Source organism: Lacerta agilis, chromosome 12, assembly GCF_009819535.1.
Source record: "Lacerta agilis isolate rLacAgi1 chromosome 12, rLacAgi1.pri, whole genome shotgun sequence".
Lineage (NCBI taxonomy): Eukaryota > Metazoa > Chordata > Lepidosauria > Squamata > Lacertidae > Lacerta > Lacerta agilis.
This window is the reverse complement of record NC_046323.1, coordinates 48,334,382-48,445,173: the sequence shown is the minus strand read 5'-3', so window position 1 is coordinate 48,445,173 and position 110,792 is coordinate 48,334,382. Positions and strand designations below refer to the sequence as shown.

General features: G+C 46.5%; 5 protein-coding genes across 7 annotated transcripts; 3 read left to right on the top strand and 2 right to left on the bottom strand.

The window, feature by feature from the left end:
- The first annotated feature begins 3,486 nt into the window (after positions 1-3,486).
- Positions 3,487-16,904, top strand: LOC117055716 (solute carrier family 22 member 13-like). Its single transcript, XM_033165484.1, has 10 exons — positions 3,487-3,886; positions 5,706-5,809; positions 7,239-7,393; positions 9,434-9,602; positions 9,954-10,074; positions 12,062-12,153; positions 12,633-12,847; positions 13,582-13,690; positions 15,346-15,555; positions 16,406-16,904. The coding sequence occupies exons 1-10, from the start codon at positions 3,515-3,517 to the stop codon at positions 16,494-16,496; spliced, it is 1,638 nt and encodes a 545-aa protein (XP_033021375.1). The 5' UTR covers positions 3,487-3,514; the 3' UTR covers positions 16,497-16,904.
- A 2,803-nt stretch (positions 16,905-19,707) lies between these two features.
- On the top strand, positions 19,708-36,826 carry LOC117055715 (solute carrier family 22 member 13-like). The gene is made up of 10 exons (XM_033165483.1): positions 19,708-20,242; positions 22,013-22,116; positions 23,200-23,354; positions 24,543-24,711; positions 26,384-26,504; positions 27,298-27,392; positions 30,140-30,354; positions 34,135-34,243; positions 35,235-35,444; positions 36,483-36,826. The coding sequence occupies exons 1-10, from the start codon at positions 19,871-19,873 to the stop codon at positions 36,574-36,576; spliced, it is 1,644 nt and encodes a 547-aa protein (XP_033021374.1). The 5' UTR covers positions 19,708-19,870; the 3' UTR covers positions 36,577-36,826.
- An 8,955-nt stretch (positions 36,827-45,781) lies between these two features.
- LOC117055713 (solute carrier family 22 member 13-like) lies at positions 45,782-65,009 on the top strand. Of its 2 annotated transcripts, XM_033165482.1 has the most exons (11): positions 45,782-45,799; positions 46,903-47,320; positions 49,749-49,852; positions 51,835-51,989; positions 53,086-53,254; positions 56,278-56,398; positions 57,100-57,194; positions 60,012-60,226; positions 61,623-61,731; positions 62,539-62,748; positions 64,120-65,009. In XM_033165482.1, exons 2-11 carry the CDS (start codon positions 46,949-46,951, stop codon positions 64,211-64,213), a joined length of 1,644 nt encoding a protein of 547 aa, XP_033021373.1. In that variant the 5' UTR covers positions 45,782-45,799; positions 46,903-46,948; the 3' UTR covers positions 64,214-65,009. The 2 variants fall into 2 exon arrangements, with proteins under 2 accessions (XP_033021373.1, XP_033021372.1); XM_033165481.1 differs by lacking the exon at positions 45,782-45,799 and having other exon boundaries at positions 46,821-47,320.
- A 3,530-nt stretch (positions 65,010-68,539) lies between these two features.
- On the bottom strand, positions 68,540-71,706 carry LOC117056004. The gene has a single exon (XM_033165989.1). The coding sequence runs from the start codon at positions 71,690-71,692 to the stop codon at positions 68,540-68,542; it is 3,153 nt and encodes a 1,050-aa protein (XP_033021880.1). The 5' UTR covers positions 71,693-71,706.
- A 10,258-nt stretch (positions 71,707-81,964) lies between these two features.
- Positions 81,965-103,978, bottom strand: XIRP1 (xin actin binding repeat containing 1). Of its 2 annotated transcripts, none has more exons than XM_033164904.1 (4): positions 103,807-103,978; positions 93,825-93,988; positions 91,272-91,326; positions 81,965-90,060 (listed from the first exon to the last, which is right to left on the bottom strand). In XM_033164904.1, exon 4 carries the CDS (start codon positions 90,058-90,060, stop codon positions 82,483-82,485), a length of 7,578 nt encoding a protein of 2,525 aa, XP_033020795.1. In that variant the 5' UTR covers positions 91,272-91,326; positions 93,825-93,988; positions 103,807-103,978; the 3' UTR covers positions 81,965-82,482. The 2 variants fall into 2 exon arrangements, with proteins under 2 accessions (XP_033020795.1, XP_033020796.1); XM_033164905.1 differs by lacking the exon at positions 103,807-103,978 and adding an exon at positions 97,143-97,214.
- Positions 103,979-110,792: the final 6,814 nt, after the last annotated feature.

Here is a 110,792-nt window from a genome sequence, read left to right as displayed (position 1 = left end):
TTGCTTCTTCAAACGATACACATTTTCCCTCACCGTGGGATTTTCTCTGCAACCATTTTTGAAAAGGGAGCCCTTTGTAAGTAGACTACATTGCTGGAGGTTGTAATTGCGCAAAGTTTGGCTGGGGTGGTTTAACTGTGCAAAGTCGTAGATGTGTGGTTTGATGCATTCATAAAACCAGATGTTCTCCGTACATGGTTGCTAAGAACAAAAGTTGACCATGCCTTCTGGCAGTTTGAAGCTCTGTATTTGTGTCTGTACATGTTTGTGTGTGTGTGTGTGTGTGTGTGTGTGTTTCAGCCGAAGCAAATCTTTCCTGTTCTTTTTCTCAGAATTTTTCTTTGGTGTGTTCAAGATAGAAAATGCATTCATCCTCTTTTCTCGCCCCCCCCCCTGCACAGACTGGTACATATGGAACCACCCCTATTCTGTTTTTATAGCAATAAGATAAATAAATAAATAGATTGCCGGTAGATTCATACATGGCAAGATTAAGCTCTGGACAATTTTGTCCCTCCTGCTGCACTAATTGCTTGGAATTTGCGAAATTGTTTGTTTTTTTATACTCTCCAGTGTGAGCATCATTTGATCAAGATGATATAACTGAAACCAATATAGCTTGCGTTTAGTATTTTTTAAAGAAATGAGTATCTGGTGGGGTGCGTGCGTGTGTGTGTATGTATGTATGTATGTGTATGGTTTTTTTTTCTTTTTTTGAATTTCTACATATAAATTATACTTTTTAGTTTGGAAAAAAGCAACACTTGTAATGCAATATGTGAATAATAAAATGGTGTAGATTCTTCCCTCTCCCACAGGTCTGCCCCCACCTCAAACACACTCAACAGTTGGGCTTTTCCGTGTATCCCCACTCTGCTTTTGAAGCGCAGAGAAATTGTAGGGAGTCTGTGATGGATGAATTTAAATCCCAGACAAAGGAATTGAGTTCTCGTTTCTCACCCTACAGCCTTCCAATGTGCTTGGAATTGGCCCAGTTGGCACATTGCAGTGCCAATCTCTTAACCAGAGTTAAACTCTCTGGAGCAGGCTTACGGATTCCTTCCTTCCATCCCGTCGACTCTTTCCAGGGCAAATTCCAGCCCTCCTTGATTCTTTGGCTTTATCCGTGGTTCTGCATTCCACCTGCTCCAACTTTAACCGGAATTAACTTTCCAAGCATGCACCTGAAGCTGCTCTGCTAACTTGGGTTAATGCAGATCCTGGTTAACGTTTCTGCAAAACCGTGGCTAAGACCAAGAAGGAAGCTGGGAAAAGAGAGGATGGAGCTTCAAGTTTTGCATCTCACATCCAACCTCTTAACTGGGATTTAAGGCACACACACTCAACCTGGTGCCTTCCAGAGGTTTTGGACCACAATTTCCATCTGCCCAGTTGTGATCCAAAACCTCTGTAGGGCACCAGGTTGGGGAAAACTGAAGAGACGTGTGCACTGGCCCACTCTGTTTTTTTGGGGGGTGGTTCAATTCAGTTAGGAATCTCTTGGGTCGCCCCCCCCCCATTTAACCAATTATATTTATATATCGGCAGCGACAAAAGCTTCCTTCACTCTCTCACACACAAGATTTTGCCATGTTTGCTTTTAAAAAGAAAATAACAATTCTTTAAAAAACACACAAAAAAACCCCAAACCTGTAGTTTTATTAGCTCTACCAATAGGTCACGAACAAAAGCTGCTACAAATGTGGAGGCAAAACGAAGAAAGGATAGGATAGGGCCACATTGCAGTGGTGTCATAGAGGCAGAGTGCGAAACAAAAGAGCCCCGTTCGAATTCTGAGTGTCTGTGTTGGAAGATCTAGTTCTGCCCCCCTCGCCCCCTCTGAGAGCACCACGTCCCGTCCCCCCCAACTCTTACTTTCTTTTAAAACCTGCATGGGTGGGGTGTAACACTAAGCAGCCCCGGGACTACTGTTTCCGAGGGGGGGGTGTCTCTTACCGGGGTGTGGGGTGTCCCCACTTGAGCGATGGGAGTGGCGGAGGCTCCGCCGCAGTCTCGATTCCCTGAATCCTTTGCCTGCCTTCAGCCGGCGGCGCGTCCCTTCGGAGCCTGTGATGTCATGCCACTAAAGCGGGCGGGGCTTGCCTCAAGCCCCACCCCCTTGTAGGATGATGACGATGGTGATGATGATTCAAAAAGGTGGGTGGAGCTTGTGGCTGAAATGGGCCTCAGGTGAGGAGCCAGGTGGGCGAAGCTTAGGGGGCAAGTAGTAGGCACCTCCCCACCCCACCCCCCACCCCACCCACTCTTCCCACCCTGTCTTCAGCTATGAAGACCAAATTATTCTGGTACAGTATTACTTCACTTTTGCCTGCATGCCGTGCGAACCTTGTTGTACTCTACACTGGGACGGGAGTCCAGCCTAATCCAGTGCAATGATGCAGTATCTATTTATTTACTCCCACCTCTGTCTAACCCAAGTCTAGCAGACAAGAGTATCCATGCTGGCCGTTCTCCTTGTAATTTTATTTTATTCTGTCTTAATGAGCCTTCACTCCCTTTGCTATTAGAAATTTCTAGGCACATGTCTCTTGGTAATAGTCCCCCCCCCCCTTTTTTTTTGCCTGGGATACTAAAAAGTGCTAGACGACTGTTTTGTTCTCGAGGTTCAAAGTGCCAATGATTTTATTATTTTATATTTGGGGGGGGTAAGGAATTATTTCTAACCTTTTTACCCTTAACGGATCAGAGGGTGTTTTTTTTAAAAAAAATTATTTTGGGGTAAATTCTGAACTTGAACCTAGAAATCAGTTGGTATTTTTTTAAAAACTTAGTTGATACTCTTAGGGATGATGATGGTGTATTAATATAACAGGAACCTCTACACGATTTTGGTGTACTGTAGATTTTAATGAAAGATGTAAAATATTCAGCCTTTCCCCTCCCCCCTTTGTATTTTACTGCATGTATTTCTCTAATTTTAATCAATAAAAAAAATGTCCATTGCTTTTGGGAGTCGGTTTGTATTCTTGTGATGTGGCTCTCATTCTCTCTCTCTGCCTCTTCTTGCAAATATCCCCAATACCTCACCACGGTTATGTCGTATGCTTACATACAAGAGAATATCTACACAACACACCATCCTTCCTCAAGAGAAGTTCTGGACTGCATTTGTAATCTCTCTGCCCAACTTTAATTATTGGTTCTTGGTCCCCCACCCCCTATCATTTCCCCATATTTCCTTAGTTGGCATTTCCAATATTAGAATAAATAACAGTGGCGACGTGGGACAAGCTTGTCTTTTCCCTTTTTCAATACTGCATTTTCCCGTGATAGTGCCACTTATTGTTGGCAGCCAGGTTAATGGGTTACAGAGTAGAGTTGCAGAAACGTGAGGCGTGCTGCTGTCAAAAGATCACAGTGGATACCCATCCTTGTTGCCAAATGCCATCTAAGCATTTATTTTGGGTTTAAACATTAATTCCAGAGGCTAGGTGAAAAATCTCCCTTGGAGGAGATTGCAGTCGCAGAAGGGAAGGGTAGAAAGACGCCAGCAATGACTGACACTGGGGAAATCATCAAAGCTCTTGGAGACTTTGGGCAATTCCAATGGCGGTTGGTGGTGCTGATCACTCTAGCCACGCCAAGCCTCGCCTTTCATATGTTTTCCCAGTTATTCATGGTCTTGGAAGAGCCCCACCATTGCAACACAAGCTGGTTCAACGCCATCGGCTTGAACCTGACTGAAGAGGAACGGCTGAACTTGACCCTTCCCAAAAAGCCCGATGGGACATTTGAAGAATGTCTCATGTACACTCCAGTGGACTGGGCTCTCGATGCCATCATACAATATGGGCTTAATTCTACCGAAAAGTGTCGGCGTGGCTGGGTTTATCCTTCAAACCAAGAGCCTTCCTTGCTCACACAGGTTTGGAAATTTTGTTTTACCCTTCTGAATCATTTGCTTGCATTTCCCCCTAAGTTATTTATTAATTTATATACGCCAAAATGGCTTCTAAGCAGTTTATATACCCCTGTCTCCCTCCCTTCGCGGATCCCAAGGCAACCTACATTTCTGTCCCGCTGCGATGTGGTCTCCCATCCAGGCACTCGGCAGGCCTGGGTCTGCTTAGCTCCGACATGGTGGTGGCCTCGTGGGTCTTCAGACCGTATGGCAGGAACACAGTCCAGCACTTTTATTCTGCGCAGGCAGCGCATTGCAATGTCTCTTCGCAAGAAATGCAAGGAAGCAGACATTACGAAGTATACATTCCTGAAGGTGGTTTTATGAGCCGTTAGAAGTGACAGCAGCAGGGACTGATTTGGGTTATTTCTTTATATAAGATTGTCCCAGCATACGCCATGCTTCAGAGAAGCCTATTTAGGCATAAAGCAGTATATTAATGGTGGCGGCGATTTATTGCTAGAGGGTTGACAGCCAAACGTTTTGGTCTGTAGTTTCCTTTGGTCAGTAAAACATTGCCTCTCATCCTGCTCCTCTAGCTCCTGGCTCCTTTTGGGGAGAGCCCCTAATTCATAGCTTTCGAGACTTCCTTGCATGTCTGTCTCTGCCCTTTTGATGACAGCACTACCAAACTCCTGTTCCTAGGAATATAGGAAGAGTGCTTTAGAATCAGGCTAAATAAAGTCTGTTCTTACAGTAGCTAACCACTGGAGGTAATCTGTTGCCATCATAATTAGTAGTCATTGGTGGTCCTATTCTCCATTAGTTTGTCTAATCCCCTTTTCCGCAGTTTAGCCATGCATGCATTGTGTATGGTACCAGGTACCTCACTTTGAGCACAGTGAAGTTTCAGGAGGTTGTGCCTATTGCACTTCACACCCTCGCAATTCAGAGCCATTTCACTTCCACACCTGTAGCCACAGGCGCCTGTTAAGCAACATCTTACGAACTGCCCTGAGATCTTCGGGCAATGGGCAATATACAAATTTAATTAACAACAGCAACTCCCAACTCCAACGCCTGCCCCACGGATGATGCTAAATCACAATCTGGCAACCCTAAGTGTTTTTGCGAGCCAGGGAAAGTGTATTGCTTTGCATTCATTTGTTTGTCTTCCTGTCTATTTCCAGCCCCCTCCCACCAAATTATGAACTTTAAACTTAAAACAGCAGCATCACTTTTCAGGCAAGTGAAAATGGTAAACGCAATGGCTGCTATCAAAAAATATTTCTGTGTGCATATGCACACACACACAAAATTAAAATTAAAAGCAAACTGAATTTTAAAAAATCACCCAAAGTTACACCACAAAAGGAACTCAATTCACATTCAATTCACTTGTAAATTATAGGTGCAATTCAGAGGTGTTCGATTTAATTCAGTGAATTAGTTAACCTGAATTAGATCATTGCAAGATCTGAATGAACCTTGGTTGAAGAGCCCTGGTCTCCACTGACTGCTCCCCAGGTTTTCCAGGTTTATTATCTGGAGATGTTAGGGATTGAACCTAGATCTTTCTGCATACAAAGCAGCTGCTCTACCAATGAGTTCTGATCCTTCCAATTAAAAGTAGCAGGTCTGTATTCTTGGACAACTGCTGCCAGTTAGTGCAGGCAACAGAGAGTTAGGAGGACATAGTATGCTAACACCTTGGTTGAAAACGGTTTCCTATGCACAAGCCTTGGCTACTGAAAAGGTGTGCCCATTGTCAAGCAACAAGTTTCATCCTTTCCCCTCTACTGATTCCCTTCAAGTAAAGTGGCTTTCCTTTTCTTTCCTTAAGTTTGACCTGGTATGTGACAGGGAAGATTTAAACGACATCTCGCAATCTATTTACATGCTGGGCCTTCTCGCTGGAGCGCTGGTGTCTGGTCTGTTAAGTGATCGGTAAGAGTGAAAATAAAGTGTTGACATTTAGAAATGTGGTCAGCCAGAAGGAGATTCCTGCTCATCCCCCAAAACCAGCTTCAGAAGGATTTTACTCAGGACAGTAGCATGGGAGGAATGGGTTAAGTTCCCGGCTACTTTCCTGCCTGCTTGTTATTAGATTCCCCAAGCTAATGCAATTTGCATTTTTTTTTAAGAAACCTGCACCTTAAATGCAACAATAATAATACAGTAAATGATTTTAACTTTGCATGTAGCTTGGTCCTTAGAGCATCGTAAGTGTCTTTAAAATGGGTAAAAGTGATTGTGGCACTGCTGCCTGTGTCACCAGAGTCATAAAGTCTACCACAAGTACAAAACCAGAGACAGCGGAGAGGTGTGGCCATGAAACTCAGGAGGTTCATTGGGTTTATGACATTTATCTGTAAAGTTTAAAGCACGTGAGATAAACTGTTCTCAGCAGTAGAATTTGTGATAACACAGCCATCATTGCAAGGCTAAGAAGATTTAACGCACATAGTGGGAGACACGTCCCTAGTTTCAGTTAAGACCTTAATGGACAGAGTCAAATTTTATCACGAATTTTATCACGAAATCTGTAGTTTCATGATGAGGTTTGGGGCGTGACTTCAACAGCAACAAAACAATGGCTTCCAAGCCAGTAGAAGAAGTGAAATGACGATACCACAATAAATGCTAGTTTTTAAGATACCACAATACTCTGATCCTTTCTGCTGCAGCAGATATAACAGGATGTTTCATAGATGAGCAAGCTCCCTCCGGCTTTTAGCAATGGCATATTGTCATTGTTGTCATGCATATAATAGGGAACTCAGGAGCAGAGTCGTGGCTGCTCAGTAGCTACTGAGAAAAAAGAGGAAGATGCAGGGAGACTGTAAGGTTCGTAGAAGCAGGGGGGTTGGGGAACCTAAGGGGGCACCCCCACAAAAAAGTCCAGTGAGGACTGAGCTTGCATAGTGGCCATACAATGTATGACGGGGAAGACTGGGAGGAGGGAATGGAGTATCTTGGGAAAAGTATGACTGGCTGGTACCCTAATCACCAGTGACGTCTGTTTGCAGGTCCCACTTATATTTTGAAAATCCCAGTATACAAGGCAAACATCTGAAAACCAGAGTAGCACTTTGGGGAGGTTGGGAGTATGTAAGTTACACCAGCCTCCCCCAATGTGGTGCCCTTCAGATATTTGGGGCTCCCACCATCCCAAATTGCCGGTCCTGCTGGCTGAGGCTAATGGGCTCCCAGCAGCATCTGTCCTTTCATCCCTCTACCAAAGAGTGCAGCTGGAGACCAATGTCCTTGTACCCAGTGATTTTTGTGCGTGCCTCCTGTTTTCTGCTACTGTCTTAGGAGAGGGAAAGTTCCCCAAAAGCAACACGATGGCAAAATGCGTTTCCCCCTCTCCCAGGTTTGGTCGGCGGCCAAGTATTCTGTTGTCCATGCTCATCGAAGGCGTGTTTGGGGTTGCTACGGCCTTTGCTCCCAATTTCTACCTCTACATTGCGTTCAGATTTCTTGTGGGCGCTGCTGTTTCCGGAGTTGTGATAAGCAGTTTAGCTTTAGGTAAGATGTACACAAACGGCTTTACAAAATAGAAAGGGAAGCCTAGTCTCTGGGTTCCCCTTTGGGCAAATGAGGCCCTCAATACCAATCTACCTGCCCCTCGGAAATCTCCCCATGCCTCGGCACTCACTGGCTGTTCTTTGTGCGGTGTGTGTTTGTTTTTATTATGTTTATTGTGAATATTCATTACTCGCTGCCTTGCGGGACATCCTCAGCGGAAGAAAAGGCTAAGGAGTAAACCCAACACAAATCTGGAGTGGAGTCCCTAAGACAGTTGGGGGGCAACTCCTGCAGCCAAGCTGGTGCTAAACGTGTGGCTCTGCTTTCCTTGGATCACATCAGTGAGGCCTTTCTTTTATTTTATTTTTTTTTAATTGTTTATTGTACGAGAATTTTTACATACATTGTATAATCTCCGTCTAGTATTGAATTTCCCGTACAGTTTTTTTCCTTTTTCCCTTCCCACCCCCCTCCCCACCCATGGTCCATTGCAAGGGTTCAAACAGTAGACCTCAGCCACGGGCATAGAGTCATTAATTTCCACCGAATGTCTTTTCCCCCGGTTGTTATTATCCATTGAAAATAGAGCTTCCATCTGGTCTTGATCATCGTAGCCTTGACCTTCCATGACGTTTCCTGTTTCGTGACTGCAATGATATCCGATTGGATAAAATCAAAAAGATAATTAGACCAGACCTCTTCTGTCCATTTTTTTCTATCCTTCCACCCCAGCGCTATTGTTGCCTTTCCTGCTAGAATCATGGCTTTGAATGTAAACTGGTCCCCTTTCTCTATGGCTATATTTCCAAGTAATCCCATTGTCATAAGGTTAAAGTCTATAGATAACTCAGTGAGGCCTTTCTTTCGCGCTCTGACTGCATTAAAGAACAACAACAATTGTGGTGTTTCTATTCTGAATAGCTGCACATTGTCATTCACTCAGCATTCTGAGTCTTAAGTATGGTTTCTGAAGACAGGTATACCAAACTCTCACATGAGCAGAAGCGATAGCTCAATGGTCAAGCCTTGTGCTTTGCGTGTAGAAGATCTCATGTTCAATTCCTGGCATCTCCAAACAAAAGGATCAAGTAACAGGGGAAGGGGAAGACCCTTCTCTGCCTGAGGCCCCTGGGAGCTGCTGCCTTTCGGAAGTCCAAAGCCCTCCACATGGACCAATAATCTGATCTTGCATCAAGCAGCTCCATTTGTGATGCACACTTGTTAGAACAAAAGACCTGGGCCCTGGGCCCTTCCAGGGTTGTTGGACTACAGATCCCATCATTGGCTATTCTTGCTGGGGTTCATGGGAGTTGGAGTCCCTCAACATATGGAGGGTGCCATGTTGTTCACCCTTGACCTAGGGTCTTTGTAAGCCCTGGTGATCTTCTGATAGTTGAGGCTTCTTTGCACAGAGCTATGCAAAATAAACCCCAGATTGACAGCTGGCCAGCCCCAGCCACTTGTCAACCTTGTCCCATTGGGGAGATAAGAACCCGTCCAAGTTCAGTTGACCTAGGTCAGTGATGGCCAAACATGGCCCTCCAGCTGTTTTGGGACTACAATTCCCATCATCCCTGACCACCGGTCCTGTTAGCTAGGGATGATGGGAGTTGTAGTCCCAAAACAGCTGGAGGGCCAAGTTTGGCCATCACTGACCTAGGGCAAGGTTTATTACCCACTATATTGCTGCCCTAGGAATAGGTTTTTAAATGGCTTTCCAACTAGAACAATATTTTAGTAAGTCACAGCTGAGTGTGTATGTTTGTGTGTGTTTGTGTGTGTGTGTGTGTGTTACTGAACATCCAAGACAAGTGCCCTACATAATAGCCACAAATTCTCTTTGCACTACCAGCAGGAAAAATCAAGAGAGGGTTTTGTGGAATTGAATGCAACTTGAAGTCAAAACTTCTAATTGCGAGACTGCCCTGTCAAAAGCTGTTTTTTAAATAAAATAAAATAAAATAAAGCTTCATTCATATGATTGGTTTTTTGTTGCTTTGTTTTGCTTTAAGATCTATTTCTCCTCCTAACCACCTGTAGCTACAGAATGGGTTGGAATTGTCTACCGTCCACATACGGTGATTATCAGCCATGCAGCCTTTTCCGTGGGGCAGATGATCCTGGCTGGCTTGGCTTATGCCTTTCGAGACTGGAGGACACTGCAGCTTGCTGGATCTGCCCCAGTTTTTGCCCTCTTCTTCTACCTGTGGTGAGTACTAGATCAGAATGTGACAAGTCCCAGAGCCAGGCCCCGACCCAACCACCTATTTTTTATTTGAAGTGGTATTTTGTTTTGTTTTTACCCTGTCTTCTGCAAGAGCCTCAAGGTGGCTTACAATGAAAACAGGTGCATTGCAGAGGGTTGGACTAGATGACTCGTGGTGTCCCTTCCAGTTCTACAGTTTCATGAGTTGGACTTGCAGCAATATGTCAAGGGTTCCAGTCTGCTATGCTGTCTGCCAGGACACCGTACTATACACACACACACACACACACACACACACATGAATGATGTAATGGACTGCCCTGAATTTTGCTTGCCTGTTGGAATATTTCTCAGGGTCCTTCCTGAATCTGCTCGGTGGCTGGTGACCAAAGGAAAAACAGAAGAAGCCAAGAAGCTTCTCCAGAAGGCATCTTCTGTCAACAAACGAACCATCCCACTGAAGCTGTTAGATGAAGTAAGAGAAGTCAGGCTTTGTAGCCGACTATTCTTTGCAAAAATATCATTTATTTCACCAAGTCCCTATTGTTTTGTGCACCACAATCTCAGAACGGTGAGAGATTTCAGGGGTGCCGGAGCATACCTTGGGCTAATTACTTGCATCCCTCCCCCCACAAAAAATAGCTAACTTTAATTTTCAAAAGCAGATGTCTTGTAGAAAAAATGAAAAGCACAAAACTTGAAACTGATCAATGTATTTTAAATGGCTGAAGTCGCCTAATTGTGGCATCAAAAAATTGGATCCTTGGGCACGGCCTGGGGAGTGGAGCTCTATGGCTCTAGGATGAAGTCAAAGAGGCAAAGGTAGCTCAGTAGTATTTGCCATACAGCCTAGACTGACTTTTCATCTAATCCAGGGGTTGGGAACTTGTGGCACTCTAGATATTGGTTGGACAACATCTCCCATTGTCCCTGACTGCTAGCCTGGGGCTAGCAAAGGCCCGCAGAATCACAATTCCTGTCCTACTGTGTACTTAAGCTCAAAAGGGAAAAAAATGCAGTCGTACATTGGTTTTTGAACAGCTTAGTTCACGAACTCGAACGCCGCAAACCTGGAAGTAGGTGTTCCGGTTTGCAAACTTTGCCTTGGAAGCCGAATGTCTGGTATGGCTTCCGCAGCTTCCGATTGGCTACAGAACACTCCTGCAGCCAATCGGAAGCCGCGCCTTGGTTTCCAAACGTTTCAGAAGTCAAACGGACTTCCGGAACGCATTCTGTTCGAAAACCAAGGTACGACTGTAGATAACATTTCCCCCATGCTTTTCCAGCTTCTGGCTCCAGAGCAAAACAAGTAAATGAATCTAGCCAAGCCATCCCAACTCCTTAGCAGCCTCCATTTGTCATCTTTTTTTTATAATAATATTTATTGAATTTTTTCACAAAACAAATTAAACAACAAACAATAACAACAAACATTAACAAAAAAACACAACAAAATTTACAACTTATTACTTCTATCCAAAAATAATTCAATTTTTCTCACATCTTAGTAGGACTTCCTCCTGTCACCTCCTTCTGCGTCCCTTGTGAATACCTTTTTCGTAACTTCCTAATCTTAACTAAATTCTAATCTATTTTCTTACAACTACTTAGCCATTAATATCTCTTATCTCTTAACTCATGTTTCCTCATCTAATTAATTAATTAATTCTATCTCTTCTCTTATCTTATTTTATCATCTTACATCCAAAATAACTGATTTCTAATCTACAGCCTATCTTATCCTCAAGATATATCAAACTTTCAATCTTACAATGCTCCTTTAAATACAATTTAAATTTTCCCCATTCTTTCTCCACCGCGTCGTCTCTCTGGTCACGGATCTTCCCGGTCATTTCTGCAAGCTCCATATAGTCAGCCTCCATTTGTCATCTTGCACAGGACTTTAGCAGCTCCTCACGTCTCCATTGCGCAGATCATGTTTACCCCTAACTCCCACGAAACCTTGTCTAGCTGAGAAGGTGAGCAGACAGGAACCATGGATGAGCTTGGAAGGAACTGCGCTTCTTTTTGCTCATTGCAAAACCCAACAGAATACCTGCGAAGTGCCCCAGGGGAAATGGGACATCCGGGTTTTTTTGTGAGAGACCGCGGTGCCCATTTTCGGTGTCACGTGCTCTCACACTGTGTTCTTACCCCCAAAAGCGCTTTTTAGGGGGCAAGGGCAAGGCACGGGTCACGTGACTTCCCCGGGAGTGTGTCCTGGAAGACACGAGTCCTGGTTTTGCGTCTCCAGAAGTTGGGCAGTGTGCTACAGGGACACAGATATGGCCAACACTGTTCGGGTGGTCCATAACTATAGTTTGGTTTTGATGCAGAAACAAAGCAAAAAAAAGGTGAACTGAGATGGGCTGTCCAGAAAGCAAGAGATTACAAATGAAGTTAACTTGGTTTTCCCACTCCGCCCTTTCTTTCTTTGTTTTCACTTTCATGTCTTGCAAAAGCTGAAACCTGAAAAGACCGTATCTGCAGGCATTTGGAAACTGTTTAGAAACCCCAACTTGGGGAAGGTGACTTTCATCATATCAACAGTCTGGTAAGCCTGTTATCTATTGTTACTTTATTTGCAGTGGTACAGGACCTGCATTGCAGGCCAAAGGTGCAAAGTTCCTGGCCTCTGTTCTGTATGCAGAAGGTTCCCATTTCAAACTCTGCTATCTCCAGGTGTGGCTGGCAAGGACGCTACCTGAAACCCCAGAGAGTCACAGCCATTGTGTGGACAACACTGAGTCAGATGGACTAGATATCCAACTTGGCATACAGTGGTACCTTGGGTTACATATGCTTCAGGTTACATACTCCGCTAACCCAGAAATAACGCTTCAAGTTAAGAACTTTGCTTCAGGATAAGAACAGTTTCAGGTTAAGAACTGACCTCCGGAACAAATTAAGTATGTAACCAGAGGTACCACTGTATTTCCTAGATCTCAGAGAATGGGATTGGAAAGACTGTGTGTCCTTCCAGTTTAAAACTCGCCTTTCTTTTAATCATGAATATGGTCTGTTTGCCTTTAGGTTTGTCAACAGTTTGGCGTACTACGGGTTGAGCTTGAACGTGGGCGGTTTTGGTTTCGATATCTACCTGACGCAGGCTATCTTTGGGGCTGTTGAAATTCCAGGTCGTCTCTCCTGCATCTTCCTGATGCAGTGGCTAGGGAGAAAGAAATGCCAATCCTCCGCCTTGCTCCTGGGGGGAGCCTTTTGCCTTCTCATCGCTGTCATCCCAAAAGGTACATATCAACCCCTGGAGGGCTAGCATCCCCCGGGCTAACACTTGCCAAATGGGCTCTGTTTTAAACCAGTGTTCAAAAGAGGTTCGGATAAGTGAAGTCAGGCGATGCTCTGATTGGAATCTCAGCTTGCTCCAGCAAGCAGCCGACCCAGGCTGAGCATTCAATAGTGCTCCAGTTTCCTCTTAGCAGCAGTCCTATCTTTGGTGAGTGACATCTCTACTCTTATAGGGGCTTATCATTCTTCTTCTTCTTCTTCTTCTTCTTCTTCTTCTTCTTCTTCTTCTTCGATTTAATGCATATACCTCTTAATGCCAAAATGAGCTGTTTACAAACTATAAAAACACAAAAAGTTAAAATATAAAGATCCCAGATTAAAATATGCAAGAAAACAATCCCATTTGAAACCACACAGCAATTTAAGCAGGAGATTGAACAGAGAGATCAAGGCATAGCTCTCAACTTTCCCCTTTTTTTAAAAGGGAAATTCCCTTATTCCGAATAGGATTCCTCGCAAGAAAAGGGAAAAGTTGACCGCTATGGATCAAGGCAATGCCTGTGGAAACGGATGCATCTTCCGAGGCTGGTGGCTCATACAGATGGCGCCTCTTGTACCCATGGCCTCTTCCCCTGAGCATGGGTTGTTGGAGCCCTGGGTCGCATGACAACACACCCACCCACACCCTCTGCTTTTGTTTTTGTGTTTTCTTTGACATACAATCTTTCTCCCCCAGATCTGCCTATAATAGTGACGGTGTTTGCCATCATGGGGAAGTTTATCATGTCTGGTTCCCTCTCCATATCATATGTGTATTCTGCAGAGCTGTTCCCAACTATTGTCCGGTGAGCTTTGCTATGTACTTTAAAAAATATTATGTCTCAAAAACAGGGTGTATTTATGCAGAGGGCCTGAAATAGAGCTTTTTAAAAATAAAAAAATAAAAAGTTATATCAGATGTAAAGGTTGCCTTTCCAGTTTTTCAGTTGGATAATTCATGACCTTTTGCAGTGTTACGTAATGGAAGTTGCCCATATGAGCAGCCATAGCTCTATATAGCACCACCCTGCCTGCTCCTATGTGTAATTCAAGCACTTGTAGACTGAAATGGGCTTTGATGACAAAATGGTGGAAAGAGGGGCTGGGGACTGCTAGGTCTGGAGAACCAGGCTCTCTAGCAAAATTTGAGAAACGTCATATGCTGTCAGGGCTTTTTTTTTCAGCTGGAGCTCACCAGAGCTCAGCTCCAGCACCTCCCAGGTGGACATCGTTGCCATTCTAAAAGAACAAGGGAGACGTTCATGATGAGCTCTGGCACCTCTTTTTCTAGAAAAATAGCACTGCATGTTGTGTTTATAAACCGACCATACAATCAACAAACGATTATACCAGTAAGTTTAAACTTGTAGACTGGATGAATGGAGAAGACTGACAGTAACAAGTGAAATCTCCACTCTCCACTCACTTTCCTGCAGAGGTGCCAACTTCCAAAGAAGATTGCGAGTGCCCAACGTCACAAGGAGCCAGGGGTAGAGCTTGTGGGAATGTTTAGGAGTGTGGATGAGTATATATTACTTTATATATATATCATCCCAGCTTGTGTGAGCAAGCTCCAAACTTAGCAGAGTTACATTCCCTTTTAAAACACACACAGCAGACGCGCTTGCACAGGCTTGCTAAAGCCTCTATAAGAAATATATATTCCTGGTATATTCCCCTTGTTCCCTCTTAAAAGTAAAGACACAACACAGTAATATTTATAAGATATAAAAGAGTTTACTTACAGTCATCCATGAGTTACAGTACAGGCTCAGAGAAGCAGACAGGCTTAGATAAATGTATTTACATGTAGAGGCTAACTCCATAAGGGAGGAAAGCCTCTTTGTGCTCTCTTGGCTGGGAGCCGAGAGAGCATCTTCTCCTAAGATGTTGCTTGTTCAGAAGACGATACAAAAAAGAGAGAGAGAGCGCGTCTGCTTCCTGTGGTTTTTGTGTAAACCTCCCCAGGTAAAACCACACCCATCTCAAGTTACACAGAGGAAGTTGTCTCAGTCCAGGTAAACAGGAAGTTAAGGCTGGAGAACTGAGACACCTTCATGTCCACTCTAGGCTGCTCTGTGTTTACATCCCACAGAGCTGAACGCCCTGTGTTTGGCTGCTCTGTGTTTACATCCCACAGAGCTGAACGCCCTCTGAACATTGAGGGGGCCTAAGAGTTTTGAGCTTAGGATAAGCCAATGCTTATTCCTGCTTCCAATAGTGCTTATTGGCTGTGCTTTGCGGCAATCAAAAAGCCACTTGGTTTCAGGAATCTATAGGGAAAGTGCCATTTCTGTGGGTTGCCTTTTTATATCCATGTGCCCCCTCTGCCTCACATGGAAGCAGTGCCAGCTCCTGAGCCTGGGAACTACCATTTTGATTTCCCGCAATACTCCCAATGCACCTCCCCTCCAGAGGATTGTGGGAAAGACTCGTCACACATGTCTTCCTTCCTTCTCAGGCAGACTGGAGTGGGGTTGTGCCAGACGGCAACCAGATTGGCAGGCATCATTTCGCCTCTGATCGGTCTCTTGGACAAGTACCACCCCTCTATCCCTGTGGTGATATTTGGCAGTGCAGCCGTGGCTGGTGGATTCCTTGCTTGCTTGCTTCCGGAGACGTGCGGCAAGGAACTCCCGGATCACATGGATGACATTGCACACTATCAGAGGCAAGTCTCGGGGTGGTTCTGAAGACTTGTGCATTTATTTATTCCCTTGCCTTTTTTGTATCGAGTTTGTGCTTGAGTTTTTGACTTGGATGTGCTCCCTGGCTGTGTGGAGTCTGCAAGGCAGCTAATTGCTTCCATTAAAACAATGCAGTGCTAAAGCAACAGTGTTGAGTGATTTAAAAACATTGTTTGAGCCTGCCAGGGGCTAAGCAATTATTTGCAGTCATTTGTACACATAGTTAATTGAACTGGTTATCAGAAGAGAAGGTTGACTATTGAGGTTTTTACTCACACTCGGGAATCTCAGGGCTATGGATCACTTGATTACTCTGCCTCTAGGGCTGCTTCATACGTGCATTGCTGTTGCTCGAGGTCCACAATATTGAGGGTTTGCTTGCATGTGCAGATGAGCTGTCACAGACCTAATGCCACAAACAGATCTCCTGTCTCAGCCGATCATGCACACACCTTTCCAGGGCAGACAGCTCACTTGTTTGCCTTCTATTAACTTACATGAATGTGTGAACTGTGCCTTGATGAGTGGCAGATGATCTGCAATAACTGGTTGAATCACACATGTTGGGCATCATCTGACATTGAAACCATCAGTGCTAATGTGGCGTTACCTGAAGAGGCTGGGAAAGGCTGTGTCTGAAACCCCGGAAAACGGCTGCAAGTCAGAACAGACAATATTAACCTACCTGAACCCAAAACCATGACTCTGTGTGAGGCAGCTTTTGTGAACCAATTCCTAGGTTTCCTTGATGCACCTGCCATTCAAAAGCATTTGGAGCAGAAAACTTATGCATAAATTTAATCATCTCCTTTTAACCTTCTTTCCTCTCCATAGGCCCAGCAAAAGAATCAACGGTAGTTTGAGAAATGCGTGTTTCAAACCAAATGAAGACATTAGTGAACCGACAACAATAACTCGCCTTTAACCCATAGTATGGATTGCTCCAAGGTGCCAAGAAGAATGTGTGAATTTCCTCCCCTCCCACTCTGAGCCCAGCAGATAAAAATAATTGGTTTAAACAATGGATTTTTTAAAAAAATCATTTCTATTAAATTAAAATAACTTGATTTGAAATATATAAATGTAACATGAGCAAACAGATTAAAGCATGCACTCATGTTTAAAAGAACATTGATAATCTTAGGATAGATCTGGTTGTGCTTGGGAGCATTTAGGGTGCAATTCTGTGCTCACACATATATGGGAGTAAATCCCTTTGGACTTAATGTAGGACTTCTAGAAAACATCAGAATCAGCATTGTATCAAGACAGACCTGGAGATGCTGGGGATTGAACCTGGCACCTTCTGCATACATAGAATCATAGAACTGTAGAATGGGAAGGGACCCACAGGTCATCTAGTCCAGGCATAGGCAACCTTGGCCTGCCAGATATTTTGGGACTACAACTCCCATCATCCCTGACCACTGGTCCTGTTAGCTAGGGATGATGGGAGTTGTAGTCCTGGAGGGCCAAGGTTGCCCATGCCTGATCTAGTCCAACCCCCTTCAATACAGCAATCTCAGCTATAGCATTCATGACAGAGGGCTATCTAACCTCTCCTTAAAAACCACCACACTCTTTCTTTTTCTTTTTTACAGCTGGTGGATTATTAGCTTTAAATTGTTTTATTGTTTCAAAATTCTGTAGTGTCAGATGTTCTCTTTGTGACTCCAACATGAGAATTTGCTGGGATGGAATGTATTAGGGTTGTAAATACTCTTATGAAACGAGTAAGTGAAATAGTTGAGCGTTTCTCTTATCAGGAGACCTCTGTAGCTTTGCATGTCTGTGGGAAGTGATCTGCTGGTCTCAGCTTTATCCTTGTACTTGAAAGTTCCAGTGTACCTGAAGAAAACAGGTTTGCACGTATGCGTTTGTTTGTAGTTTCCATAGCTAAATGTCTGAAAAAGCTTTACCTATAATGGGGAAAGACAGGCGACTTTTTGAAACCTAAGAAACACAGGCCATAACTTTTATCTGTTACATATTCAAAACACACCAATATAACATGTCTTTCCTGAGAAGTATTCAGGCAAAAATGTTCCTCTATAACCAAACTTTTGGCTGATTAAACCATCTACTGGTGTTTGTAGAAGGAGGGGGGGCGGTATTCGTTTGCTGCTGTTGTTTTGTTATGCATTTTGTGTTTCTATTTTGTATTTTTATGCTATAAACCAGTCTATGATGTTTGTATGAAAGGCAGTATCTGAATGAATGAATCAAATAATTAAATGGATAATAGTTTGAGCCATTGGCATTGTGAATACATACTGGTAGAATGCAGGGTTTTTAAAAAGCAGACACCCCTTTAAAACCCCAAATGAACACAAAGCATGCTTTGCCCCTTCTTTACATACTATATATGAGTGGCATAGCTGTCAACCCTCCCTGCTGTTTCCCAATGCTATAATAAGGGAATTTCCCACAAAAACAGGGAAAGGTTGACAGCTACGTACGATGAGTGGTGGTTTCTCCAAGGGAGTCAGCCATTCATTCCGTAACTAACAGGACAATCCAATTTAACTTTCCAACTAAGTGACACTTCTGCAATGGCCACTGGATGTCCCTGAAAGGTACCTAAGTGTAAATATTTTTATTGAAGGGTTTTCTGAACATACAAATAACAAATATCAACATAGGACAGAATCATAGTACTTTAGCTGTTCACTGTGAAATCCAGCAGATTAAGCCATAGGTCTTCAAGGGTTGATGGGGGTAATTATGATATGACTATACCTGTTAATATACGAAATAACTAAAAACAAAAAGGTGTCGGAGCCATCTGTTTTTACATTCCTGTTAATTTTTCAATCAAATTGCCAAATGTTTGTGTGCCACCTGGATAATGTTAACCTGAGACCAGTTTTCAAGTGCTCACTTATCAGCTAATGAGCCACCGCCATCAAAAAATCTACTTAAGTCCTTGTAAGGAACATCAGCATTTTTGATTACCGTATAAAATAGGGGCAACGATGCTAGTTGAGGCGTACTCTGAAGCTTGCACCGTACTATGTTACTAGTCTCTTCAAATGGTGTTTGCCGGAACTGATATATTATGGTGTGGTTCCATCACATATGATCCTTAAAGTAATCTATTTATTTCAGCTGCCTCGTCAAATTTGTGCTGCCAATACTGGGCTTCTCCAGTTTTCAACAAGATTGCCTGGTAAGCACAACTTAGCTGGTCCATTTTACACTTCAGGCAAAACAGGGCCTGCAGTGCAGACATTCAGTACGGACTGCTGTTGGCTCGCAGGGGAAACAGGACAACTCCTGGCCACATGGCATTCTTTTAGGGGTGTTTATGGACTCAGGAGAATACATAAGGAATATTTTTTTTTAAGGAGAAAAAGTCTAACAACTCCCTGACGCACCCCCACTTCAGACTAAAAGCATTCCTGTTCAGTGTCAGATGCAGATCTTGGTTTGTGCTTCTCCCTGCCAGCAATGAAGTCTCAAAACAGCTGCAGTTCTCAGCCATTGAGTGTTTATTCTTCTTGCTCAGCCTTGGTTCTGCTAAGTTCTTACGCTGATGATTCCCAGCTACCTCTGTGCCAGTTTAGAAAAATATAAAGGAACAGGCCCTGACTCTTTCCTCAGGGCCTTTAGGTTTCTTGTCCTTCCTTCTCCAAACTTTCCTCCCTCCTTTTATAGCAAGCTCAGAGAGACTCCAGGCTGTCAGCTACTAGGCCAAACAGACTGAACTAGGGCGGACGAGGCACCCAGTGGTGAGAACAGGACGCTGGACCAAATGCAAGCCAGAAAGAAAGACCTGAGGCCAATATCCCTCGCTCATCTTTGTCCTGCAGCAAACAATATTTAAATGGCCCCTTCTTGTTGCTATAACTCATCTAAGATTACATACCTGCACACCATACATTTAAAGCAGAGTCTCTCCCATCACCCCAAGAACCCTGGGTAATGTTACTTGTTAAATGTGCTGGGGATTTTAGCATTATTAGGGGTAAACTACAGTTCCCACAATTCTTTGCAGTGCTCTAAATGTTTGGTGTGGACGCAGCCATACATGTTACAGTACAGCCTTGAGGCTCACTTTCTTTTTAATTGGAGGAAATACTAAAGTCAAAACAACACTTAGGACTGAATAGGAAGAGAATAAGAAAGAAAGTATGTTTATAGCCTTGGCAGTAGCTGTGATAGGATATATTCCTTAAGTTTATCCGATGCCAAAGCCTGATTAATTATTCACTTAATCCATAGCCATGATTGTGTTTAAAGATTAATTTCAGTCCCCAGGTGTGAGAACCATGCAGACCGGCTGCCCAAGATCCCAGAATGATCAGATTTGGAGACATCTTGAAGGTGATCGGAGAATTTGGGAGGTTTCAGAAATGGCTGGTGGTGCTGAACTGCATCCCCAATTTCCTAATTCCCTTTCACGTGTTCGGACAAGTGTTCATTGTCATGGACGTGCCTCACCACTGCAACACGGACTGGATCCTTAATATTACCCAAAACCTGACCCAAGAGCAGCAGCTGAACTTGACCATTCCCAGGAAACCAGACGGCTCTTTTGAGGAATGTTCCATGTTTAGTCCTGTGGAAGGCGATATCGATTCAATAATAAAAGACGGACTAAATTCCACAGAAGCCTGCCGAGATGGTTGGGTGTACCCCACAGATCCAAAGCCGTCGTTGCTGACAGAGGTATTTTACAGCCCTTGTTAAATAATTTGGTTCTGCCTCTCCTGAAGTGTTTGTGTGCATGTGCGCACATCAATTGATAACCATACTGGACAACTGTAAAGTGATTTTATTGGTGCTCTCCCTACAACTAAAAACCTGGATAGGGGAACAGACAGGACAGGAAATGCTTTTGGGGGAAAAAACCAGTGATCCTATGATAAAGTACCGAAGTGTGGAGCTCGGATAGATTAGTGGCATTCCTCTTCTTTTAATCCAGATGTTACATATCATGAGACAGTTATCTTGAAGCACTTTGATGTTGAAGCCTTGTTGGATGATGTGGTTATTTAATTCCCATTCTTACTGTCCGAATCTGATTTCTGCAAATATGAAACTCCACTGTATGGGAGATAATAAATTATTATTATTATTAACAACCAGATTTTGAACCAAGGAGATAATTCAAGCAGTCCAGAGAGAGAGAGATAGGAAAAGACGTCATATAGTCACCCCAGAACTTTACAGCAATGGATGTCAATAGTCCATGTTTTTTAAAGACAATTGCTTGTTAATTGTCTAGGTGTCAGTTGATAATTTTTAAAGAAATTAATGGCTTCAGCCTGAATTCCCAAAGTATACTTTGTAGTTGTGGGAATTCTCCCTGCTTCCGGTTTCCCTGGTCTCCATTTTGTGAGGGAAACTCAGCATTAATGAGGTAAAAAATAATGTGATCTTTTTTGGCAGGGATACAGTTTTTATACCATGGTAATAAGGATTACCTTTAATAAGGAGATTATGCCAGATCGCACATTTACCAAATTTTAGGCCTTGTATGTCATGGGGAAGTCCTCTAACCATTTTCACACCCCTGTGAGGTAACGAGAAAATTTAATTAATTTTTCTCTAATTCCCACGTGAGATAAATTTGGAATATTAGAGGCAGAAACATCCCGTTTTCAGAGGCTCTCCTAAAAGCTACTAGCAAATGTTTTTGTTTATGAAGATATTAACATGTCACTTTTCAAGTGAGCCCCGCAAGGCAGCTTATGTAGGAATATGCATACATTAGCACTGTGTTAAAAAAACAGCAAAAAATTGGGAGACTTTTTAAAAACTAGAAATCGCCTTCCCTCAGGGAGGATGATGTTTCAGTAGTCAGATTTGGTGGCAGTTAGGGGAGGGAGAGATCACTTGAGCTGGAACAAGATGGTGGCTCTTCTGTCTCTCCTCTCCACATGGGACAATTCTTTTTGAGCATTCTGGAATTTTCCACAAAGAGGGGATTATTATTATTATTATTATTATTATTATTATTATTATTATCTTGCCCTACTTCCCAAAGGAGCCCAGGATGGCAAATAACAACTCAATATTATTATTATTATTTTTAAAAGGGGGGCACACCACACAAACCAAATACCCTCTCAAAGTTGCGGAAAACAATGTCTTTCCACCACCAAATGCCTGGAACTAACGGGAATGTTTTAAAATTCTGCCTCAGCACTAATAATGAGGGTGAGGAGATTCACCTCACTAGGGAAGGTATTCTGTAAGAGAGAGGACTTGACCAAAGTGGGGCAAAAATTGAGTCCATCCTTCAGCATAAGGCCCTGGGCGGGTTACAGCAATAAAATGGCATATATTATGAAAGCAAGTGAAACAGTTACATTTTTAAAAAGAGCAGGCTGAAACTATCCAAACAAAACCAAGAACAGTGTAGATTTGTGATTTACTGTACACAATGCAGTGTAGGGAGAGCGAAGTACAAGGATTTTTCTTCTTTTTCTTTAGTTCAACTTGGTCTGTGACCGAAATAACTTAAAAGACGTCTCTCAATCTCTTTTCATGGCGGGTGGTCTTGTGGGAGCCCTGGTCCTTGGCCCACTGAGCGACGTGTAAGTATAACTTTGAGATGTCGTGGAGAAGCTGAGAGAAAATGGCCACTCCATTTTCAGGAGGTGAAGGGGAGAGGCTTTTCTGCAATCTTCACCAGAGGCCCTTCTTTGTGTGCCTCCTCATTGAGAAGCCCGGAGGGTTGCAACATGAGAACGGGGCCTTTTCTGTGGTGGCTCCCTGTTTGTGGAATGCTCTCCCCAGGGAGGCTCACCTGGTGCCTTCATTATATATTTTTAGGCGCAAGGAGAAAACATTCCTCTTCAACGAGGCCTTTGGGAAGGGCGGCGGGTCATGGTTTTGATGTTTTGTTTTTAATCATTTACTTGTTTTTTTATCCTGTATTTTATGCTGTGAACCGCCCTGAGATCTTACGTTATAAATCATCATCATCCCCACAATTCTGTAAGAATTGCAGAAAGGGTAACTGGTGTTAGCTTGCCTTCAATAGAGACAATTTATGCTACCCGAGTTAGGAAGAGAGCAGAGAGAATTGTAGCAGATCCTTTACATCCCGGTCATCATCTGCTTGATTTACTTCCATCTGGACGTCGCTACAGGAGTTCATATACAAAATCGGCCAGGCACAAGAATAGTTTTTCCCTTGTGCCATTAAATTGTTAAATTCATAGTTGTATAGCTGAAGGGGGGGCGGTAAATTATGGGTGGGGTTTCCTTGCTTCTTTGTATTGTGAGAGGAACAGTGTCTGTATGTTTACATTGCAATGTAGCTGAAACAAATTCCAAGTGTGTTGGAAAATGTACTTGGCCAATAATAAATTATTCCTATTCCTATTCCTATTATTCAATAACTCTGGGCTTATCCTCACTTCCTCTTGTCCCCCTGCTTTCCTCCGAGGAAAGCTGCTCTTTGCAGCACTCAGTCAGCGCAAACAGCAATTTGGGCTTCCCCTGAAGCACAGTTTCCCCCCGATCTGTCGCTAAAGAGTGGGTTTTCCCTTGGAAAGGAGCAGGTCAAGGGGGAAACCACTCAGACCTGTGGTTTCTAGGCACAGTAGAAGCGGAAGCAAGGATAAAGCCCCTTTGCAGATTCACCCATCTTGTATTGCATTTCTCTCCTCCAGGATTGGAAGTCACCAGATGATCCTGTTCAGCCTCTTCTTCATGGGATTCTCTGGTATTGGGGCAGGATTTTCTCCAAATTTCTATGTCTACCTCGCCCTGAGATTCATCGTGGGCGCCGCTTTTTCTGGGATCAGCATCAGCTTGTCCGCTTTAAGTGAGACACTTCCGCTTCTCTGGGGAGGTTTAGGCCTTGCTTGTCAAAAGAATCATACTCCCATCTTTCCACAACTGGTATCCTCGAGATATTTTGCACCACAACAGTTTTGTTGGCTGGGGGCAGTGCAAGTTATAGCCCAAAACTTCTGTAGGGTTGGGGGCACTGCCTTACTCTATCCAACCTGCACAACTTGCTTTAAAAAAATATATCGCCCTCCCCAAATACTGGTAGATATATCTTCTCTCAAGGTAACACTGTTTAAAGGTGAATGTAGGGGTACAGTGCCGGATTTACATATGAGCTAAACAAGCTATAGCTTAGGGCCCCACTCTCTTGGGGCCCCCCAAAAAATTAAAGGAAAAAAACTAGATGTACATTTCCAAAATATAAGATAAAAAACAAATAAAATAAAACCTACATATAGCAACAGTGTTTGGTGTTGTGTAGGCTCCTATGATGTAAGTAATGGGCCCCGCCTGCTAGCCTGCTCCCTAAAATATCACTGGTTTGCTCATTTCTATATATAGGGTGCCTACATTCTGCATGGACTGGTTGCATGGCAACATGTGCAAATGTGTTTAGATACCTCTTAGGTCGATAAATTACCATATAGCATATATTCAACACAAAAAAGCAACAATTTGTTGTTGACAAAGGACAGCCAGTCATATAAAGGGCCCCATTACCTTCAGTAGCTTAGGGCCTCATCAAACCTAAATCTGGCCCTGTTGAGGTACAGTGTCATTGTTCTGTATGGAAGCATCCCAACCATGAAATGAGATGCAGAGGCGGCCCACTTGTTTGGACACTTTAGATGCCAATTTGCAAGGGGGCTGAGGTAGGGTAAAGACTGTTTGGGGGACAGATGGAGCCTAGTGTGTCTGTTGGATGGAGAGCACAACACCTGCCTAGTTAAGGAAAGAGCCAGGCTGTGCCAGGTACTTTAGGTGAAGTCTGATCGACATGATTTGTGTCTTTGTGTCTCACAAACTGGGGACCCAATTCAAATAATCAGTAGCAGCTGCAAGCTTTCCATCCTCCTCCTTGGCACCATCACATTAATCCACTGTTATTTAAAAATAGCTGATAATAAAGCTGGGTGGTTAAAAGATTTTTTTTAAAATGTGAGTGACTGACAATGACAGAGTCTTTTTCAGATACTGATTGTAACTTGAACCCTTTTAGCTTCGGAGTGGGTTGGGCCTTCCTATCGCCCACTTGCAATGATCATCAGCTACTGCTTCCAAGGCGTTGGGCAGATGGCCTTGGCTGGTTTGGCATACTCGATCCGTGAATGGAGAAACTACCAGTTTGCTGGCTCTGCTCCAGCATTTGCCCTCTTTTTTTACATATGGTAAATATGCACAAGAACCAGAAATGAGCATAATGGGGCTGTGTGTAAAATAATACAGCATGCTATATCATTAAGAGTAACAGTAGCATAGGCTCATAACCACCCTGTGTTTTAAGATCTGTCATATTTTATGATCTGCCAGGGACCAAGATAAAGCTCTATTTAGCTTGGGACCAAAATACTTGAAGGAGTACCTCTCACCCAAGCTGCCCCTGAGTTAAGATCTGAGAGAAAAGATGTGAATCCCCGTGGACCCACTAGTGTGGGTGATCAACAAAACAACTGGCTGGATGCTTGGATTCAAAACATGGGACTTTGTACACTCTCCTGCAGGGAGAGAGCCCCAGTAGCAGAGACTGAACTCACAAACATCAAGCATCAGTATAGCATTAGGAATATAGGTTGTTATACCTTTTTATGCCATTCAGCTGTACACAGCAGTTGACCACTTCCTACCCCTCTTGCAATGAGGAGATCACACACTGTTAAGTCATTTTTAAAAGATTTACTTACAGATTCAAGGTCTCAGTAATGCATTGTTCCATACAGCAGCAAGGATAATACAGGCAAAATGCTCTTCAGTAGAAAAGACAGAATATTGTTCCAAAGACATACTGTAAGTTTGGTAGCAAGCTTCCACACATATCCTCCTTCATTGGTTACATGATGGACTGAGACCTGAGTCTATCTAGGAATACAACTCTATGGTCCTTAACCCCTTCATACACTAACTAGCAGTCATGCATACTTAGGGTTGACTGCAACCTCCCACAGGTTTATTGTGGGAACTCCTTTTTGGTTGTACTGCAACTGAATGAGAACTGTTGTGCAACAACCCAGGAGACTGCTTCATTAGGGTGAATGGGGCACAACACCAGCAATCTCAATCTGCCCTCAGATGGCTCCCACCTGCCTTCTTTCTTGCGAGATGACACTGCTTGCCAGCTTCTTAGTCTCAGCATTATCCCTTGTATAACTCAGCAGGGAGGAGAATGAAGATACGGGACTCACCCAGACTTGCCCTTGCCCTGCTGTTCCCCCCTGGGGAAACTCGATTTTTACCACTGAATCAAAGCAAACATGAAGCGAGTTTTTTCCTGATTGACATTTGCTCTGATTTATTCCTAAAGAGCGGATTTTCCCAGGGGAAATAGCGGGACAAGGGCAAAGCTACCTAAAAAGCATGGGACCAGTGCCAGATTTGCGTATAAGCTAAACAAGCTATTGCTTAGGGCCCCACTCTCTTGGGGTTCCCCCCCAAAAAAATAAAGGAAAAAAAACAACGATGTACATTTCCAAAATATAAGATAAAATAAAGCCTACATACAGCAGCAGTGTTTTGTGTTGTGTAGGCTCCTATGATGTACGTAATGGGCCCCGCCTGCTAGCCTGCTCCCTAAAAACAGTGACAATTTGTTGTTGACAAAGGACAGCAGGACATATAAAGGGCACCCATTACCTACAGTAGCTTAGAGCCTCATCTGACCTAAATCCAGCCCTGCATGGAACACTATGGAGCATGTACCTGTGCTCTCTAGGCAAAGGACAAGCAGAAGTGTGGACAAGCCCACAACTAGAATCAGTTGGCCCTGCCCTGCCATTGGCTCTTGCTCCACCTACTGTTGGTTTCATTGACTCCCACCCATGCTTCACAAATTCCTGTCTTTTTCAGGGTTCTTCCCAAGTCTGCCCGATGGCTTGTGACAAAAGGGAAGGTCGAGGAAGCCAAAAAGGTGCTTCGAAAGGCTGCTTCCATTAACAAACAAACTATCTCAGAGGAACTACTCAACCAGGTAGCAAAGCCTGGGATTTCTATTGCTCATTTTCTGTAAATGTTTGGGGAGGATATAGAGAAACAATGAAGGTACAAGGGGAAGGGAAAACAAGATAATTGAAAATGAACTGAATGGATTGAAAGATTATGTTTTGTTGATTATTAATTATTTTATATGATTTATGCACTGGGATTCATTTGAAGGAAAAGCAGCATAGAAATACAATAAATCAAATCAATCCAATACTCTAGTCTCTCATGCTGCATTAGAATTTTTAAAAGAATCTGTTGCATATCCACCTCAAGCATCCCTTATTAAGCTGTTAGCCTGTCCCTCCAAACTCATTTTATTTTATTTACTACAAAATGCATATCCCACCCTTCCTCCAAGGAGGTAAGAAGGACAGCTTACACCGTGTGGGAAACGTTCTCCAGATGTTGTGCAACTGCAGCTCCCATCACCCTCAGTGAGCATAATCAATGGCTGGGGAATTACATGAGTTACAGTTCAAAAACATCTGGAGGACCACAGGTTCCCCATTCCCTGCTTTAGCCTCCTTACAGGCCTGTGAGATTTGGGCAGGTGGAGAGATGACTCGAAGCTGAGTGGAATCTCTCCAGTCTTAGTTCAACTTGCTAACCCACCTGACACTCAGGTTGTTTTAGACTAAAACTCCCATCAGGCCAAGCCAGCACAGCTGCCCTGGCAGATGGGTCTGATGGGTGTTCAAAGCCACTGGAGGGCACCAGGTTGGGGAAAGCTGTCCTTTGATGTTCTGTGTCTGTCTTGTCTTGTCTTGCGCATTTTGAAGCTGGCTCCAGAAGAGAAGGTGAAATCCGGGAATATCCTGGATCTTTGCAAGAAGCCACGTCTAAGGATTCTGACTTTAATCATGGCCATAGTCTGGTAAGAATTCCGAAGTACATTAATTCAGCAACCAATATATAATATTTATGAGGCTTCAGTTTTGTGTGTGGAAAGACATCAGTTGTTTAAACTTCCTTGTTACTGTTTCTTCATGTATAAAATGAGCACAACCAGCAACTTATGGCTAAACCTCTGACCTCTGTATGGTCTAAGGCAGGACTTTTCTCTTACCCTTGGTTGCTACACTGAGAATTATTTTTTATTAATTAAAATATTTTAATGTCACACTTCCAGGGTGGCTGACAATGAAAGCATAGCACACACGCTGCAATTATCAAGAATTGTCAAATAAACAAAAGAGCGGTAAGCAGCAAGGAAAACACAAAAATCAGTGGAATGGATGGAACGAAAACCATACCCACTTGTCAAACAAAGGTCTTTGCCAGGTGCCAGAATGACATCAGAGTTGGTGTTGTGCAGGCCTGCTTCTGGAGCGCATGTTCTGCGAATACGATGCCTCTGAGGTGATCCTTTTTCAAGTCACCATCTTTGGATGATGGTGGTCCAGGAAGAAGCACCTTTGCAAATGACTGCAAGGTTCAGGCAGGGCTGTGTGACAGAATGCAGCCATTGAGATCTACATCTAGGTAGCTGCACACACAGCTCTCGGTCAAATAGAACAAAGGAATGTTTTGGGGAATGGGCAAAATGCTTTTGCTGTGTCCCAGATGAATAGTTGTTAGGCTGTTTTTATCAGTCTTCATGACACACATTGACACCACCTGTTTTGTTGTTGTTTCACTATAGTTTCCAAGAGGCAGCTGTGTTAGTCCGAGGCAGCAAAAAACACTAGAGTTGGTTTCTTCAGAGACTTCAAACGCTGCCTATAATGTTTCACATCCATGAGGACTAGGATTTAAAATGATATTTTTTTTTTAAACAGAATTTATTAGCATTTTCATAATATAACACAAACCCAACCCCACACCTACAAATACAAGAACAAATACAAATACACATAATGTCAGGATTCTTCTTCTTATTTGTATATCTTACAAAAAAAAAAAAATTTCTACTTCTGAATCTTGACGTTTGACTTCCCCCGCCTTTTCACCTTCGGTTTTAAATCAGTATACTATTTCCTTAACAACTTTTCTCTATAAAAAAATTTAACTTTACTTAAAAATAACACAATTATCTTGATCTTTTTATTATAACCTAAATCTTAACCATATATTCTTATAACTAAACTTATTTCTTCTATCCTTTATCATGCTGCTTTTGACTTAAGAACCAATATCTCCTTACTTATTTAAAATAAACTTATAATTAACAGACTTCACACTCCAATTTCGGATACCATGACAGACCATTTGGATTATACATTTAATACTTCAACCCACTCCCCCTCTGTCCATTGTCTTTTTCTGTCTTTCACCAGAACCGGATCTCCAATTATCTTCTTCTGAGTGTCCACAGATCCAGGCATTCACAACAAACCTGGCATCGAGCTTCAGGGTGTTCATCACTTCCTTTCTGGGCTCCTCCGTACCTTTGTGCCATACTTCTTCTTCTTGTAGAAATCTTAATTCCATGTCCCTTGCCCCCGAGCTGCCACCTCGGAGTCTGGATATTATAAATTTTCCCGTTCCAGGGCTGCCACCCCCAGAAATCGGTTCCTTTTCCCGGAGTTGCCCAGCCATTTCGGACCATCCTTCAAGCACCCCTCCTAGCTCTTTGCCAAGGTTTGATTCCATTGTATAAAGCTTTTGAAAAGCCTCCTCTGTGGAAAGTGAGTCCTTTTTATTTATAATTCCACTCAAAACTTGCAGTTTCCGATTAAGCAGTTCCAGCTTCAAGACAGTGAGCATTTCCTCATCCTTTAAACCAGAGTTCAATACGAGTGCGAACACAAAATCCAGCATTTTAGAAGGGAGGGTGAGTGTCAGATTTCAGTTCCTGTCTCTTCCTTCCTTTGTTTCAATTTTTTCCCACGACAGTCCAAGTCGTCGCCATTTCTCCGAAGCCGGAGTATAAAGACCAAAACTTCAAATGGAGATATTTTTTCCCCAGTTAACCCCCGAAGGGAAATCTCAGCAGTCTCAGTTTTCAAATTCCAGATACTTTCTATCGATTGTTGTAGCAGCAGTCACTTAAACGGTTAATTTCTTTCAACTCCCGAAGGGAGGGAGGCGGGCTGCCTTTCTTCTTTCCCCCAGGTCGTTCCAAGAATACAAAGAGTCAATCAAATACTCACAGCCACTGGGTTCTTATCAGCTCGTTAAAGACAGGTAGAACTTAGACGCTCATCACAGGCTTTGTCGCCGCATTTACATCCCGGTTGGGGCATGTCCCCTATAGCCCGGCTCCGTCGTCCCTTCACCCCCACTCCCCCTTTACAGGGGGAGCGGGGGAAGGGTTCGGAGCCACAACGGGCACAGCCGGGGAGCCCAGGGTGCGGGACGCTCTTCCCGCACCCCAACCGGAGCCCCGCTTTGCGGTAGCAGGGCTCCTAACCCCCGGGATGGACTGGGTGCTTCGCAGCCGAAGCAGCCCACGACCACCCGCAATGGCGTCGCCGCCGGAAGTCCATTTAAAATGATAATTTAGACTCTGAGGAAGCTGAATTCTGCATCCAGTTCTGGGGCATTGCAGAACTGCATCACATGCAGCACCCTGGTTCTAACCAGCACTGAGGTTTAGTGGTGGGCTTGTGTGAGCCAGGAATTAAAATGAACAATAGTAAAAAATGCAGAATGAATAGCAATTTCTTGCTTTGTTCTCAGGTTTGCAGACAGTCTTGTGTATTATGGAGTGAGCCACCAGGTTGGGGATTTTGGCTTGGACATCTACATGACCCAGCTTGTGTTTGGAGCTGTGGAAATACCATCTCGAGCCTCCTGTATCTTCCTCCTCCAGTGGATGGGGAGGAAGAAATGCCAGGCTGCTTGGCTTTTCCTAGGTGGAGTCATGTGCTTGATCATCCCTGCTATTCCAACAGGTAAAAAAGCCGCTTGAAAGAGAAAACCTGGAAGGCAAGCTGCAAGGCAGGCAAGGGGAACCTGCAGCCTTCCAGATGTTGCTGGATTTCAACTGCTCATCATTCCTGAGCATTGGCCATCTTGGCTGGGATGGGAGTGAAGTTCAACATCTGGTGGGCCACAGGTTCCCCATCTCCAATGTAAGATGTGACCCAAAGGCCTCTGGCTATACAGAACTGCTTCAGAAAGACACAGATGTGCCTGTGTATTCCCAGAACTCGTCTCATGTTTGCGCAGAGTGTTTACCCCTTTGTCTCTTTCTTCATAGAGAGGACACAACAGGCAAGCACTGTTGGGAGTTAAAGGGAGCTATAAGGCCTGAGCCCTGGGTCTTTTGCACTGGGGACCTGATCTTCTGCCCCTTGCTTCTTTTTTGAACTTTGTTGTTGTTGTTCAGTCGTTCACTCGTGTCCAACTCTTCGTGACCCCATGGACCAGAGCACGCCAGGCACGCCTATCCTTCACCGCCTCTCGCAGTTTGGCCAAACTCATGTTAGTAGCTTCGAGAACACTGTCCAACCATCTCATCCTCTGTCGTCCCCTTCTCCTTGTGCCCTCCATCTTTCCCAACATCAGGGTCTTTTCTAGGGAGTCTTCTCTTCTCATGAGGTGGCCAAAGTACTGGAGCCTCAACTTCAGGATCTGTCCTTCTAGTGAGCGCTCAGGGCTGATTTCTTTGAGAATGGATAGGTTTGATCTCCTTGCAGTCCATGGGACTCTCAAGAGTCTCCTCCAGCACCATAATTCAAAAGCATCAATTCTTCGGTGATCAGCCTCCTTTATGGTCCAGCTCTCACTTCCGTACATTACTACTGGGAAAACCATAGCTTTAACTATACGGACCTTTGTCGGCAAGGTGATGTCTTTGCTTTTTAAGATGCTGTCTAGGTTTGTCATTGCTTTTCTCCCAAGAAGCAGGCATCTTCTAATTTCGTGACTGCTGTCACCATCTGCAGTGATCATGGAACCCAAGAAAGTGAAATCTCTCACTGCCTCCATTTCTTCCCCTTCTATTTGCCAGGAGGTGTTGGGACCAGTGGCCATGATCTTAGTTTTTTTGATGTTGAGCTACAGACCATATTTTGCGCTCTCCTCTTTCACCCTCATTAAAAGGTTCTTTAATTCCTCCTCACTTTCTGCCATCAAGGTAGTATCATCAGCATATCTAAGGTTGTTGATATTTTTTCCGGCAATCTTAATTCCGGTTTGGGATTCATCCAGTCCAGCCTTTCGCATGATGAATTCTGCAGATAAGTTAAATAAGCAGGGAGACAATATACAGCCTTGTCGTATTCCTTTCCCAATTTTGAACCAATCAGTTGTTCCATATCCAGTTCTAACTGTAGCTTCTAACAGGAGACAAATGAGGTGATCCGGCACTCCCATTTCTTTAAGAACTTGCCATAGTTTGCTGTGGTCGACACAGTCAAATGCTTTGGCGTAGTCAATGAAGCAGAAGTAGATGTTTTTCTGGAACTCTCTAGCTTTCTCCATAATCCAGCGCATGTTTGCACTTTGGTCTCTGGTTCCTCTGCCCCTTCGAAATCCAGCTTGCACTTCTGGGAGTTCTTGGTCCACATACTGCTTAAGCCTGCCTTGTAGAATTTTAAGCATAACCTTGCTAGCGTGTGAAATGAGTGCAATTGTGTGGTAGTTGGAGCATTCTTTGGCACTGCCCTTCTTTGGGATTGGGATGTAGACTGATCTTCTCCAATCCTCTGGCCACTGCTGAGTTTTCCAAACTTGCTGGCATATTGAGTCTTTTAAAATTTTAAATAGTTCAGCTGGAATAACATCACTTCTACTGGCCTTGTTGTTAGCAAGGCTTTCTAAGGCCCATTTGACTTCACTCTCCAGGATGTCTGGCTCAAGGCCAGCAACCACATTACCTGGGGTGTATGAGACCTCCATATCTTTCTGGTATAATTCCTCTGTGTATTCTTGCCACCTCTTCTTGATGTCTTCTGCTTCTGTTAGGTCCTTTCCACTTTTGTCCTTAATTGTGGTAATCTTTGTACGAAATGTTCCTTTCATATCTCCAATTTTCTTGAACAAATCTCTGGTTTTTCCCATTCTGTTATTTTCCTCTATTTCTTTGCATTGCTCATTTAGAAAGGCCCTCTTGTCTCTCCTCGCTATTCTTTGGAAATCTGCATTCAATTTCCTGTATCTTTCCTGATCTCCCTCGCATTTTGCTTGTCTTCTCTCCCCCGCTATTTGTAAGGCCTCATTGGACAGCCACTTTGCTTTCTTGCATTTCTTTTTCATTGGGATGGTTTTCGTTGCTGTCTCCTGTATAATGTTACGAGCCTCCATCCACAGTTCTTCAGGCACTCTATCCACCAAATCTAAATCCTTGAACCTGTTCTTCACTTCAACTGTGTATTCATAAAGAATTTGATTTAGATTGTATCTTACTGGCCCAGTGGGTTTTCCTACTTTCTTCAGTTTAAGCTGGAATTTTGCTATAAGAAGCTGATGATCTGAGCCACAGTCAGCTCCAGGTCTTGTTTTTGCTGAGTGTATAGAGCTTCTCCATCTTTGGCTGCAGATAATATAATCAATCTGATTTCGATGTTGCCCATCTGGTGATGTCCATGTGTAGAGTCGTCTCTTGTGTTGTTGGAAAAGAGTGTTTGTGATGACCAGCTTGTTCTCTTGACAGAACTCTATTAGCCTTTGCCCTGCTTCATTTTGAACTCCAAGGCCAAACTTGCCAGTTGTTCCTTTTATCTCTTGACTCCCTACTTTAGCATTCCAATCCCCTATAATGAGAAGAACATTTTTTTTGAACTACTTTTTAATAATAAGAAAAACATGTTCCTTTCCCCATTTCTGTCCTCTCACTTCCTCCTTTCCACTGAGATTCTCAAGTGACTAAGTTCTGAAAAACAAACAGGCCACAGGTTTGCATAATTACATTTGCCAGTATATAGGTATGCTTGCAAATCTAGAAACAGTTACTAAAATTTAAATAGAAACCCATGGCCTCCAACATTTCTCCAATGAAAATAGGAACACCCAGTGCTTTTTTTTTCTTTAAAAAAATGTTTAGGGGTACTCTCATTTTCCTACTCATATTGAGATACTGCCCCACAATCAGGCCAAAGTTATATTCACAAAATATTTAGGGGTATGTGTACCCCTGCGTCCCCCCCAGAAGAAAAGCACTGGGAACATTCCAAGGAAAAGTGTGACATTCCAGGATCAAAGCAAAAACTGCAATGGCTTCTGTAAATCTAGGACTGTCTCTGGATAATAGGGACATTTGGAGGGTCTGGAAATCTTATCAGGGGAAGACTGTGAGAAGGTGACCTGAAATATGGACTATATACAGAAATAAAAATAAATAAAAGCAAATGATGGCTTAGCATTATGTGATGACACAGCAATCTCTAGCCCAGTATTAGCGACTGATGGCATCTCTCCAGGTCACAGAAGAGGTTCTTCTGCATCACTTCCTACACCACTAGATTCTCCAAAATGGAGAAATTGAACCTGAGAGCTTCTACAAGCAAAGCAAGTGCTCTAATACTGTCAGTCTTCTCCCCAAATGGCCCCAGAAACCATTCTAGCTACTCATAGATTTGTGGTGACAATATTTCCGGATTTCTGTAGGACCACAGGTGACATTTCAGAACTGGATTAGACATTTTGCTAGGGCTGTGGTCTTTCAACAATGCCTTACCTTGATTTTTTTGTGGTCTAAATTCTAACCTCACTTGCCTGTCTTTGCCCAGACTTCCCTGTGACTGTGACGGTGCTGGCTGTTATTGGCAAGTCTGCCTTGGCTGCCTCCTTTTCAACCACCTATGTGTTTTCTGCTGAAATCTTTCCCACAGTTATCAGGTGAGGATCTCTTGGGTGTTGGGGCTTAGAAAATGAATTTCCACTTTCAGCTTTACCTGGGCTGTTTTGTCCACAGGCGTAATGACAACAAAGGGGGATTTAATCTGTACATTTTGCATGAGAACTATCTTTTATTCTATGTAACAAAGAATTCTAGTAGATTTGACTGTGGTTTTACTGTATATGTAGTGGTTCTTGGTGTTTTGGGGTGATGCCCATGGCCTTTTGGCTTGTGCAATAAAAAGTTTATGATGAAAGTTTATGACGATGGTATCGTAAACAAAAGATTTAAGTGCCTGAACTCTGGGGTCTTCAGTGTACAAAGCATATTCTGAAAATTCTGAGATATGAATCCTCCACATATTGTGCTATAAATAAGTGCAGGACATTGACAGTATATCTTGTCAACCTTTGTGTTGGACCTGACCCCAATGATCTTCCGAAGCAAAATAAAGGGAAGCATTGTGTTGTGCCCCAAGGGTTGCCCTCAGGCTAGGGGCCTCAGTCCAAGGAAGGTAAACCCTTTTACCAAAATGCTTGCCCAAGAGAGCAGTTAGCAATGAAATGAATGAGCCCAACTTTAGGCATGTTCATTGATTTCAATGAGTCTGTTCTGAGTAAAGCATAGTTGAACACCATCTAATGTACACAGCTACATATATTCACGAAAACAACATATTTTAAATGCATTGTGTTTGGCAAAATTGACTGCAAAAATTGGTGCAATAGGCAAAATTGCATACTTATAATGTTTGTGTAAAAGGACGAAATCATGAACTGCTGCAGAAATGTGGTGAACTGCATTTAAGACTGAAAAACCCCTGAAAACATTAGAGATACCAAAACTGAGATATTTGTCCTTTCCTTCCTGTTGTGTAATTGTTTACTGCATGGTGTGGCTGATTTGCTTCTGGAAGCTTGCCCCTGGCAGGGCACATCTGTCTGTGCCTCCTTTCAGGCATCACTCTCTGTGTTTTGCTACTTCCACCAGGCAAAGCAGTTTAGGCTTGTGCTCCGTGGTTGGCAGAGTAGGCGGCATCCTTGCCCCACTGGTGGTTCTCCTGGACAAATATCACCCTGCTATTCCCATGGTGATACTTGGAGGCACAGCACTGTCTGCGGGAATCCTCTGCTTTTTTCTTCCTGAGACACAGAACCAAGATCTTCAGGATGACATAGGAGAATCCCCAGCAAGCCAGAGGTGAGTTGCATGGGATTCTAGAAATATAATAAGTTCACATTTTGTACATTGCATGTCCTCAGACTGCTCCATTCTGCCCCCCCCCCCCCCAATTGTGTTAAGTCCTGGTAAAACACTGCCCCTCTTTTGGGGAGAAGTAAGTCCACCGAGGACTATGGACTTTTCTCCAGAATATAAAGGCCTAACTACATATGACAACATTCATGATGAATGTGTTTTGGAAAATTTAGCACCAGGTTCCTGCCATAGTTGTTGCTGGGATTGCAGCTTAAGCGTCTCTTCCCAAGCCACAATCTTTGTGAAATTTGCCCCCCACTGAAAGCAAATTAGCTTTCAGAAAATGCTAGGGTGGCTTAAGTTAGCAATAGTGTTCAGGGGTTTGGGGTAGGGAGGATTTGGTTGCCATAGAGGGGGGAATTTCTTGGAGGCAGAGGAGAAAAAGCATTCTTCACTCCATGCACTCTGATCTTGATAACAATCCCCTTCTTTTGGAATAGAATCATAGAGTTGGAAGGGACCCTGAGGATCATCTAGTCCAACCCTCTGCAATGCAGGAATATGCAACTGTCCCATATGGTGATCAAACCTGCTACATAGTTTAAAAACACACACAATGTGATTGCTAATTGTGGGGTGACAAGTTTCATATAACCAACATGCTTAAGTCTAATTAATGTATGAAGGGGTTAACACCATGGAGTAAGCTGTACTGCCAGGCTTAGCTATGTCATCCCCTCCGACATCCTGCTGATAAAAATTGGAATGCTTATCCTTTTGGTCTTGCGCCGGAGCAAAAAATGAGCACCTTTTGGTCCGGCGCTCTGGCACAAGACTGCTGATTTGCACAAGAGCACGGGACAAAAAAGGGGACATTTTGGGATCCAATCAGAAGCCAGGATGGTTTCTGCTCACCCCAGGTAACTACAGATGGATGACAGCTTGGAAGTCTCCAAGGAAGAGATGACAGAGGTGGAGATGAGGCTAGTGGGCAATAGGGGGCTACTTTATGTCATGTTTATTTATATTCCCTTTCATTAGGTCCAACGAGGTTGTCAACAGTAGCTTTGAAAATGGACCTGTGCAGAAAGAAGATGGCCAAATGAAAGAAGCCACCATCACTACGCGCTTCTAGCAGAAATAACAAATCCACTTGAATGCAAAGGACGTTTAGCGAAGATTTCAGGGATGAGTGAATTGGTCGTTTTGATTTCTCCCCAGTTCTCATCTCTTGAAACTTTAATTCTTCACATTCCCACAACAGTTTCTTCAGTCCTCGTGAAGATTTATCAGCACTTTAGTGCGAATTTCTCCTGATACGCACATTTTTGTACACACCTTTCTCTGATACAATGCATTTTGGTATGTTGTTTTCACTAATATATGCATTTATATGCACACTTCAATATATGAATGTTCAATCACTTCGCTTAGCTGGAGAACAGCATTTCAGTATTTGGGGAAGTGCGAGTTCCAAAGGACGGCATATTGTTTCAAAAAGAGCAAACTCTGCTGGTTTGTCTTTCAGTGCATTCCTGTGCTCACATTAGAGCACTCAGTTCAGCTCCATAAATAACCTCAGAGGAGCACACGCTCCCCCCCCCCCATGTTCAAGGTCCCAGGACCAATCACCAGGTTCTCCAGTTAGGAAGCTCTCTGGATGAGGCATGTTCTGTGCATGCACCAAGTCACCAGTTCGAAACTCTGGAGAGATGTGATTAGACATTAATGGACTCATGGATGAGCCCATGAAGCAGCAATAAGGCAAACGTGGCATAAGCAATATGGATTTGCTGTTCCAGGTGCAGTGAAGCCACAGGCAGTTGGGGCCAAGGGATGGTGAAGCTGCAAGCATTTGGGGGATAAAAAGGGCTACAGCTTTATTTATTACAGGTGTCAGCAGGTTTTGGTGCAGGCGTTGGGTGCATATCCAGTAGCTGCTGGTTTATTTTTTGGCAAGATTAACCAAGATGAAAAATCGCCCCATGGCATACATCAAATTGGGGTGACTCGTTGTGAGCACCATCTTGGCCCACCAGCCCCCTTCTGGGCATTCAGACAGAAGCATCTCCCCTGGATCTCCTTAACAGCATAGCTCAGAGGTTTTCAACCTTTTTGAATCCATATCTCCCTTGACCAGCTGCAATCTTTCTGCAGCAGCCTTGTGGGGCTCCGGTGCCCAGTTATGTCACCCCTTGCCTGCAGAGCTAGCAGTGCCTCACCCTTTTTTGAACACCCTCCATTGTGGAGTGTTCCTTCAGCCTCCTCTCCTCTCCCTTTTCCTTGGGATTCCTCTGGGCAGCTGCTGCTGCCGCCCCTGGTCTCCTCACTTGCCTCAAAGAGAGGTGCCTCCTCACACTGCCTCACAGGGGCCTGGAAAGAGGATGCCCCCAGCCTTAGTGGCCCAACAGAGACTGGCCAAAGGTGAACATGAGGCCAGCACCTTACCATGGGAGGCAGCAGTGGGTGCAGCTGGGTCTGCTTAGCAGAAAGGTTCCCCTTCAGCCCTGGGCACTCAGCTCCCAGGCAGGCATTACATAGCAAGCACAAGAAAAGCCAGTGCACCCCCCGCTAGCCCAGCCTCCCATTTGTCCATTCCCAACAGCAAGGGCTGGTGGACTGGCTGGCTGGGCTCCCTCACCCACTTACTTGCTTACTTCAAGGCCGCCTCAGCTACTGGCAACCAGCACCCCCTGGCCAGCCCCAGAGGCACCATTCACCTTTGGAGCTTGTAGGCAGGGCTGCTTCAACAAACAACTGTGCAAGTCTTTGGCAGGCAGAGATGCAGGAGGACATCAGAGGAGAGAGGGGAGGAAAGGGACAGAGGCCCATGTTGCCTGTGGCACCCCTGACCATCATTCAAGGCACCTCTGGTTGCCATGGCACACTGGCAGAAAACCACTGGCATAGCTGATTCCTTGGACCGACGTGGGGCTCCCAACACCCCTGTTGACTGAGGATCCAACTCAATGCCTTATCTGCCACTACCGGTAAGTTGTGACAATTGCTATGAGGTTGGCAAAATCCCCAGACAGGCCCAATATCATGTGAAGGCAAATTCCTCCCTGGCCCTGAATATGGCGACCAAAAATTTCCAAAGTAAGCTCTCACACAGGGCCTGCCCGGTTGTTTGCCAGTCGACCTGCAGCATAACACTTGGGGGGGGGGCTGGGAAATCCAGCACTAGCTAAGGCAGAGAGCAAGGTGCAGCTGGCTTTTATTAAAGGCAGATTTAGGGGAGTGCAACCGGTTTGCCCGCACTGGGCACTGAGCCAAGAGGGCACCACAACAGCGACTTAGGACAGAGAGGTGGCACTGAAGTTTGGCATTGCATAGGGCGTCGCTGAAACATGAAAGCCTAAAGTTTGCCACTGCTTATATAGCCAGGGAGCTATTCTCCAAGAGCTATGCCTGCGCTGGTACCAGAGGTTTTCCTGGCACCATTGTGGCTGTGCTGGGCTGCAACTGCCACCTCCCTCCAGCAGTGGTAAGCGGTCTCCCTCCCCCCCCCCCCCCAGCTTCCCATGCTATAAAGCCTTTGGCATCTATATTCCTACCCATGGCTCAGAATTTAATGCATAACTTGCTATGAGTGGACTTTATAAACTTGGGAGTCCAGAAGGGCAATCAGCTGCTGATGGGCCTTCTGCCAGGAGGGAAGATTTAAAAACAACAAACTCACCCACCACTTACGCTGATCTCAAGAGTTATCTTAATGGTATGTGACTTCAGCCTGTCAAGCAGGAATTGAGCAGGTGAAGCTTCTCCCATCTCTTCTCTCTATTCTATACCAGGCGTCTGTTAAAAGCAGAGGAGCAGGGCTGGTAAAAGAAGGTGGCAATCTTTGGTGACAGTCGTTTCAAATAAAACTAAGCAACTATGATACTCAGAAGCATCTAGATGTTCTAGAGGGAGATAAAGTGAACAGCGGTGCGGATCCCACATAATGGGAAAGATAATGCAAGGGGGGTTCCCAAGTTAAAATGGGTGGTTTTGATTTAGATTTCACTCCTTTGGAACCTCATCTAAGGGTCTTTCTGAATAAGACCTCCTGAGTTCTCCTACTTCCACATTCTATTCCAAACAGTAGCCAAGATGGCAAACACCTAATGGGAGACATTGCGCCGAATTCTGAAATCTGGACACATCCCTGCATAAGGATAGGCGTTTTCTATCTTAAAGTAAACGAGCAGCTGAATTTTGAAGGATTTGGGTTCTTCCTTGCAATTTATGGAATAGTGTTGCATGTTGATAAAATAGTGTGTGCAACCTGTTCTTTTGGGGTAATCAGTAATGATTGGTTCCTTTTTAAAATATGGTCTCTCTTTCTAGAGAGGAAAGAGAGGCAGAGGCTGCATTCAGACGTGGGAGTTATTACATTAGTTTCCCTGGCCTTGATGCTAGAGCTTCTGTCTCGGTTTCTAACATTCTTTTTACACTGCAATTACCTGTTGTATTAAGGACCTGTGACCTTTTGGATTGTTTATACAGTCAGGTCACACAGTGGGCATGGTGTTGCACAACAGCGGATGCCGTCGGACATGCTGCCACCCTTTATAGACATGTGTGCCTCTGTTCCCCCATGAAAATAATAGAATTGTATAGATGGAAGGGACCCCGAGGGTCATCCAGTCCAACCCCCTGCAATGCAGGAATCTCTGCTAAAACATCCACGACAGATGGCCACCCAACCTCTGCTTAGAAACCTCCAAGGGAAGAACTGCATATAGTGGAATACTGCCCCAGATTTCATCACGTGAATGGCGGTGGAATGACCCGTGAAAAACGCAGGGAAAAGTGCTGCATGAATGCCACCAGAGAAGCAGTAAATCTGTGACAGGAGGCCCTTCCAGATTTGTGCTTGATTGCGGGTTTAGTGGGGAACCGCTAGCAGTGGGCGAAAACAATACCAACGGTGAGATGGAACAAACTTGACAAGACGACAATCTGGGATTAAAAATTGGCTGCATTTTTATTGATTGCACATGTACACAGGCCTTTGCTCAGGCAACAAGTGTATAGCCATATTCAGCCTCCTGATTTATGCAGAAGCATAAAGGTCATGCCTGGGGTATGGACCACGCCACGATGCAAGTCAACTGAGTTGGCCTTACCTGGCCGCTGCTGGTAGCTGTGTGGTCCATATGCCCTACACTTGGCTTCTGGGCACTTAGACCCCTCTAACAGGGTGTCCTGAGATTGCACCTTCTTGCGGTTGAGGTGATGTACCCGTTCAACCCAATCCCAGTATTGGACTAAGGAGCCCAGCCAATGCGTTGTCCGCCAAAAGTTGTGACATTTGCCATGAGGAAGGCTAAACCTCCAGATAGGCCCAATTTGTCTGGAGGCAAATTCATCAAACATCATTTGTTTATTGAGTCATCATACAGTACAGCCCAGCCCAACCAGGGAGCACAGGGACGACATGCAAATTTTCTCACTCAGTGCCAAATCAAAACGAAGATATCAAACACTTGCAAATCTTTAGGGAAGCCATACTTCAGAAAGCATTTCATATCTAGGGAAACATGTCATTGCTTTTGCTGCCACAACAAGACTCCGCAAGTGTGGTCTCCCCAAACGAAACTTCCCCAGCGTTGAGGAAACACGAGCAGAAAATGCTATTCCTTTGCATGCAAAAAAGATGGCTAACACGGTACCAAAAACATGTTTTTACTGGTTCCTCGAGATGCAACCCAGGGCAAGGGAAATATAATTAATCTTCACCCCTCCCACCTTCATTTTAGGCAGAGAGAAAGAGGAGGAAATGAAGTTTCTGCCTCCTCCCGCCAGGGGTTAGACAGAGCAATTTCCTTTTCGCAGAGCAATGCTCATTAAGGATTTTTCTTCTCAGAGCAAGAGGAGAGACAATTGGGAACGTCCTAAATTGGTTGTTCCTTCCAATTTGTTAGCAGGCTTGGGGTTCGTTGTAATAAGGAGGTGGCGGAGGCAAGGGGAAGCCAGGTGCAGAGGGTATCAGATAATATATTATGGTTTCCTAAGGTTACAGAGCTCTGAAAGGCAAAACATTCAGGACTACTGTTAACTAGATGCTCTGGTTTCCATCAGGCATGCTTCTTTATCTGCAGGATATATATCAATATATAAAATTTTGAAATATTGTGAAATGTAAAAATAAAAAAGAAGTCAAAGGTAGGGTAGTTTAGTGGTATTTGGGGGCCCTGGAATCAGTGCAAACCCTGTCCATTCATGGTGTAGTGGTTAAAAGCGGTAGACTCGTAATCTGGGGAACCGGGTTTGCAGCTCCACTCCTCCACATGCAGCTGCTGGGTGACCTTGGGCTAGTCACACTTCTCTGAAGTCTCTCAACCCCACTCACCTCACAGAGTGTTTGATGTGTGGGAGGAAGGGAAAGGAGAATGTGAGCCACTTTGAGACTCCTTCGGGTAGTGATAAAGCGGGATATCAAATCCAAACTCTTCTTCTTCAAACCCAGGGATGGGGAATCTGTGGTTTTCAAGATGTTGACTGGGCAACATCTCCCATCATCCATGACCATTAGCCATGCAGGGAGGGGCTAACGGAGGGCCGCAGGTTCCCCATTCATGCCCTAACCTGTACTTAAGCTTTAAAAAATGGAAAAGAAAAAAGACAACACTTTCCCCATGCTTTTCCGGCAACTGATTCCAGAGCAAAACAAACCAACCTTAGCAGAGTCCATTTGCCCCAATCAAGTAAACCAAAGCCTGCCTGGTCTGCCAGCTTGCACAAGACTTTAGCAACTCCTCCTGCCTCCATTGCTCAAATAATGCTTACTGCTAACTCCAGCAAGATTTTATCCTGTTGAGAAGGTGGGTGTGCTCCAATAATACCGGACAGGAACTGTGGATGAGCTGGGCAGGAACTGCACTTCTTCCTTCCCACCACTAGGTGGCAGAGTCCAACAGGGATACCGGTATATACATCTGGCCAATGCTGTTCTGTTCTGGTCCATGATGAGCAAACAGTGTAGATTGCTTTGGGTGCAAAAACAAAAACACGATGGACTGAGATGTACAGAAACAAGAGACTACAAAGGAACTTATCTTGGTTTTGCCCGCTCTACCCTTTCTGTCTGTGTTTTCACTTTCATGTCTTTTAAATGCTGAAACCTGGAAAAACAACAACCCACTTTTACAAACATTTTGGAACTTTTCAGAAACGCCCACTTGAGGGAGGTGACTTCTCTTATGTCATCAGCGAGCGCTCCAACTGGAGAACAGCCTTTACCAAAGGTGTCATGGGACACTCGAACTCAGGACGCAAGGGAGAAACGTGCTAAGAGGAAGGCACGCTTGGCAAATCCACACCATGATCAACTCCCGCCCGGAAACCAATGTCCTCACTGTGGAAGGATGTGTGGATCCAGAATTGGCCTCCACAGTCACTTACGGACTCATTGTTAAAACTGTTTATGAAAGACAATCTTACTTGGCTACGAGTGATACACCAAAGAAGAGGAGGAAGAATTCTGTTGGCTATTGCTACTTTATTAGCAGTGGCAGAGTACCTGTTTTGAAGGCTCAGTCGCCAGCAACTCCAAGTATGGCTAGGAATGTCCCCTGCCAGGATCCCTAGAGAGTCCCTTGAGGATCCCCCGAGGGTCATTGTAGATAATACTGAATTAATGATCTGGCTTGGTTTCAGGCAGTTTCCGAAGATCTCAGGGAATGGGGTGGGGAAAACTCTCCACCTGAGTTGGCTAGATGGGCCAATGTGTTGGTTTCCGGGGGGCACCGGCTGTGCAAAATGCTTGTTGGCTGTCCCTTGCGACAATCACACAGCCACTCGGCTGTATGCCGGTTTCAGGAATTTCTAGGAAAAGTGCCATTTGTTTGGGCCCCCACATTGGTGTACCTCCTCTGGCTTACCTGGTTGGCACAATGCCCCCAGTGCAGTGTCACGCCAGAGCATTGTGGGAAAGACTTGTCAAATGTACCTTCTGTGTCTCTCTTTCTTCTGTATCAAAATAATATTCATGCCATGTATTTCTCTCTGTATCAAAAGTTCTTCACAGACATAGTCTACATGTAGAGATCAACAAAGTTCAGCAAAGTGACGTAATAGCAGAATGAATAAAAGTCCCAATGAACGATATCGATCGCAAAGTCCCAGATAAGAACTTATCCACATATGTCTCTGTGTTTGTGTGGTCCAAACAAAAGCTTGCACAATTCACAAGAAGAGCTTGCACAGTTCACGACAGGGTTTTCCGGAATAGTAACCCTGTTTTGCTCTCCTGGGCTTCATCAGAGGTGCACGCCTCTAAATAATACAAACACAATATGGTAATACAACATCTTTGTACACAAAATCTAAATAATACAAACAATATAGACAATTGTAGCAGTAGTATACATACCATATAATGTGTATCAAAATATACGACTCTAGTGACATAGAGGTTTCTTGCATAAAGTAACAATAGTAAACTCGGGTTATATAGATAGATACAATAATGGTTTTTGTACAGGTGATGGCAATCTACAGTTCCAAAGTTGCCTTCTTAAAGTGATCCACACCGTGCAAATAATGTAAAACAAACTTTCTACTTTCATAGGTGTAGAAAGTTTCTTTTACATTATTTGCAGGGGGCGAAACAGGGTTACTATTCCGGAAAACCTTGTAAGCTCTTCTTGTGAATTTTGCAACCTTTTGTTTGGACCACACAAACACAGAGACACATGTGGATAAGTTCTTATCTGGGACTTTGTGATCGACATCGCTCATTGGGACTTTTATTCATTCTGCTATTATGTCACTTTGCTGAACTTTGTCGATCTCTACATGTAGACTATGCCTGTGAAGAACTTTTGATACAGAGAGAAATGCATGGCATGAATATTATTTTGATACAGCCGGTTACGTCTTTGTGGTGTGTTTGTGAATGCTTCTACGTAACCTAGGTTTAATGTTTTGCGGCTTGACGAAGAGCGGTGCATGCCAGACCCCTCGCCCCAAGCGAAAATGCGCAAGACCCAATGCCAAGTTATTTCTGGTCTGTGGTGCAGAAAATCCCACAAGCACCTGTCCTCCTCTCTGGTGCTATGAATGCAAAAATAATTAACTAGCCATTTTCTGCCACTTCTTTACAACCAATATCCTCTGCCCAAGGCATCTCTCTCCCTCTGCCCAGCGGCTTCAAGTTACATAAGGCCCTATTCACATCCAGGCTAGTTGGCTGTACAGTGGTAACTTGGTTGTTGAACGGCTTGCTTCCCGAACAAATTGGCTCCCAAACGCCACAAACCCAGAAGTGAGTGTTCTGGTTTGCGAACGTTTTTTGGAAGCCAAATGTCCGAAGCGGCTTCCTGCAGCCAATCGGAAGCCGCACCTTGGTCTTCGAACCGTTCCAGGAGTCGAACGGACTCCCGGAACGGATTAAGTTCGACAACCAAGGTACCACTGTAATGTGTTTTCTGTAGGGCCGCCGTTAAAAAAACAGTTTGAAACTTTTAGCTGGCATAAACCTCAGCTACCAAGATGCTTATGCGGCTAATAATAATAATATCTTTATTATTTGTATCCTGCTCATCAGGGCTCCCCCCCCCCAGCCAGAACTCGTTGGAAGTCAGTTCCGGCAACTCTCAGGTGGGCGCCTTTGCTATTCTAAGAGAACAAGGGTGAGTTCCAGCACTTCTGTTTCCAGAAAAACAGCCCTGCCACTCATCCGATTGGGTTGCCCTGGGCAGGGGCGTAGCAAGCCTCAGCGCTGGCGCAGAAGCACCCCCCTGGGGGAGGGGCACAACGCGTGCGTCGTGACGTCGTCGTGACTTCACGACGGATGTGGATGCTGCTCAAAGGGGGGATTTCCCCTTTCCGTGGCTTTTTTCCGGCCCGAGCGACAAGCGTGATGCCCCCTCCTCGCTGGCCCACCCCTCGTGCCGAAAAATAGCCACTGGAAGGAGGGAAAGGCGGCATGCCCCCGTTCGGGGCCCGCCTGGTGGGGCGGGGTGGGATGTCACCCCCCCTCCCCTGGAACCCGGGGCGTGCCGCCCCCCGCCCCCCTTGCTACGCCCCTGGCCCTGGGCACCAGCTTCCAGTGAGCACCAGCCGCCATTGGTTGACTTTTCAGATCATTTGGAATTCTGTGACTCAAACAGGTTTGCCTCGCCTCTTCCTCTATACGTTGCTTTGAATGCAACAATACTCTGATATATTGCACAAGTTTACATTAACCGGCGGAGATGGTAATCTCTCGTGGAGGTGCCCAATTCAGGGTGTGTTGACCTCCTACTGATGTCTCAACCGCCTCAGTGTTGCCAACTTTCCTCCACGGTGCATTCCCCCCCCCTAGACTTCCTTTCCTTCTTTTTCCTGCTATGAGGTGCAAGGGAAGGAGGTACAGCTGTTAAGAAGTAAGTAGCATTGGCAAAGGTTTATGTGGTGCATCGTGTGTGTGTGTGTGTGTGTGTGTGTGTAACGATAAAGTTAGAAACTGGGAGCTTCTTTCTTGCATCCAAAGCTCAGGAATAGTGCTGGTGCCTAGATTCAGTGGTAAAGCTTCCTCATAGAAAAGCTTGCCTGAATCTGGGCGGTGAAGACTTTTATTCCAGAGCAGGGATGGAAGGATCTGGCCATTTTGGTTCTTGCAGTTTCTCATTTTTTCATTTCTGCAATAATTTGCAATTATCACCATTCTTCTTCTTTAGCGATCACTCGTAGCTGAGTAAGATTGTCTTCCATGAAAACGGTCTTAACAGTGAGTCCGTAAGTGACTGGATCCACACATTCTTCCGCAGCGGGGGCATAGGTTTACCGGCAGGAGTTGATCACGGTGAGGGTTTGCCAAACGTGCCTTCCTCTTAGCTCGTTTCTCCCTTTTGTCCTGAGTTCAAGTGTCTTCAAAGTCCGTGATACCTTTGGTGAAGGCTGTTCTGCAACTGGAGCGCTCACAGGCCAGTTTCTCCCAGTTGTCAGTGTTTATACTACATTTTTAAAGATTTGCCTTGAGAGCATCTTTAAACTTCTTTTGTTGTCCGCCAGCATTATGCTTTCCATTCTTAAGTTCGGAATAGAGAAGTTGCTTTGGAAGACGATAATCAGGCATCCAAACAACATGACCACCAGTCCAACATCCCCACCCTACAAGAATTCTGGGAATTCTAGTTAACAAAAGGGTGCTGGGAATTGTAGTTTTGTTGGGTAAACTATGGTTCCCATGTTCTTTGTGAGAGAGGGGGGTCTGCTCTAAATGTCCTTCAAAAGTATGGTGTACACTTAGCATTACACACTGAAGCTCAATTCCTTTTTGGTTAGAGGAAATCTATACTAAAATTGAAACAATGCCAACACTGAATCGGAAAAAGAGACAACAATAAGGAAGCGTTTGCAGGAAAGTATGTTTTTAATCTTGGCACTTGCTGTGACAGGATAGATTCCTCAAGTTTATCAGAAGCCAAAGCCTGATTAATTATTCACCTTATCCATAGCCACAATTAAGTTTAAAGATTAATTTCAGTCCCCAGATGTGAGAACGATACAGATCGGCTGCCAAAGATCCCAGAATGATCAGATTTGGAGACATCTTGAAGGTGATCGGTGAATTCGGGCGGTTTCAGAAATGGCTGGTGCTGCTGATCTGCATCCCAAATTTCCTGACTCCCTTTCACATGTTCGGACAAGTGTTCATTGCCATGGACGTGCCTCACCACTGCAACACGAACTGGATCCTTAATATTACCCAAAACCTGACCCAAGAGCAGCAGCTGAACTTGACTGTTCCCAGGAAACCAGACGGCTCTTTTGAGGAATGCTCCATGTTTCGTCCTGTGGAAGGGGATATCGATTCAATCATAAAAGACGGGCGAAATTCCACAGAAGCCTGCCGAGATGGTTGGGTGTACCCCACAGATCCAAAGCCGTCGTTGCTGACAGAGGTGAGTATAGTACGTTCCTTGTTAACAAAACATGGTTCTGTCTCTCTTGAAGCGGATGTCATGTGGGATTTGTACTAGACAGCTCCGAAGCGATTTCAACATCCCTACAGTTAAAGACCTGGATAGCGAAACTGACAGGACAAGAAATGACTTGTGGATAGACTAGTGGCAATTGCCTTCTTTAAGTCTTTTAGCTGCCAGGTCGTATAAAAGATCATTGTATTATATATACACTGTACATATAAGCACTACAAAACGTAAGAACAATGCAAAATAATTATTGCAATGAGTGGCCAGCCAAGGGGATAATTGTTTTGACATGCATTTTGATATGCAACTTTATTTCAAGAGGTAAATTTTTAAAACTGCTGATTTTATTTTTGGGGCAATTTTTATCGGCAATTTTAATATATAATTTACACGTGATGGAAATTGCTTTGAGGTTTTGATAATAATGTGCTTTATAAATAAACTGGGCTACGATTTGCATCCATTCTTAACCAGGAGTTCCCAGGGTAGGTTACAACAACAAAATTGTACACTTGATTTATTTATTTTTAAAGCGAAACAGTTAAGAATGATTTAAAAGCACAGGTTGGAACCATTTAGAACGAAACCATGTATAGCAGAGTAGAGACAGGTGTCACGAGGCAAAACGCCTGAGCTGTCAAAGGCCAGGTGAACCATGACAGGGAAGATGGGAGACACACCTCCTGTTGGGAGGGAGTTCCCCAGTTCTGCCACCTAGAACAGTGTTTTTCAACCACTGTTCCGTGGCACACTACTGTGCCACGAGATGTTGCCTGGTGTGCCGTGGGAAAAATTGAAAAATTCAAGAGAATTACTTAATATATAGGCACAGAGTTAATTTTTTTAACATTTTCTAATGGTGGTGTGCCTCGTGATTTTTTTCATGAAACAAGTGTGCCTTTGCCCAAAAAAGGTTGAAAAACACTGACCTAGAATGACCTCTTCCAGGCTGTGGTTCCCTTGCTTTTGGGGGCTGGTAGAGACCCCAAGAGAGCTCCCTCTGATGCTCAACATTTGAGAGGGTCCTTAGGGGTGTCTGTATTCAGATTTTTCTGATGACTGGAGTGTCTTGGAGTATGGAGCGATTAAATGTCAGGGCTCCAGCACCCTAAGAAATTGAGGAGTGAAGTGGCTCTCCCCCTGCCTCTCTCACACACATCTCTCTCTCTCTCTCTCTCTCTCTCTCTCTCTCTCTCTCTCTCTCTCTCTCTCTCTCTCTCTCTCTCTCTCTCCCTCTCTCTCTCTCTCTCTCTCTCTCTCTCTCTCTCTCTCTCACACACACACACACACACACACAGAGAGAGAGAGAGAGAGATCCATGGTTTTCAAACTTCCTTCCCTTTGGGGATGTTTCCTACACTGACGTGTCTCCCACGGTTCTTTAGAAACACCCACCCTCCAATATTTCCCTCCCCCCAAACTGGGACATCAGGAGGGATGCACTCTGGCCATCATCAGCAGGGTCGTACCAGAGCGCTGGACCAAAAAACAGGACATTCCAGGATCCAGAGAGAAGCCGAGATTGGTTTCTGTGATCCGGGATCACTTGGGGTACAGGACACTTGGGGGTATGGGAGCACCGTAGCATGACTTCTAGGGTGCATTTTCAGGGTCACATGGCATGCCCAGCATTCCCTGAAGCAAGAATCACCCGCATTGTGCCTGTGGGCACAATGAAATCCTTCAGATCTTCCCCTGGCACCCATTAAGCCTGTGTTAGCCCTGCCTCCTTGCACATGAAATGGGGGGAGGATAGCTTTTCCTCTCTTGGAAAGCATGTAAATCTGAAGGATGAAGAGTGGAGTTTCCCCCCCCCTCTACTTCCTCTGGAAATGCAAAATGTGTGTTTGCATACTTTCTCTCCTTTTGTCTTTCGGGGGGGGGGGGGCGTGATCTGATCTCATCTGGGGAAGAGAAGTGACCAGAGGGGGTGATGCTCACAGCCCTCACTCAGAAATCCCAGTGTACACGCGCCCCCCCCCCCCGCCATATGTCTGGGTTTTCCGAGACAGTTTGCCAAATCAGCCAAAATCCGCCCGTATGCCATTCTGTTGCCTGAATCCCAGTCGTGTCTGGGAAAATCCGGACATTTGGCAGCCCTAATCTAGTCCAATCCTCTACAATGCAGGAATATGCAGCTGTCCCATATGGGGCTCGAACCTACAACCTTGGTGTTATCAGCACCTCGCTCGAACTCACAGAGCTATCCAGTATTATTTTTCTCCTGAGCTTGGCTGATCTAGGTGACTTAAGGAAAACAGGCTGAATTTTGAGGCGCGCGGCTTATAATTTAAGAATCATAAACTCATTCAAATTAAGAAAAGGGGACTATAATATACACCATGCAGTGCTGGGAGATGGAAGGGAAAGGCGTTTTCTTCTTCTTCTTTTTCTTTAGTTCAACTTGGTCTGTGACCGAAAGGACTTAAAAGACATCTCTCAGTCCATTTACATGTCTGGTCTTCTTGTGGGAGCCTTGGTCTTTGGCCCACTGAGCGACTGGTAAGCATAACTTTTGAGATTTCATGTTGCGGCTGAGATAAAATGGCCACTCCATCTGCAGTTGGTGAACAGGGGAGGGATTTCAGTCATTTAGAGGGGAGGGGATTTGCCCACAACTTTGAGGCTGTTTACCTATTATATTTCCAGTTACAGGTAGGTAGCCGTGTTGGTCTGCCATAGTCAAAACAAAATAAAATTTAAAAAATCCTTTCAGTGGCACCTTAGAGACCAACTAAGTTAGTTCTTGGTATGAGCTTTCGTGTGCATGCATGTATCTGAAGAAGTGTGCATGCACACGAAAGCTCATACCAAGAACTATCTTAGTTGGTCTCTAAGGTGCTACTGGAAGGAATTTTTTATTTAATTTTGTTTTACCTATTATATGTATTGAACACTTGTTTTGGATGCAGAAGGCCCCAAATCCAGACATCTCCAGCTGGCTGATGACAATGCAGTATCCCATCTTTCATTTTTCCGTTTAATAATAACAGCCAAGTTTCTGGTCCTCAAGGCTTTTCATACGTATGGGCATTGCCTGGTGGAAGATTGGCTTGTTTTTGTTATTGTTATGCATTTTGTGTTTTTATATTGTGTTTTTGTGTTGTAACCACCCTGAGGCCTGTGAGTATAGGGCAGTGTACAAATTTAATTTCAAGAAAAGATGGCAGAGAAGGGGTTTCAGTGCCCTGCTTAGCTCCTCACACTTTCTATGTGCCTCTGCGGGTAAAAAAACATTTCCTGTTCTTCCAGTTGTACACTGGAACGCCCAGTCAGAGGAGTGTGGGCAGTGATTCTCAGGGTGTGCCTGAGAGGCAAAACATTATTTCTAGAAGAAGCAAGGGCAGGACAGAACCCACTGCAGCAGGGGTGGAGGGAGCCAATCTGCCACCCGGGGCGGCAAACTTGAAAGGCACCCCTCCCCGCCCGCGCGCCGTGACATCACGACGCGTGCGCAGCCTCCTGGGTGGACTGTGCATGTGTGGACATGCGCAGTCCATCCAAGATGGCGGGTGCGATTGCCGGCACCGCTTCTGACCGGCACTGGGCCGCGCCGTGCTGCGTTTTAAGGCTGTAGCGGGTGAACAGCAGCTCTACTGTTCGCCCGCTGCAGCCTTAAAACACGGCGTGGTGCAATCGGCGGTCAAAAGGGGTGCCGGCCGATCACGCCCGCTATCTTGGGTGGACTGCGCATGTCCACCCAAGATGGCGGGCGCGATCGGCCGGCACCCCTCCCGTGCGGTGCGGCAACCTTTAAGGCTGCAGCGCGTGAACAGCAGCACAGACGCTGTGCTGCTGTTCGTGCGTTGCAGCTTTTTAAAAGTTGCCGCGCTCGATCGCGGGGGTGGGGCCTGCCCCCAGATTGTCACCCTCCCCAGGGTGGTACCCGGGGCGGACCGCCCCCTTGCTCTGCCCCTGCACTGCAGATTCTTTATGAAGAAATGGATCCGCTATGACTTTAGTGAACTGGCTTAGATTACCTCAGGTAGCTTCGGACAACAACTAAGGTAGCACCATCAGCTAAGCGCACTGCACTTCAAAATAGAGTAAAGGTTGTGTTTTTGTGCTGGTGGGTTTCACCTGATCATGCTCTTGTTGTTGTTGTTGTTGTTGTTGTTGTTGTTAAAATTTATATACCGCCCTTCGTCTGAGGATCACATAGGTGAGAATGCAACTAAAAATGAACTTGCAATAAGCCACTATGGATATAAAATCTTTCAATAAGCCACTATGGATATAAAATACCTTTTAAATGAAAATACCTTACGGGTTTCTCGCTAGCAGATAGGAAAGCTTTTCATGTGCAGCAACACAAGAGGGCAGGGTGAGACCCCTGTTTTAAATCTGTGGAGAGCCACTTTCAGTCGGCGTTGACAGCACTGAGCTACATGGCCCAGGGGTCTGATTCAATATAAGACAATTTCCCATGTCCCTGCGAGGTGCAAGTTCTGAGCTCCCTCCCGCATTTCATTTCCTTCCTCCAGGATCGGAAGCCAACGCATGATTTTGCTCACCCTCCTCCTCATGGGCGCCTTTGGTGTTGGGGCAGGCTTTGCGCCAAATTTCTACCTCTACATCGCCCTGAGATTCATCGTGGGCGCTGCTTTTGCCGGGATCAGTATCAGCATGGCAGCGTTAAGTAAGACACTTCAGCTTCTCTGGGGAAGTTCAGGCCCTGCCATCGAAAAGGAAAATCAGCCTTCTCTACCAGTTGGGGTCTTCCAGATGTTTTAGACTACAACAGTGATGCGATGTCCAAAACATCTGGATAGCAAATGCCAATTCATCTAGTCCATAGGTAGGCAAACTAAGGCCTGGGGGCTGGATCCGGCCCAATCGCCTTCTAAATCCGGCCCGCGGACAGTCCAGGAATCAGCGTGTTTTTACATGAGTAGAATGTGTCCTTTTATTTAAAATGCATCTCTGGGTTATTTGTGGGACATAGGAATTTGTTCCCCCCCCAAAAAAATAGTCCAGCCCCCCACAAGGTCTGAGGGACAGTGGACCGGGCCCCTGCTGAAAAAGTTTGCTGACCCTTGCAGGAATCTTGCCCACAGCCGTCCCTGGCTGGACTCAAACCACCAACCTTCTGGTTAACAGCTGGATGCACTGACCCGTTGCGCCAGCTGACGAATGTGTGGATAAGCCCTGAACGAGCTTCAAGGCCACGTGGGGATTCGAACCCTGTTCTCCAAGTTCCCAGTCCAACATGCTAACCCTGGCTCTCTCAGCTAGGGAAGAAATAGCCTCAGAGTACAAGACCATGTTGCAGGAGTTATAGTCACAACAGCTGATGTGCTTCTGGAAGAAATGCAAAACTCAGTCCCGATTTGCATGGGTCAAAATACTCCTCTGCTTGCTACCAATGTAGCCTCTTCTGTGTGGCTGCATGGATGGTGCTGGGGGGACAAGGGGGTGGGGCAAACAAGGAATTTCCCCTACATTTCTTAACTCCTGTTATCAACATCTGTGGTTACTTTTCTTTCTTGTCCACCTAGAAATATACTTTGCACCCCTCTCCCTCGATGTTGTTTTCTTGTGCTGCCATTGAGCAGCACAGTGACAGATGTGCAGAGGAAAATGTGGGTTTAGCGCTGTTGCAGAGGTCTTCTTATTTACGTGGTTATTTAAAAGCTGCCAATGATAAAGTCAGGGTTGCTTTTAAAAATGCAAGCGATTGTCAATGGCAGAGTCTTTTAATTTTCAGATACTGACTGTAACTTGAACCCTTTTAGCTTCGGAGTGGGTCGGGCCTTCCTATCGCCCGCTTGCAATGATCATCAGCCACTGCAGCAACGCTCTTGGGCAGATGGCCTTGGCTGGCTTGGCGTACGCTATTCGTGACTGGAGACTTTACCAGATTGCTGGCTCTGCTCCGGCATTTGCCCTCTTTTTTTACATATGGTGAGTGTGCAAAAGGACCAGAAATGAGACAGGAGCGAGCCGGCTGTGAATCGCACTGTGCAAGTTAACTCTTTATTAGCAAAAACAGGATCTGCACAGGAGTGTCGGGTCTAATGAGCACAGCAACTCATTTCCGGTAGGTTTTGCCCCTATGAAGCAGTGGAGACTCAAGGTCCCCGTCTTCCCACAGCTGCTTAAGTCCCTTCCTCTCCAGGGCTTTCCACAAGCAATCAGAGACTGTGCCTGTGTGCAGCCAACCTCTCCTACGCACTTTTCATGCCTCTACTGGTTCTTGGAGACCGGGGGGGGGGGGATCTTGCCACAGCAGGAGGGGGAGATACCCATGTATTTTCACCAGCCAGACTCATCTCTGCCTCTTGGGTCCCCTCCTCTCCAGCCTCGTCTTCTGCCTCTGCTTCTGGTCTGCTCTCTGTCACAGTCTCTTCCTACTCTGGTAGGAACTGGTGACTTCTGTTTCAGTGTATCTGGTGACTTCTGTTTCAGTGTATCTGAAGAAGTGTGCATGCACACGAAAGCTCATACCAAGAACAAGCTTAGTTGGTCTCTAAGGTGCTACTGGAAGGAATTTTTTAATTTTTAATTTTGTTCTTCCTACTCTGTAAACCCAGTTACTTTTTCAGCTTCCGAAATCTGCACCTCCCTGTTTTCTTCCTCTTCTCCCTCTAACCACTCATCATTGTCCCACCACCAACCCCTGGGCTCTGAGCTGGTTCCTCCCAACATCCTTCTGTGTCCAACCAGTGTTAGAAACTGAAATGTGAACGCTAGGAGTTAAATGGCACTTTAATCCTAGGTTACGGGAGCAACAACGGAATGTCTAGGCACACTTTTTTATAACAAGAATACAAAGCTGAAAATGAATGAACTGCAGCTAAAATATTATGTTCCTTTTTCACATGGTCTAGTTCTTCCCCTGCCCCCCCCCATATTCTTAAGAGGGTCACTTCTACAGATAGTAGCTGGAAGTGTGGAGGCAGAAAAAGGTCCTCCTTTCCTTTTACTCTGCAGTTTTAATCTGAAATCTTAGGCACAGAGCTCAGAAACTGCTTGTGCTAATGAAACTCTCCGTCGCAAAATGCACTTAGAACAATTGGAGTTTCAAACACTGCGTCCAAGCAATCCATGACAGTTGGTCTGCACATAAAATATATATAGTGTGCAACAATTAAGTGAAATGGTGGCATAAACTCCTACCTACCCTGTTTTTTAAAGATCTGCTAGGGACCAAGATAAAATAAACAGCCTTCTTCATGCATATCCTTCAAAGGTTTGTTTTGTCTCTTAATGCCCGAAATCTAATTTTGGCACCTGATCGCATCATTATAACTGCAATTTTGTTCTGGCCTGTTAAATGTTTACTGAAGTTCTCTTTGCAATGCTATGGAGCCCCAAGGGTTCTGATGCATCCTTCCCCCAACCTGGTGCCCATCAGCTCCCATCACCCCCATCCATCAGGGCCAATGGTCAGGGATGAAAGGAGCAACATCCAGCAACATCTGGAGGGCACAGTTTGGGGAAGGCTGCCTTCTGGGCTCTACTAGCACCAGATTTAGGGTGGTGCAGGCATTTCCGCTGCACAGGGCATTGTTGTTGTTGTTTGTTGTTTAGTCGTGTCCAACTCTTCATGACCCCATGGACCAGAGCATGCCAGGCACTCCTGTCTTCCACTGCCTCCCGCAGTTTGGTCAGACTCATGTTGGTAGCTTCGAGAACACTGTCTAACCATCTTGTCCTCTGTCGTCCCCTTCTCCTTGTGCCCTCAATCTTTCCCAACATCAAGGTCTTTTCCAGGGAGTCTTCTCTTCTCATGAAGTGTTTGTTGTTGGGGAGGAAGGGAAAGGAGAATGTTAGCCGCTTTGAGACTCCTTTGGGTAGTGATAAAGCGGGATATCAAATCCAAACTCTTCTTCTTCTTCTTCTTCTTCTTCTTCTTCTTCTTCTTCTTCTTCTTCTTCTTCTTCTTCTTCTTCTTCTTCTTCTTCTTCATGAGGTGGCCAAAGTATTGGAGCCTCAGCTTCAGGATCTGTCCTTCCAGTGAGCACTCAGGGCTGATTTCCTAAAGAATGGATAGGTTTTGTCAGGAGTAGCCCAGCTACTCACGAAGAGAGGAAGAGAGGAAGCCCTGCTCAAGAGCAGGGCAGGGAGAGCTGCTCTTCAAGGGAAGACAGCTCACGAAGCTATAGGGAACCCGAGCCCCTTTTGCAAATGGACTCCTCCTCCTCATCATCCAGCTTATCTCCAAGCGAGGGAGCGCAGCAAAGGCTCCATGACACTGCTGAAAGACCCAGCACCACCAGCCAGACAAGATCGGACAGGAGACATCGTTTCAGCGTGCCGAAAATCTGGTGTTGGGTGGGGAGCCAAAGGAATGTACTTCCGGATTGCTGTCAGGATCTTCCCCAGTACTGCTCATGAGTAACAACAGAGCCTCTTTTGAAAACTGAAGCTATTTATTAAGCATTGCTATTTACAAGCGGAGCTAGTAAAAAACATGACCGTTTTATCTTCTTGTAGTCCCTGGGACTCTCAAGAGTCTCCTCCAGCACCAAAAGCATCAATTCTTCGGCGATCAGCCTTCTTTATGGTCCAGCTCTCACTTCCATACATCACTACTGGGAAAACCATAGCTTTAACTATACGGACCTTTGTCGGCAAGGTGATGTCTCTGCTTTTTGAGATGCTGTCTAGGTTTCTCATTGCTTTCCTCCCAAGAAGCAGGCGTCTTAATTTTGTGACTGCTGTCACCATCTGCAGTGATCATGGAACCCAGGAAAGTAAATGCGCAATGCTCATGGCATTGAGAGGGTGCAAAATGGAGAAGATCCATAATTGTGAAGATCCATTTGGGGGCGCCAAGTTTTGGCCTTGCTGAGGGTGCCATATTACCAAAGTCTGCCCCTGTTTCTACCAGACCAGATCAGAGCATAGCAGACCACCCCCCACCTCAGCTCTTTTCCAGGTTCATGCATTTGCCGCGCTTCACAAACTCTTGTCTTTTTCAGGGTTCTTCCCAAGTCTGCGCGATGGCTTGTGACAAAAGGAAAGGTCGAGGAAGCCAAAAAGGAGCTCCGAAAGGCCGCTTCCATTAACAAACGAACCGTCTCAGAAGAACTACTCAACCAGGTGGCAAAGCCTGGGATTTCTATTGCTCATTTTCTGAAAATGTCTGGGGAGGATATGGAAAAAGCAAACGGCGCAATGGGGAAAGGGAAGATCATTGAAAAAAGATACCTGCCCTGCGATATTTGAGTCCCTCATCAAACTGCATTTGACTTAAAAAAAATCTGTTTATCCACCTGCCCCTCCAAACCACCTCTGCCTTCTCATTTCATTTACTTCACTATGAAATGTATATCCCACCCATTCTCCAAGGAGGTAAGGAGGACAGCTTACATCAAGTGTGGGGAACATCCACGAGATATTGTGGAACTACAGCTCCCATCAGTCTCAGCTAGCATGGCCAGTGGCTAGGGATAATGGGAATTGTATTTCAACAACACCTGGAGGGCCAAAGGTTCCCTTGATTGGGCTTACATGGTTTCCTAATTCCTCATAGGCCTGTGATATTTGGGGGAGACAAGTCCAAGTACACCCTGCGAATTTTGTGGCTGAGTGGAATCTCCCCAGTCTTAGTTCAACATGCTAACCCACCTGGCACTCCAGCTGTTTTGGACTAAAACTCCCATCAGCCTAAGCCAGCACAGCTGCCCTGGCAGATGGGTCTGATGGGAATTGTAGTCCAACCTGCAGGGCACCAGTATGGGGACAGCCATCCTTGATTCTGGCTGATGTTTTGTGTCTGTCTTGTCTTGCACATTTTGAAGCTTGCTCCAGAAGAGAAGGTGAAATCTGGGAATATCCTGGATATTTTCAAGAAGCCGCATCTAAGGATTTTGACTTTAATCATGGTCATAGTCTGGTAAGTATTCCAAACTATATTAATTCAGTACAGATTTTTATTTTTTAAAATCTAATGTCTACATGGAAAGGCATCACCAACTGAAGCTTCCTTGCTATTGGTTCTCTAGGTATACAATAATCGGTGGCTTATAGAAAAAAACCTTTGACTTCTATCTGATGAAGCTCTGTTTGGTCTAAGGCCAGAGTTTTCTCTTGCCCCGTGAATGGCTTGGTTGCTTTACTGAGAATTAACTTTCGTTGGTTAAAACATTTCAAGGCCGCTCTCTGTAAAACTTGCAGGGTGAGTGGCAATGAAAGTGTTGTTCACGCGCTCCAGAAAACAATTCTTAAATATCAAGTATGGTCGGATAAACGAAAGAGCAGCAAGCTGTGAAAGAAGCATGAAAACCAGCGGAATGGGCGGAACAAAAACTTTGCCCAACCTTATAGACAAAAAGTCGTGTCAAATATTGACAGTAGAGTTGGTGCCAAGCAGGCCTCCTCGGAGAGCGTGTTCTGCAAAGAGGGTGGCCCTAAGGTGGTCCTCTTTCAAGTCACTGCCAACCTTACTTTGGAAGGGATGGGAGAAGGGCTTTGGCAGTGACTGCGCGGTTCAGGCAGAGCCATGTGATGGAAAGCAGCCATTGGCGTCTGCATGCATATCTCTCCATCAAATAGAACAAACGCATACCCTCCAAGTGTCCCGATTTTCCAGGGACAGTCCTGGAATTACAAAAGGTAGAGGGCTGGGAAGAAACAGGGAGCATAGTGGAGCACAACGAGTCCCGGTTTTCTTTCTATTTCAATGCTTTGTGTGGATCCGTCTAATCTTGCCCTGTGATGGCCTGGGAGTCAGACTCAGATGCTGAACCTGAGGGATCCCAGCCTGCACAGGATTCCCCGCCTCCAGAACCAGCTGAGCCGGGGCCAGGGCTTGAGCCTGAAGGATCCCCACCTGTGCTGGATCCCCAGGTGCAGGCATCAGCAGAGTCTGCTCTGGCTCCTGATGGGAGGGAGGACCCATTGCCTGCAGGTGCTCCACTCCCAGCCTCTTCAGAGGAAGCTGAGGCAGCCCCTGGGTCCAGTAACCCACCAGCCTCTCCTGAGCTGCAGAGGCTCAGGGCAGAGAGGCGAAGGGAGTTAAGTGGCTACAGGAGGAGTGCTCGCCTCCAGGCCCGGAGGAGAGGCGAGTCTCCGGAGGATCGGGGCCGCCCTAAGCATAGGGCCAGATAAAAGCCAGCCAGACCCAGCCCAAGTTGCGTGAGCAACTTAGTTGCAAGCGTATGCTCAACCTGCAACCTTGTGCCTGAACCTGCCTTGGACCTTGACCTGCTCCCTGCCTCGCTCCCCGCCGGACTGACCTCCTTTGGACCCCTAGACCCAGGACTGGATTTGGACATCGCTTCACGGACAAACCCCTGGGGCCAGCACAATACCCTTTTCTAAAATTTGTCCATTAGTGTGCGCTTTTCTTTTTGTAAATCTACCAAAGAATAAAACAAAACAAAAACCGGAATTAAGGGGTTTTCTCATGATGGTGGAGGGTGTGTTTTGTGTCCCATTGGTGGTGGTGGAAATGCTTGGGGGGTGGGGGACAAAAAATGGGGGGGGGTTGAGGAGGGTCAGTTGTGGGGGGGTCAGAAACGTCCCTATTTTCATCTGAGGAATGTTGGAGGGCAGGGGTCAGCAAACATTTTCAGCAGGGGGCCAGTCCACTGTCCCTCAGACCTTGTGGGGGGCTGGACTATATATATTTTTTTTGGGGGGAATGAACAAATTCCTATGCCCCACAAATAAATAACCCAGAGATGTATTTTAAATAAAAGCACACATTCTACTCATGTAAAAACACGCTGATTCCCAGACTGTCTGCGGGCCGGATTGAGAAGGCGATTGGGCCGGATCCGGCCCCCAGGCCTTAGTTTGCCTACCCATGTTGGAGGGTATTCAAAGGAATGTTTTTGGGAATGGGCAAAATGTGTATGCTGTGTCCCAGATGTACAAACAAAATAATGGCATACACTACAGGCATAGTTCTTAGGCTGTTTTTATCGATCTTGAATGAGACCTTCTGGTTTATTGTTTTATTATAGTTTCCAGAAGGGCAGCTGTGCTAGTCTTGGGCAGCCGAAATAGAGTCGGTTTCAGCGGTTCAAACACTGCCTGTCTTAGCCTGGAGGGCTAGGAATGCGCTCTCCCATTTAAAATGAAAAATTAGAGTCTGAAGAAACTGAATTCTTCACCCAAGGCTGCGTTATTGCATTCTTTTGTGGAACTGCATCCCTATGCTGTGCCCTTATTCTAACCAGCATTGGAGTTTAGCGATGGGGCTGGGTGAGCCAGATATTACTTATATACTTGAGTATAAGCCTAGTTTTTCAGCACATTTTTTGTGCTGAAAAAGCTGCCCTCGGTTTATACTCGAGTGAGGCGGGCGATGGGGGCGGCGAGAAAGAAGCCCTTTCTCTCCGCTCGTGCCGGCACCCGCTCTCCCCAGTCAACCATTCCTTAAGAAGTGTACAAGTATATGGCGGTTCTTTACTCTCCTCAGGCAGCTTGTTCCATTCCTGAACTGCTCGCATAAATGCAAATTTGGCAAAGGAAGAAGAGGAAGGAGCAGCCCAAAGGGCTAATTTCAGGCTGCTCGTTCCTCCTCCTCCTCCATAGCAGCAAAGGTGAACTGGCTTATACTCGAGTCAATAAGCTTTCCCAGGTTTTTGTAGGAAAATTAGGTGGCTCGGTTTATATTCGGGTCGGCTTATACTCGGGTATATACGGTAAAATGAACAATAGTAATAAATGCAGAGTGAACAGTAATTTCTTCCTTTGTCCTCAGGTTTGCAGACAGTCTTGTGTATTATGGAGTGAGCCTTCATGTTGGGGATTTTGGCTTGGACATCTACATGACCCAGCTTGTGTTTGGAGCTGTGGAAATACCGTCTCGAGCCTCCTGCATCTTCCTCCTCCAGTGGATTGGGAGGAAGAAATGCCAGGCTGCTTGGCTTCTCCTGAGCGGAGTCGTGTGTTTGCTCATCCCCGCTATTCCAACAGGTACAAAAAGCCGCTTGAGAGAGAAAACCTGGAAGGCAAACTGCAAGGCAGGCAAGGGGAACCTGCAGCTGCCCAGATGTTCCCGACTTCAACTCCCATGATCCCTGAGCATTGACCGTCTTGGCTGGGGGATGATGGGAGCTGGAGTTCAACATCCCTCATTGTAAGGCCCTTGACTGTTTCAGAAGTGTCTCTGTGCTCAGGAATCCCCTGAGGTATGTGAAGAGGACACAGCAGCCAAGCACTGGTGGAGTTATTATGGGGTGCCACAAGGCTCTGGGTCTATTGCACTGGGGACCTGAGCTTCTGCCCCATGCCTCTTAATTTATTTATTTTACAAGGAGTCTGGACACTCTATAAAGTACACCCACCCACCCTGTTATTTGCCACAGGCAAATCTGGAGCCTGAACGCCAGGACTTTTAAGTAACTAGCAATGCCCTTGCATGTATGGTTTGGGTAACCAGCTGCTTCTCTGTTCAACTTTGCTTTCCTACACTTTGTGTCCTTCCTCTCTTCCATCCATTTCCTCCTTTCCCTTATTTCTCCCCTCCCATTCCTTCTTTGCACCAAGACCCTCGAGGGACTAACTTCTGAAAACAAAACAAAACAGGGCACACTGGTTTGCATGACAGTTACATGTGCTAGTTTATACATATAGATGCAAATTTTAGAAGCAGTTACCGTAGCTTTAAATACAACTCATCTCGCCATAATAGGGAAAGACTGTGAGGAGGTGGCCTGAAATGTGGACCGTGCAGTTGTGAAAAAATAAAATAAAGGAAAACAATGGCTTAGCGTTATGTGGTGACGCAGCAGTATTTGGCTCAGTATTATCTATTGATAGCATTTCTCCAGGGGCTCAGGCAGAGCATCATTTCGTACACCATGAGATTCTCTTAAATGGAAAGATTGTACCCAGGATATTCTACAGTGGTGCCCCGCTAGACGAATGCCTCGCTAGACGAAGGCATTCGTCTAGCGGAAGGCTGCCCCGCTAGACGAAAAAGTCTATGGGGCTGCCTCGCAAGACGAATTTTTTTCGTCTTTTTTTTTTTCGTTTTGCGGAGCGCGGCTGTCATTGCCGCTCCCCAAGACGAAAAACCCGCTAGACGGAAATTTTCGCAGAATGAATTATTTTCGTCTAGCGGAGCACCACTGTACAAGCAAAGTCTCTGCTCTACCACTGAACCCTAGTCTTTCTGCAAATGGGCACCAAAAAACATTTTAACTACCCATGCATTCCTGGGTTAGAGTAGCTCTGGATATCCCTAGGACCACAGGTGACATTTCAGAACTGGATTAGACATTTTGCTAGGCCTGTGGTCTTTCAACAATGCCTTATCTTCATTTTTTGTGATCTAGATTTCTAACCTCACTTGCCTGTCTTTGCCCAGACTTCCCTGTGATCGTGACGGTGCTGGCTGTTATTGGCAAGTCTGCATTGGCTGCCTCCTTTTCAACCACCTATGTGTTTTCTGCGGAAGTCTTTCCCACAGTTGTCAGGTGAGGATCTATTACACAAAGCATACTGTATTCTTAAAAAAAATAAATCCTCTACATATTTTGCTCAAATAAGGTGAAGACAGTGGCGGTACATCTCGCCAGCCTTTGGGTTGGACGTGACCCTGTCGGTGAAGATAACATTTTAAAAAATGCATCATGTCTGATAAAATAGATGGCGAAACATTGTATATTGGGCAAAACTGCATGCAATGATGTGAAAAAGGACACGAAAATGACAAAATTGTAAACTGGTGCAGCATTGCGGTGAAGTGAATTTAAGACTGCAAAAAATGAGAATGTTAGAGATGCCAAAACAGATATGTTTGTTGACCCTTATGCGTAGGGACGCGGGTGGCGCTGTGGGTTAAACCACAGAGCCTAGGGCTTGCTGATCAGAAGGTTGGCGGTTCAAATCCCCGCGACAGGGTGAGTTACCGTTGCTCGGTCCCAGCTCCTGCCCACCTAGCAATTCGAAAGCACGTCAAAGTGCAAGTAGATAAATAGGTACCACTCCGGCGGGAAGGTAAATGGAATTTCCATGCACTGCTCTGGTTCGCCAGAAATGGGTTAGTCATGCTGGCCACATGACCCGGAAGCTGTATGCCGGCTCCCTCGGCCAGTAAAGTGAGATGAGCGCCGCAACCCCAGAGTCGTCTGCGACTGGACCTAATGGTCAGGGGTCCCTTTACCTTAACCTTTTCTGCATGGGGCAGTTTCTTTACTTCTGGAAACTTGCCCCTGGCAGGGCGCATCTGCCTGCGCCTCCTCTCAGTCATCACTCTCTCTGTGTTTTGCTACTTCCACCAGGCAAAGCAGTTTAGGCTTGTGCTCCATGGCTGCCAGAATAGGAGGCATCCTTGCTCCGCTTGTGGGTCTCCTGGACAAGTTCCACCCCGCTATTCCCATGGTGATATTTGGAGGCGTAGCACTGGCCGGGGGAATCCTCTGCTTCTTCCTTCCTGAGACACGGAACCAAGATCTCCAGGACGGCACTGGCAAATCCCCAGCAAGCCAGAGGTGAGTTGCAGGGGATTCCAGAACAGCTCTGTATAAGAAGTTAAGAGGCTGGCATTTTGCACATTGCGTACACTAAGTTTGCTGCATTCTCGCCTCCTCCACCCTTGCCTCTGTGCTCTCTCTTTTTCTCTCAAATGAAGACCTGAGGAAGAACTTCCTGACAGTGAGAGCTGTTTGGCAGTGGAATTTGCTACCAAGGAGTGTGGTGGAGTCTCCTTCTTTGGAGGTCTTTAAGCAGAGGCTTGACAGCCATCTGTCAGGAATGCTTTGATGGTGTTTCCTGCTTGGCAGGGGGTTGGACTGGATGGCCCTTGTGGTCTCTTCCAACTCTATGATTCTATGATTCTATGTGACAGTGTTAGTGGTGGATGAGTTTTAAGAAATAAAATATTAGGTGGTCCCTCCTATATCATCGCCATTGAGATTGCTGTTTAAGCTTTTCTTCCTTACCAGCAATGTTTGTGAAATTTGCTACACATACCCCATGCATAGCATTTTAAAAATACTAGGAAAGCTTAAGTTCAGGAGTGCCAACTTGAATAAAATGTATGGGGGGGGAGAGTAAAGCTCTGCCCTGCATAATCCATCACATGATGTAGTGCGCACACACAGCTTTTGGATGGCGATGCCCATCAACTTGGGGGTGGGTCCCTCAAATATTGTATTGGGGAGGGGGCTGAAGACCTCTCAGCCTCTAGGAGCTGGCACCTATGCTTAAGTTTGCATTAATATGCAGGGGGGGGGGGCGAGTGGAATGGAGGAAGAATTTCATGGAGATTGTGGCAGAAGAGAAAAAGTTTGAAATCCCCTCTTTGCACGCTGGGGAAACCAGTGGCTGGGGAAACCCAGCCAGATGGGCAGGGTATAAATAATATAATTATTATTTTTATTACACTGTGATCTTGATAACAATCCCCACCCCTGTGCAATAGGTAATTTAAAAAAACAACAACACCCAATGTGATTACTAATTATGCTGTTAATCGCCTGTAGCTAAGCCCTAAGTGTGCCTATGATTGATGGGTAGGACTGGAATGAATGAAGTCGCTGTTAGGCTAGGAACCATCTTACCAAACTGTTCTCATACCAGCCTGCAACAGTTTTTACCAGCCAAGCTGCCTGCCTCTGTCTGCATTTGTAATGTGTGACAACGCTGGTGGCCTGCAAGAATAGGAAAGGCGAAAGAAGCAAGTTTATTTTGGCATGCAAATATCGCTTGGTGATCGTTTCTGCTCACCCCAGGTAACCACAGAAGAGTGACAGCTTGGAAGTCTCCACGGAAGAGATGGCAACGGGTGGGGGGGGGGATGAGGATAGGGGGGCAATCGGGGGCTGCTGTATGTGACGTTTATTTGTGTTCCTTTTCACTAGGTCCAAAAATGCTCTCGCCGGTAGCTTTGAAAAAAGACCTGCGCAGAAAGAAGCTGGCGAAACGAAAGAACATACCAGCAGCACATACTTCTAGCAGAAACAGCACATCTCCTTGCAGTCCAAAGGGATGGCGGGGACATCTGCAGAAGATTTCAGCGGGCAAATGATGTGGGCGTACCTCTCGATTGTCCACCCGCCATGCTCAGGTTGCCTAGGAAAACATGCAGGCCTGCAAGTCCCAATGATCCAGAAGTGTACCTAGGAAAGGCAGCGGCCGGGCCCCTTTAAAACAGCCTCCCAGTCACACCAGTCAGGATTGCCATTCCTTTTCATCCAGCAGGGATGAGGAACCCGTCGCCCTCTGGATATTATTGGACTTCAATTCCCATCATCCCTGCCAAGGGTCATACTGGCCGAGGCTGATGGGAACTGAAGTGCAGCCATCTCTGGAGAGCCACAGATTCCCCATCCCTGTTAAATAAAGTCTCTTTTTCTGACCCATTCAGGCTGGCATACATATATTTCACGTGTCTTGAAGCATCTGTGTGTGGCTCTCCATTTGCCCAATTCAAGCAGCTGTTTTGGACCTATAAAGCCATAGGCAGCCCAAAGGGTGACCATCTCAAAGGGAATAGTCTTCCAAATGACACAGCCCAACCTTTAATATCTATCCTACTTGAAATTCCATCTTGTATCAAGGTGAGGTTGAATATCCCCCCCAAAAAAGAACAGGGGCTTATCTGTTGTAGCCCCAGAATTATGGAATGTTCTCCCTCAGGTTGCTCATACAGCTTCTATCCACCTGGTCCTCTTGAAGGCAAATTAAGACCTTTATGTTACACAGCACTTTCAGTAAAATGGAAGCTTTCCCCAACTTCTGTTTTCATTTTTTGGTTCCTCCTGCTTTTAAATTAATTTTAACATATTATGATCTCTCTCTCTCTCTCTCTCTCTCTCTCTCTCTCTCTCTCTCTCTCTCTCTCTCTCTTTCTTTTTTGTACACTCCTTTGAGACACTTCTGCCGAAGATTGGTCTAAAAATATTGTAAATAAAAATAAGTGAAGAATAGGTAAAGGTGCTGGCAAATATTTGAAAGGACCCCTGACAGAATGGACCTTGTGAACGGTACTGTTGATTATAGGGGTACATAGAGGGCAGGGGCTTCCAGGCAAGTTTGACCCCCTACTATTAGTGCTTTCCACCATTTTTTTATGAATTAGCCACAAACTGGTGATGAGAAAACAGTTTCAGACATGGTAGAAGCAGGTGACAAGATGGACAGGGGCACAGAGTTTCGTGTCAGGTAAGGACAGGCAACGTGGTCAGTTTTGATTTCCTTCCATTTCTCATTTTTCCAGGATCAGTTCTCTACGTTTCCACACCAATTTGCAATTCTGCTTTTTAAGTCCTCGTGAACATTCACCAGCATTTTAGTGAGAATTTCTCCTAATATTCGCAATATTTTTTTTTTTTTGCATGCAGCATTCTCCAGCACAATTCATTTTTTGTATGCTGGTCTCACTAATATATACACATGTTAGAAATGTGTTTCAGAATTTGGAGAAGTGCAAGTGTTGAAGGATGAATATTCACTTTGAATGTGAACTGAATTGCATTTCCCCCTCACGTCTAGTGTTGAAGCGCGTGCAAATACTTTCACACCAGTTCAACTCCCCAAATAATCTAAGTGGCAGAGAAACACACATTTTGTTTACAATGCTTCAAGTTCCAGGCAATTAGAAAACTCTTTGGGTAGCATGTGTTCTGTGCATACGCCAAGTCCCTTTTCAAACCTTCAGCTTCTTCAACCTTTCTTTAAATAAATAAATAAAATAAAAATAAAAATAAAGTTTTGCTGCAGTTCTGGGAGAGAGCCCCTGAAACTCTAGAGAGGTGTGGTTTGTCAGATTATATAGCCATTACTGGGCTGGTAGACGTGCCCATCATTTGGCACGGAACCAGCGATAAGGCAGCTTTGTGCGTTCGTAAGACATAAATGTGGCAAAAGCAATATGCATGGTCGTCGTGCTGCCTTCACGTGCTGCACAGGCAATTGCACTGACACTCTCTGTGTCCTTATTTATGCCCATGGCTCTGAAGTTAATGCACAACTTGTTAACGGAGGAACGATAAACTTCGGAGTCCAAAGGGGCAATCAAATTGCTGATGGGCTTTCTGCCAGGAGAGGCGATTTAAGAAGAAAGCAACAATTTCACCCACCATCGTGTTGATTTTACTGTGAAGGGGCTCCTGTGACTTTAACCACATGCGGCTTCAACCTGGCGCACAGGAATTTATCAGGGGAAGCTTTCCCTGAGACTTATCTCTACCCCTGAAAGAGTACAGGTAAAAGGTAAAGGGACCCCTGACCATTAGGTCCAGTCGTATCCGACTCTGGGGTTGCGGCGCTCATCTCGCGTTAATGGCCGAGGGAGCCGGCGTACAGCTTCCGGGTCATGTGGCCAGCATGACTGAGCCGCTTCTGGCGAACCAGAGCAGTGCACGGAAACTCCATTTACCTTCCCTCCGGAGTGGTACCTATTTATCTACTTGCACTTTGACGTGCTTTCGAACTGCTAGGTGGGCAGGAGCTGGGACCGAGCAGCGGGAGCTCACCCCGTCGCAGGGATTCGAACCACCGACCTTCTGATCGGCAAGCCCTAGGCTCTGTGGTTTAACCCACAGTGCCACCCGCGTCCCCTGAAAGAGTAGCTTGCTCCATTTCTCTGTCCCAGGCTTCGGGTAAAGGCGCAGGAGCAGGGCCAGTAAAAGACGGTGGCAACCTTAGGCGGCCATCTATTTCAAATGAGAACAATCAAGTATGAGACCGAAGATGTGAATGTTCTAGAGCAGGGGTAGGCAAGCTAAGACCCGGGGGCCAGATGCAGCCCAATCGCCTTCTCAATCCTGTCTACGGACTGTCCAGGAATCAGTGTGTTTTTACATGAGTAGAATGTGTGCTTTTATTTAAAATGCATCTCTGGGTTATTTGTGGGGCATAGGAATTCATTCTTTTTTCCCCTTCCAAAATATAGTCCGGGCCCCCCACAAGGTCTGAGGGAAAGTGGACTAGCCAACGGCTGGAAAAGGTTGCTGACCCCTGTTCTAGAGGAGGCGAAGTAGCAGCAGTGTCAATCCTACTGAATGGGAAAGATGATGCAAAAGGTGCTTCTGAGTTAAAATGTGAAGTTCTGATTCTGCTCTCCTGGAACCATTGCCTGGGAAGTGATAGCCAAGTTGGAGCCTTTCCAGTTCAAGAGTCTTGAATGGAGCCCCTCCATTGAAGTGAATGGGAAAAGCAACATGCAGAACTGCCTGCGGGATGGCACATGTACTCCTTTAATGGTTGCGCAAACATTTAACTTGTGTGGTTCCCCCCCCCAGCATCAAACACATTTTTACATATTTATTGTCTTTATTGCCATCAACCAGGGAGCTCAGGGACATACAAATTTTCTCATTCAATGCAACATCAGGCCTAATGATATTCCAAACATCCACAAATCCTTAAGGAAGACATAATCCATGCATTGGCGAAGCATTTCCTTTGTAAGGAAAAAAACAACAGGTCGCTGTTTTGCTGACACAATGAGACTCCAAGTGTGGTCCTCCCAAATGAAAATTCCTCAGTCTTAAGGAAATAGGGAGCAGAAAATGCTATTCCTTTACTTTGAAAAAAAATGGACGGCTAATGTGGTACCCAAAAACAGATGCTAAGCATGTTTTCGGCTGCCTGGTGTTGTTACTAATTCCTTGGGATTCAATCCCAGGCAAAGGGAAATCTAATTAATCCTCAGACCTCCTATCTTGCAATGTGTTATTTTAGGAACAGGGAAAGAGGAGGAAACAATTTTTTCACCTCCCTCCGGGGTTAGAGAGAGCAATTTCCTTTTCGCAGAGTGATGCTCATTAAGGATTTTTTTTTCTTTCCAGAGCAAGAGGGGAGACAATTGGGAACACACTAAATTGGTTGTTCGTGAGTTTGGGGCTGATTGAACTAAGGCGGTGGGGCGGAGGGGAAGGAGAACGTGGAGAGAATCAGATAATGTGTTCTTTTACGGTTTCCTAGAGTCACAGAGCCATGAAGTGTAAAAAAAACCCCAACCTTCCTCCACTCATTGAACTCCCGATTCTCATATTCTCTCACCTTTGGTCAGGCTGGCAGGGGCTGATGGGAGTTGTAGGCCAACATCTGTAAGTGGGGGGCTGGAGTCGAAGGTCACTGGATTGCACCTGTGACCTTGGGGGGGGGGGACACTCTCTTGGCTTGCCAGTCCCTAACCTGGGAAATTATGGGCAGTCAAGCATCCCGGAGAGGGGACTTTGCTAGTTGCTGCTCTTAGCCACAGACTCACCTCTGCTAGAACTTTGCCCCCATAACTTTGCCTTGTGGGTACAACAAACTCCATTTCAAGTTGCATTACAGAAGGCTTCCTGAGAACCCACCACTCTTCTCTGCTGGCATCATCTCTTCCGGGGATTGTTCTGTTGCAGCTGCACGTCCTTCAGTGTTACGCTGAATGGTATCTCTAAGGAGCTCTGGGATATGCTGGAGAGATCCAAGCAGTGAAGGGATGTCCACTTTTCCACTGGGGTAACCATCAGCAGTGGATTTTTCAACACGGAGTCCAAGTCCATCTTCACTCAGCTGAAGGCAGGATTGTGGGTTCTGAAACATCTCAGAATTTCCAGTTCCTGGAGTGTCGTTGATATTAAGACTGATTGCTCTAGGGGGCTCAGATTCTGAAAAATGGTGCAGGTTGTTCACCTCTGAGATGTTTTCTGAAGCGCTTAAGCCAGAGCAAGCTTCGTTTTTGACTTTCATGCTCCCTGTGTCCAGATCAAGAGAGCCACTTCCATCCATGCTTGCTGATCTGTCTACCCCCATAGAAAATAGAAGCATGTCAGGAACTTGATAGTCACACTGAGCCTTGTCTTCTCTTGAAGGGCCCAATAAAGAAACATTTTCAGCCTTCGTTTCTAAATACTGAGCATCCATGGCAGGCTGGTTAGGGAAGTTTTGTAGATCTTGATCATAAGGATCACCTCTAGAGTTAACATTTATTTCTGTCATTGTTTCCATCAAGGAGCTCGTAGAACATAGCAACGGGTTCTCTGTAGGAGTTGCCAGAGAATCATGAAAGCTGGAAAACAGTGAGGACTTGTTGTTGTCCGAGAGCACTGTTTCCATTTTCAAATTGGATTGTTTGGGAACTTCAAGACCCTTCATTCCAGACACTGCTTCAATGCTACTTGAAATGTCTGTGCTCAGCTCTATGGGAAGCGCATCAGCACTGAAGGCTTTGGTGCTGTCCAAGGGTGGAGAACTTTCTTTGTGCCCATCCTTTGTGTGGCTTCCATAATTCTCCTCTGAATCCCAAAGGCCTGCTTCTGAACCTTTTGCTTGAATAAGACCTGAGGTCTCACTTTCCTTGCAGGTGCCAAGCTTTGGTAAGTCTGAGAAACAGACAAGCGGCAATCCTTTTCCACTGCTGGTTTTCATTGAAGGCTTTGCTACTGCCTTTGGGATCTTGTCTTTCTCCAAAGAATATCCAAAGAGTGTGGCTAAGGCAGATTGAGTCTTAAGTGCTTTCTTAGTCACTGCTGGTTCTTCCTGCTTGCATGCTCTGCCTTGAGTTTTGGAAGCAAAAAGTCGAGCCAAAGGGTTCCTTTCCTTTTGCTTTCTAGCAGACTCCTTCGTGGTCTCCTTACTGCAAATTGCCTGTGCACCTGAGCCATCTTCGCTCTGAGGTTTCATAGCCACCTTTGTACTTCCCATCACTTGCTTTTCAGTCAAATGTGGGACCTCACAGGAGCCGAATGTTCCTTGGTCTTTGACCTGAAGGATGGTCCTCCTGAAAGTTTCTTCCTCAAGCTGGATATTATTGTCACTGCTAGCCTTTCCTGGTATCTCTTCATTTGTGTTGGCTATTTTTGCAAGTAGGTCACCTGGTTCCAGGTTTTCACAAGTGAATGGTGCTGTGTTGGAAGTGGAGTCTTGTGGGTCATTTCTTTGAGGAACGCCCATTTTTTGAGCGTATTCTGCTTGTGAGCTGGATGCTGAATGGCCTTCTATTTCTGCTTCCTCATCTGAAGTGGTGGCTCTTTCCTCAGGTTTGCTATTTTGGGAGACCTCTTGAAGAATGCCATTTTGTGTCTCAGTGCCGTCTAAATCTCCTCCTGCCTGCATTTCTTTCTCCCTTCTATTCTCTGCCTCCTTGCTGTTGTGGGTTTCAGGATAAAGTTGGTTTTCTGGCCTCTGCAAGCTCGCTGGGTCTATCACTGCTTGCATTTCTCTCCCAGGGAACTCAATCCTGCCTTCCCATGAATGCTCACTTACCTGGTCAGCTGCCAGGCATGTCTCCAATGAATCAGGAGAAGAACCCAATGCCTCCTCATCATTGCTTTGCTCACCTTTGCGCTCAGGTAGATATACTGAGGATTCAGCCTTCGCCTGGGAGGGCTTGTGGACCTCTGTTGGTTTAGCAGTGATGTGACTCGGTTGTCCAGCCTCATCACATGCCAGAGTGATTGACATGTTACCTTTGCTGGCTTCTGGAAGCTGCTGTCTGCTGTCTGCTGGTGCCAAAGCAGGCAGTGGGACCCTGACTTTAGGAAGAAGCTCAGCTCTTAGCAAAATCTGCTCTGCATGCCTTTCGTCAGATGCACCCTTGCTGGAGGAAGATCCACTACTAAGCCTCTTGCCCTCAAGAGAACCTTTTGCAAGACTAGAAGCACCAGCTGCAGTAACTCCTGAAGCATCAAAAGATGTTGCTTTACTAGTTTTGAGTGCTTCTGAATGGGAGGGCAGTGAACCAAAAGAAGGAGACTCCAGAGGGGTTGATGTTAAAGGTGAGACTACAGGAACGCTCCTCTTCATTTTGAGTGGGTTGCCTTGGAACATCACAGCCCTTTCTGCTACGCTGAGTCCTTTCTTCCTTCCCTGAGCTCCTAGGATGCTTTCACCCGCGAACAACTGTCTCTTTCCTAATACTCTCAAGTCTCCGCTCCCACCTGCTGTTTCAATCCAGCGCGAACCGTGCTTTGCAAATGTGACTCTGGGTAATTGGCTTTGCTTCTTTCCCGCCTGAGCACTTTCTGCTATCGATTTGCCTCCCAGGGCCTCGCGGAGGCTCCCATCTGCTCCACTCCGGCACCGCAGAATCGATACGGCATCTTGCGATGGTCTCTTGGTTGCTCCAGGGCTGCCATATTTCCGACCTATTTCTTTTCCAGCCGCTTCCTTTAAAGGGGGCCAACTAGTTCTGGGCTTGTTCTTTGAGGCCATCTCTTGCTTGGCTTGCCTAGTCGGTCTCAGGTTAGCCTGAGAGTACAAACCAGAAAACGGCGGCTGCATTTTCTCTCTGGCGAGGAGCTTTCCTGGGCGATTATTTCTATTCTTCGACCCCAGTCCTGGACTTGGCTGCACGGCTATCTGCAGCTGCTGATCTCTTTGACGGATGCCTGCGTTTTCCTCTTGGCTCCTTTTCTTAACCCCGGCAAGCAGCTGGTGATGAGATTTGCAATAAAATGTGCCCTGGAAGGTGGCATAGTTGGCTAAGCTGCAAGACATACAGAAGGGAAATGGTTACGGTTGTCACTGCATCACGCAATGTACCACTGCGTCACACAAGAACAAGCCAAGTGGTGATATGCAGATGAAGGGGGTTGGGCCATGCAGATGAAGGGGTGGAGCTATGCAGATAAGAGCTGCCTGAATTATCAATGGCCCCCATTTAGTTCAGTGCGGCAAAATAAATGAGCTTCAGTCTGTGGGACAATGGGCAAGGGGTGAAACACTACCACCACCCTGAAACAGTGGGGTCAACAGAAGGAGGGGAAAGGCACATCTCCTGCCCTGCTGCTGCAACTATGCTGGGTAGTAACTTGGATAGCTTTAAAATAAATTTAGACACATTTGTGCTATCGGTGGGTACCAGCAGCAATGGCTGTGTTTACCTCTGCTGTCAGAGGCAGTTTGCTGTTGGTAACCTTCTGCCCTAGCGTGGGGCTAGGGCCTGGGAGACCAGGGTTCAAACCCCCCACTTGGCCATGAAGTTTGCTGGGTAATCTTGGACCAGTCACTGGCTCTCTCAGCCTAACCTAAATAGCAGAGTTGTTGTGGGGATTAAAGGAGGAGGAGGGGGGGGGAGAACCGTGTACTTGAGCTCCTTGAAGAAAAAGGTGGCATATTTTTGCCGTTGGCATCCTTCTGCCTCAAAAGAAAATGGAGTACACCTTCCGGGGGTGAAGTCAAACGGCTGCGTTTGCAGCATAGAAGTGACCTCCCTGGGGTGCAAGCCTGGGCAGTGTGTCTGGAGATCCTGGGCTGCCCAGATTACAAGACCTGGCTGATGTGACCCAAAGGAAAGCTGAGCAAGACGTTTGGCACCAGCTTGGCTGCAGGAGTTGCCGGAAGGAGGCATGCAAGTCGCCATCCAACCATCTTAGGGATGCCACTTTGGATCTACTCCTGAGCCTTTTCTTCTCCCAAAGATATCCCACGAGGCAGTGGAGGTTTAGGGTCAGATATTTCCTTCTCCTTGATGGACTCCCTTCCCAGGTGGACGAGCCCCATCCGCCTCTCACTTCCCTCTACGGCACATGCAGAAACCGCCTTCTTGACCAATGGACCCAATACTGGTCTTGTACGCTCAATCCACTGGAGCCTGTCTTTGCATGCAGGGGAAGCCCCTAACTCACTGAGGGTTTGAGTCCCATCAGCCACCCTCGCCTGGTTTAGTTGACCAGTCAAAGCCATTCCCAGGGTGTGGCCGCTGTCTCGTGAGGACAGCTTCTAGGAGCCACATGGTGAGAGCAACCAAAGGTGGACAAGCTACCCCAGAAGCAACATGACCAGAGGTACTACACCCTCTCCTAACACCCCATACCTGTTGCTGAGAATCACAAGTGGCACTCAGGTTCTAGGCTTCCCATAATGGGCATCTGGTTGCAGTGGCATAGGAAGGGCGTGGCGTAGGGGGTTCCAGGGGAGGGGGGGTGACACTTGGCGGCCCCTCCCGCCACTCCCCGCCACCCGGCACCCCGTCTGTGCTGCTCCACGGACGGCTGGGGTAACCCCACGAGCTGCTGCTCGCCTGGCGGCTCCCACAGTTGCCGTGGGAGCAGCAGCGCCGGGCAGGATGCACTGCACATGCCCGGAAATTCTGGGCATGCACAGTGCATGCGACCAAGCAAACCGCAGAGTGAGCGGCAGCTCGTGGGCCTGCCCTGTCTGTAAAGCAGCATGGACGGGGCAGCCCACAAGCTGATGGGCTGCGCATGTGTGGACGGGCTGATGGACTGCGCATGTGTGGCATTTCCGGGCATGCGCAGCCCATCCCGACGTGTGTCGGGACGCTGCGCCGCCCCACCCCACCCCTAGGGGGGTGTCTCTGCGCGCCACCCCGGGCGGCGCGAAGGCTTCCTCGGCCACTGTCGGAACAAGAAGTTGGGCTAGATGGGCCTTTGGCCTGATACATCTTTGCATTCTTTGAGCGTGACCCGTTACCCCGTGGTTTTCTCACTCGATTCTCATGTCTCACCTCAGCTTCTTTCCGCAGTGCTTACAGCAGAAACACACGTGGTGCAGAGGGACGTTCTGGATTGCCATGCGCTCTGCTGTGTAGACAGGCTTGGAACATGATGCGCACACTTCCTTCACTCCAGCCTGAAATTACAAAGCATCAGCTAGCTATTCCATTCAACATGTTTGTCTTGCTGTGGTTCCCTGCGATGTCCGTCCAACAAGTTGGTTCTTATGGGGAGGAATGGGACAGAAAAGGTGATTCTGGTGGTGTGAAATAACTCTTTGGATTTGTTCTGTGACAAAAATTTATTTGGGCAGTTCACACATTTTAAATATTTGCGTTAAATAAGCAATTCTCAGCTTAAAACCAGAACGTCTGCCCAAAATGGGAAGGTTTCTCTTCTCCTCTCCTAAAGGCAAGAGTGGAGGATGTTGAGCAGGGACAGGGCAGCCCCCCTCTATCCAGCTGGGGTGGGGGAGAAATTAAATTCAGTTCCCATTCCCAAATTCTCACTTTGAGAACATTATGTGAACCAAAACACAGCCGTCCTTCGAAATCTGCCCTTCCCCGGTTTTTGCAGCACAGTTCTCCAGCCATGTAACGAGTGCAAAAATGCACACACTGAGGTAAAGCGTGCAGAAAAATGCATATATCAGGGAGCGTACTAAAGAAAACTGCATTGTGTTCGGTAAAACATGCTTTGCAAAAAGAAGAAGAAGTGTGTACAGTATTAGGATTACGTGCACTAAAAGGTTTGGATTTTCGTGAGGATTTAAAAATTATCGTCATCAACTGCTGTGGAAAATTGAACTTAAGATTGGAAAAAACGGAGAGAAACCAAAACAGCCTGGTTCACCCATCCCTATGTCCAGCCCATTTATTTTGGGAGCTGAAGCACAAAAATCCCACAAGAGCCTCTCCTCCAGGGGTGTAGCAAGGGGGGGCGTAAGGCGCGGGCCGCCCCAGTTTCCGTAATGGAGGGGGTGACAAATTATCAAGGAACAATTACTGACCTACTACGGTGGTTCATAAAAAAACTTTTTTTAAAATGCCTGCTCCGAAGGTCTTATCTTACTATACTAGGGATTATATAGCTATATATTCCATGCATATCGGTTAATATCTTGACCCTCCTCCACCAAAATAGCTGTTCACTTGGCTGTTTTCCTATGTCGTGAAGGCTGAAATTTCAGTTCAGTGGAGCACTTACTGTTCCCAACCCTAACCCTGTGGAAAGCCATCTAATTAGACTTTTATTTGATTTTGAGATGTTTTTAGGAGGTAATTTAATTATTGTTTGATTTTATACCAATGTTATGTATCTGATGTTAGCCACCCTGAGCCCGACTTCGGCCGGGGAGGGCGGGATATAAATAAAAGTTATTATTATTATTACTTGTTATTATTCCTTTGTAAGAAAATATGAAATAATGTAAAACCATTTTTGCAGGGGGGGGTTGTCAATTGGGGGGGGGGGTGACAAGAAATTTTCCACACCGGGTACCACCTGACCTTCCTATGCCTCTGCTCTCCTCTCCTTGGGGAGTCCTTGGGCCTCTTGAAGGCAGGGTCTAGGTCTGTCAGGCTGTATAGAATCATAGAGAATCATAGAATCCTAGAGTTGGAAGAGACCACAAGGGCCATCCAGTCCCACCCCCTGCCAAGCAGGAAACACCATCAAAGCATTCCTGACAGATGGCTGTCAAGCCTCCGCTTAAAGACCTCCAAAGAAGGAGACTCCACCACACTCCTTGGCAGCAAATTCCACTGTCGAACAGCTCTTACTCTCAGGAAGTTCTTCCTAATGTTTAGGTGGAATCTTCTTTCTTGTAGTTTGAATCCATTGCTCCGTGACTTTCAATGCATTACTGGCTTTATCTACAGTAGATAGACTGCTTCTATAAAACAGACCCACACCGACACACTCGCTTTGCAGAAGTCACCCGTAAACTGCAAATATCACTTTCCTCTTCTGGCTGGTAGCAATGGGGTCCTGGGATTTCCTCTGCCCCAACTCCCAGGTTGGCTTTGCCTTTTATTCCTGCATGTGTCCCCCCCTCCCATCCCTGTTCACACTCTTTCTCTCTGTGTGTGTTTTGAAGAGTGATAGAGCTTCTTTCTTACATTGCAGAGGTCTCCAAACTTTTGGGCCCAGAGGGGACAAAGTGCCGTGGGCACCTGTCGCAAAATGGCTGCAATGGGAGTGGCATAATGCTAAATAATAATAATAATAATAATAATAATAATAATAATAATAATAATATATTTATACCCCGTTCATCTGGCTGGGTTTCCCCAGCCACTCTGGGTGGCTCCCAACAGTACACCACTAACAATAATAAACAAGCAACAACATCAAACATTAAAAGCTTCCCTAAACAGGGCTGCCTTCAGGTGTCTTCTAAAAGTCTGATAGTTGTTTATTTCCTTGACATCTGATGGGAGGGCGTTCCACAGGGCGGGTGTCACCACCGAGAAGGCCCTCTGCCTGGTTCCCTGCAACCTTGCTTCTCGTAGGGAGGGAACCGCCAGAAGGCCCTCGGAGCTGGACCTCAGTGTCCGGGCTGAACGATGGGGGGTGGAGACGCTCCTTCAGGTATATAGGGATTACACATCTCAAAGGGCAGAGAAAGAGACAGAACCAAACCATGGTTTGAGCACCCCAAATGATCAACTCATTCCATCCAATGGGGGGGGGGAAGGCACCTACATTAGCTACTTGCTCACAGAAGGATGCTCTTTGCGCTTCTCCTTTGTTCAAAACAGGTGGGTGTGCACTAATGGCATCTGTCGAAATGCGGGAATTTTCTGGGTGTGTGCTTAATGTAACATAATAGAGGAACGTAGCAGCAAGAGCTGAACAGTATCTTGTGCACTCTGGACTTCTGAGCGGATATTTTGCGGGTGCCACAAGAGGCATCGATGTGAACGCAGGCACCCCTGGGTGAAGCATCATAGCTCTTGTAACCGAACTGAAATTCAGAAGCGACGTCTCCCCCCCCCCCCCGTCTCTCGGTGGTCCTCAGAGGAAGCTGGGGGGGGGGTCTGCATGTGTGTGAGCGGGGAGACTTCTGGTGCTTTGCCTTCCTGTGGTGCAGTGCAGCTGAAGGTGGGGTCAGGGGGGTGGGATGAAGATGATGGCAACCAACCCACCCACCCACCCTCCGCTTGAGAAAACTGGCTCCGTCCAAATAACTAGTTTGGCCACGGCTTGCGCTCAGTGAGGCAGCAATCGTGGAATAAGACTTTCTTGAGCACCGCAGGCCTGCAGGGCGATGACTAAGCCAGAGAAGCAGCTACAGCATATTCTCCAAGTGTCACGATTTTCCAGGGAGAGCCTGAGAATTACAGAAGCCACCCTGGTTTCTGGTTTGATCCTGGAATGTCCTGCTTTTCCTTCTTCCTCCACATCTCGGAGAACAATTTAAAAGCGGTGTGGTGTATTAGATAGATAATACTTTATTCGGCTATAAGCCCACAAGTGTGGTGTATTTATACTGAAAATAAAATACCTTTACCTATTTTAAATTTTTTTTGGGGGGGGGGAGTTATTGAGTTGTTTTTTATTTTGATTGCGTATTTTGTAGTTTTGTGGTTTGATTTCGTTTTGAGAACCACCCTGAAATCTCTGGGTATAGGGCGGAATAATAATAATAATAATAATAATAATAATAATAATATGTAGGAAATGGTAAAGCTGGCACACAAAGGCCTTCCTATAATTTTGAAGGAAAATGTCACCAATCCCCTTTAAATTCTTTCATTGCAATGCTTCCACAGCCAGCCACAATGCTTAAAATCCACAGTGAGAAAGCTTTCTGGAAAGGGAGGTGGCAAGAGTGTTCTTTCTTTGGTCTGGATTCGCATTTTGAGCAATTTCATTTCTTGCTCCACAAGAGCCACAAACTGGAGGCATGTTGTGGAGCTGGAGTAACCTGAGACGAGGGTGCGTCAGTTTCCTGGATGAGACTGACTTCGCGAAAAGGCTCACGCATCTGCTATTATTTCACCTGCCATAAACAGATTCCACCGGGGTTATTAGGACATGCCTGTGACACAAACGATGAGGTCATTGTTGGCGGCGTTCAGGAGAGATGAAGAGTTATCTTTGGATCCAGAATTTTAATCCCCAGCAGCCGACAATCGGCTGGCCCAGAACACCTTGGAAGCTCTCTGCACAATGACTGCTCCCCACATCAAATGGGGGGGGGGGGCGACTTCTGCATGGTCATGCGTAGCCCCCCTGGATCCCAGTGCGGCTCCTGGTAGTTCAGACTGGCTTCATCCTCCCCAGGCTGGATACCTGGAGCCCTACCTCAGTCAACCGCCCAATCCCGCCTGTGGAGGCGTTGCCAGGGGATTGGCCAGGTAAGGGGAGGGGCCGCCCTGCCCACACAACAGAAGGTGTAGCTTACCTGTGAAGCGGCAGGCAGTCGGCTCCAGAGCTTCTCCCACCCTCCCCTCCCTCAATTAAGTCTTCATTTGCAGGTTAACCTCTTCTCCACAGGTACGCAGGCGCTGCTACGCCAAAGTCCCTGTTGAAGTGCCGGAAAGAAATTTTCCTGCATTGGTAGGTTTCGCCTTTCCCGTAGCAAAATGTCACAACTTTGGCGGTTTCAAGCCTGGGGCAGAATCCTTTAGTCTATCTTCCTAAATTGGGGGGGGGGCGTGAAGCGGTGACCCACACCCACTTTGTGGCAATGATACCAGGGTTCCCCGTTAAAGGGGTCTTAGGGGGAGGCATTGGCCATACGCCAAGAGGTTGTCATTGCTCTCCCCTCCAGTGAACGTGGGGTGGGGGGTGGGGGTGGGCTCTCTGCTTGAACATATGTTCTCTAGAGCCAGCCCAATCCTCACATATTATGGATAACCCTGAAGTCTCCCAGATCCCCGGCTGGGGGGCTGGGAAGGAAAAACGCCCAATGCCTGAGCCAAGGTCTCCCTACATCTGAATCTTAATAAAGTTGTGGCCAATTTTAACCCCATAGCAAGCTGTCTTGAGTCATTATTCTGCTCGGGGGTCACCTGGGGTTTATTTGCGTGACCACGCAAATAAACACTCCATGTTGTGCACTTTTCACTGAGTGATTGCTTGAATTTAGAAGGTGAAAGAAACACCCACAAGTTAAAGAAAGATCTTATTTTCTGACGTTCTGTGTTTCAGTTTCTCCCTCCTCCCCATTTCTTATCTTCATGCTAACCCTGTGAGGTAGGCAAGGCTGAGAGAGAGTGACCAGCCTAAGCCCTTCCATGGATGAGTGGTGATTTGAACCCAGGTCTATCATAGAATCATAGAGTTGGAAGAGACCACAAGGGCCATCCAGTCTAACCCCCTGCCAAGTAGGAAACACCATCAAAGCATTCCTGACAGATGGCTGTCAAGCCTCTGCTTAAAGACCTCCAAAGAAGGAGACTCCACCACACTCCTTGGCAGCAAATTCCACTGCCGAACAGCTCTTACTGTCAGGAAGTTCTTCCTAATGTTTAGGTGGAATCTTCTTTCTTGTAGTTTGAATCCATTGCCCCGTGTCCGCTTCTCTGGAGCAGCAGAAAAGAACCTTTCACCCTCCTCTATATGACATCCTTTGATATATTTGAACATGGCTATCATATCACCCCCTTAACCTTCTCTTCTCCAGGCTAAACATACCCAGCTCCCTAAGCCGTTCCTCAATAGGCATCGTTTCCAGGCCTTTGACCATTTTGGTTGCCCTCTTCTGGACACGTTCCAGCTTGTCCGTATCCTTCTTGAACTGTGGTGCCCAGAACTGGACACAGTATTCCAGGGGAGGTCTACTGTCTAGTTTGACCTTCTAACCATAACCATCACACGCCACTGACTCTGGAAACCTGGCAGGAACCCTTGAAAAGGAGGAGCAAGGTGGTTTTGCTTATGCCCTGAAAGTCGTAATAAATTCATCATAGCTATAGAACAGAGGTAGGCAACCTAAGGCCCGGGGGCCGGATGCGGCCCAATTGCCTTCAAATCTGGCCCACGGATGGTCTGGGAATCAGTGTGTTTTTACATGAGTAGAATGTGTCCTTTTATTTAAAATGCATCTCTGGGTTATTTGTGGGCCATAGGAATTTGTTCATCCCCCCCCCCAAAAAAATATAGTCCGGCCCACCACATGGTTTGAGGAACGGTGGACCGGCCCACTGTTGAAAAAGGTTGCTGACCCCTGCTATAGAAGAATGGTTGATAAAATTATTGGATCTGGCTGAGATGGCAAAGTTAACATGCTTGATTAGAGACGGGGGTGGGGCGGGAATCATGACTGACATTTGTTAAGGATTGGAAATTTCTTACGGACTTTTCGAGTGGTAATATTGGGATTTGAATATTGGAATAATGCAGGTTTATAGAAGATAGAATGTTTGGGTTTTAAAGGAATGTATATTCTATGCAGCTGCAGGACAGGGAGCCGGAAGTCATAGACTCATAGAAATCTTAAGAGTTGGAAGGGACCCCGGGGGGTCATCTAGTCCAACCCCCTGCAATGCAGGAATCTAAAGCATCCATGAGAGATGGCCATCCAGCCTCTGCTTAAAAATCTCCAAGGAAGGAGAGCCCACTACCTCCCGAGAGATACCGTTCCACTCTTACTGTCAGAAAGTTATTCCTGGTGTTTGGTCAGAATCTCCTTTATAATGAATCTCCTTTATAGGGTTTGTATGGATGGTTTGTATATATTTTTAAGTTCACTGAATTGATTTTGATGTCCTTAGAGCTTGTGTTTCTGTTTTATTCTGTTTTTGCCCTGTTTTGAAGGTTTATGTCTATAAATTTGATTAATATGTAAAAAGATACTGGTTCTGATACTCTTTTCCTTAATAGCAGTCTGACATAAAGAAATGTAGGCAACCTTGAAGAGGAATTAAGAATGTGGAAGTTTCCCCCCCCCCCCCCATCTTCCAGCTAGTAAAAGTGATTTTTCTTTACTTTCTTAATTTCTGTACGCCAGACTGCTGTTATTGGAAGAGAATTGAAGAATGTCTGACTGGTGCCGAACTGATCACTTTAAATAAAATAGCAAACAGGTCTTTGGCGCCCCCCCCCCCCATCACGCCACATTGTAAAAGCGTTCAGGAATCTTCATTGTTGTTTCAAGGTAATTTAAAACCCATCTGACTCTTTTAATACACAGATTTAACTAGTTCATGAAGAGAAATGATCCGATGGGTGATTTCAAAGGAATTAACTCTTTCGGCTAAGCACACCCACGCAGACAAATGAAGTGACTCAAGTTATTTTTCAGAAGTCAAATTTACCTTCAGAATGCAAATTTAAAAAACAACAGCAACAACCACAAAATACCTAAAATCTCCACTTGAGAATATACAAAACATTGTAGTAAAATTGCTCTTACATGGTTTCACAATTGATTTAAATACTGAACAGGTAAGAGGAGTCTAAGAATAAAAGACATGTTAACAATGAATAATAAATTACAGTTCTATTTTTTTTTTGTAAAAAAAAAGGAAAGCAATAACCATCCATATGCAAAACCCCCCCCAAACCCACCCTGGTATTTTCTAGAATTCCCCCCCACCCATTTTCTCATTAAGAGGGAAGGAAAGACAATGATAGGAATTCTTAAATATGGGTTTATGTATTTCATCCTGATACGGATCTCTTGCCACATATGGATAGCTCTAAATATCCTGTTGGAAACGTAATAAAGCCAAAGCTATTGACAGCTGCGATAAAAACTGTTTCAATTTCTAGCTATAGAGAAGTCATGGGTGTGTCTGTGGGCAAACGGCATGGAGGGAAGTGAGAGGTAAGAGGATCAAATCGGTTGGGGGGCTTCTGTCAATCGAAATAAGAGGTGGGGGAAGGCCACCGCAGATTGAGCATCTTCTTTTTGGTGATCCCTCGTAGCCGAGTAAGATTGTCTTCCATAAACACGGTCGTAACGGTGAGTCCGTAAGTGACTGTGGAGGCCAATTCTGGATCCTTCCACGTCCTTCCACAGCGGGGACATTCTGGGCGGGAGTTGATCACGGTGTGGATCTGCCAAGCGTGCCTTCCTCTTAGCACGTTTCTCCTTTGCGTCCTGAGTTCGAGTGTCTTCAAAGCCCGTGACACCTTTGGTAAAGGCTGTTCTCCAATTGGAGCGCTCTCAGGCAAGTGTTTCCCAATTGTTGGTGTTTATACTACATTTTTAAAATATTTGCCTTGAGACAGTCTTTAAACCTCTTTCGTTGACCGCCAGCATTACGCTTTCCATTTTTAAGTTCGGAATAGAGTAGTTGCTTTGGAAGACGATAATCGGGCATCCGCACAACATGGCCAGTCCAACGAAGTTGGTGTTGAAGAATCATCGCTTCAACACTGGTGATCCCCCCCCAATATTGGCTCCCTGGTTCTTTAGTTGTGTCCAGTGCCTCTCTCTTTGACCTCTGCTTTGAACATCTGATCGTCTATTTTTGGGGAAAGAACGTTGGACCGTTGGCCTAGGACACAGCAGGGTGAGCCTTAGAAGAAGTCTTAAACACACTCTTAAAAGCAGTTGCCCCAATCTCTTCCCTGCAGCTTGAAATCCAGGTCTGTATTGTGACGGCAAGAAGCTGGTGGGCTCTTCTTCAAGAACCGGTTTGGAGTTCATCAGTCACAGTCTTACACAAACCCTAAGACTGTTCTGCAAAAGTTTTGCGAAGCTGAAGAGCTTCTCCTGTCATGCAATTTCCATAATCTACAGTTCCTTTATCTTGAACGGGCTGGATTAAAGACATTTATTTGGGTCCTATTAAAATCAGCTGGCTTAACCTTCAGCCCTGGGGCGAGTTTAGCTAGCTGGTAGACCACCTGCCATCACTGTTATCTGATTCATTTTTTGGCAGGCTTGGAGTTGCTGAAAGTGACATAGACCACCCCTGTTTCCTGGTTGCCTCCGTTTGAGTGGAAGTCTTCTGCTGGGCTGTTCAGGTACCGGCGAAGGATTGGAGAGGCCGTCACTTCATATCTAGTAGGGCATGAGACCATGTCGCATGTGGAGGAGGTCTGAGTCTCTGACTGTTTGGTAACGGTGGTGGAGGAAGTGATTATTTTGTTTCCAAACTGGTCCACCTCCTCATACTGTTCCGTTACGGTTCGAGTAGCCCCATAGAGCTTGGATCCGTCGGGACTTGTCTGAAGTTCTAGTATGCTTTTCTGCCTTCTTGGATTTGATGGGCTTAAAGAGCTCAGGGGAGCTACTCCTCCTTGGTTCTCCCGTTCCTGATCACCATTGCTGCTAAGGTGATGTTGGAGATGGTCAGGACTACGCAGATACTGCTGCTTAATTAAGCTCCCTCCTTTTTTCATCTTGATGAGCTCATGCTCACCTTCACTGAAAGTCAAGTTGCAGCCGTCGGACCTCACCGAGTGACGTGGCAAGGAGCTAAAAATATCCTGAGCGAACGTGTCCCTTTCTGCTGCCCTGTCCAAGTAGTTTGAGGAAGAGGAACGCGCCATTTTGGGGGATTCTGCAGTCTTCCGTGCAGCAGACTGAATGGAGATGTAGGAAGGGGAAGAAGGAGAAGTCGCTCGAGGCTGAACGATGCAGGGGACCCCTAGCTCCACTTTGGGCACCTCGTGCCTCCTTTCCGCTTCCCCTCTCTCCTGTCTGGCTTTGCTGGAGACGATGCTGATCTTGCGGATGTTGTTGCCGGCTGCAAGGCTCTGGGTACTCCCAAGAGACTCCTTGAGAAGTCCTGAGAGCCCAGCTATGTCTGATTCGGATTTCAGGCTGGAAATAGACAACAGGGCTTTCCTGATGGTCTCTTCAATGTCTAGCAGCCTGCTCAGTGTCTGCTCCTTTAGATGAATGATCTCAGCACTGGCTCTCTCTAGATCTTCAAAGGCTAACTCCACCGACGAAACGCTGTCGGCATCTTCACGTGCTTCCTTCATCTGCTCAGCTTTCTCCGCCTTAGGCTGTTTCGCCAGGTGAGCTTTGTGATACGCCACCCAGTCAGGGACGTCCTCGAAGAGGCTTCTCAAGGCTTTCACATCCACCTTGGAGGTTTCCTCCTCAAACTCCTTCACTCGGGTTAAGATTTCCTGCAGCTCCTCTTGCCTTCGCAGGTTCTCAAATATCTCCATGGCTTCCTTGACGTTCCCTTTCATGATCTCCTCCTTGTGAACAGACAGCCTCTTGCGACGCTCGTCTTCGGTTTCTCTGCACGCTTTCTCACGCATGACCACGGCTGGTTTTTCCTTCCCCGTCTCTTGTTCAGCCTTCGCTTCCGGTTCTCCTAACCCCCTGCTGCTCACAGACTGGTGCCCTTTAAAGAACCGTTTTGATTTTGAAGACATTGAACCGGGAGTTTCTGGTGTCTCTTCTTGTGCCCTTGGACTCGTTCTCTTTGTAGCAGAGGCTCCGATGACGGCTGCCTTTTCTATCTTCGATGAGGAGACATGGGCTGTGACGGTTCCTTTTCTGAGAATATTGGCCTCGCACGTTGCAGAGAGATATGGCTTCCTCTGACCTTCCAAGTTAGGAAGACCCATTGGGCATCCAAGAGGCGAGAGGGAATCTTGCTTGCCAGGCAACAAACAAGTCTTTTCTTGCTGGCACAACTCCAGGGATGCTTGGATATGGGTAGTAGGGTGGCAGTTCCCTCCTTGGCAGGCAACTGACCCATTTTTAATCTCCTCTGATGAAGACGCTTCCACTTTGCTTTGGTCTTCCTTCTTTGCCTTATATTTTTCTTCTGCTACTTGCAGAGGAGTCTTGACGGTACATTTCGTGGCCCTTTTCTCAAAAGCGACGTCTGTGGCGATAGTCGGCACGGGGCAACCTGTCGAATCCTCTCCGCAGGCAGATTTCTTCCATGCGTCAGCCTCCCCAGGTGCCCTGGCTTGGTTTGCGGGGGAAGCCGTAGGTTTGTTCTGCTCAGTTGCGGCTGGAGGTTTGGGTGGGGGAAAGGGAGGCACCGCTTTCCCCGACTGCCCTTTCTTGCAGCAGGGAGGGTGGGGCGGTGCTTCCTTCAAAAGGAAGTCTGGTTTCGGAGGTGGGACAGGTTTCTTCCTGGGTGGGGCGAGAACGTCTGGCTTGGGGGGAAGTTGCGGCTTCTCTAAAGGACTCTGGTTGCTGGGCTTGGCGGGTGGAGGAGGGAGAGTCTGAGGAACGTGGGGTGGTGTGGGTAGGCAACTCTCTACAGCCTCTGCTTCTCTCAGTTTGGCTGGGGGTGGCGAGCTGCATTCGGCCGTCACTGAAGCTGAAACTGGAGGAGGAGGAGGAGGAAAGTCATTAAGAGCTTGCGAGCCTGAAGCCGCTACAGCAGCTGCCTGACTACTAACAGCCTGAGACTCCTGTTTCTTTTTACAACTGGAATGGGACAGCCCTGCATTCCTGTATATCATAGCCGCTTTAAAATCTCCTTTGGAGACATTAACGTTAGACTTCTCCAGGGACTCGAGCGCGGCTTTTAAGTTGCCGCGGACAACGTCCTCCTTGTCTACTTGCCTCTGTTCTGTGGCGGCACTCTGGAGGGCTCGGATAGCTGTCTTTACATCCCCTCTGATTATCGCCTCTTGCTCTCGTTCTTCTGGAACGGAAGAGTGCTCTTTGTAATCAGACTCGGCAAATGGGTTTACATAGGGCTTCACTGGCGTGGCAGTATACAGGCCGTCCTTAATACTAAGGTCTGCACTAGGCGCAGCTGCAGAGGGCAGGGCACCTCCCTGGACTTCCTCGGAAGCACTGACCTTTGCGTGGGACACCATGGTCTTCTTAGACACGCTTGCATGGGACCTGGAGGCCTCCTGCACTCTGAGGAAGGTGACGTTGCTCGCTTGCTGCTGCTGCTGCTTGGCGGCCACACAGCCCTCTGTGTTTGCTGCAACGGATTGGGGCTGTGCGGGGCTCAGCTGAATCTCTCCGGTCGTCTTTTGCAACTTGCTCTGGACTTGGTGCTGGAGGCTTTGGGCCTCTGCTGTGGCTAGCCGTAGGCTTTGCATCGCTGCTTGAAGGTCGCTCCCCAGAACCTGCGTTTTGGGCTGTGCCGCCGGCTGGCTGGCTTCCCCTACCGTGGAACAGTGGGTCACCCCAGCTGTATTATCCTTCTGATCTGCCACTTTGGTGGTGGTGGTGGTGGTTGTGGTGTCGGCTGTGCCCTCTTTCCTGTTGCCCAAGATAATTTGTTCTTCTCTGGCTACCCTGTGGCTACCATTCTGTGCCTTTTGCACTGACTGCACGGGCAAATTAACACCCCCAGAAACGAGACCTTCTTTGACTATCACAGGGGGTGGGGTTTGCGCAAGCCAGTGCGCAGAGGAACCTAGGTCACTTGCATTCATCACTTTCCTTTCTAATGTACCTTCTTTGCTCTCACATAAGACCTCTCGCTTAGCCCCACTGCTATTCCCCAGCACAATGTCTGCTGCTGCTGCTGCTGTCACAGTTTTTTCCTCCTGCAGCTGGGCAGGAGATACTCTGACCTCTTCCACCGTTTTCAGGGGCTCCTCTTTTGCTTGCGAGGAAACCAGGCCCTCTATCTCGGAATCCCTTTGGAGGTTCTTTAAGTAATCCAGGTCTCCCTTTTCGATGCAGCTGGTGTACAGCTGGACATTGCCTCTCTCATTGTCCTCTCTTCGGACGGTCGCCGTTGCCCTCTGCTCCTGGGCAGAAGCCAGCAGGTTCCCAATCGTCGACTTGACATCCCCCTTGACAAACTGCTGCTGTTGAGCAACGCGGGGAAGGAGAGAGTAGATGGTCAAGTTTGCCGACCCCATTTGTGTCTCCTGCATAACGACCCCTTTCTTGCTTGAGGTGTCTTGGCTAAGAACTTCTTGGAGAGCCTTTGCCGCATTGCTGCTCAACTCCTCTTGGTTCTTTTCAGCCTTGCCAGACTCCAATAGCTGCACTGCACTGATTTTGATATCCCCGCTCTCTTTTTCCTGCACCAAAACCCCCTGGCTCTCCACGTTGGGCCTCTGAAGCAGCCGCATCAAGATCCTTTGCAGGTTGCCTCCCATGACCTCTTCCTTTTGGATTTCGGGGGCTCCTTGACTGCCGAGTTGATACTTGGCCATCTTGACGCTCTCAATGTCGTTGGCTTCGATAAGGATGCCATCGTGTTGGATCACTTGGTAGGAGAAGAGAACGTCCAAAGTGTCCTTTATGGTTCTCTCCCTAACTTCTGCTTCTGTGCAGTGTTGAGAAGCGCTGAGCTTGTCCAGAGGAGTGCTTTCAAACAACCACGTGGTGCTCTTCACGTCGGCCTGAGGGACCAGCTCTTGGGGCTCGGCGCTCGCGGAAGCCTCTGTGTCCTTGAGGCTGTCCATGGGCTGAGTCTCAAACAGCCACGTGCAGCGTTTCACGTCCCCTTTGGCAATGTCCTCCCTCTGTACCGTGTTCAGGCTGGAGGTGCTTTCAGATTCTCCTCTGAGGGAGTCAATAGGCTGGTTTTCAAAAAGCCAGGTGGATGTCCTCACATCTCCTTGCTTGACATCGCTGACACTGACCATCCTCACATACTTCTTTCGACTCACTTGCTCTGATTCAAAGAGTTGCTTGTTGGACTGGACATCTCCCTTCGGCACGTCGTCAACGGTTTTCAAGACAGGCCTCTTTTCATCAGCGATGGAATCCAGAGGCTCCGTTTCAAACCTCCACCTGGCTGTTTGGACATCTCCCTTCTTGACGTCCTCTTGGGTAACAGCCCTGATCACAAACACCTCTTCGTCTTTCTTGATCTGGTCCAAGGGTTTGGTCTCAAACTGCCACCGGGCGCCTTTCACGTCCCCTTTCATGATTTCTTCCTTCTTCACAGATGTGACTTCGTGGTATCCCCCGTCTCTGTCCTGGATGGCGTAGAGAGGCTGTGTTTCAAACAGCATCGTGCAGGACTTGACGCTGTCCTTGTTCATGGTCTCTTCCTGGATTTTCTTGATTTGCATCTCGTTCTCTTTGTCGTGGATCTGATCTAGGGAGTAGGTTTCGAAGACGAATCTCTTGCCCCCGACATCTCCACCCCGGATGTCCTTTTCGGGGGGCACCTCTTGAATGCCCTCCGTGCTGCTTTTCAAGGTATCCATGGGGCAGTTTTCAAAGAGCCAGGTAAACTTGTGCACTGCCCCTGCCTCAATGTTCCCATCTGCTGGGATATCGATTGCCTTCACGGACGGGCTGGACTTACCAGCTGAATCTAAGGGCTTCGCTTCAAAAAACTCCTTCACCCTGGACACTTCTCCGGACTGGATCTCCACACGGCTGGAGTACCGGATTATTTTCTTTGAATCTGCATTACTAGTGACGTTATTGATTAAGGGTTCCGTCTCAAACAGGTGCCTGGCTGTTTTCACATCCACCCCTTGCAATTCGTCCTGGCAATAGGTCTTGCTGACCTGCAGATATTGTTCCTCCTGGCCTTTCAGGGAATCCAAGGGCTGTGTTTCGAACATCCACGTGCACGACTTGACATCTCCTCGTGGCACAGGCTCTTCTCCATCCTGCTTCTTCTTCTTCTCCTCTTTCTCATACAGGGTGTCCATTGGGCGTGTCTCAAACAACCACCTACAGGTCTTCACGTCACCCCCTTGGGAAGGGTCTCCTTTCTCAGAGACCTTCTGCTCTGCCTGGTTCATCTGACTGTGGATGACATTGATGGTCTGCGTCTCAAAGAGCCACTTGGCTGTCTCCACGTTCCCGGCAACCACCTCCTGCTTAGTGATCCCCTTGATAAGGTCCACTTTTTGGATGCTGTCGTCAAACTGGTCCAAGGGCTTGGTCTCAAACATCCACTTGTAGCTCTTGACATCTCCGCCCACAACTTCCTCTTCTCTGCTCACAGAGGTGACTTTGTGGAAGTTTCCAAAGCTGTCCTTGATGGCGTACAGAGGCGTCGTCTCAAACAGCAGCTGATTGGCTTTGACGTTCCCTGGAACTATTTCCTCTCCTTCCTTGATAGCCTCCTCTGTGCTCGCTTGCCTAATGCTATCTAAAGGGAGGGTCTCAAAGAGGCTCTTGAAGGCCTTCACGTCTCCTTTCTCCACCTCTTGTACACTAGTGGCCGAGGAGTCCTCAGGTGGAGTTTTGGAGATGCTGCCCAAAGGACAGGTCTCGAAGACGTGCTTTGTTTGCCTCACCGCTCCTTTCTCCTCCTCTGAAAGCTCTACTTTCTTCAAATGACCCACTTCGAAGTCGTCCTTCAGCATCTCCATCGGCTGGGTTTCGAACAGCCAAAGGGTTGACTTCACGTCCCCTTTGATAACTTCTTCCTTGGCTGGGATGCTGTCTGAGGCTTCTCCTTTCAGGGCGTCGAGAGGCTGAGTCTCAAAAAGGAGGCACTGCTTACTAACATCGGTCCCTTGGATAAGGTCTGGAGAAGCCTTGAAGTCTGTTTCTTCCACGGTAATTTCCTTTATGGCATCCAGGGGCTGCGTCTCGAACATCCATTTGGCTCCGCTGACGTTCCCCTGGGCCACCTCCTCCAGCGATATCCCTCGGATGACTTGTACTTTGGAGGTGTCCTTGTTGATCGTGTCCAGAGGCTGGGTCTCAAAGAGCCAGCGGGCCGTCTTCACGGCGTTGCTCTGTATTTCCTCTCTGCAGACAGACTTGATCTCGTGCATGTTTCCTGTTTTGTCCCTGATGGCGCAGAGGGGCTCGGTTTGGAAGAGCTTGATGGTTTTCTGGACGTCACCTTTGAGCTCTTGAATCTCCGACTTCAGCTGCAAGATGTTCTGCTCCTCCACCGAACTGCAGCGGCCCAAGGCGTCTAAGGAATGGGTTTCAAAGAGCCGGGCAGCCCCCTTCACATCCCCTCTCTGCACGGGCTCTTTGAGGACTGCCTCTTGCAAGTCGGTCTCGTCCAAATACATTTTGTTCAAGGAGTCTAACGGCTGGGTTTCAAACAACCACCGAGCCGTGTGTACATCCCCTTTGGCATGTTGCTTCTCAGATGCCTGGGCCGAAGGGACCAGGTTGTCTCCGTTGAACGGCTGGCTTTCAAACTTCATGGACCTGTTCTTCACGTCTCCGCTCGGGATGCCTTCCTCCTCCGTCAGCTTCTTGGTGGCTTGATGCTCTCCAATGGAGTCCAGTGTCCAGTTCTCAAAGATCCAGCGCATGGATTGTACCTCTCCTGGAAGCACTGCGTCTAGATTAACTACGGCCTGTGCGCCGGGGTCGTCAGTACTCAGCATCTCTGCCAGGTCCTCTGACACAGCCTCTTCCAGATTTTTCCTCAACTCTGGATGCATGTGGCGGTAAAGTCTCTTCAGCTCATTCACCTGACGCTGCTGGTAGAACCTGGAGAAGGACTCCTTGGGAGGAGGTGGAGGCAGTGGGTTAGTATCCTGATTCGCGGGAGCGGAGGGTGCGGCTGAGGCAGAATCCTGGGGTAGAGGAGGTGGGAGCAAATCCTCATCCGACTTGATGTTTGCCTTAGAAGACTTTTCGTTGTGAGCTTCTGCCATCTTTAAGGAAACAATTTTTTTTTTAAAGTCAGCATAATCCCTTCGTCAATACACCAGTTTGTTAGTGAGAAAGGCCAAATCCATGCAGCAGCTTGGGTTAATATGCCTGGTTGCGTGTTCATTCCGTACCTGCAAAGCACAACAAGCGCCACACCACTCCAAACTCGCACAACCACCACAACTGGTTTCCGGTTAGTGGTGCTAAAGATGCCCATAACTTCAGTGAGAAGCTACAACACAAACTCTTCCCAGGTGTTTTAAGTCCTATGTTTCTATTTAGCTAGAAGAGGGGTTGCCAAATGGGTGCATTTCAATTTTTGAGCGAGTGCAGGTGCCATGACCTCTGGTCACTTCTCTCCTCCCTTTACAAGATCAGCTCCCCTGTGTTAAGTATAATTGTTTAATTCACACTGATATGGGAATGCCTGCATATTGCTGAAAGGTTTAACATTGGAAAATTCCACTGCAGCATTCAGACTCTGAGCTTTAACTGAGTTGTTTTCTGCTAGCTAACATGTGAGTGTTTAACCTTAGATCACATGAGAGACATTGAACTGCAAATTCGCCATCATGGAAGGGTGGTGGCTGGAGCTTTTTGTTTGCAGGCTCTGTGAGAGTGAGGCTGTAAATGAAGCTCTCCAGGAGCACACAGCCTCAGGCAGGAATGCAGGCTGTGGGAAGAGACAGACCTCTGCTTCGAGGTCTGCTGGAATTATTTCATATTTTGTAAGATGCTGAGCCTATACTTTGGACTGAAATATGTCTTACGGAGCTGTTTGGATGTATCATTTGATGTTTTTTGTTATGCTTTGAATAAAGGGTGCCATTGAGAGGAATCCGACATCGCAGAGAATGCAATGGGTAGCTCAGAATTTAAACAGGTGATGCCCACCCCCTTTTTGTACAGTATGAGTCCCTCAGTTGGATGCACAAGCATTTCCAGTAAACAAAAGTCTGGACAGTGTATTAGTAAACAACAGCAATGCAACAACAACAAAAATCAGTACATTGCAAACCAAACTGCAAATCACTCCAGTTTCAATTGCCGTTTAGTGCTTTCCACCAATTCTACATTAGTGAGGTTTAAAACACAAGGTGATGTTGAAGCTCAGCGTGAGACACAAAGCCTGCATTAATTGTTAGCATAAACCGCACAACTGCCTACAGATACTGGATTAAGCAACCACACCCATGTTTGCAGCATTTCCTACCTTATTTGCTTTCTGGTTATGCGGAGAATTAAAAGGGGATCTTGTGTATGAAATTCTGAACGAAACACAGAGAGTAGATTTATTTATATATATATATGCATACACACACACACACACACACACACACACATCACTAAATACATATTGGTAGGCCTGTAAGCTACAAATATGGAAATACCAAATTCAATGTCAGTGTATAGGCGCATTTCACTAAAGCTATTTTATCTTAATATTCTAATCTTTCAGTTTCACCATAGCGGAGGCGTATTTGTCCTGCTCTACATGCATAGACTGGTTTGACGAGCCAGGGGTGGACCATGGTAATCTGCCACCCTGTGCGGGGCCAAAATTTGACACACAACCCCCCAGCCCAAAGCCGGGTAAGGGAGGTGCAGGCTTTGGGAAGGAGGCTTGTGGCTCTGGCATGGTCCTAGAGCCCTCCTTCCTCCTTCCCAAAGCTGGGCAAGAGCTAACTAGGCTTTGGGAAGGAGGCAAGAAGACGTCCCCTTGGGCCCTGCAGAGGAACCAACCGCGCTGCCCCAAACCCGCCTCTGCCATTGGACATGGAATTCTGGGAGTTGTAGTTCAATGTGGCAGCAGCATAGGATGGGATCGGGGAGACTGGGGTTCCCAAAAGAGAGTCCTCTGCACTCTCACCAACTGTTATCCCCCAGGTTCTTTGGCAGGGTGGGCACATGAAAAAGAGAGCAGGGGTCCTGCACTTTTGGCAGCTGTGTGGAAGAGGGAATTCCAGCTGTTAAAATTTAGACACTATGCAGTGCTGACCACCCACTTGGATGGCTTTTACAAAAATCGGAAGGTAAGGCAATTGATCTCTACTAGCCACGATGGTTATACAACTGCTTCCAGTGTCAGGGAAGGTTCGCCTCTGGGTACCAGTTGCTCGGAATCGCAGGTGGTCAGAATACTGATGTGCTCAGGTCTTCCAGGAGGGTTTCCCTGAAAGACCTGCATTGGCTCCCAGTACATTTCCAAGCACAATTCAAAGAGTTGGTGCTGACCTTTAAAGCTCTAAACGGCCTCGCCCCAGTATACCAGAAGGAGCATCTCCACCCCCATCATTCCACCAGGACTCTGAGGTCCAGCACTGAGGCCCTTCTGGTGGTTCCCTCATTGCATTCCCTCCCATCAGATGTCAAGGAAATAAACAACTATCTGACTTTTAGAAGACATCTGAAAGCAGCCCTGTTTAGGGAAGTTTTTAATGTTTGATCTTTTATTGAGTTTTTAATATTCTGTTGGGAGTCACCCAGAGTGGCTGGGGAAACCCAGCCAGATTGGCGGGGTATAAGTAATAAATCATCATCATCATCATCATCATCATCATCATCATCATCATCATCATCCCCATGGAGCACCTGGTTGGCCCCTGTGAGAAAATGATGCTAGGTGGCCATTTGGCCTCCTCTGGCAACCAGGCTCTTTCATAAAATCATAGAATTGTAGAGTTGGAAGAGAACCACAAGGGTCATCTAGTCTAGTCCAACCCCCTGCAATGCATGAATCTCAACACGCGGTCCCCCATCCAATTTGAAGCCACACTGAACCCTGCTTAGCTTTGCAAATGTGCTAGTGGTTTTATTGCTGCACCACTAGGCAAGTCCTCTTCTATATGACTGTTAAATGTGCAAGAGCCCTGATGTATTTTGCATCTGAGCACTCTGGATTCATGTTGGGCTGGCTGCTCATTTTCAGCTTCTGTCCCCTCGTTTTTCCAGCAGTAAGTTCAGTTCTCAACATGCCTGCACCAGTAGGCATTTTTTTAAAAGCCAATTAAAAAATCACCAGCGTTTTAGTGCAAATTTCTCCTAATATATACATTTTTGTATTATAGGCTTGCAAGCAATTTTTCCTTAATAAAATGCATATATATATATATGCTTTTGTTGTTTTCACCAACATGTCTATTTCTACAGAGCCACCCCCCCCCCCAATATATTAATTTTGCACACATGATTTGGTTGGAGACCTGCATTGCAAAATTAGAAGTACAAATTTTGAAGGAGAGCTGTGCTTCAGTCAACATATTGTGTCGAAAGTGCAAATTAGGATGGTTAATGCTGAAATATGAACCGGATTGGATTTCTCCACCATTCCTAATTCATGTTAGTTATCGTAGAATTGTAGAGCTGGAAGGGACCCTGAGGGTCATCTAGTCCAACCCCCTGAAATGCAGGAATATTCAATCCCATACAGGGATTGAACCTGCAACCTTAGCATTATCAGCGCCACGCTCTAACCAGCTAAGCCATCGCATGGACATGCCCTGAAACAAGCTGATGCGAATTTGAACACAGTGTTTGCAACTATTTGGACTTTTAAAATTGCCCTACAGCCTTTTCAGATCTATGCATTGTATATTAGCTACTTGGACAGAGGGAGATGACCACAAAAACACACTCCCATAATAGCATTCACCCTGTGCCCCAATTCTCCCCTGCTCCAGTATGACCATTTGCCGGAGGAAGGCATCGCTCAAATACTTCCTTTAGCTCGGAAAAATGGGAAGAATGTCAAGGCTGAGAAACTTACTGGTTCTGTCAGACCACCGGGGAGATCCGCAGCGGCAGCTGCTGCCTGAGACAGATAGAGAACTGACCGCTCCTTCACAGAGGGGAACGAGGCCGTCCTGTGTCCTTGGCGAAGTATGTGGCTTTGGTGGCCGGAGCTGCTTAAAACTCCCAGGGTCCTCTCATCTGGAACAGGGACAAAGATAGATACGCTAAGATATGTGCCAGAGTTCCAGCATCAGTGGAAATACTACTTCACAGAATCATAGAACTGTAGTGTCGGATGGGACCCCAAGGGTCATCTAGTCTAACCCCCTGCAATGCAGGAATCTTTTGCCCAACGAGGGGCTCGAACCCGCGGCCCTAAGATTAAGAGTCTCGTGTTTTACCAACTGAGCTATCCCAGCATTTGCCCCTTTGTGGAGTGAAGCCTCAGCCTCCTGCTAGGAAGCTTACTATTTCAGGGTTCAGATAACGTATGATCCTGGTTAGCAACTGATGGCCACACAGCTAAATCTGGCCTACAAGGTACTAAAAACAAGCCCTGCGGTTGTTAACCCTGGAAGCAAAGGAACAGTGAGGGTGAGCCCTTGCAAAGAAGTCTTGTTGAACTCAACAGGGCTTTTTTTTACTAGGCCCATGCTGAACCACGGGGATGCCTTGTACTTATTATTCCAGTGTGTGACACATCTATCGTGAGCACAACTGATGCAACAGGCCGGCCAGGTATGGCGGCCCCAGCCAGTCTAGGCATCTGACTCTCGCTGTGCAGATGCCCACAATACAGAGTTCTCTTCTTTTACTGAGAAACATGCTTCTTTGAGGGGGTCTCTTTTTATAAGCCCCACTTCACATCCTGAGGCCATGCTTATGTAGGGCAGATCAGTCTATTTCCGCCCTGCGTCACATTCACACGTACCTTCTCACCCCCTCATCAGTCTTTTAAAAACCACCTTGAAAATTTGCATCAGTTTTGGATGTATCCTTTCAAACTGCATTTTTATCTCTTCTCCATGCTAAAGATTCCCAACTGCTTCAATCTCCCCTCTTCGTCTTTCCCACCCTCCTCTGGCCTTAATCTCAGGGTCACGGGTTCAATGCCCCACGTTGGCTGAAAGATTCCTGCATCACAGGGGGCTGGACTAGATGATCCTTGTGGTCCCTTCCAGAAGTATGTACAGTATCCCAGCCAAAGTCTGACCAAAGCAGAACGCAACAATACCATTGGACACTATGCTCCTGTTGAGGCAGCCTAGAGTTGCATTCGGCATTTTTGCAGCTGCATCACACTGCAGGCTCGTGTTTATCATGTGGTATCTGTCCTTAAACTTCAGTGTCCAAATGTGGACACATTATTAGTAGCAAGCAACCAATTTCTGCTGTGGCCTGGCAACTTAATTAATGCTCCTCTGTGATGTGTGGCATCCAAATTAGTAGTCAATCCAGACTCAGAATCAAACATTGTTCCAGATGTTTTGGGTGCGTCCCTGAAATTTCCCCAGCCCTGAGCTCCAAGTGGGGAAATGTGTTTCTTGGGAGGGATAATGGGAAGTTGTCGCAGAATCAAGCTCTGTCCCAGACAAGGCAAGGTCCCCATACCCACCAACATGCTGAGTCCCCCAACGGTGACATGGAACTTCTTGTCTGTGCTCCCTGCAAGTGGCTTGACCTGCAAGAGATCACAGAGCCCAAAAGACACACATGGGGGGGGCGTGCTCTCACCCAAAAGTGCACATTTTGGAGTGCTGCACGAGATCGCAGCTCCAAAATAAGTGCTTTTGCAAGGTGAGATCTCAGTGCAAAACCACGCAAGATCACAGTGCTCTCGCGTGAAAAAGCAGGATGTTCTGGTTTTTTTTCCAGGACGCTTGTGAGGTATGGGTCTACTGAAGTGTAAAACCAAGCAGGTGAGAGCAAACTTTTTGGGTAAGCCTGCAACTTGAGAGCAGGGAGAGATTGACAGCAGCAAGAACCGAGAGTTATGACCATGGAACAGAGTCAGGAAGCCACAGACCACAGGAGAGTGAAGTGGCTGAAATGCAACAGAAGGTAGTTTGGAAAGCGTTCAGGAGTCTCCAGTCCAATTCCTCTGTGAGAAAGCAAAGCAAAGCATGGTGGCCACCAGTGTGGCTGGTTCTCAGCCTGGAAATGCCAACGACGGTTTTTTTTTGAAGGGGGGAAAAATATTTGGATTGCATATAAGAACGTAAGAGGAGCCAGCTGGATCAGGCCAGTGACTCATCCTGCTGTCAGTGTGACCAACCAGGTGCATGTCCTCAGCCCAACGGCAGTCAGAAGTGGGGGGGGGGGGACCCAGGCCTGCAAACTCCTTACACTTCTGGCAGAAAATGAAAATCAGACAGGCTTTCCCTTTTTTAAAAAGAGGAGCGGGGAAACTCCAGCCCCACGGGCCTAATTTGACCCAGTAGTGTTTCCAATTTGGCCTGCCAGGCCATTTCTCTCAAGCCACGCCCACCCTCCGACATCCTATATAACCCATAGGTGTTGCCAGGGGGCAGGGGGCAGCTCCCCCTCCCCCAAATTAAGTAAATAAATTAAAGTACTTAACTTACTGACCAGTTGTGTTGCAGATAACTTTGTTCTGGCCCCCCAATGTAAACCCTGCCCCCCCCCCCAAATAAATCCTGGCTACACCCATGATATGACTTGGCGATAATCATGCAAGTGGTTTTTTTAAATAGCAGCCATATGGGAGGGGCACTGACCCAAACTGGGATCATGGTTGGGGGAGGGCTTTAACTCTTTGCCTCCACTTCTGTTTCAATCTCTCTCTCTCTCTCTCTCTCTCTCTCTCTCTCTCTCTCTCTCTCTCTCTCTCTCTCACACACACACACACACACACACACACACACACACACACACCGTAACTGCTATTGCATCTGGAGGAAAGCATCCCATTGGTGCCGAGAAACATGGTTAATGTCTAAATGTTAAGGTGTGCGGTATGAGCACAGCCTCACACCTCACACTTCCTTCCTTGCTACAAATAGCTCAAATGAGTAGTCAACAATGCTCAACCCGTCCTGTACATCACTCTCTGCTGAACTGGCTGCCTTCCAGATGTTGCGGACTACAACTCCCATCAGCAGTAGTCCAAAAGGCCATGAGGTCGGCAGAGGCTGTTTTACACTTGACTCGTTTTCTCTCTCCACTGTAGCCGTCATTACTAAAAATGCTCACGCAATACCCAGATTTGCTCCAAGATCCAGAATATATACTCAAATAGACAATTCCTTCTCTTCTTCCCGCTTCCTGCCCTGCCCCGTTTTGCCGCTACGTTAAAACCACGGCGAGCGTGTCGTCCAGCGGTGCCACCCACCTGTTAGCATCGATGGCTTCCTTCTCCAGACCGGCTGAGTGCCACCATCCACCCCTGGCTTGCCGACAGACGCAACCGCCTATTTTTTTTAAAAAAGGGCAAAGCTGCAAGCTCAGCGCCCAGCCTCTATGCCGGAGGTGGCCAAGAGCGTGTTGTCAGCTTTGCTGCTGAATCCATCTGCCCCGGACAAAGAGGCCTGCTAAGCAAAAAAAACCTATTGTGTGTCTCGGCATAAGCCCTGCTGTGGCTGCCCCAAATGCCAGCAGGATTTCTCTCTCTGTGGCAGCAGAGAGGCACATCACCCAGCCTAGCCTGGTGTGAGCTGTGTCTTGTGTTTCATCGCAACCTGCCTTTCTTCCTTGGGCAGCAATTCATCCATGCACTGATCGCACCAAGCCTTGATTATTTTCATCAGCATTGCTGCCTTAACAGCATGCCACCCCACAACGAGGAGTTTCCCTACCCTTGCCGAAATCCTTTTGGCTTCCCTCGATATTTCTCTGATGTTTCACCTAAGGAGGAACTTGCAAACCTAGGGCTGAATTTAACAGTGGGCAAGATATAGCGATCCACTATGTATGTATTCCCCCCCCCCCCAGACCACCTATTGGCTGACAGTTCTTCCTACTTTGCTTGCACAAAACTCCTGCGGGGTTTAGATTTTGTTGGGTCTTTACTGAGCATTATTCCTGATTGGGTTGCAGGTTATTTAGACAACTTCCCATTAATCCTTCAGACGTCCCACGAATTTCAATGCCTTTCCCTGTCACTTTCCTAACTGCGACTATTTGGTTTCTCTTTTAAAGTGGATGACAGGACACATCAATTGCACCAACCTAAATATTATCCCAGTATCTGCAAAAATGCTGAAAAAGCCTAGAGGTGCCCCGTGTGGCTGAATGATTATGAGGAAGAGATGTTTGCTGCAAAGCCCTGGAGCAAAAACCTCCAAAAAATAAAAAATAAAAAAAATAGTCCGGCCCTCCACAAGGTCTGAGGGACAGTGGACCAGCCCCCTGCTGAAAAAGTTTGCTGACCCCTGCTCCAGCCTAAGGCTAAGCCTTTCTCTCTCTCTCCCCTCCCCCCGCTTTCCATCCTTCACAGTACAGTGGTACCCCGGGTTACAGATGTTTCAGGTTACAGGCACTTCAGGTTACAGACTCCGCTAACCCAGAAATAACGCTTCAGGTTAAGAACTTTGCTTCAGGATAAGAACAGAAATCGTGCTCTGGTGGCGTGGCGGCAGCGGGAGATCCCATTAGCTAACGTGGTGCTTCAGGTTAAGAACAGTTTCAGGTTAAGAACGGACCTCCAGAACGAATGAAGTACTTAACCCGAGGTACCACTGTACTGGAATTGAGTACGGTGAGTGAGGCAAAGCAGGTACTAGAAAACACAGAATTCTTTCTTTCTTTCTTGTGGGTCACATTGGCCTCATCTCTACTGAGAAGAGCCTGTACAGACCAACAACCCTGTTAAGAGTCGATTTTAAGACTAGTTTGTCTTGCCATTGCTAGATTTAGGGTGGTACGGGCAGTTCCCCCACGCCGGGTGCTGAGCCGAGGGGGTGCAAATTGAGAATATCAATTTTGGGGCACAAAATTATGGCCTTGCACAGGGCGCCATATTACGAAAGTTTACCAAAGTCCTCCCCTGCTCGTGCATTCAAACCCACCATGCAGTCATGCCATAGTAGAAATGTTCCCCTGGAATATACCCAAAGCCCTCATTGGTGTGATTTGTGTGTGACAGTCTTCACTGAACGTCATGGAATCTTAGGAATCCCAAACCGTCTTTGCAAGGGAAAAGCCAAGGGGAGGAAGCAAGGGGATTTAGTGCTGAACTGGAAGAACTTTAAGCTTTGAAATTTGGTGAGGGGGGGGGTTAAATAAAATGGGGAGGGGTGATATTCCCTCAAAGTTTTGATTCCTTAGGAAGCAGTGGAAGTTCCTTGTAAGTTCATTTTTTAAGAAGAAGAATAATAATAAAACATTCTCACTGCCACATCAGCTCAGATAGCTCCGTCGGTGGAGCATGAGACTCTTATTCACAGGGTTGTGGGTTCGAGACCCATGTTGGGGAAAAGTTTCCTGCAATGGCAGGGAGTTGAACCAGGTGACCCTCAGGGTCCCTTCCAACCCCATGATTCGATGGGGCAGCAGTGATGACCACAGAGACCTTTCTGGTTGCAAAAAGCCCCTGCGTGCCATTTTCTCCCCACCTCCATGAAGTCATGTAGTGTCATTCCAAGGGGATTTCCAGTGTTGCCCAATCACAAAATAAAAGCAGATTTGAATTCCTCGCACTCAAAAACCTATTTTTTAAAGACTGAATAAATTTGCAAAAATTCAGTTTCGGCTGCTACCCACCACCTTTTCCTTCCAGCTGTACTCCATCTGCTACGGAGAGGCATCTTGGCCTGGACCAAGGACGTCAACCATCCCAGCCCTGCCTTCCAACGGCCTGAGTATCTGTGGCTGGAAGTTAAGGAATTCACTCGCGTGGCCTCTCCCCTAATCCCTCTCCCTTTGCTCCGCTGCAAGATAATTCGGGCCTTGACAAAAGGCTTGCTAAGCGCCGGCGCCGCTCGTGGGATTCTCATAGATGGATAAGCAGCAATAATAGCCGGGGTGGGGGTGGGTGGGTGGGGAGAAGCCAATGCATCCTTTTAACTGGAGGGTGATGGGTCCGGCTCTATATGCATGCCCCATTCAGGCAATGGGTGTAGGCTCAGCCCCCCTGACCCCGCCCTGTCCCGCCCCCTTTCCGTCTTTGTGCTGGCAGGCCATTGTCCTGCTGCCAGGCCCCTGATCCTGTCTGCATTCCTGATGGAGCAACACTATCCCAGGGCCTGACAGCTCTCTCTCTCTCTCTCTCTCTCTCTCTCTCTCTGGCTTTTTCTGGTCCAGGCAGGCGATGAAGTTTGAAGGCAGTTGGAAATAGGTCTTTGGAATAGTAGAATAGAATCACAGAATTGTAGAGTTGGAGGGGACCCCAAGGGTCCTCTAGTCTAACCCCCTGCTGCACAGGAATCTCAGCTGAAGCATCCATGACAAGCGGCCATCCAACCTCTGCTTCAAAAACCTCCGAGGAAGTAGAGTCTACAACAGGCATAGGCAAACTCGGCCCCGCTCCAGATGTTTTGGGACTACAGCTCCCATCATCCCTAGCTAACAGGACCAGTGGTCAGGGATGATGGGAGTTGTAGTCCCAAAACATCTGGAGCGGGGCCGACTTTGCCTGTGGTCTGGTCTACAACATCCCAAGGGAGACAGTTCTGCTGACAAACAGCTCTTACTGTCACAGAGTTCTTCCTGACGTTTAGTTGGAATCTCCTTTCTTGCAACTTGAAGCCATTGGTTCGAGTCCTACCCTCCGGGCTTGCTCCGTATTCCACGACACATGCAAGCCCATTTAGGCTGCAATCTTATCCCTCACCGAGCTCTGTGGGGGCTTTACTTTTGAGCAGGCAAATACATACGTCCATTGAATAGCTGATGGTGCAGAATTAACAAGTTCCTTCTTCTTAACCCGTAGTTTTGACAGCTCGGAAGGGGCAGTCTCTCTCCCCCCACCCCTCTCGCACACATTCCTTGCAAATGGCCCCTTGTCTGAGACAAAAGTCACTGTGCTTGTTACATTTGGCCTGAGAGAGAAACCAGGGTTTGGGGTTGGGTGGGCAGGCAGGGGAGATAATCAAGTTTGAAAGAATGCAGAGCTGCTATTCCTGGTTCAAAAATGCAAAGACGAGTGACAACTGCCGGCGGCATTTTGGGATGTGGGGGCGAGAGGAGGTTTGCCTTCAAGCGGGCAGCTGGCGAGAGAAGAAGCCCAGTTTCATTCCTGCGCAAAAGGCCGGGGGTTTCAGGAGGGATCCTGAAACCCTTTGGAATGTTAAAGAGCTTTCAGAAATACAATGCATGAGCTGCTGGTATTGTTCGGAATTATCGTCGCATTGCTGGCGCAGAACGGGAAGCGTAGTTGCCCAGACAGGCAGAGGGTGGTATTTTAAGGCTGCTCATTTTTAAACTGAAAATGAATGGAAAATGAAATGTAATGCATCCACGTTTGTTTTACAGGCGATGGATGCTGAAAAGATGAAAAAACATGAAAAGCAATTGCGGGATCCATTTCCCTTTCGTTCTTCACGCAGGCCACACCGTGCATTTAAAGAGCTATCCTATTGCTTTAAACATCCATGGGTTCCCCCCCCAAGAATTCTGGGAGTTGTAGTTTGCCAAGGATGCTGAGAGTTCTGACGAAGCCCCTATTCCCCTCACAGAACTGAAATTATCAGAGTGGTTTAACACTCGGTCCATACCCTCCAACATTTCTCTGATGAAAATAGGGACATCTTAAGGGGAAGCGGGACATTCCGGGATGAAATAAAAAACCAGGACGGCTTCTGTAAACCCAGGGCTGTCCCTGGAAAATAGGGACACTTGGAGGGTCTCTCTCCTCAGGGAGCTCTGGGAACTGCAATTACAGTGGTACCTTGGTTTACGAACTTAATCCGTATCTGGAAGTCCGTTCTTAAACCAAAGCGTTCTTAAACCGAGGCGTGCTTTCCCATAGTAGCGGGGGACTCAATTTACAAATGGAACACACTCAACAGGAAGCGGAGCATGTTCTGCTTCCAAGGGAAAGTTCACAAACCAAAACACCTACTTCCAGGTTTGCAGCGTTCTCAGTCCAAGTTGTTCATAAACTAAGCTGTTCTTAAACCAAGGTACCACTGTATATGAGGGGGGATAGGGGGTCCGTTCCATAATAAGCACCCCATGTGGCTAGGAACCAACTCTTTCATCTTGCTATGTAATATATTTCTGAAGCCAGCAACAAAAAGACTGCGATGTGCGATGCCCCAAGAGTAGAAAGTCTCTCCACACCTTCCTCTCTTGTCTGTGGAGAGTTGGGCCCAGGTTGGGTTCTAATTTGACCCATGGAGCTGTTTTCCCCAAACTACACCTTCCTTCTCCCACCTGACATCCTGTGTGACATCACCTGTGCGGATGGGGAGAGAAGTGGCTGGATTGGCTGCGTGCCGGATTCTTCCTTGGGAGACTCGATTGCAAAGCCAATCCCTGAAACATGCAGCCTTGAAGCACCTTCCATCAGATGGCAGGTGCTGCCTCCAAGATGGCTGAACCATGGCGCTCCATGCATGGCCTTTCCAAGCCCTGGGTGGTTCTTTGAAGTCATGGTGATCATCACCTGATGTCACTCAACCGCCAGATCAGGTTTCCACCCATTCAATGTAAAACCATCCATTCTCTAGACCAACTATATGCAAGGATGTCTCCATGTGTAGCTGTTTCAGCTGGGACTGATGGGAGTTATAGTCTCTGGAGAGTCTCTGGTTGGGGAAGAGTGGTCTAACGCAGGGTTCCTCAAACTTGGGTCTCCAGTGTTTGTTTGGGTTTTTGTGGACTACAGTTCCCGTCATCCCTGACCACTGGTTGTGCTAGGTAGGGATGATGGGAGTTGTAGTCCAACAACAGCTGGAGACCCAAGTTTGGGGAATCCTGGTCTAGGGAATACAGAGCTGCCCTTGGGTGGCCATTTGCCAGTGATTCTTTAGCTGCATTGCAGGGGGTTGGACTAGATGATCCTTGGGGTCCCTTCCCATTCTACAGTTCTTCGTTCTGATCACTCCATCGCACAGGAGGTTTGGACTGGGCGCCTTCCAAGATCCCCCCTCCCAGCTCTAAAATTCTCAGGTAATTAAATGACAACAATGACAATTGAAATAACACCCTAAAACCACAATATGAGATAAAATACAACGGAGGCAGGCAGAAAAGGTACATGTCGGAAAGAACCACCTGTAGCTTCAGACTCTGAATGGCAGCAACCCCTCCAAGATCTCAGGAAGAGCCAAAATGTGTGTCTTGAGGGTGGGGTGGAAGGCCAAAACGTTTGTGGAAATACTGGCTTTATCCATTTTTCAGTGGATTTGCCCGAGACCCGAATCCAGGGCCACCCTTCACATCTGGGAGCAGTTAAAGGTAAAGGGACCCCTGACCATTAGGTCCAGTCGCGGACGACTCTGGGGTTGCGGCGCTCATCTTGCATTATTGGCCGAGGGAGCCGGCGTACAGCTTCTGGGTCATGTGGCCAGCATGACAAAGGCACTTCTGGCGAATCAGAGCAGCGCACGGAAACACCGTTTACCTTCCCGCCGGAGCGGTACCTATTTATCTACTTGCACTTTGACGTGCTTTCGAACTGCTAGGTGGGCAGGAGCAGGGACCGAGCAACGGGAGCTCACCCCGTCGCGGGGATTCGAACCCCCGACCTTCCGATCGGCAAGCCCTAGGTTCAGTGGTTTACACCACAGCTCCACCCGGGACCAGTTATGCCACATCAAAAGATAGACTAGCTTCCAAAAGCATCAGGCCGCAATCTGGATGTGACTGTTCACCAGGCCAAAGGAACACATGCCTGTCTACAGAAAAATAATCATGACTACCATCCAGCAGACGTTTTGGCTGAACGAAGAAAATGTTCAGGTATGTTAATCTGGCTTCGCTCAACGAGATATTTGACAATCGCTAACTACCACCGGGAGTTAGTAACTACATCTCAGTAACTACATCTCCTCCACAGATTTAGCTTCCATTAGCTTCCCCTTCCATTTACAATATCTCAAGAAATGACTTACGGAGAGTTCCCAGCAATCTGCAGTGGCAGGTCCTGGGTTGGTGTCTTGGAAAGGCCCGGCCGTTGGAATATCCTAGGGAGGAGACCTGCTCCACTCTCCGATCCTGGCTCTGAGTGTCTCCTGCCGGCCCCTCGCAGCTGATTATATCTTGGAATCCTGAGCTATGTTGGGAGGATGAAAAGGGTGGTCTATTTTTAGGGGGCAGGCGCTGCTATTCCATCAGGCTGAGTCAATCACGGTTTCTTGTACGCCAGTTTGGGAGCAGGGGAAGGAGCCGAGGCACGTCCTGCAAAATCCGCAATGCCAAGAGGGCTGACTCAGTACGCAAAGCCCCCGCTGCCGCCTCCACCAATCGGCAAATCGTAATTCGGTAAGGGAAGAAGCACATCGGGGGCTAGGGACACTTTGCCGAGTCATGCTCTGAGGTGTCGTGTCATGACGACGAGGCTGGTGGCACCACGTCGAACGCACCTCATGAGAACAGAAACTAATTTCAGACCACTAGACACGTCTAAAGCCCAGTTAAGCCCAAGGTCTTGACCTGCAATGGTTCTGTTTGTTTGTTTGTTTGTTTTTTGTCCCCGTCCAGCCCAGGCCATAAGAGGTGTCTGTCTCATTTTCTCCTGACAAGGGTCCCTCGAACTAATATAGACTGTAAGACAGGAACTGGCAAGGTGACTCTGAGCATGTCAAGACCGGTGATCTCATACCCTCCGACGGGACGTGGCCCAAATCTGGGACGCCACCTTCTGGGACCGGAATCCTGCACAAATCACATGACCCACATGAGATTGCGGACCCAGGAAAAAGCACTTTGGGGGGGGGCATAGCGAGATCGTGGACCCGAAAAAGCACTTTTTTCAGGCACAGGGCACAAAAGCACATATTTTGGGGGTGCTGTGTGAGATTGTGGATGTGAAAAGGCAAGTTCGTGTGAGATCAAGGTGCCCCAAATGAGGTAGTTGACAGGTATGTGCTCTTTTCCAGGTGTGTGTGACATGTAGTAGTAGTAGTAGTAGTAGTAGTAATAATAATAATAATAATAATAATAATAATAATAATAATAATAATAATATATCTCTCCTTTTTCCCAGAGCTGGACTCAAGGTGAGTCCATACATAGACTAAAGCAACACAGATAAAATACAAACAGCTAAAAACATAGAAAAGATCACCATTAGTAAGTAATTAAACTCGAACAGAATTAAAACAATACTACACAAACAAATTGATTAAGATACAAATGATAAAAACAGCACAGCACTGTTAAATCTCCCTCCTTCAAAAACGGTCAGTTCCCAGAGGCCTGTTGGAATAAAAGCCATCACCTGCCAGAGGAAGAGCAACAAGGAGGGAGGCAATTTGGCTTCTCCAGGGAGTGAATTCCAAAGTCAGGGAGCCACCACCAAGAAGGTCCTCTCCCATTTTCCCACCAAGCATCCCTGTGAGGCTGGGTGTACCAAGAGAAAGGTCTCCCCCAAAGATCCCAGGGCCAAGACAGATATGGGAGAATATGGTCCTTCAGATAGCCTAGGCTATCTGTTTTAATCTGATTTTATATGAACTGCTGGTTTCAATTATATGGCATTTTTAAAAAAAAATAATAATCAGTTTTTAAACTTTGTCTTTTATTTATTTGTCCTTTATTACAATTTTCATATGTTTGCTTTGTTTTATTTATTTTGGAAAAGCTTGGTTCTATACATTTTGTTAAATCGAATAAATAAATACCAGTAAGCCTTGGGGGAAAGAGAAAGAAAACAGAAGAGGCAGCAAAAGCTGGTGGGTCCACTCACCCCTACGCATCTCGTAGCTATGTCACAAATGTGTTATTGTGTCACCCGGGCTTGTGACAGCCGAGCTCTGGGTGACACTCGGGTGACCAAACATTTCAGGAGCATTTTTGGGAAAGGAATGGCTTTTCCCAGTGTCAGATGTCATAGCTGGCAACTGCATTTAGAGGCCTGAGGGCTGGGAAATGGAGCTTCCCCAAGAACGGAAAGGGTGACCTCATTCCGGTGGATTCCTCTCCTCTGTGGATTCATTCACCTTCACCCTGGACACTAAACAACAGCACACAGAAATGCCTCCTTCGTGACAATTAGCTTATTTATGGATGCAGTGCGTCTATCGTCCCTCTGCATAAAAGGTATGCCTCTGTGGAGACAGCCATCTTCCCTCCCTTCGCCTTCCATAACGCAGCTTAAATAAAGAGCCACGAATAAACACACACACACACACACACACACACACACACCGGGTGAGAGAGCCTGGGCCCCATCTCAGGTTTTCAACATAAAATACAACAAGTCAAACATTTATCGTTAAAAATAAAAAATAAAAAAAAGTTCCTTCCAGTAGCACCTTAGAGACTAACTAAGTTTGTTCTTGGTATGAGCTTTCGTGTGCATGCACACTTCTTCGTTAAAGACGGAGAATAACGAGAAACCAAAATATGGAGAAAGAAAAATCAAGAAATAGAGAGACAGAAAAGATAAAGAGAAGAAGGTAGATAGATAGATTAGATAGATAGATAGATAGATAGATAGATAGATGATAGATAGAGATAGATGATAGATGATAGATGATAGATGATAGATGATAGATGATAGATAGATAGATAGATATAGATAGATAGGTGATAGATGATAGATAGATAGATAGATAGATGATAGATAGATAGGTGATAGATAGATAGATAGATAGATAGATAGATAGATAGATAGATATACAGTGGTACCTCGACTTACGAATTACTCGACATAAGAATTTTTCGGCTTACAAATGAAAAAAGTGCCCGCACGCCTATGAATTTTTCGACACCCGAAGGACATCCGTTGGCAGTTTTAGATGCAGTTTACTCGACTTATGAATTTTTGCGAATTTTTCGTTTACAATGCATTCCTATGGGGAAATCGCTTTTTTCAACTTACGAATTTTTCAACCTACGAATGTGCATTCGGAACAGATTAAAGTCGAGATGCCACTGTAGATGATAGATAGATAGATAGATAGATAGATAGATAGATAGATAGATAGATAGTAGGTAGGTAGGTAGATACACAAAGGCCCTTCATCACATTTATATAATATCCTTTATCCATACCCAAAAATGTAGACCCTCCCAGCTTCCACCAGGGAGCCTGTTTCTTCCCTTAGCCTCCCACCCTGGGAGACCCTTTTTTTTCGCATGCAGGATCTGCCATTTCCCATTTGTCACCTTGAGGGCGTGTGGCCTTCTTTGTATTGGGGCAGGGGAGCCGGAAATAATGCCAATATACTTCACATGTGGCAACCAGTGTGCCCCTTTGGTTTCAGATAGGCTTAGTCTGGTCACAATCAAGTACACACTTCCAGAGTTGACACTGAATACATTACTTCTGGCAAATGAACCACCATAGCTGCCAGAGAGCCACGAAAAGTTGTGTCCCGGGCTTTTTAGACTAATCTACTCATGTACTATCTGAAATCAAAGGGGCACATTGATTGCCAGATGTGATTCCTGCCCGCCCCCGCCCCCCAGCTCTCCTGCCCCACTAGTGTAGCTTTGAAGTCTGCAACCTCCCTTCTTAGTAGTTAAGCCAAGTATGTGTTGGAGTTTGCAGAAATAAATCGTTTGATACAACTGCCGGTTGAAAGAAGAAAGAAACCTAAAGTTTATCGCTCCCGGCAAACAAAAACCACCTTGACTACAAGCTTTACTCCCAACAGTATGCGAGAACACGAACACACACACAAAAAAACCACTATTCATTCTTGAGAGTGGTTGAGCACTTAGATGATAATAATAATAATAATAATAATAATAATAATAATAATAATATATTTATACCCCACCCATCTGGCTGGGTTTCCCCAGGCACTCTGGGAGCCTCCCAACAGAATTAAAAGCACAATAAAACATCCAACATTTAAAACTTCCTTAAACAAGATGATGCTAGACTCTGGACATAATGGTCTCATGCCCGCCACATAGGTGGCAATGTCTATTACTTCATTATTACTTCAAAATATGAACCGCCCTGAGATATTTTGATGAAGGGCGGTATATGAAAATAATAATAATAATAATAATAATAATAATAATAATAATAATAATAATTGCACTTTGCTGTGTTTGGGGGCCCTCCTGTTCACTCTGTTGCAGGACTGGCCCAAGACATTTTGGCGCCTGAGGCAAGCGACAAAATGGCGTCCCTCCCCTCCCTGCCAGGGAAGAAGGGGTGAGGGAAGATCTACATCAGGAACAGGTGGGGGAGTAGATAAATCTCTGCACTGGGATCTGCCGTCCCTGTGGAACTTGCTGCCTGAGACAGTCGTCTCACTTTGCCTCATGGGTGGGCCGGTCCTGCTCTGTTGAGTGGGGCCATGGAACCTCTGCCCCAAAGTCCTGCCATGATGGCATGGAAAGGAGCAGCAGAATCGTGCCCGACCTCCACACATTCCTCAGCAGCTGCGAACAGGGCGAACACGCTTCTGGTGAACAGATGCGTTCGGGAGGTACAATCGTCTTCCACACTCATACCCGCAGAAGAGGTGGCCAAACATGGGAGGGCTATTGCCTTCACGCTCTGCTTGTGGGCTTCCCAGAGGGATCTGGCTGTCCACTGTCAGAAGCAGGGTGCTGGGCCAGATTTTGATCCAGCTGGGGTCTTGATTCCTTATGTACCGAAGCAACGAGGGCAGAGGTGGGGAACCTGTGGCCCTCCAGATAATGGGCCAACTCAGGGATTATGGGAGTTGGAGTCCAACAATTTATGGAGGACCACAAATTCCCCATCCCTGAATTAGGATTTCCAGGAAAAGGAAACAGCACTTTCCTCCACCGGGTGGCACTCTGAGCTTTCTCAATGGTGACTGCTCTAACAATATTTTAATAGAAACCCCACCGATAAACTGGTGAAAATAGAATAGCACTATAGTCACAAAAGTCCTGTTGTATTTTCCAGCAAGATCTGTGGTTGTTGTGCAGTGTGCTGGAACACCAAGATTTTCCTTCTTCCTCTCCCCACCTTGGTATTTTTAATGAGTTTATAAAACTCTTCAAGTGATGCAAAAGTAGAGAAGAGATTTAAGCTGGATGAATCCCAAATGAGTCTCCTAACAAGCCCATCGCCCTTCTTGGTTAGGCGTCTGTCGCCCTCCTTAACAGCACTGGCATTGTTGCTCGTCACCCCAAACTTAGAGCCGTGTGCGACTCCAGGGGTCCCAGGTGCTAACCCAGAGTTTGTGTTTCCTTCAGAACGAAGTACAACAAGAGACGGCAGTGCCTTTAGGATATACGGTTTACAGTATTTACACATATGTAAATACCAGCCTGTGGTGTATGGAAGTGAGAGCTGGACCATAAAGAAGACTGATCGCCGAAGAATTGATGCTTTTGAATTATGGTGCTGGAGGAGACTCTTGAGAGTCCCATGGACTGCAAGAAGAGCAAGCCTATCCATTCTCAAAGAAATCAGCCCTGAGTGCTCACTAGAAGGACAGATCCTGAAGTTGAAGCTCCACTACTTTGGCCACCTCATGAGAAGAGAAGACTCCCTAGAAAATACCCTGATGTTGGGAAAGATGGAGGGCACAAGGAGAAGGGGACGACAGAGGATGAGATGGTTGGACAGTGTTCTTGAAGCTACTAACATGAGTTTGGCCAAACTGCGAGAGGCAGTGGAGGATAGGGGTGCCTGGCGTGCTCTGGTCCATGGGGTCACGAAGAGTCGGACACGACTGAACGACTGAACAACAACAACAACAAGGTTCTTGAGGTGACACGATTGCTTGGGGACATGTTATTATGACAAATCTTGACCGGATCATGGTTGGGAACAGGAACAAAGGAAGGATTCCCCCCCTGGGACCAAAACAGATTAGTTCACTCACAGCTGTTGACTTTTCTTGAAGCGTAGGCAGCAGCTTCACCAAGCGTTGTAGAAGGGAGAGGAGATGCCACCTTTCTCCTTGTGAGTGGCGCCTTCTGGATGGTGACAAAATGACAAGACAAGGTGTGTTATGAAGCTGATGGGAAGGCTGTGAAGTCACTTGTTGAAGTCTCAAACACCTCAGGAAGAAACAGAACACATTAAGCGAGGTGTGTTGATTTCAACAGGTCTAACATTTGGGAATACCGCCCATAGTGACCAAATTTGGATGATAGCTCGTGGGATCAGGGAGCAGGTCTCCATCTACGTTTGGATACAACTGGACGCCATTTTGAATCAAGATGGCTGACTGAAACCATTTAAAGCGGCACTGGTTTCAGCCACTGATTTAAAAACTGTGCCGATTCTTGTTTTTTCGCTTCTTAGGACTCAGCTAGATTGGTAAAGAAACAGCGTCTTTTATGCGTTTGTATCTGTGACACCAGATGGCGCTGTGGAGTCCCGTCTTTCCCAACCGGATTTCCCTGTACGAGTTTACAACACGTTTAGCTGAAACGCTTCTTTGATGGGTCTAGATCCAGCCTCAGAATCCTTGAGAAAACTGGGCAGCTGGTAAACAAATGAATGATGTTATAGGTGTACCGATGGCACACCATGGAGAAATAATGTTTAGTTCCTTTTTCTGCCTTTCCACCCTGGGGGATTTCTATGGGAAGCCTATAAAAGTCCTGAGCACATAAAATTGGCTCGGCAACTCAAAGTGTCCTCCACATTCAGCTGCTGGGAACCAGAAGAGGGCACCACAACACCTCTCAGTGATCGCTGTTCGAATTGTGTCTGTCCTAACATTGGATGGACAAGCAGGGAGACAACAACACATAATATCCAGAAGCAGGATCCCTCACCATTTCCGACCATTTTAAATAAATATTTGTTTTATTTATTGCATTTACAGTGGTACCTCTGGTTGCGAATGGGATCCGTTCCTGAGGCCCGTTCAAAAACATGAAAAGCCCACAACCTGAAGCGCCGCGTCTGCGCACGCACATGATGTCATTTGGCGCTTCTGTGCATGCGCAAAGCGTAATTTAGTGCTTCTGGGCATGCGCG

What these genes read in the sequence shown, in the direction of transcription:
- LOC117055716 (XM_033165484.1), top strand. Translation starts at nt 3,515, where the DNA reads ATGACTGACACTGGGGAAATCATCAAAGCTCTTGGAGACTTTGGGCAA. An exon ending in CACTGAAGCTGTTAGATGAA is followed by an intron (nt 10,075 to 12,061) that starts GTAAGAGAAGTC and finishes GTCTTGCAAAAG; the next exon opens with CTGAAACCTGAAAAGACCGT. An exon ending in GACATTGCACACTATCAGAG is followed by an intron (nt 15,556 to 16,405) that starts GCAAGTCTCGGG and finishes TCCTCTCCATAG; the next exon opens with GCCCAGCAAAAGAATCAACG.
- LOC117056004 (XM_033165989.1), bottom strand. Translation starts at nt 71,692, where the DNA reads ATGTCTTGCAGCTTAGCCAACTATGCCACCTTCCAGGGCACATTTTAT.
- LOC117055715 (XM_033165483.1), top strand. Translation starts at nt 19,871, where the DNA reads ATGATCAGATTTGGAGACATCTTGAAGGTGATCGGAGAATTTGGGAGG. An exon ending in CTTGGCCCACTGAGCGACGT is followed by an intron (nt 22,117 to 23,199) that starts GTAAGTATAACT and finishes TCTCTCCTCCAG; the next exon opens with GATTGGAAGTCACCAGATGA. An exon ending in TTAATCATGGCCATAGTCTG is followed by an intron (nt 27,393 to 30,139) that starts GTAAGAATTCCG and finishes CTTTGTTCTCAG; the next exon opens with GTTTGCAGACAGTCTTGTGT.
- LOC117055713 (XM_033165482.1), top strand. Translation starts at nt 46,949, where the DNA reads ATGATCAGATTTGGAGACATCTTGAAGGTGATCGGTGAATTCGGGCGG. An exon ending in TTTGGCCCACTGAGCGACTG is followed by an intron (nt 49,853 to 51,834) that starts GTAAGCATAACT and finishes TCCTTCCTCCAG; the next exon opens with GATCGGAAGCCAACGCATGA. An exon ending in CAGAAGAACTACTCAACCAG is followed by an intron (nt 56,399 to 57,099) that starts GTGGCAAAGCCT and finishes CACATTTTGAAG; the next exon opens with CTTGCTCCAGAAGAGAAGGT.
- XIRP1 (XM_033164904.1), bottom strand. Translation starts at nt 90,060, where the DNA reads ATGGCAGAAGCTCACAACGAAAAGTCTTCTAAGGCAAACATCAAGTCG.